The 144,179-nt window shown below is 42.4% G+C and overlaps 2 protein-coding genes across 6 annotated transcripts; both read left to right on the top strand.

Moving 5' to 3' along the window:
- The first annotated feature begins 28,749 nt into the window (after positions 1–28,749).
- PRLR (prolactin receptor) lies at positions 28,750–95,471 on the top strand. 4 transcript variants are annotated; one of them, XM_065874066.1, is made up of 9 exons: positions 28,750–28,810; positions 62,395–62,507; positions 65,378–65,510; positions 66,905–67,074; positions 71,850–72,019; positions 73,428–73,569; positions 74,810–74,909; positions 75,623–75,692; positions 77,514–78,994. In XM_065874066.1, exons 2-9 carry the CDS (start codon positions 62,438–62,440, stop codon positions 78,534–78,536), a joined length of 1,878 nt encoding a protein of 625 aa, XP_065730138.1. In that variant the 5' UTR covers positions 28,750–28,810; positions 62,395–62,437; the 3' UTR covers positions 78,537–78,994. The 4 variants fall into 4 exon arrangements, with proteins under 4 accessions (XP_065730138.1, XP_065730141.1, XP_065730139.1 ...); XM_065874069.1 differs by lacking the exons at positions 28,750–28,810; positions 77,514–78,994 and adding an exon at positions 95,436–95,471 and having other exon boundaries at positions 62,438–62,507; XM_065874067.1 differs by lacking the exon at positions 28,750–28,810 and having other exon boundaries at positions 62,438–62,507; positions 77,517–78,536.
- Positions 95,472–97,532: 2,061 nt separating this feature from the next.
- On the top strand, positions 97,533–142,616 carry AGXT2 (alanine--glyoxylate aminotransferase 2). 2 transcript variants are annotated; one of them, XM_065873472.1, is made up of 14 exons: positions 97,533–97,695; positions 104,628–104,713; positions 105,931–106,115; positions 113,591–113,714; positions 115,165–115,259; positions 115,887–115,980; positions 116,668–116,761; positions 120,925–121,025; positions 121,594–121,686; positions 130,988–131,120; positions 132,768–132,859; positions 134,231–134,380; positions 138,656–138,754; positions 141,940–142,616. In XM_065873472.1, exons 1-14 carry the CDS (start codon positions 97,608–97,610, stop codon positions 142,045–142,047), a joined length of 1,542 nt encoding a protein of 513 aa, XP_065729544.1. In that variant the 5' UTR covers positions 97,533–97,607; the 3' UTR covers positions 142,048–142,616. The 2 variants fall into 2 exon arrangements, with proteins under 2 accessions (XP_065729544.1, XP_065729543.1); XM_065873471.1 differs by having other exon boundaries at positions 97,571–97,695; positions 104,625–104,713; positions 141,940–142,262.
- Positions 142,617–144,179: the final 1,563 nt, after the last annotated feature.

The raw sequence follows: 144,179 nt of genomic DNA, 5'->3' as shown, positions 1-144,179 counted from the left end.
ATAGCCAGATAAATCTTGAGAAAGAAGAAAAAAGCTGGAGGCAACATATTTGTTGATTTCAAAATATATTACAAAGCTATAGTAATCAAAACATAAAGACACACATATATACTAAAGAAACTGAATAGAGAGCCCAGAAATAAACCCACATTTATGTGGTCAATCGGTCTTTGACAAGGGTCCCAAGAATACACAATGGGGAAAGGATTGTCTCTTCAACAGATGGTTCTGGGACAACTGGATATCGACATTCAAAGAATGAAATTGAACCCTTGTCTTACAGCATACAAAAAAATCAACTCAAAATGGATTAAAGACTTAAATGTAAGACCAGACACTATCAAACTCTTAGAGGAAAACATAGGCAGAATACTCTGTGACATAAATCACAGCAAGATCCTTTTGGACCCACCTCCTAAAGAAATGGAAATAAAAACAAAAATAAACAAATGGCACCTAAAGAAACTTAAAAGCTTTTGCACAGCAAAAGAAACCATAAGCAAGACAAAAAGACAACACTCAGAATGGGAGGAAATATTTGCAAATGAAGCAACTGACCAAGGATTAACCTCCAAAATATACAAAGAGCTCCTGCAGGTCAATATCAAAAACAAACAACCCAATCCAAAAATGGGCAGAAGACCTGAATAGACATTTCTCCATAGAAGATATACAGATTGCCAACAAACACATGAAAGGATGCTCAACATCACTAATTAATAGAGAAATGCAAATCAAAACTACAATTTTGTCTGTGTCTTTATTCCTTCCTGCCCCTAGGTTCTTCAGAACCTTTTTTTTTTTTTTTAGATTCCATATATATGTGTTAGCATATGGTATTTGTTTTTCTCTTTCTGAGTTACTTCCCTCTGTATGAGAGTCTCTAGGTCTATCCACCTCACTACAAATAACTGAATTTCGTTTCTTTTTATGGTTGAGTAATATTCCATTGTATATATGTGCCACATCTTCTTTATCCATTCATCTGTTGATGGACACATAGGTTGCTTCCATGTCCTGGCTATTGTAGATAGAGCTGCAATGAATGTTGTGGTACACGACTCTTTTTGAATTATGGTTTTCTCAGGGGCACAGGGAGGGAGAAGGGTAAGCTGGGATGAAGTTAGAGAGAGGTATGGACATATATACACTCTCAAATGTAAAATAGATAGCTAGTGGAAAGCAACCGCATAGCACAGGGAGATCAGCTCAGTGCTTTGTGTCCAACTAGAAGGGTCGGATAAGGAGGGTGAGAAGGAGATACAAGTGGGAGGAGATATAGGGATATATGTATACATCTAGCTGATTCACTTTGTTATACAACAGAAACTAATGCACCATTTTAAAGCAATTATACTCCAAAAAAGATGTTAAAAAACAAAAAAATTGAAACTTAAAAAAGAAAAAAAATGCATTAAGTCATTTAAGGAAGAGATTTTCAATGGCACAGGGAGCTAACTAAAATTGTTAGCATAATGGGTCAAGATTGATTCATCAGCATTTTTATGTAAAAATTCAATTTAAAAAGAAAAAACTGCAATGAGGTATCACCTCACACCAGTCAGAATGGCTATCATCAAAAGGTCTACAAACAATAAATGCTGGAGAGGGTGTGGAGAAAAGGGAACCATCTTGCACTGTTGGTGGGCATGTAAATTGATACAGCCACTATGGAGAACAGTATGGATGCTCCTTAAAAAAAGTAAAAATAGAACTACCATGTGACCCAGCAATCCCACTACTGGGCATATACACTGAGAAAACCATAATTCAAAAATAGTCGTGTACCACAATGTTCATTGCAGGTCTATTTACAATAGCCAGGACGTGGAAGCAACCTAAGTGTCCATCGACAGATGAATGGATAAAGAAGATGTGGCACATATATACAATGGAATATTACTCAGCCATAAAAAGAAACGAAACTGGGTTATTTGTAGTGAGGTGGATGGACCTAGAGTCTGTCATACATAGTGAAGTAAGTCAGAAAGAGAAAAACAAATACTGTATGCTAACTATATGGAATCAAAAGAAAAAAAAAGTGGTCTGAAGACCCTACGAGCAGGATAGGAATTAAGATGCAGATGTAGAGAATGGACTTGAGGACGCGGGGAGGGGCAAGGGTAAGCTGGGAAGAAGTGAGAGAGTGGCATTGACATATATACACTACCAAATGTAAAATAGATAGCTAGTGGGAAGCAGCCACATAGCACAGGGAGATCAGCTAGGTGCTTTGTGTCCACCTAGAGGGGCGGGATAGGGAGGGTGGGAGGGAGATGCAAGAGGGAGGGGATATGCGGATATATGTATACGTATAGCTGATTCACTTTGTTATACAGCAGAAACTAACACAACAATGTAAAGCAATTATATTCCAATAAAGATGTTTTTAAAAAAAGTGGTATATACACATGATGGAATACTATTCAGCCTTTAGAAAGAAGGAAATCCTGCAATATGCTACAACATTAATAGAATGTGAAGAAATTATGCTACGTGAAATAAGCCAGTCCCAGAAAGACAGATACTGCACGGCTCCCCCTATACGAGGTATTAAAATAGATCAATTCATAGAATAAAAAAATGGAATGATGGCTGCCAGTACCTGGGGGGAGGAAGGTTGGGGAGTTACTACTAATCAATGGGAATAAAGTGTCAGTTAAGCAAGATTATTAAATTCTAGAGACCTTCTGTACAACATTGTACCTATAGTCCACAGTAATGTGTTGTACACTTTTAAAAAATTTAAGAGGGTAGATCTCATACTAAGTGTTCTTACACAATAAAATTTTAATAACAAGTATGTTGTGATGGGGGCTTTGTTTTTCTCTCTCAACTGCAGTTGCCTTAGTTGTTGAGAAATAGAAATGCAAGCTATTTCTTATATTTTTACACTGTTTTATAAAATAGAAGTTTCTAAGCAGAGAAATGAATTTTGCTTGACATATTAACCTTTTATTTATTGTTTTATTCAGTCAGCAAACATTTGTTGTGATCCTGCCATGAGCAGGCACTCGGCAAAGTTTTGGAGGCACAAAAGTGGAGTAAGACCCCTGTCTTCAAGACGGTCAAATGGTCGAGGCGAACTTTTTTTCTGAGTCGCAATAATGCAATAATAATAGTGTGTACAAAGTAGAGTAGATGCATAGACAAAGCGATGGAAACGCTCAAACAGAGTTCAGAAAACCCTCTAATATGTGGTGTGCCACAAAAAGTTGCTTACAGGGTACATTTGATAGGAGCAGGCAACCTCCAAACATTCATCCAACCCTGAGGTTCTACGAGCTTTGTAAAGTGGGGGGCTTCTTCCCTTAACCAGGGAGGAAGTGTGCAGGTGACATAAATTGGGTGTTGTCCACTTTTTCTTGCCATGAATCTATCAGAGGAGCAGACCCTGAAGAGTAACATTTCTCTTCTCATCTTTATTTGCTTTTTTCATTAAGTCATCCTCAGGGCAACTGAATGCTCTAGCAATAGATGTCAGGGAAAAACAAAAGATAGGTATTTCTGTGCAGTCAGAGAGAGTCTGTGCTCTGATACCAGCATAGTGTTTATGAAATCAATTTTCTGTATCTGCCGGATCAGGCTAATGTGAGAACTAGCTTTCCACAACCATCCTATTCATTCTTGGGTGATTTGCCAGGGCTGATATTGTATCACGTATACAAAGGGATTGAGCGCTATTCTCCTAATTTATTCATAACTTGCCTCATCATGCTGGTAAATAATATGCATATGGTAATTTGAGAAACACAGTGTTCCCATTGCTCTTTTTTATTTAGTCCTGGAAATTTCTCTGTCTTTTGTAAATGCTGCAAAAAAGTCAAAGGCAAGGTTACCTCAAAATTGGATTTTACATTCCTCCTGTTCTCACTTTCTGGTGCCCACACAACACACATAGCACATTCTTCTCTGTTTTGACCAGTGTTTTTAGACTGTGCAACCCCTTTGCTCATACTCTTACTGTGGAATGTTCTAGAATAACTCAACGAAGACTCATTTGTTGATTTATGAATATATATTAAGTACCCGCTGTGTGCCTGACCCTATGTTCAATCTTAAACACAGAACAATGAGGAAGATAGAAGCACCTCATTCAGGGAATTTTTTTTTTTTTCAAACTTTTCCAAAAACCGTGGCATCATCTAAAGACAAAAGAGAACATGAAGTAGATGCCTTAAATAAAAGTGGATTAATAATGAATGAGAGGACTCAAAAGCTCTCCAGAATACATATTTCAATCAGTAGCCGTGGGTAAACTGATAAGCTGGAAACAGCATGATTGGGCCCATGGATCTGGGGACGAAAACCCCATTTATAGACCTGGGGTATTGAAAGCAGATGCATAGATCAGTTTACTAAGAGAGAAGTGAATGCATAAGGATATTTTACTGAGAGTAGCACTTAATTTATGTATATTTAAACTGTCAGAATGTTTTAGTTCTTTGTGGTCAGTAATTATTTATTTATTTATTTATTTACCAAATATTTATTGATCTGCTACTGTGAATAAGTCAGTTGTTGTTCTAAGCACCGAGAATTAAGGGTCCTGTATCCTCAAGTTTACACTGGATAAGAAAACAATGAAAACGAATAAATAAATAGACAAAAAAAAATGCCAGATATTAGAAATTGTGCTATGAAGAAAAGGAATGGTGTGTGTGCACACGTGCGAGTGTGTGAATGTGAGTGTGTGTAAAGGGTACGTTACATAAGGTGATCAGGTGGAGCCGATCGTGCAAATAGGGGAGGAAAAGAATTTGTGAAATAATGTCCCAGGCACTGTTTTAAGCCCTCTGTGTGAATTGCGTCACACTTAATGCTCACAACAGCCCTACGTGGTGGGTTCGATTATCACTCCAGGTTATAGATGAGGCAACTGAGACACCGAGAAGTGACTCACTTGATGTCACACAGCAAGGAAGTGGTGGCATCGAGTAAAGCCAGACAGCCTGGGTCATGAACACTGTCCTAAAACTACCTTTGTGATTTAACATACGGCAACTCCACCACCATAACAGACCCCATGGCTTAAAACTACCTATCTGGGACTTCCCTGGTGGCACAGTAGTTAAGAATCCACCTGCCAATGCAGGGAACACGGTTTCGATCCCCGGTCCGGGAAGATCCCACATGCCGCGGAGCAACTAAGCCCCTGCGCCACAACTACTAAAGCCCACGCGTTCTAGGGCCCACATGCTGCAACTGCTGAAGCCCACTCGCCTAGAGCCTGTGCTCCACAACAAGAGAATCCACCGCAACAAGAAGCCCGTGCACCGCAATGAAGAGTAGCCCCCGCTCGCCGCAACTAGAGAAAAGGCCGTGCACAGCAATGAAGACCCAATGCAGCCAAAAATAAATAAATAAATGAATTTATTTTTTTTAAACGACCTATCTATTCCTAATTTGCACAAGTAAGCAAACATCTTGCTTCAAAGAATTTATAACTTGCTTTAGAGACAAATTTTACAGCTATTCCTTGCTTAGCATTCAGAATGTAAAGAACGTTTCCAAGTGATTTCATCTCAAGCTTCATTGAGAAGCATTGGGTAAATAATTGGTTCTTTTAGGAATGCCCATGTTGGAAATCCAGACTGTTTCTTTAATTACCCAAATGTGCTTATTACTAAATGTACCAGATAATTCTGCAACCTTCTCTCTTGTTTTGGCTGTAAGAGGTACCAGTGGAGCCATTGTCACCCTTCCTTTTCTCCCCATTTCCTAAGGATCCAGTGTAACTTAAGCATTCCCTCCCTGGATTTCTGGGTGACTTCCACTAAAATCCTAGATATCCTTGGTACAACCATGTGTAAACTCAGCTGAAAAATCTATTTCAGAAAGCCCAAATTTCATGATGTTCAGTTCAACCTAGGCTAGCAGCAGTATCCCTGAAACTATATGTGCTAATCTCTATGAAAGACGTCTATATGTCTGTATCGTTTTGTTGGCAGTCTATTCACTTCTGAAGAGATTTCCCATAAGTCAGTATAAGCTTCCAAAAGTCATTTGAACCGAAACACTTACACACCCAATGAAAACAGTAAACATTAGAGAATTGCCATTTTTTTTTTCCAAGTGCAAGTATGGGCTATGAATAGTTATTGAGTAACCACAAAGTGCTAAACAGTACCTTATCACACAGATGGCCCTGATTTCCATCCTCATGGAATGGTGGAGATAGGGACCATTAAAGAGAAAATGAATATACAATGTAGTGAGTGTTATGACATACAGAGTGTGGATGATAGAGCAGTCCAAAGCCATGGCACCCAACTAGGAGTTGAGGGTGGAGGGCATAGTCAAGGACGGCTCCCTACAAGATAAAACTTAGAAGGTAAAATTTATCAGAATTGGAGTGTAGGAAGGAAGATTGGAAATTAAGGAGTCGAGGAAGACATCTGGTTTTATCACCCACATTTTGTTGAATTATTAACCTTTTCTCAGTATATATTTCTACACACTTCCAAAATTGGTACTCATCCATTCAAATTAGCACACCTTCTGCAATGTTTCATGGATGCTCTGGTGTTTCAAGGTAGCAAGAGAATCGATCCAGCCTCACTTTGCTGGTAACCAGCTGTGGGATTTTGGACAAAGAACTCAACTTTACTCGGCCCCATCCCTTTCACCTTCACAACGATGCTGAACACAATGATTTTTGTGGTTCCTTCCACCTCTAAAATTCTACTTTTTTAATTCCTGTCCTTTTCATAATGCTTTACTAATCTCTGTGGCTTCATGTGGAATTTCCCAATTCTGAACCTTAGGATGGTGTGTCTTTTAGAACCGTATTATACTGTGTGTCACACCAAACCTGACTGACCAGGAACTGAAGCAAATTAGGGGTTTTATTTTTCTCATTTATTAAGGAGTCCAGAGGTAGGCAGCCCATGGTTGATGAAGTAGCCAAAGAAGGACATCGGGGGCCCAAGTTCCTTCAAACTCTCTTCTTAGCCATCCATGGTTCCAAGACAGCTGCTCCTTCTAAAAACTTCAAGTTTGGGCTCCACGCAAGAAGGGATATCAAGAAGGGCAAGTCAAGGGCTGGCTGAATCGACTGTCTTTGAAAGGGCTTTTTGCCCTAGTGGCGTTTGCTTAAAACTCATTGGTCAGAACTGTGTCACATGGCTACCCCTGGGTGCAGGGAAGTCTGGGAAATGCTCTTTCCTTTGGTTGGTCACACTGATACACTAAACAGAATGAGGGCTGTGTTGATAAGGAGGAAAGGGAGAAGGGATATTGGATAGGCAGCTTGCATCATTTTCTGAAGGTTATTCAGATGTAATATTCAAAATATTTTAAAAGAGGACTGGCATAGCCACTGACCAATCAGAACAGATGCTGGCCAGAACCTTGTAGCACTACATGCCTGCTGAGTAGCTGGCCTCACGTTTTTCTATTTGGTGTTATAGTCATCATGCCTCTTCCCCCCACATAATAAAGCCTAAGTCCATCAAGGACAAGACTATACAGTAAGTCCCCTACATACGAACCTTCAAGTTGCGAACTTTCAAAGATGCATTCCATCAATGTCAGGCACGAGTGAAATTGCAGCTTGCCTCCCACCCGCAGTCCCCTATTGCTGACGATCCTTCCGCTCTACCATCTCCCATCCCTTCTCCCTCCTCGTCAGTAACTCTTCTTGCCTGTTCACTCAATGCCAGCCCCTGGATGCCAGCTGTTGTACTGTACCGCTGTACTTTTCAAGGCACTGTCCTGTAAGATTGACAACGTTCATTTTTTGTGTTTGTTTGCTTTTCATCTATTATTTGTGTGAAAAGTATTATAAACCTATTACAGTACAGTTCTAGCTGATTGTGTTAGTTGGGTACCTAGGCTGACTTTGTTGGACTTATGAATAAATTGGACTTATGAATGTGCTCTCGAAACAGAACTCATTCGTATGTAGGGGACTTACTATATTTTATGTATACTCTTTCCATTCCCCAAGAAAGTGACATTTACATAGAGTAAGGGTTCACTTTTGTTGAAAGGAATTGAATTATTCATATTATAATCTAAGGATAAGACAACCAAGTAAAGAAGTATTCAAGTTATTACCTATTCTGTTTCTTCATGAATGAATAACTCCTATGAATGGTGACTGTATATCCTAAATGCCACAGTACAATTGATTATAAAACTGGCAGATGGATTTGGGCTTTGAAGTTGTCCAGATCTCTTACAACTATTCAAAAGGATTATTATAGACTTAAGAAAAAGAGGTATTGCCTGAAGCAAAAAGTTTCAGGCATAATAGAGGTTCAGAAGACCTTTTCCTCCATTTATTAGATTGAATAGAATTAATAAGGAGCCACCCCCATCCTGTTAGCGTAAAGAATTTTTAAAAATCAGTTCCTTAAAGAGCTGCATCCAGTTTTTAAAGCCTGTAATAAACCTAATAGTGTATTATTTCTTTTCATTCACATCTTGAGTAACCATAATGCCCAGAGGTTGGGATGGAGCATTTTAATTAATTTAATTTTCTTATAAACTTGAGATTAACTCAGAAATTCATGAATCAATCCTTATTCTTAAAAAAAGATGGATTTTTATGTTCATAGTTTAATTTTAATCAATGAAATTTTTTTCAAGTGCCTTTATTTTCTCTGCTTTACTCTTTTTAAATGATATTTCAGTTTCTACTACACTTTTTTCATTTGCTCTACTTCCCCAGTTTGTTCTCCATTCTGTGTGTTTCTTGAAATGCAATACAAATATGTCTGAAACTATTTGAAGAATTAATGGGCTACTAAGAAAAACGTGTATATGCAATATCCAATTTCCAAATCGGCTTTGGAAAGACCTATCTTTGAATCATCATTTCCATTAAAACATCTCTCAAATGAAAATGATTCCATGGAGTAATAAAGGTTAGAATATAGTGGGTGCCTTTTTTCATTCCTTTAATCTCTTGTTTTGGCTTCTCTTAATATTTGAGGTATGTACTTACATCTTTTCTTGGTCCTCTAGGGAAATCTATTTTTAATGTTTCTGCCAGACTAACTTAATTAAGACAGTATGTTGGGTTATCTTCTTTATACCATACACTTTCAATTCTAAGATGCACTTTCTTAATATACATTTTATTAGCTTTGAGATTGAGATACATCTTTAAATTTTTGGCATATCATGATTTAGCTGGAGGTTTTCTTTTCTTGGCAGTAAATAAAATAACAGTAGCAAATAAAATAACTGATGGATTCTCACATGCGTTGAAATAATCTCCAACAGTACAGTGTACTTCTAAGAACTTCTGAATGACCCAGGAATCTGCCCTGAACCATATAGTTGTTCCTGCCTCGTGCCATCTTATATTCTAACCAGAATGAGGTTTAAGTCTTTGAAAATAGGAAATAAGAGTAAGTATATGAACGCTCTTCCTTTTGATTCTCTACATGGGGTGTTTTTCTCAACTACAGTTTTTGAATCTCACTGACTTATGCCTTGCAAATGACTCGCAAAACCAAAGTATACATCTATGTTAAAGCACACCCTGTTTTCTATAAATTTCCAATCCTCCTTCCACTCGTCCCCCACCAAAAGAGCAAACAAATCGCTAAATAACTAACTTCCTGGCCGCCTTAGCTACTCAACAAGAATGTTGTAGTTACCATGATATCTTCTCTTTTTAAAATGCTGGTAAAACACACATAAATTTTACCATTTTGAAGAGTACAGCTTAGTAGTTCATTCCCATTGTTGTGCAACCAATCTCCAGAACTCTTTTCATCTGGCAAAACTGGAACTACTGTGATATCCCTTCCCAGCGGCCATGGCCCACGGGCCCAGCCGCTCCACGGCACGTGGGATCCTCCCGGACCGGGGCACGAACCCACGTCCCTTGCATCGGCAGGCAGACTCCCAACCACTGCACCACCAGGGAAGCCCTGCCTTGTTATTGATGGTACGCTTCTTTCGAGTCAGAGAATAGCCTTTCATGGTATGCATTCAAGTGTGTGGATGAATCAGATAACTGGATCCTTGTTGAAGGAGATTGTTTTGAAATATATGAACTAATGGAAAGACCGAATTAGGTAAGACAGTGGTTTTCCCACTGGATTTCTAAGAGCCCTAGACCTCTGCGCTGGTGCCTCCAGGTGGGCCAAAAGGTACAAACAGGAGGCCAAATGGATGGGACTGGTCACCTACTCTTCCTTCTCCCCTTTCAACTATTCCTATCGGTTTTATATTTTGAGATCCCATATAGATTTTACATAAGGGAAAGAGAAAGTTGTGCTGCTTTAAAGAAAAGTCTTGAAGAGTAGAGAAAGTTCAGACTAATAAAAACAGATCTAGGTTCAAATTATAGCCCAGTCCCTTAAAATCTGTGAGGTCTTTAGACCAATCACTAACCTCCAAGCCTCATTTTCTTTGTGAGTAAAATCTTAGCTATTGTTATCTCCAAGTCACTGAGAGGATTATAAAATAGAGTACAGTATTAAGTATGTCTCACATGAAGTTCACGTCCTCGGTGAATGGGTGCCCTTGCTACCCTGCAGGGTACTGACAACAGTCATGGATGTGATGTCACATTTTTTTCATTCTGTCTTCTGCCCTTCTGCCTCTGCTGTAAGAGCTCTAGAAAAAGTTGTAAGCAGACACCTGTTTTTTCCTGTAAGGTGTGGACTTTGGCTTCAGCATGATTGTGAATTTATTAGAATTGTAAAATCTCAAGCCTCACCCCAAACCTATGAGTCAGAAACCCTGGGGGTGGATTTTAGCAATCTTTGTTTTACTAAGCCTTCCAAGTGATTCTGATGTGCACTGAAGTTTGAAAACCACTGAAAAGAATCGATTCACTTGGACTAGCCAGCTCAAGTGAGAGCAGGAGAGGTATGGGGTACGCTCTGAGACTCCTATCCCATGGCAGAGAGAGGAGTCGAATAATAGCTGGGTCTCTTAAGGATTGGAAACCATATCCAAGTTCAGTTCCAAGGACCTCAGAAACTGACAGTGATACGTCTTTACTGTGACGCTACGTTTCCCATGAATCAGTCAGCTTCTAGGGCCATAATTCTCAACCAGGGACAGTTTTGCTTCCCCATGGTATTTGGCGATATCTGGAGACATTTTTTACTGTCATGACTGCGGAGTTAGTGCTGGCATCTAGTGAGCAGGCTCCAGGGATGCTCTTCAACATCCCACAGCGCACAGGACAGCCCCACAATGAAAAACTACCCAGCCCCAAATGTCAATAGTGCCGAAGTTAAGAAACCCTGCTCTAGAGATATTCCTCCTGATACACTTGCCTCTCTTCCCGTAACCAACTACTAACTTCTTTACCCTCTACCCTAAAGCTCTCAAACTGGCTTCTGTGAACCCTCCACGGGCCCATGGATGGGCCTCAGAGAGTCGGTAAACTCCCACAAAGGCTTACAAAATATGGTCCCTTTATTTATTTATTTGTGTGTAAGGCAAGGTTTGGGAAAGGGGCTGTGCACAGCTTTCATCAGGTTCTCAAAAGGCTTTTTCTTTGTTAATTCCATGTATTATTTCTGTACGTCAGAATTCCTCTCCTTCCCCACTACCGTTTGCTGGTGGTTTCAGCTCCTCCTGGAATCATGGCCACTCTGCCTCCCTCTACATCATAACTTCTCAACTTCTACCCTTACTGCTGCTGTCTTTTTCCTGTTCTGTTGGCCAGTTCAAATCCCCAGCATAAAACATCTGATTGTCACTTCTCTCCCTTCTTTGGACAGAGTTTTTCAAACCAGACGCTCCTGTGGGCCTCTGACAACCCAATGCAATAGTTGGTCAGATCCACCGTGAGACGGGTAAGGCCAGGGGGAAGCCGTGTCAGCCAGTACATACACGACTGTCTGTGGCAGGCACCCTCAGAATAGGCACTGGTTGGGGCACCACAGTGGCCGTGTCTAACTAAGATGATAAGAAGAAAATCCAGGGCTTGGGTTCTGTCTGGAGAAGCCACCATGGTGTCTGGAAAAGTAGGAAGAGCATGGAGTCGATCTCAAACAGAACGCAGGGTACAGCAAGGACAAGCAAGCCTGTGACAAGGGCACTTGCAATCGAGCTGGGGAGGTAATCCAGGGTCAAGCAAGAAGGGTCAGGGCTCACGGGGTCCACATAATCAAGACAGGATAAGCTCAGGTGCAGAAGTAGAAACAAGCCAATAAAACTGAATGAACATCAAAAGCAAGGCACTTGTGTCTCCCTTGCTGCCTTTACTCTCTTCCTTTCTCATCAGAAGCTCATCCACATAAAAACTCGGTCAAGAGGCTTATAGAGCAAGACAGCCGGAAAAGCTGCATTTGTCGAGGAAGCCAAGGGGCCGCGGAGAAACTGGATTTGTCCTTTGTGCTTCTCGTTCCTTCTCTCTCTGATCCCTCCCTGCCCCTTAGCTTTTTCTCTTAGCCGGTTTCACAAGGACAGAATTTTGTTTGTCTGACTGAATAGTAAAGAAGTATTTATTTCCTAAATTTTTTTTTTTTTTGCGGTACGCGGGCCTCTCACTATTGTGGCCTCTCCCGTTGCGGAGCACGGGCTCCGGACGTGCAGGCTCAGCGGCCATGGCTCACGGGCCCAGCCACTCCGTGGCATGTGGGATCTTCCCGGACAGGGGCAAGAACCTCTGTCCCCTGCATCGGCAGGCGGACTCTCAACCACTGCGCCACCAGGGAAGCCCCTTTCCTAATTTTTAATTTTAAAACCAACAGAACTCTCTAAGGAAAAATAACACAAAACTCTCTAAACCACATTAAATTATACAGTATTTGTATTTATGTAGCCTTAAATGGATTGTTCTTCTTTGGCTCAGTAGATCCAAAGAGGGAAAAACAAATCTTCCTCCACCCAATGTTATATAATGGTTTGGGTGACAAAGATGCATCATACCCACCCCTCAAAATACCTTAGAGCAATGGCTCGCAAACTTTGTCATACATTAGAATTCTGAAGTTCAGGTGGCACCCTACATCATTAAGTCAGAGTGTGGGCGGGGGAAGCCGAGAATCAGTATTTTTGAAGGTTTTCTGGTGATTTCAATGTGCAACAGATTTTGGAAGCCACTGCCTTATAGAGGATATTTTAATAAAGCCCTGATACTGGATTGCTATCTTGCCACTTTCTACCAAAAAGTGAAATATGACAGAAAACACATTTTTTTTTCAATTAATTGAATTAAATCCCAGTTAATTGAGGTTGTGCTCTAATGTATTGCCAGAAGGCAACCAGCTGGGCAAATGGCTTACGTCAGTCAAAATAACAGACTAGCATTTTGACGTCCTGTAGTCAAAACAGTCGATTTCACTGACTTCGGGTTGTTAGTTTAATCTTCAGCTCCGTAACTTGGTGTTTTAATTTATTCAGACACAGTTTTGGACCCTGGGGATTTTCTAACCTATTCTCCACCTTGTTCTCCAGAGTCAGTAGAGGGCAATCTGGTCTCCAGGACAGCAGATCTTTGTGTGATAATCTAAGGAGAAAGTAGCCACCAGATGCCCTCAAGCACACCTCACCATCTCAGCAAACACTTCAAGAGCTCACCCGGTTCCAACTCTGTCTCAGCTTCCTGGTTTCTATTTCATCTGACATGTGAAGAGTTTTTTTGTTTGTTTTTAATTAAGCATAGCTGAAGACTTTAGGGCCTGTTTCTGAGTGCATTCTATTTTGATGGCATATTCTCATGACCACTTGGCAAAAAATGAGAACGTAGCCTCATTTGAGCAAGACCTTTTTCGTGCTTCTAGTAACTGTGTCCTTTACTAGTTCAGGAGAGAAAGCAAACTCTGTGAGGATAGGATCAGACTCAGGGCTGCTCAGTCTCGCAGGAATAGCCTAAAATGCAACTTAATGATGGTCTCCAAAAGCATGACAGATGAACAGAAAGAAAATTCAGGCTCGTTGGTCGATATTTTCACAGAAGAAACAAGCTTAAAGCACAGATAATTGGCAGTTTAGTGAGCCCGAAACCATAACTTCAGTATTAAAGTATAGATCTGACTCTTAGAAGAAGTCCGTGGCGTTTCTTGCTACAGAGACAGTCTGCTGTGAAATCGGGATCAGAGGAATGGATCACAATCCTACCTTGACCTCTAACTTGCCATGTGACCATGCATGTTATGTGACTTTTCAGACCCCCAATGTCCTGATCAGTCAAGTGAGAAGTTGAGCTGGGAGATCACCACAGTCCTTCCTAATGCACTAATGCTCTGTGATATTTGAAAACAGGACAGGGAGATCTCTGCCTTGAGTAGATATTAACAGAAGCTGATTATCTGAGGTTCCTTCCAACTCAAGAAGTTACAGACTAATTGACCACTTTGTTTCCTATTTTGAATTGCAAAAATATAATCAGGACCGTATCAGATGATATCAAGGAATTATTACTAATCCAGTTACATAATGAAAATAACACTATGGTTGTATGAGAATATGGTCATAATTGTTAGATATCACACTGAAATAGGTAGGTGTAAACTAACATGATGCCTGAGATTTGCTTTTTAAAACAATAATAAAGTAATATATCCAATAATATATCCAGATCTCTTTTGAGCTGACAATGTTTCTAAGCATGGAATCTATGTTCTAGAAAAAGGATTCAGGAGGCTGGAGTAAGCAGATGTGGATGGTCTTGAGTGTTGTAGACACAGAGCCAAGAGACTTGATGCTTTAGAGACCACACAAAGCTTTCTCTGAAGATCTGGAATATGGAGGTTGAATTAATTCACCTTTTTCTTCCATGTCATGTGGATAGGATGGTAAGCTGAAAGCAGTTTCCCCTGAAAAAAATGGAAGCCCTGAGAGGTTTTAGTGCCTTTGCTGGGGACACATAACTAATGACAACATCAAAGCCAGAATGAGATTTGAAGGATGAGGTTCCATGACTACCTCATTTCCATATCTCCTTCCACTCCTGCTGGGGAATTGCCAAAAGTGTAAATATGCTTTGGGCACCATATTTCCTGTAGGGTTTTTGTGTCCGTCCAGTATTCAAGTCTCCTTAATCGTTCTTAAAGCTCCTTCTAGTGGTTAGAGCTCTCCTTTAAATAAAAATTAACCAGACCTCATAGCAGTGAACTCAGAACACCGTCGCTGGCTTCTTACGTTAGCAACTTTCCCACTGGAAGGAACATAGATGCTGCCCTAGAATAGGACTGTGCTGTGTCTACATTAGTCAGGCTGACCAAATCCTGTACAATCCAACTCTTTTCACTGATTAAAAGTGCAATCAGGGCTTCCCTGGTGGCACAGTGGTTGAGAGTCCGCCTGCCGATGCAGGGGACACGGGTTCGTGCCCCGGTCCGGGAAGATCCCACATGCGGCGGAGCGGCTGGGCCCGTGAGCCATGGCTGCTGAGCCTGCGCGTCCAGAGCCTGTGCTCCGCAGCGGGAGAGGCCACAGCAGTGAGAGGCCCGCGTACCGCAAAAAAAAAAAAGTGCAATCAAACTTTGCATTGGTGCAGAAAAGAAGTATGAATTAGTCATAGAAAAGGTGTTTATATAAGCACACCAGCTCACTGAGATACAAACCCTCTATATTAGTTTCTCAGGGCTTCTGTAAAAAAAAGTGCCACAAACTAGATGGCTTAAAATAACAGAAATTTCTCTTCTCACAGTTATGGAGGCTAGAAGTCTGGAACAAAGGTTTTACTGGGGCCATGCTCCCTCTGAGACTCTGGAGATACTCCTTCCTTGCCACTTCCCAGCTTCCATGGTGGCCAGCAAGTCCTGGAGTCCCTTGGCTTACAGCTGCATCACTTCTGTCTCTGCCTCTGTCATCAACGGTCATTCTCCTTGTGTGTCTCTACTTCTTACTAGTATGACCTCGCTTTAACTAATTCCATCTCCCGTGAACCTATTTTCAAATAAGGTCACATTCTGAGGTCCTGGGGGACTTTAGCATCTCTTTTGAGGGGACACGATTCAACCCATTATACCATCCAAACAAATGACATTGTGAGGTTTCCATCTGCGTCTACTGTTGTGACTAGGCTCCTGACTCTACACAATATTAGAGCTAAAAATCCACTTCTGTCTGGAAAGTGATTTTTGGCAAGAAGGATTGAGAGAACAGCCGTGGCCAGTGCCAGTGCCAGTGCCAGCCCCTTCGGAAACACACGTCGCATCCCGTGTGACACGCTTCACAGCACCCGAGTGATCGGACGTTGGCAACGCAGTGATGGCGGGGTAAACTCAAGCTTGTAGTGGGAAGGGCGGTGCAGGATTCATGGCTCACCCACTGTAGCTGGCCCTTGCTGCCCTGGCCCTTCCCCCTCTCAAGTCTTCCCCTCCGCCCTGCTCATCCTCTCTGCTTTGCGGGGAAACAATAGCTGCTTTGAATCTTTGATTCAGTGGCAAGTGAACTGTAAACCAAATTAAACCAAACCAAGCAAATCCAACCACTGTCACAAGCGACTTATCCAATTATTGCTTTTTGCAGTGAGGGGGAGAGGCAGTAAGGGCCTTATATCTCACAAGGCAAATATTAATCTGCCTGAATCAGCTTGCCTAGGGGCAATCAGCGAACGGGTTGCTGCTCATCAGAGCTGCACACACTGGTCTCTGAGGATGTTCAGAGCCAGAAAGAAACCCTAGCAGGCACTTTCGGTAAATCTTGCAAGTTCTGTGCCTTCGCCCTCTGAATTCTGAAGAAAGGGCCCAAACTTCACCTGGCTTGTGGCATGCCCAGGGTAAGTCACTGGGCTTCTTGGATTCCACTAGCTCTCCTCTCTCCCCCTCTCTCTCTCTGGATGAGGATCAGGTCCTCTGGGGGTGAGGGGACAGTGAAAGTGTGTTTGCAGAATCCTGACCTCACTCTCACCCCACTGCTTGGCATATTACCTGCCTTCTGATGTAGGTAAAGGAGGTAAGCTACTCTGTCACTGACAGAGGATGGAAGGTGAGGGGAGCAGGAAGGAAAGAAAAGAAAGGGGAAGTATGCTTCAAAGGGGGGAAAAATTAGCAGTGGGTAAAATGAGCAAGATTTAGTATTATTGGGCTTCCCTGGTGGTGCAGTGGTTGAGGGTCCGCCTGCCGATGCGGGGGACACGGGTTCGTGCCCCGGTCCGGGAGGATCCCACATGCCGCGGAGCGGCTGGGCCCGTGAGCCATGGCCGCTGAGCCTGCGCATCCGGAGCCTGTGCTCCGCAACGGGAGAGGCCACAACAGTGAGAGGCCCGTGTACCAAAAAAAAAAGAAGATTTAGTATTATCTGAGGTAATGGTCTCAGAATGACCGAGGGAGTGGATTTGGCCAAGATACTGGAATCTTTCCAGATTTCAGGGCCTCCTCCTGTCTTAAAACCAGTTCAGCCTCTACTCCATGTTTGCCAAGATTAATCCCTTGACCTATGGGTAAATCCTCCCTAACCTCCTTGGACCAGAGGAATGGAACGTAAAGGAAGGGTTTTGTCAGAGTTGCACAAATCCATGTGGCACATCTCCTGGCAGGAAAGCTGAGTGGAGAACAGAACTCTCAATATTTAGAAACTGGACTGGGATTTCTATCCAAAGGATACGATTTTGCCATTGCTTTTGTTGTTTGTACAATAAATGGAGCAAATCAAGAACACTAAGGAGAGAACTTTTTTCTCTTGATGCCTAAATGCCAATCATGATTTTTTTGCAGTTCTCTTAATTGGCATCCCAGTTCCCATCTAACTCCTGTTGTAAGGCACACATATTGAAATAAAAGCTGCCTACGTTTCCACCACCAACATCCAAAAGGATGAGGCACCATCCTTTTTTTTCCCCACCAGTTTCTGTCTATAATGCTTTGTATTCGTTAACAATTGTCTCTGTTCCTTTTGCAGTGTAGAGGCCCTGTTCCAGGTCAGTTCTGATTTGGAACACCGGGTCCTCAGCAGCAAGGTTTTGGAAGAGAAAGAAAGAGAACACAGGGAAGGGGCCAGAGGTGTAGGCAGATTTGAAGGTTTGGCCTGAAAACTGTACTTAAATAGAGAGCCAGTTAGCTCTAGAACTCTGACTTCCCAGCAGTCAAATACTTGACAGAGAGGTTAAAAGTAAGGACAAGATTAATTATCAAGGCTCTTGGGAGGGTGGGGGGAGGAAGGAGATAAATGCTTTCATGTTCATCACTGTTTATTCAAAAAGAGTGTTGCTAATAATGAGGATTGCTGAACATGAAAGAATATCTATTATTTTTGGAAGTAAGTAGGGGGAAATAACACACCATTTCTCTTAAATGTTTTTATTATGATATAATTTACATACCATAAAGTTCACCTCTTTAACGTATACAACTCAGTGGTTTTCAGTATATTTACAGAGTTGTGCAACCTCATCATAACCTAATTTTAAAATATTTCAACAACCAGAGAAGGAACTTAGTACACATTAGCGGTCATTCCCCTTTCCCCTTTCTCCCCTACCCCCAGCCCCTGGCAACCACTAATTTACTTTCTGTCACTGTAGATTTGCTTTTTTCTGGACAATTCGTATAAATGGAATCATACCATACGTGGTCTTTTTTTTTTTTTTTAATTTATTTTTGGCTGCGTTGGGTCTTCGTGGCTGCACGCAGGCTTTCTCTAGTCGCAGCGAGCGGGGGCTGCTCTTCCTTGCGGTGCGCGGGCTTCTCATTGCGGTGGCTTCTCTCGCTACAGAGCACGGGCTCTAGGCACGCGGGCTTCAGTAGTTGTGGCACATGGGCTCAGTAGTTGTGGCTCACGGGCTCTAGAGCACAGGCTCAGTAGTTGTGGAGCACGGGCTTAGTTGCTCCGCGGCATGTGGGATCTTCCCAGACCAGGGCTTGAACCCGTGTCCCCTGCATTGGCAGGAGGATTCTTTTTTTTTTTTTTTTTTTTTTTGCGATACGCGGGGCCTCTCACTGTTGTGGCCTCTCCCATTGCAGAGCACAGGCTCCGGACACGCAGGCTCAGCAGCCATGGTTCACGGGCCCAGCTGCTCCGCGGCATGTGGGATCTTCCCAGACCGGGGCACGAACCCGTGTCCCCTGCATCGGCAGGCGGACTCTCAACCACTGCGCCACCAGGGAAGCCCCGGCAGGAGGATTCTTAACCACTGTGCTACCAGGGAAGCCCTATATGTGGTCTTTTGTGACTGGCTTCTTTCATTTGAGATAATATTTTTGAGGTGTGTCCATGTTGTAGCATATATCAGTACTACATTCCTTTTGGTTGTTGAATAAGATTCCATCATAGATATACCACATTTTGTTTGTCCATTCATCAGCTGTTGGACAACACACTAGTCACCCTAGTATTTTAATTAAAAGAGCAAATTGTCACGATCTCGGCAATCCAAGTTGAACAGCTTTTTGCTGTAGGTTTGAGTTAATAAAACGGTTCCTGATCTTAATATCTTAGATTTAAGGGATTTAAGATTTAGTATTGATAGCAAAAATGATTTCTATTTAAGTTTGTGGAGAGTAGATGCTTGCAGGATGAGCTAATGATAATAGTATAATAATGTCTTGATATTTATATTTGTGCTTTTCCGTGATCTCAGTGGAGTGGATCTGTATAGAAGAGTGTTCACTCCTCCCTTCTAATAAAATAACTTTAGAATGTTTGAAATCTTTTGACTACATGCACATGAAATATAGCACCTGCCTTTGTGTTCAGCCAACAAGTTCACAGCTGAGTTTAAGGCCAAGCTCCATAGCTGGTCTGCCAGAGGTCTACTGGTTACACTGTCCTATTGTATCAGTTTCTGTTTCCCTGCTTCTGACTCAGGTATGAATGAAGAAGCATGGAAAAGAAGTGTGAGAGGGAACAAATAAGGTTCCACTTTCTTAAGGTGTCAAAGCCCTTGCTGCCCACTCTTCTTACATGGGGAGTAGTGGCCAGACGGAGGACTCTGGAATTCTGGCATGGCCATTTCATATCTTTGTGTTGCTGGGCAAGTACTTAACCTGTCTCTCTTGTTCTCATCAGCAAAGTGAAGATAATAATGGGTCTTAGTTCCTAGAGATGCTTTGAGGGTGCCCGTAATTCCTGGCACATAACAAATTAACAGTGTTAACCATTAATATCACTAGCATGTATTCACTACTTGCTAGTTCCTCGATACTGTGCATCGAATCCTCACAGCAATCCAAAAAGGTAGCAAAAGGTATTTTCACTTTACAGATGAAGAAATTGAGATTCAAGGAAGTTATGTATCTTCCTCCAGGTCACATGGCTAAAAAATGGCACAAGTCACTTTTATATATGTTTTGGTCTGGTTCTGGTTCTTAACACATTCGTTGGACCACGGTGCCTATATGCAATGAATCATGTTAGCCAATATGCCATATAGTGGGATATAGCTATAACACACACACACACACACACACACACACACACACACACACATTTGTTTTAATAAAAAGGAATGATTGATGCAATTGGGCCACTTTGGAAAATGATGTGACCAAAACCCATGGGGAGAAAACAGAACTAAGAGGCTGAATTGAGGCTGTTGGAACAAACATGGGGCTTAAAGAACCTCAAAGTAAAGCAAATCCTCTGGCTAGATGCTATATTCTTCCAACTCTGGGGAACCAGACCCTGTGGTTGATTTGAACTAAAAGAACACTGCACATGGTACTCAGGCTAAAGAAGGTACATTGACTCATTTCCATCCGCTAGGGAATTAGTCTCCTGTGCCCATGTTGGTATTTCAGTTCTCAACCTAATGGTTTAAGATGTTTCCATTATCATCACCACTCACCCACCAAGAGTACTTTTAAATTAGCCTTGAGAACAAAAGAGTAAACAGAAGCACAGTTTATCATCCTGCCAAGTTCAACTACCTAAAAAAGGCAACATCTGATAGTCAAGCAAACAACTAGACTGCAAAGCAGAAGTGTTAGCCTTGATACATGCCAGTTATTTGCTGCTCCAAGAGGGTCATTGGCTGTGTTGCCCCAAGAGTGGGGGAGAAGACAGTTCAAGGGTTAGAGACAAATGGCATTTAGATGGTCCCCGACTGGCTGGAGTAACAGGAAACCTAAAACGGATTTTCCTTCTAACATTCTCCTCTAAACAGCCTTCCTAATTATACAGTGTAAAGTAACAATTTTGGCTACTAATCCTAAATAATCCCAAACTTTGGATACTAACTCCGGGAAATATTTATTCTCTCATATTTCTAGGTAAAACGGTGTTCTCGATTGAGATTACCACAATCATAACAATCTACTCTTTTAATTAAAAGAGTGTGTTCTTTCCCCACTTATAGTATTAGTGGCTTCAAATGCATAAAGAACCTTTTCGTAAACCCCTTCATGGGGGTTTAGACATCAGGACAAAGGTAACATTTTAAGAATGTTCTTAATGTTGCAATCAATTGGGGATTATTTTTTAAGCCAATTCCTTGAGAATTCTGGCTAAGGTCTTTTCACCGTTGGAGGTTGTTTTCTATTGTCCTCTGAATTAGGAGTGTAACTCTAGCTTGTTAGATGCTACAAGCTTCTCTGGGAAGGTGGATTTACACCTGTGGTCTCTGAGCTAAAATAAGCAGAAAGCCCTTTGGTTCAGGTCCACTGCTGGTGGCTACCTCATGCAACCCATGCTTGCCCCATTCAAAATGACCATTGGCCAATTTATGCGGATTCATATTCATGCCGTGGCTATTCTTCGGACTGGAACAGCCAGCCTGCTTTTAAGTGAGCCTGATTTGGCGCTATCACACTTGTAAAATCCAGCTCTAAATTCTTTCCTTCCCTGCCAATCAATCAAGGAGATCTGGACTTCGGTTCTTTGTAAATTATCCATAGTACTCTTTATTTACTTTACACTCATGCCCAAAAGGATTTGAAGGAACATGCTTTAGATATGGCTCTGCTTACTGTGACCCGGGGCATGTTATAACAATAATAAAAATCTCACCTTTCACAGTGTTTCACTTTTACAAAGCACTTCCATGTACCTTCTCTTGTGAAAGTGATTACCCTCAGGATACCAATTGACTTATACGCTTCTGATAAAGCTGGCAGATGGAAAACACCTTGGAAAATAAGGACACTGGACAAATGCGAGGGTCACCTTATTAATCAATAGACTGGTAAGACTAGAGTTTCAATGTGTTGGTCCAACACAATGATGTTTGATTTCAACTCTGGCTTCCAAAGATGGTCCAATCCTGGATATTTGTCAAGAATGGGAGGTCAGAAGCACCAAGACCAGGAGGTGAGGGTGGATATGCCGGCAAGGATCCATACAGGGAACTTCCTGGAAAGAAATGAATTGAGGAACTTGTCCTGAATATGAGTAGCTGGAAAAGGACCTTGAATTTTCCCAACAGATGATTGCAGGAATATCTAAACTCTAGAGTAGGAATGATAGACTACAGCTTAAATTGTAAGACACCAGTCTCCAGAACCATAGCATTTCAGAGTTGGAAGTCCCCTTACTGGTCTTCCAGGCCTGATCCAAGTTGCTAACCCCTGTAGGGTTTCATATGGTCTCTGCTTAAACAGCTCGTCTCCTACCAGAGGGGCCCACCTCATCTTTGGGGCATAATAATCATGTGAAAGGTATTCTTCCTCTTGAGTCCAGGGCTTCTGCCTTATTACAAGACCCATTCATTGTAGTTCTATTCAGTAATGGACAAGTGGAATGTCCAGGGAGGCCCTTCACTCCCCAGTCATTGAACTTGAATCTACCTCCATGTAATTTACTCCAGTTAGAGGATTTCTCTTCTTGTGCCTTTGGATACACTTCCTCAGTGATCACAGCAGCCCTAAATGGTTTCAGAGACAACACACGAAACCCCTGAGTGTTGGCATATCTTCCTACTCACAACTTCTCCTTGTCTTCTGTATCACCTATATCTCTTTCTTTTCCTCTGATATCTGCACCCAGCTCTCACATAATTCTTCTGGAAACTAAGCATGAACTCATACACAGAAGACAGAGGGTTCTAGTGGAAAGAGCAGAGGAACTTGCTTCAAGCCCTGGCAAATTTCCCTAAAGCTTCATAGTATTATTACTTACCCAGTGGTGATGGGAGAGAATAATGATAGAATATAAGTGAATGTTCATTATAAAATACAATGTATTATAAAGCTACTGAAGACCTTACCATTAAATTCTAAAAGACCTCAAGCATCAAGTGGTCCCAGCTCCTTGTTTTACACTAGAAGACATTAAACAGAGAAGAAACTGACCTATCCAAGGACCACAGGAACAGTCAGAGGCAGGACTGAAACGGAACGGTATTTTGCCACTCACAGCCTTTTGCTCCCTCTACCGCCTGTGTGTTAAACAATGAGGGAAATCAGTAACACCACCCTTGCACAGACCCTTAATACATATTAGGGGCTAGATCACTAGTGGCTGAAGAAATAGTCCAGGAAACAAAAGAATGAATAAATGACTAGTACTTGTTTCTGATGACATTTTATGGTTTCCTCCAGATGTACCTATGTTTTTAATCATTTTTTAACTAGGTCTCCATTAAAGAGCTTGGTTTTCAAAATGTACATGTGAAGATTAAATGAGACGATGCATTAAAATGCTGAAAAGCTGTGTCTGGCAGTCAGTAAATGTTAACTACTTATCATTCTTTGTTTTCTAGCCATGATCTTAGCAACGAGATCATGCTAATGCAATAAGGACTCACCAATCTGAAAATCACTTTGCAATCTACTAACACAAGGAATTCTGGAATTGCAAAAGTGTCACTAGTATTTGTCAGTTCCTATCCTGTGATTTTAACTAGGCCATCAGTGCCCACCCCTTGAGGTTAGCACAAGATACAAACCTTGCAGTTAGCACCCAAAAAGTTACAATACAAAGTCCTGAATTCTATCACTTCCTCCTCGGGGCTCCTGTTTATTCAGCCCCTGACCTTTGGGCTCTGCCTCCCATTCCAGTGAGCGCTTGCCTATTGGACCTGACAATTTATTTGGCTTTGTGCTGCTTGAACCTTAGCACTCTTACTCTCTCTCTCAATCTCAATCTCACTCAAGGTTTTGGGATTTCTCTTTGGTTCCCTCCACTCCCCTGCCTACCCCCTGGTAGCTTTCCTCCTTCTAAATAAGGCCCATCGCTTGACCCAAGTTGGTGTGTTTTCCATCCAACATTGTAGCATTTGTTATAAATATTGATCTTTTTTTGGATACTGGGAGCTGGGAGTTAGAATTTCAGCTCTTAGTATTTCTGTGTTTCAGGAAAGGGAAAAAATGGAACATTGCCAAGAGGTTTTTTTTTTTTCTTTATTTTTGTGTTAACTGAACTGGCTTTTTCTACCTCTTTTCATCTGTTTGCCTCTGGTCTCTCAGTTTGATGATGCTCAGATTGAACCTGCCCTGGAAGAGTGATACCTGAGTGCTTCGTGAGTTTTTTCTTCCCTTCGAGGGCTTCATTCACATATCTACAAATTACCATAGTGATCTACATCAGTTCCCAAAATGCTTGAAGCTTCCTTCTGAATCTCTGAACCCATCTGAGAATTTGACAAAAGACTAAAGGCTAAACTTGGGCCAATGCCAGTACAAAGAAAGAGCTTGGATAAACTCATCAGTTAGGAGTATACCGGAAGTTCTGATGTGGACAGAAATATCGATCCTCTTTTTAATCTCTGTGTCTTGTGATGAATTACCATTTAATATCGTCTCCTTTGTCGATGATACGTCTATCCCAGATATATCCCACCCGCAGTGTAAATTCCCTCAGAGCCTGGACTTGATCTGTTTATAATCACAGCTCTGTCCTCAACAGCTAAAGTGCTTGGTAAATAGCAGGCCGCCAATGGGTGTTTGTTGAATACTGAATGAATGAACAAATGAAAGAGAAGCAGGATAGCGTTGTGGTTGGACAACAGCCTTTGACATCAAAGAGATCCCAGCTCGATTTTTGATTATGCCACTTCCCATCTTTGAGACTTCTCTGGATTTCAATTTCTTCATCAATAAAATGGGGGTGATAATAGCACCTACCTCATAGGTTTGGGGAGATTTAAAATCATGCATGTAAACTTCTTAGTGCGGCAGCTGGCATACTTTTAGAACTCAATAAATGTTCACTATGATGTCTGTTCTTTTCAGTGAAAATCCTCAATATTGAAGCTTATTAGAGGTAATTGAACTAATTCAACGTGACTAGTAGTGATGACTGTACTAAAGACAAATTAGTTTAATTCATCTGTCAGCAAGATTACTTAAAGAGCCAAGTTGACAAAACCTGTGTTGGTCACGCCCACCGTGTTTAAAGCACTACCCTAGGCTTTCAGGAGTGGGCTGGATGCAAAGATAGATATGGCACAGTCTCTACCCTCTAAGAGTATAAAATCTAGAAGACTTACTGTGTGTGGTACTCTACTAAGTATACAGATATAGGAGGTATTGTTACCTTCCTCATCAGCTGAGTTACTCTGTGTGCTTTGCAGAAAATTATTCTGCGACGCTCAGCTTCTCCTTTGAACACGTTCAATAACAAGAAACCTACTGCCTCATGAATCAGCTTATCCTGTTTGGGAACAGTCATTACCTTTAGAAAGATCTTCCTTAAAATTAGCACAAATCGACCTCCCTACAATTTTTACATGTGTATCTAACTTCTGCCTTTTGGAAACACCCAGAAAAAAAATCCGTGTTTTTCCCCTTATATCAGAAGTCAACAAAATAAAGCCTACAGGCCAAATCCAGCTCACCATTTTTGTAAATAAAGTTTTATTAGAACACAGTCAAGCCTATTCATTCACATATTGTCTGTGACTGCTTTTGCACTATAGAGTAGTTGCAACAGAGAACATGTGGCCCACAAAGCCAAAAATATTTACTATTTGGCCCTTAAAGAAAAACTTGTTCAACCTCTGCTCTATATGACAGAACTTCTAACACTTAAAGACAACTAACATGTCTCCTCTTAAAGTGGAAAGCCCAGAACTGAGCCTAGAACTCTAAATACAGACAGAATGAAGTGGCACTATCACCTCCCTTATTCTGGACATAATACTTCTAATTATGTGGCCAGAGATCAAGTCAGTCTTTGACACACAATACTGGAGTCTATCAGGGACTAAACCTCTGAGATTTCTCCCCCAGGAGCTTCTGTTAAGTTATGCCTCCCCACCCTGCACTGGTGAAACCTAGTGTCAGACACTATCTACAAAACTTTAATCCTTCCAGTCTGTCCCAAGCAATCAGAAAACAATTCAGCATATATTCAAGGGCTGTAGCAGTCAGGGTCAGAAAGGAAAAAGATGACATACTTAGCTAGGATGTTTAAGAAAAGGTCATCTTGGGCTTCCCTGGTGGCGCAGTGGTTGAGAGTCCGCCTGCCGATGTAGGGGACGCGGGTTCGTGCCCCGGTCCAGGAGGATCCCACATGACGCGGAGCGGCTGTGCCCGTGAGCCATGGCCGCTGAGCCTGCGCGTCCGGAGCCTGTGCTCCACGGGGGGAGAGGCCACAACAGTGAGAGGCCCGTGTACCGCAAAAAAAAAAAAAAAAGAAAAAGTCATCTTATAATTTACATACCTGTGGGCAGAGTTGAGAAACGTAACAAGGGAATTTGTCACCACCCTCTCTGCCTAGAGGGGAATGGGGAGGGAGGGATTTTGCTGGGACCCAGTGAGAGCTGGGGCTGCCCACCTGGAGCTGTGGCAGTGGAGACACAACCACTGCTGGAAGCAGGCCAGTATGAAGACAGGGGGCTTGGGAAACAGATACCCTGGTGTGTTCTGCTCCCATCCTCTGCCTCCCATGGGTGGGACCCAACCAGAGCTGGAGGACAAGAGCATCACAGGAGCCAGCCCACAGGGCACAGAAGAGGACTGAGAGTAGGTGTGGGAGTCGGGGTAGAGAGTGACAAGGGCTAAATGGTGTGCCAGGCAATTTTTAAAATTCTGAATGAATAAACAACGAACGAATGAAGTGAGTCCAAGACCTGGCACTCAGTCAATGTTTGCTGAACTGCAGGAGTGAAAGGACCACAATCTCCTTTACTTCTTCTTGCTGCAGAGCCCTGACTACTGCTGCTCGTCATTCCAGACTTTCCACCCCCAACGCAGCCCTCCTCCTGTGCCCCACCCCTGCACCCTCCCCTAGCCTCTGCTGACCCCTCAGCGTTTCCCGCCAAAGAGTAAAAAGTTTGAATTTAATTTGGGAGGTAACAGAGCAGAGCAGGGGTTGTTTTAACCAGAGTTAGAACATTATCAAAGAGAGGGCTTTAAGTCCTGAAATGATTCCCAGAATTTAAAATACATTCTAGAATGTTCAGAATTTTAAAATGAAAAATTCAGCATCACTGTATCTATGGAGAAAAATTGGTGGCTTCTGAGAAAGCTGCCCCAGACAGTTGTGTTATGAACTCTGGGTTCACCAGACACCTCACTATCTGATGCCCTGGGGCTGGCCGTTTTACGCTCAAATGGGCTCGTCACATCATAGGTTTTTATTGCAAAGATGTCTGGACTCTGCCTTCATTAGGCCAGTAGTGGTGATGCTGAGGAATTGGGGGTATATGAGAGAGATTCGTGTTAGCTTGAAGCCGCTGTTAGCAATCCACAGCTGCCTTCCTTCCACTTCCTTCTCCATGGGTGTCAGCATGGAGAACACTCAGCCCTGGATTCCTTGAACAATAATCCCCAAGATTCTGGATTTTGAAGACATAGAAATTATTTAAAAGTATTATTTGGCCTGCTACTCTGGTTAGATTGTTTGTTTTCGCATGGAATGTGCAAGAGAAAACTGAGCACTAAATTAGGAATTGTTGTCTATATATCAAAGCAAATTTTAAAAAGTAACTGCACACATATAGGAGCCTATTTTGTATTCAAGTCCTGAAATCATTTTTGTTCTAACTCAGATCCATACTATTAGCAATTGTCAACTCATGCCTCACAGACCCAGGCCAGTTAGTCCTCAGAGTTTAAGGTGTCTTAGACAAAACCTAGAGCCAGATATATTGGAAGGAACAAGATGGGAACCATGATTCCAGATGGGCATAGCCCAGCTGATATAAGCCCACACGCAACAGCCCAGGGAACAACTCTGTCACTACCAAAAATTATTCACATCTCGAAAGGCAGGCTTCTGCCAGTGCTCATATGAACCCATGAGATAGAATCAAACTTGAGCTTTGAGCTGGAGCAGCCCAGTTCAGCCATGGCTATGACAGGATATGTCAATAAATTTCATTCAAGGTCTCCAGGGCCAAATTTCACAAAGTCAAATCCCAATTAGGATAACCGGCAACATTTTAGGAAGATCTGTAGATAAGATAATAGTACCACATCAACGTTAATTTTCTGATTTTGGACATTACATTATGGTTATATAAGAGAATTCCCTTGCTCTTAAGAAAACACAACAGAAATATTAGAGGGTGAAGAGACATCATGACTTATTCTCAAATGATTCAATAAAAGTAATCATTTGTGTATACAGAAAAGAAAGAGGATGGTAGGGACTTCCCTGGCGGTCCAGTGATTAAGATTCTGGGCTTCCATTGCAAGGCATGCAGGTTTGATCCCTGGTTGGGATTGAAGATCCCACATGCTGCATGGTGTGGCCAAAAAATTCAAAAACAAAAAGAAGAAAGAGTATAATAAACCAAATGTAAAGTATTAATAATTAGGGTATCTGGGTAAAGGGAATATAACTTTTTTTAGTATTTTTGCAACTTTTCTATGTTTGAAATTACTTCATAATAAGGTTGATAGAAAACTAATTCAAAAAAAAAACAAACCAGAGGTGTCTTATGCCATCACTGAAGTGCAGTGATTTCAGTCATGCTATTACTGCAAAGTGAGTAAGAAATGGCATCTCCTGTTTCATCATCTTTGAGCTAAAATAAGTCATTTCCTCTTTCAGCTAAAGAACTCTTCTATTCATGGAGGCGAACGCTAAGGATGCTTTCCACATGAACCTTGAGGTAAGGGGAACTTGACACATCGCCCAACTGTCCTACCGTGCGCTTCATCCAGGCTCAGGAAAGGACTCTTCTCTCTTGGCTCACAGAGAGAATAGTTCCGAACCAGTCAACATCCACATTGTTGCATTCTGCTATTCTCAAAGACCTTTTTGATCTCCCCAGCCTATTCTGCCCAGAAAACCCTTCTCTGTTTTTCTCAAGGAAAATACCACACCTATTAATAGCTGATATCTCCTCGCGGTGCATTTATGGGAGATTTTAATTTTCTCTTCATAGTTGTCTGTACTTGAGACAATTTCAACAATGACTGTGCTATTCCTTTAAAATCAGAAAAAGAAATATTGTATTTGCTTTTGTTTTCCCAAGCAGCTCTGCATAAATTCTTGCCATGGCTTTCTGTGTCCCCTTCAGCCCCTACTATTGTCACAGCTGCATGTCCCCTTCCTCTCAGCCCACTGACAGTCCTCATGGAAAGACTCAGACATGCTGGGCTCTGCATCTTCCCTATCTACCATCGGCAGGGCAAATCACTTCCTGGTCCCATGACCCACTGAACCCCAATCTACTGACTTGGATCTCACAGGTTGTTGTTTGCCTCTCCCCACCTACAATATCCTATTGCCATTTTGGAGTCGGAGTTGGGTAGAAGTACTTAACTCGCATATTCCCCCTTCATGCCAGATCAAATACCATGCTCCAACTCCATCTCCCTAGGATACCAGGCCTAGCTGATAAATAGGTCGTGAAGTATTACGAGTCCACTTGACAGATGGAGAAACCAAGCCTCAAGGCTACCCTCTGTATGTACTACAGAAAAATGGGATCTTGACCTCTGAGACCAACTTGGCACGTGTCACCCTGAGGATGCACTCTCTCTTTCAGAGCATGTTAAGTTAAGGACTCATGAAGATACGAAACTGACTAGGTCATGGGTAGATGAGAATTATCCTAGGATTTCCTGAGGTCACTCCAGGGTACTTGTTCCCCAATACTGAAAAGTGATGGTCCTTTGAGGACCATCTGATACGTCAGTGTCAAGAACCGAGCCTGGGCTTTCCCTCGGGGCCAGAGTTTCTCACCTTTAGCACTGCTGACATTCTAGGACAGATAATTCTTTGTCGTGGAGGCTGTTTTGTGCATTGCAGCATGCTTGGCAGCACCCCGGTCTTCACTCATTAAATGCCAGTATTCCACTCCCACCCCACTTGTGACAATCAACCATGTCTTCAGATGTCGCCTAGGGTTCCAGAGAAGAGAAAGTCCTCCCCGCAGTAGTGACAATAAAATCATGTTTCCAGACATTGCCAGGCGTCCCCTGGGTTGGGGGAGACAAAATCCCCCACAAGAAAAACCCCTGCTCTAAGTTACCTCAGCCCAGCAAGACTTGTATTTTTCACGCGAGTAGACTGAAATTTACAGTGTTCAGAGTAAACATTAGCAAGGACTTGCAGAAGGGATGCCATAAGTTGTCAAACTGCTTCCTCACAGCAAGACCCTTTGGCTTAAAGCCCAGGAGTATTTGGTAACACTGCAGCCGGTGAATCAACCCAGCCAAACCACCAGCTTCTCGGAGTTTCTTTCTTCTTCCTAGGCTTCTGCCCCTTGATGCCAAATGCCTCATGAGGTTTGATTGAATGAAAGGCAAACGAGAGGACAGAGTAACACTAAATGCTTGAGCAATCCTTCCCTTCATGAGGTCCGGAAAAGCACAGCATGGTCTAAATTGCATTGCAAAGCACCAGGGCGGGTTGGCTACTCTTTTTTATTTATATGTATACTTATGTACAAACTACATCCACCCCTCATTATCCTCCACCCTTTACCCAGCCTAGTGTTTGGTGTGAAAGTGTTGGCTTCTGATGCCAGTAGGTATCTGTGAAAACACAGGCAAGACCTTGAGAGCAGTCCCATGGTTGTCCAAGAGAAACAGAAACACTGCTCAGTTTCAGGGTGAAAGGAACATCCAGAAAGCAATGTTCATAAAAGAATTCAGAGGAAACAAAACGGTCCCTATAAAGGAGGATTAGAATTAAGAGTAGAATCACACTTCCTGTCTGAGACCCCACCGGAAGGGCCACAGTCCATTTTGTGGCCTTCAGTCTGGTTTCTGGTCTCTTTTTGAACTGTTAACCCTCCAATCCTGTCCAGTGGTAATGACCCCGCACTAACAACCTCTCCCTGGCACCTCCTCCCCAGAGTGGAACAGAATGCCACTCTGAATGGCATGCCAGGTTCTTTTGCAGGAGGTTGGCATCCTTTAGGCTCTGCCCATTCCAACCCTCCCACGTCCAGCTCTTTCCCAGGCTCCCATCTACACATCTTTGACCTTAACTCTCCCCAAACTGCAAGAGACTAGGAGGAACTTCGAAGCAGCCCAGGGCACTGGGGAGGATGGGCCCATCCATAGAGTATGCTTTGAGGTCACTCTAAAACTCTAAGCCTATAATGTTTTCCCCCACCGTGCTTGCCTACCAGAGTCCTTCAAATGCCTATCATTTGAGCCTCTGCATTGACTGAAGCAGGGCATTGTTCAAAACCTACACATTTACCTAAGAAGGGTAAGAAATTAATACGTAGATAGGAATTTGTTTGTCAGATTAGCTTGTTGGTACCTCTCTAAGAAGGGGGCCATGAGGTTGGGACACAGGACAGGTTAATTGTTTTTTGGGGTTTTTTAAGTATAGTTGACTTACAATGTTGTGTTAATTTCTGCTGTATAGAAAAGTGATTCAGTTATATGTATGTAGGTATATATATATATATATATATATATATATATATATATATATATATACACATTCTATTTTATATTCATTTCCATTATGGTTTGTCATAGGGTATTAAATATAGTTTCCTGTACTATACAGTAGGACCTTGTAGTTTATCCATTCTATATATTATAGCTTACATCTGCTAACCCCAAACTTTATTTTTTTTAACATCTTTATTGGAGTATAATTACTTTAAAATGGTGTGTTAGTTTCTGCTTTATAATAAAGTGAATCAGCTATATATATATATACATATAGGCCCATATCTCTTCCCTCTTGCATCTCCCTCCCACCCTCCCTGTGCCCACTATAGGTGGGCACAAAGCACTGAGCTGATCTCCCTGTGCTATGTGGCTACTTCCCACTAGCTATCTATTTTACATTTGGTAGTGCATATATGTCCATGCCACTCTCTCACTTCGTCCCAGCTTACTCTTCCCCCTTCCCATGTCCTCAAGTCCATTCTCTACGTCTGTATCTTTACTCCTCTCCTGCCCCTAGCTTCTTCAGAACCTTTTTTTTTTTTAGATGCCATATATCTGTTAGCACACAGTATTTGTTTTTCTCTTTCTGACTTACTTCACTCTGACAGTCTCTAGGACCATCCACCTCACTACAAATAACTCAGTTTCATTTCTTTTTATGGCTGAGTAATATTCCATTGTATATATGTGCCACATCTTCTTTATCCATTCTTCTGTCGATGGACACTTAGGTTGCTTCCACGTTCTGGCTTTGTAAATAGACCTGCAATGAACATTGTGGTACATGACTATTTTTGAATTATGGTTTTCTCAGGGTATATGCCCAGTAGTGGGATTGCTGGGTCCTATGGAGTTCTATTTTTAGATTTTTAAGGAACCTCCATACTGTTCCCCATAGTGGCTGTATCAATTTACATTCCCACCAACAGTGAAAGAGGGTTCCCTTTTCTCCTCACCCTCTCCAGCATTTATTGTTTGTAGATTTTTGATGATGGCCATTCTGACTGGTGTGAGGTGATACCTCATTGTAGTTTCGATTTGCATTTCTCTAATGATTAATGATGTTGAGCATTCTTTCATGTGTTTGTTGGCAATCCGTATATCATCTTTGGAGAAATGTCTGTGTAGTTCTTCTGCCCATTTTTGCATTGGAGTTGTTTGTTTTTTTGATATTGAGCTCCATGAGCTGCTTGTAAATTTTGGAGATTAATCCTTTGTCAGTTTCTTCATTTGCAAATATTTTCTCCCATTCTGAGGGTTGTCTTTTTGTCTTGTTTATGATTTCCTTGGCTGTGCAAAAGCTTTTAAGGTTCACTAGGTGTCATTTGTTTATTTTTGTTTTTATTTCCATTTCTTTAGGAGGTGGGTCCAAAAGGATCTAGCTGTGATTTATGTCACAGAGTATTCTGCCTATGTTTTCCTCTAAGAGTTTTATAGTGTCTGGTCTTACATTTAGGTCTTTAATCCATTTGGAGTTTATTATTGTGCATGGTGTTAGGGAGTATTCTAATTTCATTCTTTTACATGTAGCTGTCCAGTTTTCCCAGCACCACTTATTAAAGAGACAGTCCTTTCTCCATTACATATTCTTGCCTCCATTGTCAAATATAAGGTGACCATATGTATATAGATTTATCTCTGGGCTTTCTATCCTGTTCCATTGATCTATATTTCTGTTTTTGTGCCAGTACCATACTGTCTTGATTTCTGTAGCTTTGTAGTATAGTCTGAAGTCAGGGAGCCTGATTCCTCCAGCTCAGTTTCTCTTTCTCAAGATTGCTTTGGCTATTTGAGGTCTTTTGTGTTTCCATGCAAATTGTGAAATGTTTTGTTCTAGTTCTGTGAAAAATGCCATTGATAGTTTCATAGGGATTGCATTGACTCTGTAGATTGCTTTAGGTAGTATAGTCATTTTCACAATGTTGATTCTTCCAATACAAGAACATGGTATATCTCTCCATCTGTTTGTATCATCTTTAATTCCTTTCATCAGTGTCATAGTTTTCTGCATACAGGTCTTTTGTCTCCTTAGTTAGGCTTATTCTTAGGTATTTTATTCTTTTTGTTGCAATGGAAAATGGGAGTGTTTCCTTAATATCTCTTTCAGATATTTCATCATCAGTGTATAGGAATGTCAGATATTTCTGTGCATTAATTTTGTATCCTGCTACTTTACCAAATTCATTGATTAGCTCTAGTAGTTTTCTGGTAGCATCTTTAGGAATCTCTATGTATAGTGTCATGTCATCAGCAAACAGTGACAGCTTTACTTCTTCTTTTCCAAACTGGATTCCTTTTATTTCTTTTCCTTCTTTGATTGCTGTGGCTAAAACTTCCAAAACTATGTTGAATAATAGTGGTGAGAGTGGACAACCTTGTCTTGTTCCTGATCTTAGAGGAAATGGTTTCAGTTTTCCACCATTGAGAACGATATTGGCTGTGACTTTGTCATACATGGCCTTTATTATGTTGAGGTAAGTTCCCTCTATGCCTACTTTCTGCATGGTTTTTATCATAAATGGGTGTTGAATTTGTCAAAAGCTTTTTCTGCATCTATTGAGATGATCATATGGTTTTTCTCCTTCAATTTGTTAATATGGTTTATCACATTGATTGATTTGCCTATATTGAAGAATCCTTGCATTTCTGGCATAAATCCCACTTGACCATGGTGTATGATCCTTTTATTGTGCTATTGGATTCTGTTTGCTAGTATTTTGTTGAGGATTTTTGCATCTGTGTTCATCAGTGATATTGGCCTGTAGTTTTCTTTCCTTGTGACATCTTTGATTTTGGTATCAGGGTGATGGTGCCCTCGTAGAATGAGTTTGGGAGTGTCCCTCCCTCTGCTACATTTTGGAAGACTTTGAGAATGATGGGTGTTAGCTCTTCTCTAAATGTTTGATTGAATTCACATGTGAAGCCATCTGGTCCTGTGCTTTTGTTTGTAGGAAGATTTTAAATCACAGTCTCAATTTCAGTGCTTGTGTTTGGTCTGTTTATATTTTCTATTTCTTCCTAGTTCAGTCTCAGAAGGCTGTGCTTTTCTAAGAATTTGTCCATTTCTTCCAGGTTGTGCATTCTATTGGCATATAGTTGCTTGTAGTAATCTCTCATGATCCTTTGTATTCCTGCAGTGTCAGTTGTTACTTCTCCTTTTTCATTTCTAGTTCTATTGATTTGAGTCTTCTCCCTTTTTTTCCTGATGAGTCTCACTAATGGTTCATCATTGTTGTTTATCTTCTCAAAGAACCAGCTTTTAGTTTTATTGATCTTTGCTATTGTTTCCTTCATTTCTTTTTCATTTTTTTCTGATCTGATCTTTATGATTTCTTTCCTTCTGCTAACTTTGGGTTTTTTGTGTTTTTTCTCTCATTGCTGTAGGTGTAAGTTTAGGTTATTTATTTGAGATGTTTCTTGTTTCTTGAGGTAGGATTGTATTGCTATAAACTTCCCTCTTAGAACTGTTTTTGCTGCATCCCATAGATTTTGGGTCATCTTGTTTTCGTTGTCATTTGCTTCTAGGTGTTTTTTTTTATTTCCTCTTTGGTTTCTTCAGTGATCTCTTGGTTATTCAGTAGTATATTGTTTAGCCTCTGTGTGTTTGTATTTTTTAGAGATTTTTTTCCTGTAATTGATACCTAGTCTCATAGTGTTGTGGTCTGAAAAGATACTTGATAGGATATCAATTTTCTTAAATTTACGAAGGCTTGATTTGTGACCCAAGCTATGATCTATCCTGGAGAATGTTCCATGAGCACTTGAGAAGAATGTATATTCTGTTGTTTTTGGATTGAATGTCCTATAAATATCAAAAAGTCCATCTTGTTTAATGTATCATTTAAAGCTTGTGTTTCCTTCTTTATTTTCCTTTGGATGATCCGTCCATTGGTGAAAGTGGGGTGTTAAAGTCCCCACTATGATTGTTTTACTGTCAATTTCCCCTGTTTTGGCTGTTAGCATTTGCCTTATGTATTGAGGTGCTCCTATTTTGGGTGCATAAATATTTACAATTGTTATATCTTCTTCTTATATTCAACCCTTGATCATTATGTAGTGTCCTTCTTTGTCTCTTGTAATAGCCTTTATTTTAAAGTCTATTTTGTCTGATATGAGAATTGCTAGTCCAGCTTTCTTTTGATTTCCATTTGCATGGAATATCTTTTTCCATCCCTTCACTTTTAGTCTGTATGTGTCCCTAGGTCTGATGTGGGTCTCTTGTAGACAGCATATGTATGGGTCTTGTTTTAGTCTCCATTCAGCCAGTCTATGTCTTTTGGTTGGAGCATTTAATCCATTTACATTTAAGGTAATTATTAATATGTATGTTCCTATGACCATTTTCTTTATTGTTTTGGGTTTGTTATTATAGGTCTTTTCCTTCTCTTGTGTTTCCTGCCTAGAGAATTTCCTTTAGCATTTGTTGTAAAGCTGGCTTGGTGGTGCTGAATTCTCTTAGCTTTTGCTTGTCTGTAAAGGTTTTAATTTCTCCATCTAATCTGAATGAGATCCTTGCTGGGTACAGTAATCTTGGTTGTAGGATTTTCCCTTTCACCACTTTAAATATTTCTTATCACTGCCTCCTGGCTTGCAGAGTTTCTGCTGAAAGGTCAGCTGTTAACCTTATGGTGATTCCCTTGTATGTTATTTGTTATTTTTCCCTTGCTGCTTTTATTATTTTTTCTTTCTATTTTTTTTTGATAGTTTGATTAATATATGTCTTGGCATGTTTCTCCTTGGATTTATCCTATTTGGGACTCTCTGTGCTTCCTGCAATTGATTGACTATTCCCTTTCCCATATTAGGGAAATTTTCAACTATCATCTCTTCAAATATTTTCTCATTCTCTTTCTTTTTCTCTTCTTCTGGGACCCCTATAATTCGAATGTTGGTGCATTTAATGTTATCCCAGAAGTCTCTAAGACTGTCCTCAATTCATTTCTTTCCTTTTTCTTTATTCTGCTCTGCCATAGTTATTTCCACTAGTTTATCTTCCAGGTCACTTATCTGTTCTTCTGCTTCAGTTATTCTGCTATTGATTCCTTCTAGAGAATTTTTAATTTCATTTATTATGTTGTTCATCATTGTTTGTTTGCTCTTTAATTCTTCTAGGTCCTTGTTAAACGTTTTTCGTATTTTCTCCATTCTATTTCCAAGATTTTGGATCATCTTTACTATCATTACTCTGAATTCTTTTTCAGATAGACTGCCTATTTCCTCTTCATTTGCTTGGTCTGGTGGGGTTTTACGTTTCTCCTTCATCCGCTGTGTATTTCTCTGTCTTCTCATTTTGCTTAACTTACTGTGTTTGGGGTATCCTTTTCACAGGCTGCAGGTTCATAGTTCCTGTTGTTTTTGGTGTCTGCCCCCAGTGGCTAAGTTTGGTTCAGTGGGTTGTGTAGGCCTCCTGCTAGAGGGGTTTGGTGCCTGTGTTCTGGTAGATGAGGCTGGATGTTGCCTTTCTGGTGGGCAGAACCACGTCCCGTGGTGTGTTTTGGGGTGTCTGTGACCTTATTATGATAATAGGCAGCCTGTCTGCTAATGGGTGGGGTTTTGTTCATATCTTGATAGTTGTTTGGCATAGGGTGTCTAGCACTGTAGCTTGCTGGTCCTTGAGTGGAGCTGGGTCTTAGCATTGAGATGGAGATCTCTGGGAGAGCTTTTGCCATGTGATATTACATGGAGCCTGGAGGTCTCTGGTGGATCAATTTCCTGAACTTTGCCCTCCCACCTCAGAGGCCCAGGCCTGACAGCCAGCATCAAGACCCTGTCAGCCACATGGCTCAGAAGACAGCCAGCATCAAGACCCTGTCAGCCACATGGCTCAGAAGAAAAGGGAGGGAGAAATAAAGAGAAAAAGAAAGAGAATGAAAGAGAAAGAAAGGAAGGAAGGAAGGAGGAAAGGAAGGAAGGAGGAAAGGAGGAAAGGAAGAAAGGAAGAAGGAAGGAAGGAAGGAAGGAAGGAAGGAAGGAAGGAAGGAAGGAAGGAAGGAAGAAAGAAAGAAAGATAGAAAGAAAGAAAGAAAAAGGAAGGAAGGAAGAAAGAAAGAATAGAAGGAAGGAAGAAAATAAAAAGAAATAAAGTTATTAAAATAAAAACATTATTATAAATTTTAAAATAAAAAGGTAATAAAAGAAAAAAGAAAGGGAGAAAGAAGAGAGCAACCAAACCAAATAACAAATACACCAATGATAACAAGTGCTAAAAACTATACTAAAAAAAAAAAAAACACACAGAGAGAACCCTAGGACAAATGGTAAAAGCAAAGCTATACAGACAAATGACACAAAGAAGAATACACATACACACTCACAAAAAGAGATAAAGGGAAATATATATATATATATATATATCTGTAAATTAAAAAAAGTAAAAGAGCAACCAAATCAATAAACAAATCTACCAATGATAATAATCTCTAAATACTAAACTAAGATAAACATAAAACCAGAAACAAATTAGATGCAGAAAGTAAACCCCAAGTCTACGGTTGCTCGCAAAGTCTACCACCTCAATTTGGGATGATTCGTTGTCTATTCAGGTATTCCACAGATGCAGGGTACATCAAGTTGACTGTGGAGATTTAATCTTCTGCTCCTGAGGCTGCTGGGAGAGATTTCCCTTTCTCTTTGTTCGTGCAGCTCCCGGGGTTCAGCTTTGGATTTGGACCCACCTCTGCGTGTAGGTCACCTGAGGGCATCTGTTCTTCGCTCAGACAGGACAGGGCTAAAGGAGCGGCTGCTTCGGGGGCTCTGGCTCACTGAGGCAGGGGGAGGGAGGGATACGGATGCGGTGCGAGCCTGCGGCAGCAGAGGCCGGCATGAGATTGCACCAGCCTGAGGCGTGCCGTGCGTTCTCCCAGGGAAGTTGTCCCTGGATCATGGGACCCTGGCAGTGGCAGGCTGCACAGGCTACCCGGAAGGGAGGTGTGGAGAGTGACCTGTGCTCGCACACAGGCTTCTTGGTGGCAGCAGCAGCAGCCTTAGCGTCTCATGCCTGTCTCTGTAGTCCGCGCTGTTAGCCGTGGCTGGCGCCTGTCTCTGGAGCTCCTTTAAGTGGTGCTCTGAATCCCCCCTCCTCACGCACCCCAAAACAATGGTCTCTTGCCTCTTAGGCAGGTCCACATTTTTTCCCGGACTCCCTCCCGGCTAGCCATGGCGCACTGGCCCCCTTCAGGCTGTGTTCACGCCGCCAACCCCAGTCCTCTCCCGGCTAGCTGTCCGAAGCTCGAGCCTCAGCTCCCAGCACCGCCCGCCCCGGCGGGTGAGCTGACAAGCCTCGTGGGCTGGTGAGTGCTGGTCGGCGCTGATCCTCTGTGTGGGAATCTCTCCGCTTTGCCCTCCGCACCCCTGTTGCTGCGCTCTCCTCCATGGCTCCGGAGCTTCCCCCTCCGCCACCCAAAGTCTCCACCTGCAAGGGGCTTCTAGTGTGTGGAAACCTTTCCTCCTTCACAGCTCCCTCCCACTGGTGCAGGTCCCGTCCCTATTCTTTGTCTCTTTTTTCCTTTTTTCTTTTGCCCTACCCAGGTACGTGGGGAGTTTCTTGCCTTTGGGGAGGTCTGAGGTCTTCTGCTAGCGTTCAGTAGGTGTTCTGTAGGAGGTGTTCCACATGTAGATGTATTTCTGGTGTATTTGTGGAGAGGAAGGTGAGGTGACCTCTTACTCTTCCACCATCTTGAAGGTCCCCCCTAACCCCAAATTTACGCTCCATCCTTTCCCCAACCCCCTTCCCTTGGCAACCAGAAGTCTGTTTTTTGTGTTCAGACATCTGTTTCTGTTTTGTAGACAGGTTCATTTGTGTCATATTTTAGATTCCAGATATAAGAGATATCATATGGTATTTGTCTTTCTCTTTCTGTCTTACTTCACTTCGTATGATAATCTCTATTTGCATTCATGTTGCTGCAGATGGCATTATTTCATTCTTTCTTATGGCTGAGTAGTATTCCATTGTATATGTGTCCCACATCTTCTTTATCCATCATCTGCAGGACAGGTTAATTGTGATTGGAGCGGAAGGACTGAAATGATTGAGGTATTGAGCTCCAGACCTGCACCATCAAACACACTAGCCACTGGCTTCAAGTGTTAATTTTAATGTAAATTCATTGAAATTATATAATATTAAAAATTCAATTCCTCGGTTACACTGGCCACATTTCAAATGTTTGACAGTCACATATGGTTATGGTTGCCGTATTGGACAGAGAAGACATAGACCATTTCCATCACCGTAGGGAGTTCTGTTGTGTGGAACTCCTCTTGACTTTGCTGGTACTGCCAATGCAGAGTTCTGGGAAGCAGAGGGAGCCTGAAATTACTTCTGTGTAGGGAAGGACAGAGAGGAGTAGGAGAGAGAACAGAATTCAAAAGAGAAAGCAAAAGGGCACCAAAGGAGTCTGTGTGCTTTCCCCAGACTCCAGCCCTGAGCAAACATGAAGCCACCCCACCACAAAGCTCTTGGTGTTGACACCTGCAAATAAAGGAGCGGTTGGCATTGGCTTTGGGCCCCATTTCCTCCATTGTATGGCCCCTGGGATCTGCAGCTCCTTGTGGAGCAAATGACCCTGTCCTGAATCTGGAGCCAAGAGGGACACAGGGGTCACTGGGCTCCCAGCCAAAGGGATATCATCACCATGGCGGCACATGGCAGCCCCTCAGTAACCAAGAGTCCTAAAGCAAGGATACTTGGGAGTTCCTAAATCAAAAGACATTCAGGGAGAAAGGAGAACCTTCTCCATCTGGAATTAGACCTCCACTTAAAGAGTCAGAGAGACGTGGAGGATCTGGGAGCATTCACCTCTTACTGACCACTGGTTCACACTCACGTAGAACTTGCAGTCCCGTGGAGCATTTTCATAACATTAATTCATCTCATCCCCACAATAGTTGGCTGAGGAAAGCAAGACAGATGTGACCCGCTCTACAGTTTCTATTAAAAGAAATTCATCTCAGAAAGAGGAAGAGATGGGCCCAAATCGATCTGACTGAGAAATGGCAGAACCAGCTCTAGAAACCACTGTCCAATCCTTTCTGCAACTTGCGTCGCCTCTCAGGTGAATGAGGGTTATTTTGTACCTGTCCAGATCCCTAAGTGCGCCAGCCCCAAAGTGTGTGACCTCCACCTGGATCATACTGCAACCTCAGTTCACATCCAGCCCCAAGGCCTGACCATCTCGTGGACTCTTCATTACCAAATAACACTTGTGAACGGCCAAGCAAAGGACTAGACTGAGAACAAGGATATGACTTTTCCTGGAAGACCCCCTCCCAGACAAACATTAATGGTAAAGAGGAAATGGCACGCATGACAGCCTGGGCACCAGAGCTGCCAAGTCTGTTTTCCTGTGCCCAAGACGCAGGAAGATACAGTTTTCCTGGCTCCCAAAACTCTGAGTCTACAGTGGGAGACCCTGGAACATGCGGGTGGCTTTTGTTTGCTAGAAAAGTATCCAGAAAACTGAATCAGATTAGTCCATTTATAGAACTTAAAGTGGTTGGTGCCAAATATTTATGACTTTCCTCAAATTTGAGAAAATGTCTCACAATGTGGGAGCTATTTACATACATGGCTAAATAACCAATCAGATTCCGTATTTTCTTGGACAGAACATGCACATCAAAAAACAGTTAAGCAGAGTAATTATTGGACTTTCACTTTTAATGACTCCTAGCACTAAATCTGCCATTGTCCAGAGAACTGAAAAGAAAAAAATCAAAAGGATATTCAAACAGATAAAGTAGGGCTTCCCTGGTGGCGCAGTGGTTGGGAGTCTGCCTGCCGGTGCAGGGGACGTGGGTTCGTGCCCCGGTCCGGGAAGATCCCACATGCCGCGGAGCAGCTGGGCCCGTGAGCCATGGCCGCTGAGCCTGCGCGTCTGTAGCCCGTGCTCCGCAAGGGGAGAGGCCACAACAGTGAGAGGCCCACGTACCGCAAAAAAAAAAAAAAAAAAACAGATAAAGCAATAGTGAGGATATGATTACTTTGAACATGCCCAATAAAGTAATACCCCAGCCACAAGCTACTTTGTTCTTTCCCTTCACAGCAGCATACTGAGAGTTCTCACTCACACCCACCTTTTCCACCCGTAGGCCACTAGGGTTGAAAACATACCCATTTCACCAATTAGACCACTGAGCTGTCCGTGCCAGACGCTGATGAAATCATCCCCCAAAGGCCAGATGCCTGGCTAAAAGCAGACTAAACCATGGGCGTGTAACACTCACCAAAAAAGTCCTGAGAAAACCAGTCCCAGGTTTGCTTTAGGAGCTCATAATACAACCAAGGACCCAGACTCTTTATCTGGGGACCCTTCTTTTCCACCCTCTCTCTTTTGACTAGGGAGGAAAATCTTCCCCAGCAGACCCCAGAAGACTTCTGCCATGTCTTAGTGCCCAGAACTGGGTGGAATAACCAGTCCTAAACCAATCACAGATAAATGGGAAGTGAGATTACCACAGTTACCTTAGAATGATAACACCCCATCCACTGGGACTGGACAGCTGACAGCTGACAAAACTGGGCTCTGTGTACAAAAACAAAGGGGAAATGGTTGTTGGAGAAGCAACCAGGAGCATCTGCATACCCATTTATACGCAGGGCTGTGAATAGAGAGAGAAGAGGGACTTTCTACTCGTCATCCCTCAGGTAGCCTCCCCAGGGAAGCCCCAACCTCCTTGAGTAGGTCAAATCTGCCTGCTCTTGGCTCTCATGGCCCCTGCAGAGCTCCTTCTTAATACTTCTGTCATTTACACTAAAGTGTTATACTAGCTTTTCTCTTCTCTACCAGCCTAAGTACTAGGAGGGTTGCTTTAGCACAAGACTAAATTATCAGGGCCCTGCCCATGTCTGCTGCATCAGAGATGCTCAGTGGACGTTTGAAAGATGGATGGATGGATGGATGGATGGATAGGTGTTCCAGCCACTAAACTAGAGTCATCCTGAAGTTTTCTGAAAATGCATTTAAAGGGGTGAACCCTGGTTCTCATTCCTCCTTCCTTTTTCTCTCAAGGAGTCTGCACTGGGAGTACTTTTTGCTCTCCCCACAGATCCAGCCTAGCTCAGATCCCTGGCCATTACATCTTTGATTGGACAGGTGGCTTTTCTGCTAAGAGAGGGCTCCTGAGGGAAGCTGAGTAAAGGGGAAAGAAGAAAAAATAGAGTAAATATAAGCCAGTAAGAGAGACAAGTAATTATCTTGCTGTGTAAGTAGCCCAGATGCTTTGAACGAAGAAGGAGTTTGAAAGAACATATCGTACAAGAGTGAGAAGAGGTGATTAAATCAGGTAGGGACAGGATGTGCCGGTACAGGTACAAGATGGAGCAAGGTAAGGGGAGAGGGAGACTTTGGCACTGGGAGTGGTTTCAGGATGTGGCAGAGATGCTCAGATTTCTGGCCATAGACAAGAGAGTGGGGCTTTAACCCCTGAGTCCACCAGCTGCCCCTCTTCCTTACCACCCTTTGGACTTCCAGATTCTCCCACTTTCTCCACCTTCTTTCCCTCTTTTCCACACTTTAAACTTCTAATTCCTTTTGCTTCGTATCCCAAGGATGACCAGAAGCTGAGGGGCTGGGCTAAAACAAGTACACAGCTTCGCAGAGAGAACCCAGCTGAACTTCTTAAACTCTGTTTTAATAAGATGACCGCACCCTTTTCTGAGGCTCAGTGCAAGGGGTTTTTCCATGAAATTGCCTCTCATCCACTTGTCAGAAGCTTAATGGCAAATAATAGCTAGTTGCCCCAGGGGATTTAAAATAACCCTAAGATGGACATAATAATGGAATTCTGAGAAGTGGAGGGAGTTCTTAAAAACAAGTGAGCAGGACATCAAGAAATGTTGCAACCCCTCTTTATTGCTATTGCCCAAGAGATGGGTCACGTGCTCAGACACAGCCACTAATTAACACGGGGAGGCTGGCTGTCAACAACTGAAACTTGTGCCATGACACATATAACCAATGTCTGTACCTCACCCTAGTGGGGACTTCGTCCATGTATTTACATTCCAAAGAGCCAGGTGTCCATGAAGTGATTGTTTTTATGGAGTTAAAATTTTTATTGGGACTTTCCCCCGCAATTATAAAAGTAATAACTTTTAATTTTATTTAGGTATTTTAGTAACACTTTATTTTATTACAAAAATAATATTTTTTAATTTTAGAATCATCCTCCCAGAGATAACCACTGCTAATATAACGGGTGCATATATATATTCCCAGTTTTTCTTCTGTGCACATATGGAGATACATATATTAGAATTGAGGTCAAACACATACACTTTCTGTACCCAGTTATCTTCTTTCTTTCACATGTTTCCATATCATTAAAAGTTTTATCACATTATTTTTAAAATTAAACAATATTTTGCTGAATATCTATACCATGATCTAGTTAAATAAGCCTTTATGATTTGATATTTAGATTTTTTTCCCAATATTTCCCAATATTTATTTTTTTATAAATAGCACAGGGAGGATGTTTTGTGTGCATAGAAAATTGTTTTTGCACATTTCTTTTCCTTTGGATAAATTTCTAGAAGCGTATTTTCCAATTCAAAGTGTATCTACAACAGTATGGAGGTTCCTTAAAAAACTAAAAATAGAACTGCCATACGACCCAGCAATCCCACTACTGGGCATATACCCTGAGAAAACCATAATTCAAAAAGAGTCATGTACCAAAATGTTCATTGAAGCTCTATTTACAACAGCCAGGACATGGAAGCAACCTAAGTGTCCATCGACCGATGAATGGATAAAGAAGATGTGGCACATATATACAATGGAATATTACTCAGCCATAAAAAGAAACGAAATTAAGTTATTTGTAGTGAGGTGGATGGACCTAGAGTCTGTCATACAGAGTGAAGTAAGTCAGAAAGAGAAAAACAAATACCGTATGCTAACACATATATATGGAATCTAAAAACAACAACAAATGGTTCTGATGAACCTAAGGGCAGGACAGGAATAAAGACGCAGACGTAGAGAATGGACTTGAGGACATGGGAAGGGGTAAGGGTAAGCTGGGACAAAGAGAGTGGCATGGACATATATACACTACCAAATGTAAAATAGATAGCTAGTGGGAAGCAGCTACATAGCACAGGGAGATCAGCTCGGTGCTTTGTGCCCATCTAGAGGGGTGGGATAGGGAAGGTGGGAGGGAGACGCAAGAGGGAGGAGATATGGGGATGTATGTATATGTATAGCTGATTCACTTTGTTATAAAGCAGCAACTAACACAACATTGTAGAGCAATTATACTCCAATAAAGATGTTAAAAATAAAGAGAAAAAATTAAAATGACAGGCAACTATGTATACTGTTCTAAAAAAAAAAAAAAAGTGTATCTACATTCTTAAGGCTTTTAACATGTATTACCAGAAAGATTTCACCAATTTACACTCAGAAGGCAAGTTGCCAGCCCCGCCTCTACTGTTGAATAGCCACAAGCATTTGCAAACTCAGTGATACCATCCAGAAACCTCACGGTGTTGGGAAAAGAATAAAATAAATATTTTATAAGAAAATACTTTGAAAATTGGAAATCCTATCAAAAAACACATCGCCATTATTATCAATTTTTAAACCACCCAATATAGACAAGGCATTACCCTCTCAACCACGTACGCCAATGATTTAGAGCCCATTAGAGAATAAAATCCTTACCAACTTCCCTCTAAATGCAGCTGGCACCCAATACATTTATTTATTCAAAAGCATTTATTGAGATTTATATTAAGGATGAGGAACATAGAAGAAAAACTAATAAAATAATAAACACTGTTCTTGACATCCATGAGCTACCGGCCCGGGCAGGTTCAGGAAGAAAGATAAATCAGGTTTCATTATCAGTTCTATGATAGGGTCAGGTCCTGGGTGCTCTGTGGACAGGGCATCCCCCGCTTTGGGGAGACCCAAGGAAATCCCTGCCTGAAGGAAGGAAAGCTGAAATTGAGGCGAAGGAGGCAGCTGGGCTTTTGAGTGGGCAGCCATGTGTCAATCTTTATTGCTTCTGAAACAGCATGGAGAGATCACATTTTCCATGCAACCCTGTGCCTGCATAGAAAGGGAGCCGTTTCTGTGGGGCAAAGGCTATAACAAGGCACGTGGTGGGAGGACTTGCCCCACGGGGCATACTTTGAGGAATGCTCATGGTTATTTCTCTAGATATCAGCCTGGTATTTTAGTCTGTGAGACACAGAAGCTGAGCGAGAGCAGGATGGCTTGGGACTGCCAAGGGGATTTAGAGCGGAATGAAAGGAAGATAAAGGGGCAAGACAAAGTAACTGACAAGGAGAAGAACTTTGGAGGGGAAGACGGAGATGCCTGATAAGGAATCTGGCCAAGGGTCTGCCGTGATATGTGGAACCTGTCCACCCACAGAATCCTTGTTCCTGTTAATCCATGAGGTGACATGGGGCTAAATGTGACCTCCAGAGGGGTAAAGACTGAGAACGAAGACAACCCGTTGGAGGCTGCGACCCTTGGTTCACTCATCCCTCATTCAGTAAGCATGTAAGTGCTCCCGAGGACTTTCCTCAGCAGGAAACCGCTCTTCTGAACTGCATAGGGCATTAAAGGGAACATTATCTGCTGCTCTTCCCAGACTGACTCACTGGCCACACTTTAGCTCTGTGTGTCTGGCACATGCACAGAGTCTGAAAGAAAAGGTGGGGATTATAATGGGTCTTTTTTTTTTTTTTAAAACATCTTTATTGGAGTATAATTGCTTTACAAAGTTGTGTTCGTTTCTGCTCTATAACCAAGTGAATCAGCTATATGTATACATATATCCCCATATCTCTTCCCTTTTGCGTCTCCCCTCCGCCCACCCTCCCTCTCCCACCCCTCCAGGTGGTCACAAAGTGCCGAGCTGACCTCCCTGTGCTATGCGGCTGCTTCCCACTAGTATCTATTTTACATTTAGTAGTGTATATATGTCCATGCCACTCTCTCACTTTGTCCCAGCTTACCCTTCCCCCTCCCCTTGTCCTCAAGTCCATTCTCTACGTCTGCGTCTTTATTCCTGTCCTGCCCTTAGGTTCATCAGAACCATTTGTTGTTGTTGTTGTTTTTAGATTCCATATATATGTGTTAGCATACGGTATTTGTTTTTCTCTTTCTGACTTACTTCACTCTGTATGACAGACTCTAGATCCATCCACCTCACTACTAATAACTCAATTTCGTATCTTTTTATGGCTGAGTAATATTCCATTGTATATATGTGCCACATCTTCTTTATCCATTCATCTGTCGATGGACACTTAGGTTGCTTCCATGTCCTGGCTATTGTAAATAGTGCTGCAATGAACGTTGTGGTACATGACTCTTTTTGAATTATGGTTTTCTCAGGGTATATGCCCAGTAGTGGGATTGCTGGGTCATATGGTAGTTCTATTTTTAGTTTTTTAAGCAATCGAGGACATTCAGAAAGGCATTCCAGACACCCAGGTGCAGATCAGTCCCTCTGCTGAGGCATTCCCATAAAAGCATCCCAAGCCACTTATATTTTGACTTGTAAATAAGTTGGTAATTGACAGAACTGGAGGTATCAGCAAAGCAGCAAACGTCCCTTCCAAATTATATTGTTCTTGTCATAATATTAAAATTAATTTCTGTCTCTGAAGCTGAGTTGAGAAGCATGGTATGAGATGTCTGCCAGGCCAAGGATGAAAAATCATTATGGATAATATTACAAGAATGTTTACAAAGATAAGGAGAAATTGACTAAGCTTTTAGATACGGACTTCCTAATCTTTTTTTTCCCTTGGTAATCTCAGAGAGGGTTGTCTGGAAGACACACCATCAACTACAGGTTGCACAAAGAGGTGATGCTATTATTGTAAAGCAGTGAGTCAACGATGGTTTACTGGGTTCTGCCAGGCCAATGTCACGGTAGCCAAATACGCAGACGTTTGCGTGGGCCTTTCTATTTCCATGTGCAAATGCACTGACACAGGAAACCTAGCAACCAATTGGGAGTTAGGCCTACTGGTTGTTAATATACACGAATAGGATGGTGGACTTATTAAGAAATCCATAGAGAGATTCTTTTATAATTGACAATAGCACTTACGTTTTAAGGTGTTAAGCCTATTATATTCTCTTTTTCTAAGTGCTGTTGTCTTACTTTGGGCTACACAAGTGCATCGCTATTCAAAGCTCACTTATCCAGCAACCACATCTCAGTTGGCTTTGTCCCGCATCTGTCCTAGAGTTCGAATCCATGAACACAAGCAGCTTTATTGGAAGAATCCATAAGGTCTCAGAACATAGCCCTCAGTAATATGGAGGGCCTATTGCTTAATGGGAAGAATGTATTGTAGAGCTCAAGTCAAGTGCTCTTTCAATGGATCTGTGAATCAAAATAACATATTGTGTATGGCTTTATAAAGGTAGTCAGTCAGCCATCAACAAGTGTTGCTGAACACCTGTGGACACGTATGAATGTGACAGTGTGTGGGGCTGAAAATGCAGAGGAAGCAAGGCACAGGTTACTCGGAGACTTGGATGATGGTATTCAAGAAGGAACAGTGGCAGTGGGCCAGATGTCAGGGACTTCCTTCTTATTTACAGCTCTTCTACTTGGTTAAATACGGTAGTTACCATGGAAACTAAGCTGCACTGATTGTCTCTGGATTATCCCTGGATTAGTCATCTAGGTAAGGCTAGTCATTATAACACCCAACCTCTCTCTGTCTCAGAAGCTTAACAACCAAAATTTGTTTCTCACCCATGTCCCAGTCCGGTGGGCATCAGAAGAGGACTCAGGACCCTTCCATCTATGGGCTGTACTAAGCCCGTACGACTGAAGTCTTCCATTTCATCATCCTCTGGGCAGTAATGGATCAGAGAGAGAGAGAGAGAGAGAATGTGTGAATATCTTACAGACCAGGACTAGACGAAAAGTACATAATTTCTGCCCACTTTCAGAGGCCCCAACTCCTTCACCTGCCTCTAACTACAGGAGAGCCCATGAAGCAAACTTGAACTCTCTGCCCAGAAGGAAAAGGAGAACCAAATTCTGACGGACACTGGAAGCTTTTGCTACTCCTGTGGTCTCCCAGAATTCTAACCAAGATGTAGAAAAAAGCAGGAATTAGAGAGGAAAAGTGCTTTCGACACATTCTTGAGAATTTCTTCTTAGATATTGCAACTTTCTCAGATGTGCACACAGCCCGCTCTCAGTGCTCTAAAGATTCTCCCATCAGGCACTTGGCCAAAGCACTTCATCTCTCCAGGCCTTAGTTGCCCAACCTGTAAAAGGGAGAGGTTGGATCAGAATCCTTCCATGTCTTTTGGATCCTTTCATATCCAAAATGCCATGATTCTAGAACTCCTGCTGTTCATTTCCTCTTGAGACAAATAACCAGGGAGCCAGAGAGGTAATGCCAGTTGGTCAACAATTTATTGTTTTTAATTTTATTTTTAACTTCCCTTCTCACTTCCCAAGACCACATTTCTAGAAATGGAAATATACATAGTAGACCAGGTTGTTACCAATGTAAGAGTGATGATTATTTAAGCTGTTTTGTGTTTGGATGAACAGCACATTCACAGACACGTATATAACACACACAGAGATCCCTCTGTGAAAACATAATCTCGTCTGAACAGTCTTGTGAGACATATGTTCTCCTCCTACTGCTCTTGCCCTGGATTAGTCAGCTCTGCAGTGGTAACAAATGGTGCTCTCTCAGTGGCTGACAACACATTTCCCTTTTGCTCACTTTACGTAAGGACTGTGGCTCAGCAGCAGGTTGGCCGTGGCTCTGCTGGGATTGGCTGGACTCAGCTGAGCTTATCTGGGCTCCACCTGTTTTCTCATTCTGGAACCCAGATGGAGGGAGTAGGTACCATGTGGCACATCCGGAGGACATATGGAGAACAAGAGCAGGAAGGCCTCAGCCAATAAATACAATACCATGCAATTGTATTTAAGGCTCTGTTTGGATACAGCAAAAACAATCACAACCACTCACATTCCATTGACTAGAGTTTTTCATGTGGCCAAGTCCAAATTCACTGAGATGAGATGTGTACTCCACCCACAGGGCGCATGGGAAGCCTTAAAGAAAAACGCACAGCATAAGAGTTGTGAGTTTAAGTTTTATTCAAGGACCTTACTGAGGACTACAACCTGGGAGACAGCCCCTCAGTAGCTCAGAGGGAACCTTTCTGAAGAGGTAAAGGAGGAGAGAGTTTATATATGATTCTTGGCTAGGAAACATGCAATTCAGTATACATCTTGTAAAAGGTTAATGCTGAAGTGAACACACTACCATATATAACATAGACAACCGACAACAAAGACCTACTCCATAGCACAGGCAACTATACTTATATCTTGTAATAACCTATAATGGAAAAGAATCTAAGATAGATAGATAGATTTAACTGAATCACATTTCTGTACACCTGAAACTAACACAACTTTGGAAATCAACCAACTATATTTCAATAAAAATTGAGAAAAAAAAAGATTACTGCTGGTCCCAAGAATGGATATCTCAAGTTAATGATTTTTTTGCTCTTCTACGTGTGGGAAGATGCAAGAATCTGGGTTCATTAAAATTCTCCCCGATCTGTGCATCCAACTATCCAAGGGGCTGTTGTTCCAAAACCAAGTGCCTCATCCCATTTTTCATCCTCTGTTCCTCTTAGGGTGCACTGCAGTGGCTGACAACTTCATCTTTGTAGAGTTGGGGAGTGAGCAAACTCTTTGTTCTTCTTTGTTTACACGAGTGTGTCTAATGACAATGTATGGGGGTATGGAATCCTCTGACTGGGAGGGAGCAAAGAGTTGGGGACTATAATCCAATCTGCTCACACCCCTATTGCCTCCACTGAAATTCTAATGGCAACATTTCCCATAGAAAGGATGCCACCCTACCTTAGTTCTTAGTTCTTCCACTGTGGAAAGTTCTTGGGTAGGAGAGAGTTAGGAGGGAGAAGCAGTCAGCAATGGGAGAATGGAGGAAATTTAACAAACATTTATATAGTCTTCACTGTAGACTGGGCACTATCTTAAGCCCATTACCAATAACAACTTGCTGAATCTTCATCCTAGTTCTGTGAGGTTGATCCGTGCATTATTCCCATTTTACAGATGAGGAAACTAAGGCACAGAGAAGTAAGTTACCTGTGATCACACATCTAGTAAATGACAGAACAGGATTCCAACTCAGATAATTTGGCTCCAAAATCTCTCTTCTTAAATACTCTGAAGGGAGGAGAAATGGGAGGATTCCAGCACCATGGATTAGCTAGTTGCTGATATGATACAATTTTAGGGGAGCAAGGAAACCAGTTTCCTCTGGGAGGGGCAGACATTGTTTCAGTAAGACATGACGTGTTTTCCAGAACATAGACAAAACTGAACATTCTGAGATGACTGGGATTTAGGCCACTGGCCTAGGCACTGTCCTGCACAGTCTCTGCTCTAATGGAGCTTACAGACTAGTGGAGGGAAACACACCATCAACAAAACAAATGAGGAAAAATATCACGGGTCAGTTGATGATATGAGCTGTGAAGAACAGTAAAGTGGGGTGGGGGATGAAGAATGTGGAGCAGTGCTGGAGATGGGGTTTGAAGACAGTGGTCAACGAAGATCTTGCTGATAAGGTGACATTTAAGCAATGGCCTGAAGAAGGTGAAGGAGATAAATATTAATATTTGATAAATGAATGAATGAATATTCAACCATATTTAAGTATCCTGGTGAAACAGGAAAAAAAAAAAAAAAAGTTACCTTATTACTCAGACCTGGCCGGGCCCGCCCTCCCCTGGCAAAATTCAAGCTGATCTTCTGGTTGAGTCCGGGTGCTCTTCCTCCATCACGTGGCTGCTGCCGCTTCCAATTTCACCAATGAATTTCCTCCAAGGTGGAAGAGGACACACCCATGATCTCTTTAGATGGCCGAGGGATTTTTCTGGGAATGTGCAGGAGTCACATGGTAGCAATTGTTCACCTGCTCTGGGCTGCAGGGTGGGAGGAAGGGGACTGATCTGAGCTGTTATTATTAGTCTGTGTGCCTGCACATGCATGTTGGATGAGGCTGAGCATATTTTGACAGGGAGGTGAGCCAGATGTGAAAACAGACAGGTAATAGAAATACTGAGCAAAATGGGTAAATGAGAAGGTGTGAAACCTTCGGAAGTGTGCAGAGATTAAACCTGGTTGATATCAAGAATGCAGAGGGGGACTTCAGGGGACTCCCCTGGTGGCGCAGTGGTTAAGAATCCGCCTGCCAATGCAGGGGACATGGGTTCGAGCCCTGGTCTGGGAAGATCCCACATGCCGCAGAGCAACAAAGCCCGTGCGCCACAACTACTGAGCCTGTGCTCTAGAGCCCGCGAGCCACAACTACCGATCCCGCGAGCCACAACTACTGAAGCCTGCGCATCTAGAGCCCGTGCTCCGCAACAAGAGAAGACACCGCAATGAGAAGCCCGCGCACTGCAACGAAGAGGAGACCCCGCTCACCGCAACTAGAGAAAGCCCGCGTGCAGCAACGAAGACCCAATGCAGCCATAAATAAATAAATAAATAAACTTATTAGAAAAAGAAGAATGCAGAGGGGCGCTTTACTGCTCTCTAGGAATGAGACGGACCAGAATGAGAAGGGGCCAGGACCTTGAAACCTATCATTCCTCCCAAGAAGAGCAGGAGAGTCGACAATGAGAGGGACAGCGCAAGACGGAAGGGGTCAGGCGACAAGCTGAGCTGTAAGGAGGCAGCATCTGGGAATTCTGCCAGGCATTCAGAAAGACGGTCCAGCCACGCACCATGGATGCTGGGGCCAACAGAATACGGGGATGCAGGCTGGCCCTAGGAGTCAGCCACTGATCTGGGCACTGAGCAGAGAACCAGGGCCTGAAGGGCCTGTTATGGAAGAAATGGGGTCTTAACAGTTGACCACGCAAGATTCCAGCACCAGGAACAGAACAGGACCCGATGCAAGCCTTCCCTGGGCTTCTCTCACTGCATGGGTATTGTGCCCAGAGCCTGCAGGTGGAGCTCAAGTGGCCCCAGCTATGGAAAGCTGTGGCAGGCAGGTCAGGCCACTCTCCGGGCTGGGTGAATAGACACACCCTGAAAATGTTCTATCACAGAAGCGCCAGGCTACCGTGAGAGGTGCACTTACAAGGGTCAAGGTGAGCCGAGTTTTTAGCTTACGGTTACGGGGGGTTCGTTTGTTTGATTTTGGTGTTGCGCACCATATCTAGAAAGCTAACGTGTTAAGCAATTGGAGGTCCCGCTAACCTCCGATGCAGTTGTCAACAGGAAGGAGCAAAATAATAACCTTGCAGCCTCAACAAACAGAGGCAGCAATGGGGGGAGTCTGACCAGGACCCCGAGGAAGGCCGGGTTAAGTCAGCACAGAGAGGGAGGCAGATGAGAGGAAAGGGAGGAGGGAAGGGATCCTGGGTTCACGAGGTCTCCCCCAGTCAGAAAGGGCTCCCTGCAAGCCTGCATTAAGCTGGCCTGAAAGTTTCAACTGCCCCCAAGTCCTCCTCTTCCATGGTGGGACGCCGAGCCCAGAGAGGTGGAGCGAGGGGTATGCTGGTCAAAGTTTAACAACTGCTCTTCCAGGAGAAAAAAAAAGAAGAAAGAAACATTCTGATTTATAGCATTTGCCAATTCCCACCATAGAAGTACTCCCACTACGGCTGATTTCAAGCTACCAACAGGAAGCCCGCTGGCTTACAACATTCCTTGAAAATGTAACAGTTGCTGCCTGGTGTAGACCTACACCCCCGGGTAGAGTGCCCTTGACCTCGTAGCCCTCCTCACAAGGAACCCTCAGCTCAGGGCAGTCCTTTTAGGAAAATGCCCTTTCCAGACCCAGAGGATGGAGGCGGATCCAATCCTACCTCCTAACCAGTAGCTGCCTTGCCTAGTCCTTTATGCTATAATCAGGGCTCCTTAAGAATCACCTAAGTGCTTGTTAAAAACGCCCCTTCCAGTACCAGCTTGCAATCAGTAGATAAATAAGCCCTGGAGATCTCATGCAGAGCGTAGTCATTACAGACAACAATGTATTATAAACTTCAAAGTTTCTAGGCGACTGGATCTTAATTGTTCCCATCACGGAAATGATTGTTATGTGACTTGATAGAGGTTTTAGCTAATGCTGCACAGTTATATTCCAGTAACATTTTTTAATTTAAAAAAATGCCCCTTCCTAGGTCCCACCCTCCAAAAATGTTGACCCGTTGTATCTGGGATGGGCAGTGGTGCCCAGAACAGACTCTAGAAGCAGTGCCCGAGGAACATCCACTGCTATTGAAGGACCATACCTAGATCCCCGCAGCACCCTGTATCAGAGCCGACTTTGGGAAGGGAGAGTGTGCTGAGAGAGCCCTTTATCAGAAAGAGGGATGCCTTAGTTGGCTCAGAACCCGTGGTCCCAAGGTCCTCTGACCTGTCCACCAAGCCATGGCTGGGCTGGGTTCTGTGCGTTGGAGCTTCTTGAAGGTAGGGGCCACTACTCCTTTGTAGCCATCAGAAGTGCAAAGCATGGCGGTTAACAACCCAGATCATGGAGCCCAGCTGCAGAGTTCTTCTCCCTCCATACACTGCTCACTAGCTGTGTGACCTCAGACAACTCATGGAGCCTCTCTGGGCTCCAGTGTCCTCATCTGTAAAATGGACGTATACATAGAACTTACATCTCAGTGCCTGGCATGTAGTGTGTCCTACACGAGGGTTTGCTGATTTTATCACCACGCAGTTCTGAGCACACTGGAGGCTTTTAAGATAAGCTTGTTGGTTTAAACCGCTTACCCCCTTGGGCTTCCATTTCCTCATCTTTGACACGGGAGCCATGACGTAGTAGAAGGAACAATAATAGCTTTCCTGCCCGCACAGGATTATCGTAAGAATAAAGTATGACCGTGATGTGAAAGTGCTTTAAACACTACAGATCACCGTGTAAATGTTTTGTCATTTTGTCTTTGGTGTTGTTGTTAATTTGAGGCAGGACTCCCAGTCTAAAGACTGGATTCCCATTTCTGCTGTGCTGGCTGAGCTGTGTGATGGTGGGCAAAGCCAGCTACCTCTCTGAGCCTCGGTTTCCTCTCCCATCGAGGGAAACCTCCAAGCAGAGACATTATATGTGTTAGGCGGCATCAGTGGTTCCCAGCCCTGACTTTACATTGAAATCATCTGGAGGGCTTTGTTAAAATGTCCATGTGCCAGTGGACCCAATTCTGAATCAATCAGAACCTCTTGCAAGACATAGGAGTTTGTTCATTTAAGAAGTTCCCTACATGGTTCTAATGTGAATCCTGGACTGAAAACCACTGGAGTCTGGAAAAGCTTTGTAAGCTGCAAAACTTCATGTACAATTTGTGGATTTTTTTTTTTTTTTTCTGGTATGCGGGCCTCTCACTGCTGTGGCCTCTCCCGCTGTGGAGCACAGGCTCCGGACGCACAGGCCCAGCGGCCATGGCTCAAGGGCCCAGCCGCTCCGCGGCATGTGGGATCCTCCCGGACCAGGGCACGAACCCGTGTCCCCTGCATCGGCAGGTGGACTCTCCACCACTGTGCCACCAAGGAAGCCCTGTGGATTTTTTTAATTATGGTCTTATGAGGAACTAGTTCCTCTGAAAATCAGGCCAAAGGGCAATTTCCACCATCTGTCTGAAGTGTGCACTGACTGGGGAAAATTGAAACTCACCCAGTTCCTATTCTTGCCTTCAAGCCCAGGAGGCTGAGTGAAAATAAGCCTCTCTGAGAGCAAAGATGCTGCTGGGATGTTGCGGCCAGTTAGAGGAGTCGGTGTAATTGGATGTGGAAGCGATGCCTCCAGCCGTGGGGAAGCATTCAGTGTCCTGTTTTATTAAAGTGACTCCCGTGCAAAGGCACATACATCACCGTGAGCGATTTACCCCGATTAGGTTAGCGGCCAGGAGATCTTGCTATGTAAGTCCCCAGGTGCAGTACCAACGCTGATTTGGCTCCAGTTTGGACAAATCCGATCTCTGCTAATCGCGTACCTCTTACATCACACAGCTGTGGTCATGTACAGCATACTTCCTCTGCTTGGATGCATTTTCACGGACAGAGAGTCTTCAAGAAGTTCGAGAAGTGCTGGGATTCACACGAGAGGAGGGAGGGGGTGTCTGGAATCAGAGGTGGACACTTTCTAACTGTCTCTCTACTGTTTCTAGTAACATCCACACAGCCATGATGTTCTGACTAAACTGCTGGGTTCGACTGGGATGGTCATTTTACATAGAAGTGATTCCCTTATGGAAAGTGCCAGATGTTTCCCACCAAAGGATATCTCAGGACAGGGAATGAGAAGGCAACCTGTTTGAGAAGCAATAAAATGTAAACTTGATCACTGCAGTGATAAAAAAAAAAGAAAAGAAAAGAAAAATAATAATGGATGACATATGAGCAAACGTCCTGCTGTGAAATTTCACAAACAAATGTGTAACTATGATTTCTGGGCTATGGACAGATAAACACTTCAGTGCTGTGGGCACATGTTTTCATGCAACGCAGGAAGAGCTAGGACTTTCACCTCCCCACCCTCAGGCCAGGGTTCTCCTAGCACTGTATCCGCAGCATTCAATGTCTGCATTCAGGATTGGCTGCCATGTTATCCTGAAAACATCTTCAGATTCCCCTGTCAAAGACAGAACGCTAAACTGGCTCCAAGTCCAGTGTTTGACAATACTAGCACAGGACCAGCTCTTCTGCATGCAGATTAGCATCCCCTATCTTAGATTCTTGTTCTGCTTTTTCAACTTTAAAACTTCAGTGATTCACTTATTCTCTCCACAGTCATTGACCATTGATTTGGGGCAGAGCTTGTAAAACGGCCTTAATCTTGAGCCTGGTGTGAAATAGCTAATCCTTCCTGCTGCTCTCCCCACCCTTAGCAGATTATGTCCTCTGCTTTCCAAACTAAATATTAGCATTCTATATTGGAAAGACATGCCAGATTCCTGGAAGTCAAAAGGTACCTGTGGGGTTCTGGCCCTGCTTTTTTAGCCTCAGGCCATCTAACAGGTGGAGCAACAGGTAAGGAGACCCAGAGGGCAGAGGACACCAACCCAGCAGACCCCAAAGGGAGCAGGTAACACAATCCCCAACATTTCAAACAATGGGTGAATGCATTTCAAATTTGTTTGCAAGAAATGAGATTGTTTGCATTTTTAGGACCAGACAGGCATTTGGAACTTAATTTGCATTTATAGTCAGGAGGTATGGCAGGTGGTGTCCTAACCATTGATGGTAGAGAACTGAAAATTGGGGAGGAGCGCAAAGTGGGTATGAGGTGTGCAGGGCTCCCCTGCCATCGGAGTCTTGATCGATCTTAGCAAAATCCAAAGTTTACCAAAAACTGGAACCCTCAAATGTCCATCAAGAGTAGAATGAGGAAATAAATTATGGTCTTTCATTCAATGTAATATGAATGAAGATGAATGAGGTGAAGTGAAAATGAATTTTGCATGAGTCCATGTAACAACAAGATTGAATCATACAACAATGTGAAATGAAAGAAGCCAGACACACCCACTCAAAAAAATGCATATTGTATGATTCTATTTCTATAAAGTCCAAAAGTAAGCAAAATTAATCTGCAGTGTTAAGTCAGAAGAGTGGTTCCTCTTGGGAAGGGTGGGTAGAGATTGGGAGGAGGCACCAGGGAGATTTCTGGGATGCTATTAGTGTTCTATTTCTTGACCTGATGGTAACATAGACATATTCACTTTGTGATAATTCATTGAGCAGAACACTTATGATTTGTGCATTTCCCATGTGTGACATTCTTTAAAGAAATTCAAATCTTGGATGGGGCCCTGCTTATCCATGGGAGTTGGGCTTCCAAGAGCTAGGTAGGTCTTCAGAATCCCTGCCCAGCATGCTAGGTTCATTTCTAGAGTCAGGGAAACTGAGTCAAAGTCTGAGTAGAGCATTGGGGCAACAGTAGCTGATGAGGCAAGACAAGGTGAGAATTGCGTTCACTTCAAGACCACCTGACACCAGGTCTTGGGAGCAAGTCCCACAAAATGGTAGGGCTGAGATTTCTGGCATTTGGGATTGGCTCAGGGTCTGGGTGAGCCAGCATATGCAGATAAAATCTACCAGGGGGTAAAGGGTGAAAGCTCAGGTCTGTTATATTTTTTTAACATCTTTATTGGCATATAATTGCTTTACAATGATGTGTTAGTTTCTGCTGTATAACAAAGTGAATCAGCTATACGTATACATATATCTCCATATCTCCTCCTTGCGTGTCCCTCCCACCCTCCCTATCCCACCCCTCTAGGTGGTCACAAAGCACGGAGCTGATCTCCCCGTGCTATGCAGCTGCTTCCCACTAGCTATCTATTTCACATTTGGTGGTGTATACATGTCCATGCCACTCTCTCACTTCGTCCCAGCTTACCCTTCCCCCTCCCCGTGTCCTCAAGTCCATTCTCTACGTCTGCGTCTCCACTCTTGTCCTGCCCCTGCTTTCTCAACTCTTGGCCTGTGTTGATGAGACTTGGCTTAATGGAAAAGAGTGATTAAGGGAAGCGTTTGGACAGAGAATCTGAACCGGATGAGCATTAATGCAGGGCAAGGTGAGGAAGAAGAGGGTTTGTGGGGTCATACCAGAGTGGGACATAGCACCGTGAGAAGGCATATTTGAGTAAGATTACTGAGGAGCATAAAGATGGGAGGGTCTCTGAGGATTCAGAAGCGAGGAAGCTAAGACAGTTTGTCATGGGCAAGGCGTGGAGGCTGCTGACTTGCTACAGACCTGCTTTTCAGTTTTAATTTTTGCATTTTTAAACCACAGTCACACTAGGGGAGCAGAGGAGTGAAACCAAGATAACTGTCCTCTGGTGGGAGTATAGGGCTAACTTCTTCCTAGTTGGACTCCAAATATTTGGAGCCATTTACCACTATAACCATCACTAAAAGAGGTCTGTGGACACTCTTCAGATGTTCCAGCCCCACTTAGAGTGAATAATCTTGACCAAGATCCTGCTGCAATGGGGGAGTTGACTCAGACAAAAACAAAATTTTTTTTTAGTTATTTACACTTTTTCTATTGAAGTATAGTTGGTTTACAATGTTGTGTTAGTTTCTGGTATACAGCAAACAGCAAAGTGAGTCAGACTTCAGATCTGAATATAGTATCTGACCCAAATATTCATTTTTGGATTCTTTTCCATTATAGGTTATTACAAGGTATTGAATATAGTTCCCTGTGCTATACAGTAGGATCTTGTTGTTTATGTATAGTGGTATCTGTTAATCCCAACCTCCTAATTTAACCCTCCCCCCGACCTTCCCCTTTGGTAACCATAAGTCTGTTTTCCATGTCTGTGAGCCTGTTTCTGTTTTGTAAATAAGTTAATTTGTATCAACATTTTTAGATTCCACATGTAAGTTATATCATATTATATTTGTCTTTGTCTGACTTATTTTACTTAGTATGATAATCTCTAGGTAATCCACATTGCTGCAAATGGCATTGTTTCATTCTTTTTTATGACTGAGTAATATTCCATTGTATATATACACCACATCTTCTTTATCCATTCATCCGTTGATGGACATTTAGATTGTTTCTATGTCTTGGCTATTGTAAATAGTGCTACTGTGAACATTGGGGTGCATGTATCTTTTCAAATTAGAATTGTTGTCCTTTCCGGATATATGCCCAAGGGTGGGATTGCTGGATCATACTGTAACTCTATTTTTAGTCTGAGACAAAAACCAAATTTATCCCCAGCCTCATGTCCACCAGCCATAAAAATGATCAGTGGACAGCAGGAGGTATGCCTAGTGTGGGGAGAGACCACAACAAATGGTCAGGTTAACAGTCAGCACAGTAAAGTGGGCAGTTGAGGTTATCTTTCTCTCTGAAGGTTTACTTACCCCACTGTGTTTACCCTGCTGGAGAGTCAGTTGCAGGATGAGTTGGGAATCATTATATATTGAAACACAGTAATGAGACCACTAGGAGTGTGTCCAATTCCCTAACATGGGGGTTTCAAGGCGTCAGAAACTACCCGTGGCTAGTCAACAGATTCCAGGATACCTTAGGAAATCCCAGAGGAGCTTACTTCTTTTTAGTTTATAAAATGCTTCCTGAAAGCATTTTTATTGGAAAACTTTATTTAGGAGAGTTTCTTTGAGGCTGGACCAGCATACCAGGAAGCATAAGTGATGAAAGTATCTGCTCCTGCCTGCTCCACCCTGCTCCCCATCCAGGCATTTCTTTTTCAAAACACGTGGAGCCCTGATTTGGAAGAGCTGTCTAGTTAGCACGTGACCTCGCCCAAAAGGTGTGATTTATAGCAGTTGATCTCAAGTATTTTGATGCAAAAAGAGAAGGGAAGTTTCAATAAAAGGATATTATGGAACTTCTTCAGCCAGTGGGTAAAATTCCCATCCCCAAGCCAGGCTGAGATCAGATCTTTAGGACAAAAAAACTCTTTCAGGTCTAGATGGATCCAGTGAAGCTGGATTAGGGAGAACAGCAGTGTTTGAGATCCTCAGGCACAAGTATGGCGGTTGAGCTTGTTGAGTCTTGGCTCTGTTGACTCCACACCCGTTCGAGGCTGGGGTGCTGTTCACCTTGACTCAGTCACTGTGGTCTCCACCGTCTCTCCCATAGAATGGGGAATAATTGCACGTTCATCACACACTGTCCACAAATGAGGATGGTTCGTCAGACGCTCTCAGATTTGCCAGATTCCTCTCTCCCAATGGCACGTGACTGACAATTTACTACGCCTTTCTACACTTCCATTTCCTCTTCTGTTAAAAGGGGTGGTAATGGAGAAAGACAAATATCAGATGATATCACTTACATGTGGAATCTTTAAAAATGATACAAATGAACTTATTTACAAAAAGGAAACAGACTCATAGACTTAGAAAACAAACTTATGGTTACCAAAGGGGAAAGGTTGGGGGGAGGGGTAAATTAGGAGGCTGGGATAAACATATACATACTACTATGTACAAAATTGATAATCAACAAGAACCTACTGTATAGCACAGGGAACTCTGTCCAATATTCTGTAACAACCTATACGGGAAAAGAATCTGAAAAAGAGTGGATATATGTATACGTATAACTGAACCACTTTGTTGTACACCTGAAACAGCATTGTAAATGAACCTACTCCCATATAAAATAAAAATTAAATTTAAAAAAGCGGGGATTGTAATAGCCCACGTTACGCACAGGGGTATTGTGAGGGCTCAGTGCAACCTGGATGATTAAGACACTCAGCGCAGGGACTTTCCTGGCGGTCCAGTGGTTAAGACTCTGCCCTTCCAATGCAGGGGGTGCGGGTTCGATCCCTGGTCAGGGAACTAAGATCCCACATGCTGCGTAGCACAGCCGAAAAAAATTTTTTAAGACATTCAGCACAATGCCTGGCCCATGGTAAGTGTTCCATACATAGGGGGAATGACTTGAAACCCATTATAAGCCTTTAGCATCTTGATTTAATTAGATGACCCTGAGGGGTTAGATAGAGCAGGTGGCTTAGAACGTGTAACCTGGGAGGATATTCAAAAAGAATCCTGAAAAAGCAACTAGAAGGTTCCCAAAGAACGGGATACTGGCTACTTCACAGGAGTTGTTACTGACCCAGGAGCTCCAGTTATGAGAGAGTCACTTGATGGCGCCCGTGCGCACCGAACCTCTACTGTCACTAAGATTTCTATTTCTGAGTACATCGCAGAGGGAGTAGCAGCAGGTGGAAGGCTTCAAGAAGTTGTCTGTTAGGTGGTGTGAGGCTGGCAGATGGTGCTCCACCCTCTGACCGGGAGGAATGGACAAAGGAAGGCTGGTCTTTTCAGGGCTCATCAAACAGCACTCAGTCATTTCCAACATCCCTAGACGGGCAGCCTTGCCCCTGGATGCCCTTCCCCTGATTTAAAAAAAAAACCATAAATTTTAAAGGGAAAATGTAAGCCATGGGTTTCCAAGAATTTATACTTACTTCATCAAATCTATTGTTTTCTGAGAGTTGTGTGGAGTCCAAAAAGACTAATGAGCCTTTTCCAAATGTCTTTAAAAATCCTTTTTTCTTAGAAGAACATTTAGAGGCTTTAAAAGTTGTTCCAAGGGTAAAAATAATAATATAATAATAAATTTCTCAAAACTCTCAACCCCTGCAGGTTCAAAATTTGCTTAATTCTTCAAACCCAAGGGACTTGAATTATTACTGGGATTTGTCATTTCTTGTTTATGGGGTTTTTCCAAAGGGGAGAAAGGAACCATGTGGAGGTTCACTAGAGTTCACTGCATCGTTCACAGCCATGCCCATAGACCAGAAGGCTTCCAGAGTCTTCTCAACCTGAACCTTCAGGCGAAGCCCCCCGTTACTTGGTGGCATCCGTGAGGCCAGGTTGGAGTTAAACTGAATGCACTGACTTTTTCAGCCAGGCTTAATTTTGGCTGGAGGATCAAAGCCCTCCCAGAACAATTCTTTTGTAGGGACTACAATCTATGTCACGTAAAACAGGTGATCTATCGTTAGGTGACTGTAGGGTGCAAAGAGAACAATTTTTCCTTGGGGTGTGTGCAAAGAGCCAGCTGTGGCTGGGCTGCCCTTGAACGTTGTCATCTGATGACCTCTGGTGGTGGCATTTTTCCCAGCATGTGTGCAGCGACGCTTCTGAGCCAAGCCATCCTTGTCACATTTTCCTACATTCCTTTCCTCCTGTTTTGTTATTCACGTTCAGCAAGGAGCAAGAATCAGTTGCAAACACCCAGAGGGTGCATGTGTCTAACCGACTGTCGTTTCAAAAAAGTTGCCTGTGCCTTCTCTTTCAGTGAACCTCTGATCCATTTCCTGTGGAAAGAGAAGGGAGCCAACATGAAGGAAAATGTGGCATCCACAGTGGTTTTCATTTTGCTACTGTTTCTCAACACCAACCTTCTGAATGGTAAGTAAGAGATAGTCCTGTTCTCTTTCATTCCCTGGGGTGTTTATATGAGAGGAGGGGAGAATCCATCACAGTCCTCTTGCAATGCAGTTACGAGAAATGAAAATGTCCATGTCATTTGCTGCTATTAAATTATTTACAATATTTTGGGGATTAAAACGAATGCAAAAGAATGAATGCAATTAGTGCAAAATCCTGTCACTATGCTCTGACTTCCATCCTCATTCTGGGAGTGCAGGGAAAGAGTTCTACCAACAACAGACCAGAGTTTCAGTTCAGGTTCTGTCCCTTACTAGCTGTGCAACCTTGAGCCAATTACCTAACCTCTCTGGATTTATACATTTTCAAAGTGAGAATAGTGATGTTTCTTCCACGTCAAATGAAAAGGTTTGTGACAAAAATCTTTGAAAACCTGAAAAGAGTTATAAGGGGATTGCTGTTACGTGGTGGGAAATGGGTATAGAGCCAACTCTGTTATGGGGAAATGAAATTCACAACTAGACTAGAGTGTGTGAGCCTGTGTGTGTACATTTCAGTGTATCTACCACTGCGTATTTCTGGGTGTGTATACTTTTGTATACCTGTGTATATCTTAACTTCCCTATATGTGCCTGATTGCAAATGCTTCTCTGGGTATACCTGTCTATGTACACATTTGTGGGTGTATATTTCTGTGTATGTACCTGTGTGTGTACCGGTGTATACTTCTACAAGTATGCACCTGTGTATATTACTCCTCTGTGGTATGTGGGTGTGCTTCTGATATGGGCTCTATTTGAGCGTGTGTGTGTGTGTGTGTGCCTGTGTGTGGTGTGCATTTTACAGGGATAGTGAGACAGTCCATTCATTGTAATCATCTCCTCTAAAGTGGGTGAAAGAAACATTTAACTAATTATAATTTCACAACTTTACCCTCCTCTCTTGAGCTTCCTCCAGGTACTATTAATAACCAGTGAAATGTGAGAAAGAGAAGCTTTCAGAGAAAAAGGACCGCAGAGATCAGTATAATCCATAAGGAAATTTTAAGTATTCAAATAATCAACAGTGGCCTTAATTGGTTTCTAAATATGCCCATTATTGAGCCATAAGTTTTGTGCTTTTTTAAAAGTAAACTTTCCTTTCTACCTCACATACTCCTCCCTATAGCCACAACAACAAACAAACAAAAGATCGCTTCATCCTGTGAAATTACCCTGAAGAAATGTGCCCTAGAGGACAGCAACATTACAAACATTGGCAGAGCTGGCCCCAGGCTGTCTGGCGTGGACCGTTTTCGGGGGGCTGGGAGGTGGCTGGGCTCCGGCTGACACGCAGCCTGGTGACTTCGGCCCCAGCCTGTGCACCGCATCGTCCCATTCCATTCAGTTCTTCTTTCCAGCGGTTTTGCCTAGTGCCCTGTCTTCCCACCTGTGTTCTCCTCCAAACTTGCTCTTTCTGACCTGCTAGCAGTTCTACCCGGGAGCCAGCGTGAGGGCTGAAGGGCAAGTGTGGCAGAAAACAGAGAAGCCCCAGAGCCTGAGGGACCACCACCTGGAAGCTCTTCTCTCTGCTCCTGATTTCCTGAACTAAACACCAACTGGGGTTACGTGGCTCGCTGTGGATGGGGCCCCCAGCCCAGCAGCATCAGGGCCACTGTTTCCCTCTTTGGACCTGACAGACAAGGAGTAGAAGAGGGAGCCAGCTCACCAAGAGCTTTGGGGATTAGGGAACTCAAAACCTTCATCCACTTGGCATTGGGTTTTCCACATCAGCTCTTTCAGCCCTGCTAGCTTCCAGCTGGGACTAAGTACAGCTCCTAGATAATGATGGTAGCTAGTAACCGCAAGAGCAGCCACCTGTAGGAGCTGCCATGCCTCCTACCCATAAAGACCCAGGGGGAGAGGGAGAAATATAAGGGAAAAGGGACCAAAAACCCAAATTAGGAAATGGAGGCAGGGAGGATGGGGAGCCAGACTGTGATGCTGAATCGGAGGTCAAAGCTGAATGGAGGGCTTCCCCGGTGGCGCAGTGGTTGAGAGTCCGCCTGCCGATGCAGGGGACACAGGTTCGTGCCCCAGTCCGGGAAGATCCCACATGCCGCGGAGCGGCTGGGCCCGTGAGCCATGGCCGCTGAGCCTGCGCGTCCGGAGCCTGTGCTCCGCAACGGTAGAGGCCGCAACCATGAGAGGCCCGCGTACCGCAAAAAAAAAAAAAAAAAAAAAAAGAAGAAGAAGAATGGAATCAAGGAAGAGTGAAGGGGAAAAGGAAGGGACAGAGAAGATGGGGAGGAAGCAGCTCAAGGGGGAGCCTCGGTGATACAGTGAAAGAACAAGAGAAGAGAGCTGGGTTCATCGTGTGGGAATGGCAGAAAGATGGTGGTTAGTGAGCCAGAGGGGAGGGGCCCAGAGAGCACTGGATTAGCAAATGACTACAGGATGCTTGTGCCTGGGGAAGAATTCTTTCTATGGGGCTGTGGGTGTGTTTCCGCTCCGTAGACTCCATGGGATTATAGAAGGGCCACAGCCTTTCTCAGTCCATATGTATCCCTAGCACTCTTGATGCTCACCGTTGTTGAAACTACATGGTGTAGTAGTGTAGTATCTCCAGTAGTGTAGTATCTCCATCTCACAGTACGCGCTCGCGCGCACACACACGCACACACACCCCCCACCGCAAAGCTCTCTGAGTCCTGCCCACTTCGGCGCAGCCCCCAGAGGAGTGTTGCTGGATGTTGACACCTTGGCACTTCTGAGCCCGCCACCCCTAGGCCTACTCTCGCCGAGACCTCATCACTGGCCTTGGCCCCATCAGTCTGCTTCTGTCACCAGCAGAATGGTCAGAGAGTTGAACAGACCTTAATATTGACGCCAGTGGCTTCTGGCTTTTTCTAGGACAGTCACCTCCTGGAAAACCTGAGATCTTTAAATGTCGTTCTCCCGAAAAGGAAACATTCACCTGCTGGTGGAAGCCTGGGGCAGACGGAGGATTACCTACCAATTACACGCTGACTTACCACAAGGAAGGGTAAACGTTTTCTTCTCTCCTAGCAAAGCGCACCTGGGTGTCCTCACTCTCCAGGCCACAGGAACACTGACTCTGGGTTAATTGCCACGCTTCCCTGAACGGACACCGATAAGACTCCTGCTACTGGAGGAAGGGAATCAAACATACGCGTCCACGTCTTCCTCTTAATGTCCCTGCCGAGCTCCCTCATGCACATAAGCTCAGCCACCACCTCGGCAACACAATCCAGCAATGCTCTCATTGCCTGTCGTAAGTTTAGGCTGTAGCCCAAGGTCACGTATAAGTGTTTCCTAAGTGCTAGTTAATTTTAGATGCTTATCTATCAACCTTGTGCCATTTTTTGTAATCATTACTTTTGTAACCTAAGAGTATTATCATGTAATCTTTGACAACCGTGGTACATTAGCTTTTCGAACTTGATTCTTGTGCAAGAAAATAACAAGCCCTACAAGAAAAGGAAGATGAGGTGTTTTCCTTAGGAAATCCATGGACCCATGATCTCCCAGAAGACATATTGGGAGCTAAAATTGCAGTGCAGAGTAAACAGGGTGATCTCTGGGCAAGGAGTTCGTCACAGTTACAATGAGACCCTCCTGGAAATCCAGGGACGGCTGTATCCTTCCCCAGTGAAGAAAATATTTACTAGTAGAAACAGCTGGCTCACTTCCCAGTGACAGGACTTGGTACACAAAGCTGCCATCCCTTCTGGGACCCAAAGGGGTGTCAGGCAAACAGATCTCAGGAACTCAAAGTGGCGAGCAAAGTGGAATACGCCTGCACACCTCTGTGGTGAGTCTTGCGTGGAGGCCCCCAAGTCTAAACGTGAGCAGCCTAAGGAGCCTCTTGGGCCTGAAATATCTCCTTTCAGAGGCCCTTTTCTCTGTGGCTGGCTTAGTGTAATTGGAAATACCCTGCAGCTTGTATTCCCTTTAATCTTTTAATGAAATGTAATTCAAAACATATGTGCAATAAGTGTTGCCTCGTGCATTACCCCCACCCCGTGTGTATGTGCAGGGGAAAGTCCCAGTGTCCTGAGATGACCCAATGGTGGTTGCCTGAGGAAAGCGGTGCATTGGCCACAGAAAACTCAAGTGTTCATTGGCAGGGGGCATATATCACAAAGCCCACAGCAACCTGTAGACAGGAAGGGTTGGTGAGAAACAGAGTCACTGGGGCTCTGATGTGACCCTGCCACCCGTTCTCCAGCACTCTCTTCCCTTTGTCACCCCCAGCTGACATGGGCAGGACAGAAGAACTTGGGGAGACCTTCTTCAGCTCTGGTTTTTGCATCTGGAATGCCTGTTCCCCAAAATCCAGTGGTATTGATCTATTAAGGAAAAACTAGACTCTTTTTATCACTTTCTTACTGACTCCTAATATATTACTCGTTGCAGAGAGACATTCACCCATGAATGTCCGGACTACAAAACTGGTGGTCCCAACTCCTGCTACTTTAACAAGAAGCACACCTCCATATGGACGATATACATCATCACAGTAAACGCCACGAACCAGATGGGAAGCAGTTCCTCGGATCCACGTTACGTGGACGTGACTTACATAGGTAAGGGGAAGGGTGATTGGTGAGGAATTTGTTACTCCAATATGAATCTACCAATAGTCAAACTCAGTTTGAGTCTTCTTGGCTTATGGATAGATTCCCATAAAGAAAGATGAGAAAATTCACACCATCCTTGCCAACTGAGTGTTTTAAACCAATTTTTTGGATTTAATTAATTTTTATTGGAGTATAGTTGATTTACAATGTTGTGTTAGTTTCTGCTGTACAGCAAAGTGAATCAGTTATACATATACATATATCCACTCTTTTTAAGATTCTTTTCCCATATAGGTCATTACAGAGTATTGAGTAGAGCTTCCTGTGCTATACAGTAGGTCCTTATTAGTTACCTATTTTATATATAGTAGTGTGTATGTGTCAATCCCAATCTCCCAATCTATCCCTCCCCCTCCTTCCCCCTTGGTAACCATAAGTTTGTTGTCTACCTCTGTGACTCTATTTCTGTTTTGTAAATAAGTTCATTTGTATCCTTTTTTTAGATTCCATAATAAGTGATATCATATAATACTTGTCTTTCTCCGTCTGACTTACTTCATTCAGTATGATAATCACTAGGTCCATCCATATCACTGTAAATGGCATTATTTCATTCTTTTTCATGGCTGAGTAAACCAATTTTTATTTACGATGGTAAGACAGTAAAATCCTTATGCCTTCCTTTGACCCTTCTTCCCATCCCCTTGCACCCAACAGGAATGTTCTACTTAGCTTCCCTTATCAATCCTTCTCTCCAGCCCTCCCCCTGTGACCGATGTCCCCTTCTCCCTTGGCAAGCTGGGATTTCTTTTCTGAGATTTCTCTCCCTGAAAGACAGAGCTGCTTCATGGAGTAGCAGCTCTTAGAAGAGTCTCATCTGCTTCTCCACCCACAGGAATTGCTCCAAACTGCTTTGCCCCAAATTCAATTCTCAATATACATATGTTTCTTAGCAACTGGAGCTATTCTTTTCAAAATAAAGAATTTGGGGAGTAAATAGTGCTGCTTGAACAGAAGGCTGAAGGCCAGGGTCACAGCCACGATGTTTGCAGAAGTCACTAGCAAAGTGAAGCAAAATCGACCTGAGAGCTGCTTCTTGCTTTGCGTGATCAACATTGAGCCATGAGACATAACTGCAGTGATCTGTATGGGTTAGCAGGGACAACAAAGGGAATCTTAGGACAAGAGATGGCTTAGGACAAGAGATGGCTTGGCCTTAGCTAACCTAAGGAGTAGCTAATTAGGTTCAAGGTCACCCAAGTCTTCCTGACTTACCTAACACCAACCGACAAGGAAAATCAGGCTAGGACTCTCAAGCATCGGGCTGTATGTCATCCCATTGGCGTGTTATCAGTGATTGATCCTTAAAAACTAGAAAAGCTTGCAACATCAACTGGTACCCATTTGAATTCTGTCTCTCCCCAGCAAATTATTGCAATGAGCCTGGGGATGGAAACAGAATTTGATCTTAGCTTAAGAAAATCAAAAAGTAACCCCACTGACAAGTAGGAATAAAATAAATTCCATTCATATAAATTTACTTGAGATATGAAGTCTTTAAAATGCTAAACACCAAATAATTCCATTTGCATAGTTTCTTTCTTAAATTTCCTTGTCCTCAAATATTCTGCCCTCAAGTGTTAAAATATTTAAGGTCAAAACAGTGAAAGCAAGAGAAGTTCTGAAATGCACAACTGCTGTAATGAAGATTATCCACAAAAACAAAAACGGGATCACTAAAGAAAAGTAGTATGTTTAAAAAGTGAAATGAATCAAATTCATAGTGACTCTGGAAAACAAATTCTCTGGTGAAAGAATGTGTTGGGCCATACTTTTCAAAATAATGAAAGAAGTGTTCATGGAATTCTCATATAACCCTGCAGCATACCGTGTTGGTGACAGGCCACAGAAGTTCATTTACAACGCAGTTTTGGTTGTGTTTCTTTTTTTTTTTTTTGGTTTTTTTTTTTTTTTGCGGTACACGGGCCTCTCACTGCTGTGGCCCCTCCCGCTGCGGAGCACAGGCTCCAGACGCGCAGGCTCAGCGGCCATGGCCCACAGGCCCAGCCGCTCTGCGGCATGTGGGATCCTTCCAGACCGGGGCACGAACCCGTGTCCCCCGCATCGGCAGGCGGACTCCCAACCACTGCGCCACCAGGGAAGCCCTACAACGCAGTTTTAACCACAGTAAAGTCTACCAACTTGAATCTCATCCAGTGATAACCTGCAGTACAAGATACTGGCACATAATCTCTCAGAAATAGATTTCATTGTTGTCACTGAGATATATTTAGCTATGCTGAAGACACTTGAAATGTGATTCTCAGCTGGGTGCTCTCTGCCTCCCATAGGGTACTTGGCAATGGCGGGAAATATTTTTGAAGCTTGCAACACAGGGAGAGAGGGCCTCTAATGGGGAGAGGCCAGAGATGCTGCTAACGTCCTACAACGCTCAGGAAGGCCCCTACCACAAAGAATTATCTGGTCCAAAATACACATAATGCTGAGGTTGAGAAACTTTGCTTTCAAGGATTCATCTTGAACATTTTACTTGCACCTTTGTACAAAGATGTTTTGATCAGCATTTCTCAGTCTTGTGTTCAAATTAAAACATATTAAATAACTGATATTTATTTAGTAAGGCCATATAAAACAATCTTTCTTAGGTATTTACTTAGTAACATACAAGCATTAGGATTAGTGGCAAATTTTCTAAAGCTATTTTTTCAGGCAACTGTAAGGTATAAAGCCAAGTCCACTAGAGTTACACTCACTCTGCTCTCACCTGTAGTGGAGACTGATTTGAGGAGGTAAGAAATGAATGGAGAAAATGTGACTGGCCAGCAGGGCTGAGACTAGGGTAAGGCAAGCTAGCACCCTAGGACCCTCACTCTTTTTTTTAATTTATTTTATTGAAGTATAGTTGATTTACAATGTTGTGTTAATTTCTGCTGTACAGCAAAGTGATTCAGTTATACATACATATATATATATGTTCTTTTTTATATTCTTTTCCATTATGGTTTATCACAGTATACTGAGTATAGTTCCCTGTGCTATACAGTAGGACCATGTTGTTTACCCATTCGATATATGAGTTTGCATCTCCTAATCCCAAACTCCCACTCCATCTCTCTGCCACCCCCCTTCCTTCTTGGCAACCACAAGTCTGTTCTCTATGTCTATGAGTCTGTTTCATAGATAAGTTCATTTGTATCATATTTTAGATTCCACATACAAGTAATATCATATGGTATTTGTCTTTCTCTTTCTAACTTACTTCACTTAGTATGATAATCTCTAGGCATTATTTCATTATTTTTTATGGCTGAGTAGTATTCCTGTGTGTGTGTGTGTGTGTGTGTGTGTGTCTCACATCTTCTTTATCCATTCATCTGTTGATGGACACTTAGGTTGTTTCCATGCCTTGGCTATTGTGAATAGTGCTGCTATGAACATAGAGGTGCATGTTTCTTTTTGAATTATAGTTTTGACTGGATATATGCCCAGGAGTGGGATTGCTGGACCATATGGCAACCCTATTTTTAGATTTTTGAGGAACCTCCATTCAGTTTTCCATGGTAGCTGCACCAATTTACATTCCCACCAACTGTGTAGGAGAGTTCCCTTTTCTCCACACCCTCTCCAGCATTTGTTATTTGTAGATTTTTTAATGATGGCTATTCTGACCGGTGTGAGGTGATACCTCATTGTAGTTTTGATTTGCATTTCTCTAGTAATTTGCGATGTTGAGCATTTTTTCGTGTGCCTGTTGGCCATCTGTATTTCTTCTTTGGAGAAATGTCTATTTAGGTCTTTTGCCCATTTTTCAATTGGTTTGTGTTATTTGGTGTTTTTTTTGATATTGAATTGTATGAGCTGTTTGTATATTTTGGAAATTAAGCCCTTGTTGGTTGCATCATTTGCAAGTATTTTCTCCCATTCTGTACGTTGTCGTTTCATTTTGTATATGGTTTCCTTTGCAGTGCAAAAGCTTGTAAGTTTGATTAGGTCCCATTTGTTTATTTTTGCTTTTATTTCTATTGCCTTGGTAGACAGACCTAAGAAAACATTTGTATGATTTATGTCAGAGAATGTTTTGCCTACTTTCTCTTCTGAAAGTTTTATGGTGTCATGTCTTATATTTGTCTTTAACCCATTTTGAGTTTATTTTTGTGCATGGTATGAGGGAGTGTTCTAACTTCATTGATTTACATGTGGCTGTCCAACTTTCCTAACACCACTTGCTGAAGAGATTGTCTTTTCTCCACTGTATATTCTTGCCTCCCTTGTTGAAGATTAATTGACCATAGGTGTGTGGGTTTATTTCTGGGCTCTCTATTCTGTTCCATTGATCCATATGTCCGTTTTTGTGCCAATACCAGACTGTTTTGATTACTGTAGCTTTGTAGTATTGTCTGAAGTCTGGGAGGGTTATGCCTCCTGCTTTGTTATTTTTCCTCAGGATTGCTTTGGCAATTCTGGGTCTTTTATGGTTCCATATAAATTTTAGGATTATTTGTTCTACTTCTGTGAAAAATGTCATGGGTAATTTGATAGGTGTCACACTAAATCTGTAGATTGCTTTGGGGAGTATGGTCTAGGCACCTCACTCTTAAGGAGGCATTCACAGACCTGTACTTAAAGGAACCTGACATCAAATACCAAGTGTCTCATAACCATGGAGATAAAAAAGGTAGAGAGATCTGCCTCTAAGTCATATAGTTCTGGATTCAAATACCCATATTTGACTAAATATGGAGTTTCTTTCATATCTACAGTTGAACCAGACCCTCCTGTGAACCTGACTTTGGAATTAAAACAGCCAGAAGACAGAAAACCATATCTGTGGATAAAATGGTTTCCACCCACCCTGGTTGATGTAAGATCTGGTTGGCTCACACTCCAGTATGAAATTCGATTAAAACCTGAGAAGGCAGCTGAGTGGGAGGTGAGTCAACCGGAAGCTTTTGGAGGGAACCCTGTCCTTTGGCAAAGATGAAGTACTGCAACTGAGAATAGGTCATGCCCCCTAATTATTGGGCCACCACATTGCCTTCCTGATGCTGATGTTACCCACCCATGTGTGGAAGGGCCTTCTCCCCTCCACTGGGATGGATGGGGGCTCATCTTTACAGCTCTCCCATGACTAGCTCCTTGCAACTGAACAGCCACTTCTGCCAAGTTTTCGACCCACCTCCCTCAGGATATCTTAGATCTAACATCTGTGAGAGTACTTAAATGGCACTAAGTGGGAGGAAAAAATTTCAGTGTAACCAGTCCATGGCTAATGGCATTTTTATTCACTTTAAAATACTTCATTGTAAGCAAATAGTACAATAAATTATAGGCATTATGATAATCTACTCTTAAATAGTTTAGTATATGTCTCTTTTAAAAAGGGAATATTTCCAAATATAGCCTAAATAATAAGATCACACGTAGAAAATTAATCGAAATTCCTTAATATCATCTTTTTGAATCCCTTAATATCATTTAATGGTCAGTTCATGTTTTAATTCCCCCAACTGATTCAAAAATATTTTTAACAGCTGGTTTGTTCAAACCAGAATCCACTCCAGGATCACTCACTGTGGCTGGCTGATATATCCCTTCACTCTCAACGTGCTCAGGAGACTGGGCCACTTGTCACATAGAATGCCCCACCTTCTGCATTTGTCTGATTAGTTCTTTGTGAAGTCATTTAACCAATTTCTATGCCCCCATATTTCCTGTAACCAGACATTAGATCTAAAGACTTGATCACATTCCAGGTGAACAATTTTTGGTAAGAAAACTTCAGAGGTGATATATATGCTTCATATTCCATCATATCAGGAAACAAAGACCATCTGATCAACCTACCATAAATGATGTTAAAAGTGGCCCCTGGATCGGGGAGATCACATCTTGATCCCTTGATTGTAAAGTCATGTTTAATTTGTGCACAATTGCTTCAGTGTTCATGAATTCCCAGTTCTCTTCCACCTAGTGGCTTTACATCAGTGAATGATCCTTGAATCAATTATTTTATTAGAGTTTAGAAAAGAATAATTTTCCAATTTTATTAACTAGTCACCTTCCATAATGTAGAATTTAGAAAGCAAGGTGTAGGGAGCAGAACATTTGTCTTTCTGAAGTAGAGTTCCCAATGGAGAGATAGAAAGCCTGTTGATTTTTGTGTGAGCAGTATTTAACAGGAGGAAGGGTTGGGCTGAGAGGGTGGAATGGTGTGAACAGGGTATTTACTAAGTGTGATCATTTTGTCCCACTCCTCCAATAGTTTACTGCCTAAAGAAAAAGTCTCTTTCTTCATAACACAAGTCAGAGTGACTTCTGTTTTCCTTGGCCTCCCTTAGACTCATTTCGCTGGGCAGCAGACTCAGTTTAAGATTCTCAGCTTATATCCAGGGCAGAAATACCTTGTTCAGGTTCACTGCAAGCCAGACCATGGATTCTGGAGTGAGTGGAGCCCAGAGAGCTCCATCCCGATACCTAATGGTGAGTGACTTGGCTCCCTTTTGCTTATACTCCTAAATATTTTTTTTAATAGAATGAGTTTGGTAAATTTGTATGTAGTAACTACTAACAGAGAAACTATTTTGAGTCTTAGCCAGAAGAATGAGTAGAGGTGAGTTTATCATCTCTCCACTCAACACAAAGACATTTGTAAGTACAGCATTGCTCCCTGGGTCACTGTCAGTGAGGACCAGTTTCTAGGATAAGTCTGCAGTCATGGGCTTGAAATGTCTCAGAGGGCTTGATGGTCCGTCATTCTGCCCTCCCCATCTGTCCCATTCCTATCATTCAAGGTCATCATCTAGTTCTCCCAAAATTTGTAAGCCGCTATCCCATCTGAAAAGCATGAATTGATTTTCAGTCCTTGAAGACAATTACATGTTGGTCTGTTAGTCAAGGAACAGTGTATAAAAGGCACACAATTCTTTAAGTGCCATTAAACATGGCGGCTGGCATTCTACAGGGAATGAATCATTTGCATTTCCAAGTACTTTACAGTTTACAAAGTCTTTACCTTGTTTGTTCCTCCCAACCATCTCAAGTATTCAGAGAGAACAGAATTGCCATTAGGAACTGAAAGGGAGGAAACTAAAGGTCAGTGGAGTTAGAAGTCTCGCCCAGAACTGCATGGCGAAACCTAGCTCTTGTGACAACTTGCCTGGCCAAAGCATCAGGGCTCGCATTGGCATACTGGAAAGAGCACCGCATTACAGGCCATAAGAGTGTGCATCCAGTCCATCCCTGGCTCTTACTAAATAAAAGCAGAAGCCCTGGGTTCAAACCCCAGACTACAACTTTATAGCTACATGCCTCTGGGTAAACCACTCTTACAGTCTCAGTTCCTCATCTTTACATACAGGCAATGTATGTAAAGAGCTTAACATCATATGGCTTTTACTGAGAACTTAATAAATGTTAGCTTTTTAAATTATTATTACTGCAACTGACCATGTACCCTTGGACTTCCTATATAAGTATCAAATCAAATAATATTTTTAAGGATCTTGAGAATTTTAGAGAACTATAAAATATAGGCCACTTTAAAATTTAATGATATTGGAAAAAATTAAATCCATCATTAATGTTACTCTGGATTGATGTTCAAATCAGAAAAGGTGTGGAGGGGCGGAACTTATGTTCAAAAGTTTCATTGATTTGTTTTGTTTGTTTGTTTTTAATGATGTTGTATGTGATCAAAACTTTCTGGCTGTTTGCTTTTTAGACTTCTCAATGACAGATGCAACCGTGTGGATCTTTGTGGCCGTTCTTTCTGCTGTCATCTGTTTGATTATGGTCTGGGCAGTGGCTTTGAAGGGCTACAGGTACTTCACTGTCTATCAACCCTCCTCCCAATCATGGTTGTCAGGGATAATGGCCAAGAAAGACAATACAAAAATGATGGAAACCTACAGATAATTCAAGCACCTCATTTTAGCCATTCGTTGCAGTGTGTTCACCGTTAAAAACTTTGATCAGTGCTAGCAAAAGTAGAATAGACACATTTGAAGTTGATGCTCTTTCCATCAAATGGAGGCTCACAGTTGTGAAATAGTAAAAATCTGGCAAGAACAGCAAATAATCCCCTAGTCACTTCAGAATCAGCCAGAGTTAATTAGCGAGAATTCATTTTTTTTTTTTTTTTTTTTACGGTACGCGGGCCTCTCACTGCTGCGGCCCCTCCCCTTGTGGAGCACAGGCTCCGGACGCGCAGGCCCAGCGGCCATGGCTCAAGGGCCCAGCCGCTCCGCGGCATGTGGGATCCTCCCAGACCGGGGCACGAACCCGTGTCCCCTGCATCGGCAGGCAGATTCTCAACCACTGTGCCACCAGGGAAGCCCGCTAGAATTCATTTTGATGTTGACCTCTAGAAGTATTCATTGTCTTCACCACTGATTGTTAGTTTCACGTAGCCTCGGAACTCTAACTTCTATCTACCATAGTCCATGTAGCAGCTATTTGGAGATAACGCTAATCTTTCAAAAATTACAAAGTGAAAACATGCGTCATTTATCTTGTCTCACAAATCTTTTTATAGCATGGTGACCTGCATCCTCCCTCCGGTTCCTGGGCCAAAAATAAAAGGATTTGATACTCATCTGCTGGAGGTAAGTACCAGAGGTAAGAATGTATTGTGACCAGCTTCTCTATACTCGTTATCTTTACACAGGAGCACACAGTTCCCATCAGTGTGGCCTGGTCAGCTCGGCCATCCTTGACCAGCTGTCCCTCCTCTTCAGCAGGTGTGTTTACAGAAAGATGTGGGAAGCATGAGGGTACTTACCATCAGATACTGAGTGCCAGAGGACAATGAAAGAAAGCCAAGAAAACCTCAGAACACATAGGAATGCTTGCTAGGTTTATCAGCTCTTTTCATAAGCCCCATCTAAAACATTTTGTACAAATAATCAATTGAGAAAGAGGGTGAATGTTTTGATGAATACCAAAGAGGAACCTACCACCAGCCCCTCCGTCATACTTTGGTGTAAGCTCTCACTCGAATGTTCCTTACAGAAGGCCATAGTAACAGAATATCCTATTGCAATTTTTGCTCAGTTTGAGAGCTCAGTTAAGACTGGTTCAGTACAGTGGAACTGGTGTTTGCCAGGGCCCATTTAGACCGATTCAAGTGGGAATGAAATTTAAGTGTTTCCAATGAAAAGAGGTGTTAGAACATTTTTAATTTCTCTGCAGGTTGAAATCTATAGTTTCAATTTGACCTTCTGCTTAACACTGATGTATATAAAAGCAGTCCCCTACACATTGTCGCTTGACCCCAGCCGCTGTGAGGCCAAAAGCACAAGAAGGTGAAGAGTGAGTCCTGGGGAATTTGGCTTGACGGCATTCACTCTGATTGCAGATATCAGAGCAGGAACTAGAGCCCCAGAATTTGGGCTCTTATTCTGCTATCCAGTCTCTAGCACTGACCTTTATAGACCCAGCGTGAACATCTCAGCTAACTAAATGAATTATTGTTTAGCTCGCAATTTGACCTTGTAGCCACAGGGACTTAATGACTTTTAAAAACTGCTTTTCGTGTCAGAAGAAAACGTTCTTGGATTTTTAATGCCATTACCCCTAATTCTCAAAAGAACTTTCCCAGATGGGTGCTATTATTCTCATTTTACAAATGGAGAAACTGAGGATCACAGAACAGCTTATCCAAAGTCACAGAGCCTTTAATAAGTAATAGAGCCAAGACTTAGGCACCAGTCCCTGACCTAAGTCAGAGCATCTGGAGAAGCGTGGAAAATGAGAAGAGGAGGCCGGAGGAGAAGTCGGGGGAGAGGAGGATAGAGAGAAGGAGGAGGGAGAGGAACCCAAGGAGATGGAGGGAATATGGGCTGGCAGGAAGCGGGGGAGGGTGGGGAGGGAGGGGAAATGGAGCAGAAGGAAAGGAAGGAGTGGGATGGGAGGGGAAGGGAGGGACAGGGAGGGAGAAGCAAGGAAGAGGAGAAGGGAGAGAAGAAGGAAAAGATGAGAATCAGCTTCCCACTACCAGACTCCAGAACGTGGGGTGAGGGAGCCAGTTAGGAGGCCAGCAACCCGATTTCAGAACTAGTGAGTCCCAGTACCAAGTGCACGCATGAGCGCTATGGGTTTAGATGTTTCCCAAGCTTTTCTTATTTAATAGTTATATTTTTATTATGTGCACATATACTACTTGCCCATTCAACTCGTGATCATTATTGCTTAGAGAAAGACTAAGTTAAAATCGTGAATTGACTTAAAGAAAAATATTAGGTGAGTAATAGTCCAGGAGGTGATTCTAGATGGCCTGGGACACAGACGTCTGACGTTTGGGAAATTCTGCGAGGCCGTGGCCACATCCCACCTGCCCGTAGTCAGGAACACAGACTTGGCTACGATGTCCATTTGGAATGTTATGAACCTGACAGCCTTCTTGCCTTGTGTCTGTGTTTTAATAGAAGGGCAAGTCCGAGGAACTTCTGAGCGCCCTGGGATGCCAAGACTTCCCTCCCACTTCCGACTGCGAGGACTTACTGGTGGAGTTCTTAGAGGTGGATGACAGTGGGGACCAGCAGCTGATGCCAGCTCACTCCAAAGAACACCCGGGGCAAGGCGTGAAGCCCACGCACTCGGATCCCGACAGTGACTCTGGCCGGGGCAGCTGCGACAGCCCTTCCCTTTTGTCTGAAAAGTGTGATGAACCTCGGGCCAATCCCTCCAAGTTCCACACTCCTGAGGGCCTTGAGAAGGCAGAGAAACCCGAAACAAACGTTACCCAGCCCCAAGGCCCTCAGAGCACAAGCGTGGAAGGCAAAATCCCCTCTTTTCATGTCAGCGGATCCCAATCTTCAACGTGGCCTTTGCTGCAGCCCCCCGGCCTGCACTACTCCAGGTCATCTTACCACAGCGTTGCTGATGTGTGTAAGCTGGGCCTGGGCACGGCAGGTGCTGCATCCACTTTGTTGGACAAAACAGACACACGTGCTTTAAAACCCTCGCAAACCATTGAGACTGGCGGGGAAGGAAAAGCAGCTGAGCACGGGGAGTCAGAAAGCTTCCGTTCCAAGACTGACCAAGATGCGGCACGGCTGCTGCCCCAGGACAAGACCCCCTTGACCTCTGCTAAACCCTTGGAGTACGTGGAGATCCACAAAGTCAGCAAAGATGGAGCGCTGGCGCTGCTCCCGAAACAAAACGAGAACAGCGGCCGGGCGGAGAAGACCAGCACCCCTGAAACCAGCAAGGAGTACTCGAAGGTGTCCCGGGTGATGGATAGCAACATCCTGGTGTTGGTGCAGGATCGGCGAGCGCAAAACCTGGCTCCGTTTGAAGAACCAGCCAAGGAGGCCCCGCCACCCCTGCCACAGAATCCAGCCGCGGTAGACCTGGCCTCCTTCCCCGCGGCCCCGAGCAACTGCAGACTCCAGCTCGGTGGGCTGGATTACCTGCATCCCACAGGTTTTATGCACCCCTTTCAGTGAGAGCTTGATTCATGGAAGGATGGGTTAAAATGTGATTTTCCTTCAGGTAACACTACAGAGTACATGAAATGCACTCTACCAGAGAAGGCTTGAGAACGGGGTTAGAATGATACTACCAAACTCCCAGGTCACTTGTCTTCATGATCCATTTTCAACCAGTTGCCTCTTTCTCCAACAGTTGATTCCAGAACAAATCGTTTAGTTTCGTGTGATTTGTAGAGTTACGTTTTGCTATCAGTTATAAAATTATGTGTTCAATGAAATAAAAGCACATTGCTTAGTAATCTTGAGGGACCGTGCCGATAGGTATAATCCCCTGCAACAGGCTTTCATGGTCTGGTATATGACAGAGGATATCGACTAGTCAAAACTGTTTACCACAGGAAGATGGTAGATATGAGAAAAATGCCATGAAAACCACTTTTGAAGACCAACTGCTTAACCTTTAGCACTCCTCTCTCATTTTATTAGGATTAACCAAATTAAACACATTTTAAAAAAAGAGTGCATTCTAGAACACCTGACAAATTGTTTACATCCGTTCCTATTACCTTAATGACGCATTGCCAATATGCAAATAAAAAGGATGCCTCCGATTTTTTCTTAAAATAGTTTGAATTTATTAAGCATGGATTCCTCCCCCCGCCCCCGCCCCCCCCCCCCCCCCCCCGCCGCTAAATTGTATTTCATTCTGAAGTTTCTGGAGGATAGAGTTTTAGAAAGTGAAATTTTCTTACATAAGAGGCAAATGAGTTTCATGTGGTGAATCCTTCTAAAATGTTTTCCTCCTTCATTTCAGCATGATAATTTATTACACACCCTAGTCTTCTGTTAGTGAAAAAAAATCCCCAAAGGCTAACTTTAATTTAAAAGATCATCGCTAATGGAAGTACTGCCTTACTGTACATACAAATTCTACTTTAATATAAACCCGTAAGTTGAACAATGTATTTTTGAAGACTATTTTTCTATCACTTAGGTAAGTAAAACACTGTTTTCTACCTTCCCAGTACAGCTGTTTACCTATTCAGTGGGTACAGTATTTTCCGTTATGTGATTATAAGGAGTATTTACAGTACAGAGTGATATATGCAGTCCCTGTTTGTGGAATAAAATGCCACACCAAACCAAAGCCCACTGAGGAATATGAAGCGGATGACAATATTCAGTTTCCAACACAGTGTAGTATAGTTTAGCTGATTCTTTTTATCTCCAGGATACTTTAAACAACAATCATAGAGCTAGAGTTTTAGGGCTCTCCACAGACCAGAAATTACTTCTCTTGTAATTTAGGGCTACTCCTGGGCTTCTGCTCCTCTCTGGATGAATATTCATAAAGCTACAATGAAAAAGGAGAGTGGTAACATCTAACGCACTGTCCAAGAGAGAGGGTTCTTGTTCTGCTTTTCTGAACAATCTTGGACAGCAAGGACATTTTAAGTAAAGCCAGGAGTTCGTGTCTCTCTGGAGTAGATCCAGTAGATCCACTTGCAAAATTTTGGCAGGGGCAGGGAGAGCACTCACGTCAGAAGTATCCAAAGAAAAGTTCCAAGAAACCAGGCATCTGTGGATTAGTGGGAACCACTACAAAGGCCAGGGTATGGTAGTTGGAAGCCCCAAGTCAGTTCCAAGGGCAGGCTCTCCAAGAGCGGTCAAAAGCCTGGATCTCCATTTTAAAGAGAACATCCATGACTCATCGAACTGCCTGCCTCTATTTCCATTTCACCTGACAGCAAATCCATTTCTGTATCTGCTCACTAGCTGGAACATAGAGAATTTGAGCTCCCTCTGTGAGTTAAATATTCCAGCCCAATAAGTCCATGTGGATAGGAACTGGACTCAGAAGTAGCCTGATGTGTGAAAGTGAACACATTGCCAGAGCTTCCAGAAATGCAAAAGTAATAAATCTGAGGCTCTATTCTCCCAATATGCAAACAACATGTTAAGAGTAAGGGGGCTATTTGGGAAAGTGGTCCAAGTTTATTCAATCCCCTAGATCCTTGCTACTCAAAATATGGTCTGACCAGCTGCATCAGCATCACCTGTGCGCTGCTTGGAAATGCATAATCTCCACCCCACCCCCGCCTCAGAATCTGCATTTTGCTAAGATCCCCAGATGATTCATGTGCCCAGTGAAGTTTGAGAAGCATTGCCCTAGACGATCATTTCCACTAAAGCTTATTTTAGTGCATGAAGCGATCCTCTCCTGAAAAGTACAGGTTGAGTCTATTTGACTTGCACTGAACGGTACTGTAAGAAAAAGGCATCATTTTTTAAAACATATTTTTAAAATATATTAGTGGTTTAGGATTCCCATAATGGTAGAGAATGACCTGAAAAAGTACACAACTTCTAAGAGGTCCAGGGAATATATTCCACCTTGAGAGGCATTGACAAAAGACTCTGCTCTTCACAGCTGGTACAGGCTAAACCTTTCCCAAAGATAATCCAATCTCCTCCAAGATGTGTATCAATCAGTCTGATAGTATGAAAATTCAAAAATAGTCTGCTTTTGATATATAATTTGGCATATATGGAAAAAAATGTCATGGCTGAAGACTCAAACTAAATCCTTAAAGAAAACACCAGTTAGCAAGTAAATTACTACCACTTGTTAACTAAAGCCAAGGCTATAAGTCTATGGTCAGTTAGCACTCTTTAACAAACTATGTTTTTTTCATGGTCTAGCCTATTTTCTGTTAAGGAATCCCCTAGTCGAATGAAAGTATGCAGATTGGGGGTCAAGAGGCCCAGCTTCTAATGCTAATTATGTTACCTTAGACAGATCAACTCCCTTCTCTGGACCTCAGTTTCCTCTGAAGGAAATGTTAGGCCGGAAAATCTCTAATGTCCTTTTAAACTCCGACTCCTTGATTCCATGATTCACTGAATAGTGTCCTGCAAAGATAATTAACCAATGCCTTGTATCATAATTAAGCTAATAAATAGTTACCCTTTATCATAGAAATACAAGTCCTCTTCAGGGATGTGCTCATTTTATTTCACTTGCAAATCATCAAGTCCAACTGATCTTAACATATCACACATGCATTTTATACATCATGTAGGTATAGAATCGTAGTCTAAGATTATGTGCAAATATGCGTGTACAGAGAAGAGGCATGAGATATTTTTTAAAAGACGTTGAAAGAGGCTTTGATTTTTAGAAAGAAAAACACTTTTCTTATATCAGGCGGCTGATTCTGGTTTGTTTTCTTTTCTCCCATGGATTATGTACCACCATTGCACATTTGGCTTTAAAAGCCTTAAGCTCTTAATTATAAAGGTCATATTTTTATAAACAAACACCTAAATATTCACGTTACGTAGCACACGGAAAAGGGATAGCCAATGGATGATTTATGGAAGCTTATGACTCAAACTGCAAAATCTTCTCTGGTCAGTTTTAGCAAATGGGTACAAGGCACCTCAAATGAGCACAAGTTATAATCAGCCATGTCACTGACATTTAACAGACTCTCCATCTCCTAAGTGCCTAAGGCCAATCCTGGTAGGCAGTTATGTACTAAATACTTGCTTTCACTGGTTTGGTCCAAAGCTGGTCAATCCCTTACCATCTGTACGAGTTGAAGGAGTTTGACTGTCCTGTAGTGACCCAACTGAACGGGAGAATCCGATGAACAACCAGAGGCACCTGAGCCCCAGGGTGCAGCTTGGCTAAGGAGGGTCCGTCCCCAAATCTGCCTCTTTCTCCAGGCTGCCCGCCACTGCCCATCACTGGCAGAAAGACTTGCCGCTGCCTGTAGTAATTTTACTATCTCCTTAGAGTAGACGTGAAAGAAACAGATTTGTACATATCTTACAAAGTGCCTTTCTCTCCTTTTTGTTTTTTTGAAGTTTCATTTTCACAAGAAAAGTGTATCGATTAGAAAGTGACTCTTACATTTTAGATAAATGAATGAAACAGCCAGAAAGAGAATGACTAAACGGTCTAAGGTCCAATCAGCAACTATTGAGTGGATTTTAATTTATTGTTTAATTGAATTGCCACAGAGTTGATGTGAATAGTGTAACTTACTTTGACAAGAAATTGACTCTGGCTAGGATTTTGCAATAAGCCTGCCACCCTGTTACTTGAGACCCTCAGTTTGAAAACATATTAATGTACTTCTGAATAGCTTGGACTTGCATGCCAGGGCCTGAGAAGGGCAATGCGTGCACCGTGGAAACTTGCACACATGCAGAAAGATGTAAAGGCCTCTGGGTTACCATCCGCAGGGTTGCTAACGTAGATTTGTCATTGATGAAAGCCTCGCGTGTACTTCAGTGAACCAATTTCTTTTTCTCCTTTTTCAGCCCAAGCATCATTGTGTTGTTGCTAGGGTAGTGGGCTGAGCACTCAATTTCCAGGTCGAGGTCATCCTGCTGCCACTAAACAGGCTGTGTGATCTTAGGCAAGTCCTTTGAACTCTAGCCACTAGTTCCCTCACCTGTTAAACGAGTGCATTGGCCTAAAATGTTTCTAAGACCCCTTCCGGCTCTAACTATCTTTGATGCTCATGATCTAAGTGAAGTCCAGGGTTTCCGTAGAAGGCCCAGGGACAGTGCAGGGAAATATTGCTGGTGTGACCTTAACCTGAAGCAGTGGACAATGTGGCTGTGACACCGCTGAAGAGAAAAACAGATCCATTCCTCCAAGTCAGATCGATTTCAGTTAGCATCCTTGCTTCTTCTCTTCTGCTTAGCTGTCCATCTTGTAGGCTTCTTATGCTCTCACCCCAGGGCCTTTATTTTCCCTGAGAGTTCATTATGTGCGGTAGCAACCATAGGATTTGCAAGAAACTAAATTACACATAAACGATGACTTTGGCCTGAGTCAAAGGACCGAGTCAGATGTTAAGTCAGCCACACAGATATCAAGGCCCAGATTGAGGGTCACAAGTTACCCCATTTAAAGGTCCTCAGGCTTAGATATTCTAGCCCAATTCATTCATTCAAGGGCCATTAATAAATCCAGCTACATTGACGACTCGGCCGTGGAGGTCTTAATCAGAAACTTAAAAAAAAATACAAAATGATTGCTTGAGAACTTATGACCTAACCAGAAGTTCTACTTATAGTTATGGCCTGGACTTATTTCATGATCAGTATACATGTCCTCTGCAAATCAAACAGGAGTTCTCTCCCTAGATTTGTGTCTTTCAAGAAGGCGATTTTTGGTCTGAGACCATTACCTGGTATCTATTTCAATAAAAGGAAAGCGATAGAGAGAGTGTTTCCAAATGTTTGGGCAGTTTAGGATTCCACAAAATGCCGAGAGTAACCTGCTGAATCCAAATTTTATTGGACATAGTCACTCTATAATCTATTCAGTGTTCTGAGCTTATGGCTAAGAGATTGCACGTAACTCACAATACCATATGCCCATGACTGTTTTGTCCACATTGATTCCTTTGAGTTATGCTCTGATTTCATGTCAGGAAGCACTGAGGTGTGTAAAGGGGAAAAACATGTACTGTTTACATGGTTGTTGTCAGTGAAGAGAGAGACCCTTAGATAATCACAGTCTATTAGTTAACTTTTTACCTGCTGCTAATTAAAAAGAAAAAACACTTAACTCTAAAAACTTTAGCTACTTAAGTAGTAATATCAAAAATGATAGTTTAATAGTTATGGTCAAATTATGTTTCACCTGGATACACTTCAAAGTCCAGTCTGAGTTTTTTCCATGCAAATTTCACAAATCCTGAGGGGGGAAAATACCTTGTTGTTGTGTTATCTGAAATTGAAAAACTATATGGCAAAGATTTTCCTGAACAGCAATTTGTTTTATAAAATTCCTGATAAAATGATTTTGAAGTTGTAAAAGTAACTACCTCCCTTCTTGTTCTAATATCCTTCCTTCAAACTGCTTATCATTTAGAAATGAAAGATGTCACATCTCCCACTTCGACTATTTTCAGTGCCATAGTTGTGTATTTGCCATGTGATATTCCTGACTTTAAAGTAACTGTTATATGATTTTATATTATATTGCTTTATGTGGTTCAAAAACTGTATGACACATTGAAATATATAATCCTCCTGTTGTGAAACTCACCATGTAATGCAAAAGAAAATAATTATTTAATGACTTAGAATCTATGTATATGTATTTCAGTATGATTGTTTCTATGTCTGGAAAACAAAACTGAAAAAAATATGTAATCATATCTTTCTGATGAAACCGTGAATGTACTCATTCTTTTCTTAATCTTTGTCTGGAAGTAGTGTAAGTTGCCCTCATACAGCTGCTCTGGGGTAAGTGTTTAACGTACAATCCAACAACTGTTTAAAAGTCAACCCCCCCAGCTTTGCTTCACGTGACCTCTTATACTTCTTGAATGTTACTTGCGTCTTGAGGCTTGTCCTTCTGCTTGATCAGTCATTTCAGACAATTTCTGTGTCTCACACGGAAACCGAAGCAACCTATAGAACCGGACTGTTAGGTGATCTGTGTCTCCTGTAAAGCCATATTGAAGTGAAGGCTATGGAATAGCAAACGGTTCCATATTTTCAAAGCTACCACTACCTCTGCTTTTTCTCTCTTCCTAGAAAATGCCAAGCAAAATTCTTAAACATTACATAGGAAATTAGAAGTGATTGTTATAATATGTTACTGGGGTTTGGGTTTGTTTTTACATGAGAATACACCTTCTAATTCACCAGTCAGTAGGTTTATGCTAGGTTTTCTCAATAACCATTTTTCCCTTTTATAAAAACTGGCTGATGAATAAGAGCCAGAAAGAATGCATAGTAATTCACCAGGTAAAAAACCAACAAAACTATAGATGCAGATTTTTTCCCAACCGTAAGTCACCTCAAGGTGGTTACCCAAAGCCACGATAGCGACATTTCTCACAATTTGACTTCCCTAAAGCCCCTAGAAATAAATCTTTTCCTTATTTGATTTTTTTTTTTTTTGCCGTCACTGATGTGGCCTCTCCCGTTGCGGAGCACAGGCTCCGGACAGGCAGGCTCAGCGGCCATGGCTCACAGGCCCAGCCGCTCCGCGGCATGTGGGATCTTCCCGGACCGGGGCACGAACCTGTGTCCCCTGCATCGGCAGGCGGACTCTCAACCACTGCGCCACCAGGGAAGCCCCTCCTTATTTGATTTTAACTATCAAAGATATTATGGTATGGGGAAAATCAGCCATATATCAGAAATAATCTTGTTTTGATTTTAAAAACTCATTTCTACATGAACTTATTGTAATGCCTATTTTTTTAGCCTTAAAGAATTATAGAAGACTATAGTCATCTGATTCATCTTGCATCTTTAATTCTGTAAATCTCTGGTTATTGCACATTGTGCTTTCTCTTTCCCATGGATTTATTCATTTGTCTCCTTCCATTTTGAGGGGGCAACATGGACAGTTAAATCCTTGTCAGCAGTATGGGAGATTCTGCTAATTGCTATTGCCAGAATATCTTCATTTTTACTGCATGCCAGAAACAAGGCTTGCCAGACAAAATCATCCCAGTAGCATATGATCGTTATATTTCTATTCATGCTGTTGAAAACACCCAGCTCAGTGCCTGGCTCAATAAATGTTTATTCCCCTTGCCTCCCCTTCCTCTATTTATTTTTATTCGATATGTAAATAGCAAAATAACACATTCATGGCTGAAACAATTTTCTTGATGGATTTTTGCTGCTAAGGATCTATAATCCAGAAATTGTTTATGTAAATTGGACCAAAACAATTTTCCCCCTTTCTCTTCACCCTTCCATATGATTGCAAAACATAATCTCCTTCCTTCACCCATCCCTCACACAAGAAGCTGCTAAAAAATAACGTGAGATGGAACCAGGCACATGGAGATCAGATCAGAGAAGCTCATTTAAGTATTATAAAATAAAGGTAAAACCAAGCCATTAAAAAATGGGATGCTTTTGAACAGTACGATTCATCCATATTACTAACAACATCTTTTCTGACCAAATTCATTGGATTAAGTGTAAAATGATAACTTTTTACTTTTAATGGATCTAGATCTAGAAATCTTTACCTACTGTTCATGCTTGTGTTACAGAACTGTGGGATGGTGTGGGGTTTGCTTTACAAATTCTTCTTTGCCTCCTAAATCCCCTAATGCCATGTCTTACCAAGGAATGAGAAATTTCTCATTTAGTGAGTATCACTCCCTAAAACTTGGCTTCTGTCAAAGAAACACTGACTCCCCCATGCTTACATTGGTGCCATCTGCCTTTAACTACTGGACACACTTTTACTTCTAAGCTGGAAAAAATTGTAGTGTTAGTCACCAGACACGGTGTTCATATAATTAATGACGAGTTGGAAAAGTAATGTGTAGCTAATTTTCCAAAATTATCACATGTGCTTTCCTAAAAGAAAACAGAAATTATATGTTGCCACATCTTGCCAGAACCATATCTGAAACCTTAACCCCACTAAACTCTACAACTTACTAACCAACTTTTACACATTCTAAATCCCCCACTATTTTGAGGGACTGGGAGATATAATATCTATTTAACAGAAACCTTGAAATCTTGGGGCTGGCAGATAGGGCAGGACTATAGCAAATGGGGTTTTTGAAAAGCCTCCAATAGGACCTTACTGGCCAGGGAAGCAGATTCTTGCAGATTTACTTCTGAGAATCCTTCTGAAGAATGCAAATGAGACAAAACCCGTACTACAAAACATATTCTACTTTGGAGGTCTCGACACTTAAATTAGGATTCTTTTGTCTACAACCTCACCTACGCACCTCACCCCTCAGCTCCTGCTGCCCATACAAGTGTTAAGCATGTTTCTCTTATTATGATCAGGTTCACATTAAAACTTACAAAGACTTGAAGCACAGATACTTTTACGAATGCGATTATTATTATTATTACTTAAAATATTTTTTAAGTAAAAGCTAGAGGGTGTTAGTCAAACACCACATGGATTGTTGGTTGGCGAACACTGGTATAAGCTAAGGGAGCTCAGGAATTTTTATTACTGTATTTATAAATGTGTTTGAAAGAATTTGTAAACGTCACAGGTACATTTTTAAGGTGACACACATTCGCTGCATAAATTATTAGAAATTATAAAATGAGCTTCAATGACATTTGCCAGTAGTTTTGCTTCACATGATCAATATTGATATTGTTACTGAACTATGTAATCTCATGATACATTTTTCAATACTTTTTCAGAGCAACTGCTTTTGCAATGGTAGCAATGGTTAATTTCAATTGAATCAATAAATTACTTCCTAAGCAATGATTTTTGGAGGGTCTTTTTCTATATATGTGAAACACGTATTTTATGTATAATGTAAGTTTGGGGGGGCGGTTTTCTTTGTTTCAGCAAACTTTATTAGGACATATTTTTTTTTTAAAGAAGGAAAAAACAGCCATCTAAATACTAACGCAGACACACGCTAAAATATTCGGCTTAGAATACTCATCCAAGGCGTTTTTTTCCCAGGCATGTATTCTTGTGCTCCTCTCTCAACATATCTCTGATTTTATTTCCTACTAATTCTAAATCAAAACTGACATCTTGCTTCCAACCCAGCTAAATTCTACATCTTCTCTTTCCACTGCCCTCAAGTTCCTCCAGTCTTCAGCCATTTGCCAGACCCAAGCTTTAAAAATGCAAACATGCTCGGAAGCACTCAGAAGTTCCTTGGGCCTTCTGGGAACAGCGAAGATGAGAGGTTCCAAATCTGATTAACAACCGACTCTCCCAAATGAAGTTTAAGCCACAAATCTCAGCACCGACAATGCACGTTTTCTTTTGTTTGCTTCCTCCTACCTGGAATTATCCCATGTCTCCACTTAGAACTCCAGCTGTAATTGACTCTTCCATTTATAATATTTTGTCTATTGCATAAAATATTTCATGCACACTTGAAAATTACGGAGGATGATACAACAAAGATCCACTTACCAACACCCAAATTTCACAAATATTACCTTTTTTCCATGCCTTTTTTTTTTAAACATCTTTATTGCAGTATAATTGCTTTACAATGGTGTGTCAGTTTCTGCTGTATAACAAAGTGAATCAGTTATACATATATGTTCCCATATCTCTTCCCTCTTGCATCTCCCTCCCTCCCACCCTCCCTATCCCACCCCTCTAGGTGGCCACAAAGCACTGAGCTGATCTCCCTGTGCTATGCGGCTGCTTCCCACTAGCTATCTATTTTACATTTGCATACATTTTCTTTTTAATAAATGAAACATGATGGATGCAGGAACTGGCATCCCTCAATAATCAAATTCTCTATCTCCCTCTCCAATGGTGACCACAATCCTGCAGTTGTATATCCTCCTGGCCATTTAAAAAATGCATTTACTTCATACATATGTATCTATAAACAGTATATATAATTTTTCTGGTGTTTATAAATTTTACATAGATAATAACATAGATCATTACTCACCTTGATTTTTTTTCATTCAGCATTGGGTTTTTGAGATCCAAATAGCTCCAGTTGATTGGTTTTTATCTGCCGTATGCAGTTGTGTACCTAGGTAAAATTTATTTGTTAATCCCTGTGTTGATCAACTCTCCATTTCCACTATTATAAATGACTCTGCAATGAATATTCTTATGCAAGTTTCACATTTTAAGTGTTTGCAAGACTTTCTCCAGGATGTCTATCTAGAAGTGAAATTATTGGATCATATGAGACACATATCTTAACATTTTCTCAATACTGATAAATTGCTCTCAAAGCGGTGGTACCAATGTCTATCCCAGTCAGCAGTGTAGGACTTCACTCCTTAATCATCACCTAGTATTGTCAGATATTTAATTTTTGACAATTTGATGAGCATAAAATAATTTATTGTTGCCATTTTAATTTTCATTGTCCTAATGAATCCATTCTGGATCTGAATAACTCATCCCTGATTTGCTTATCTTTTATGCCATCTGAGTCTCTACATAAGCACAAGTCCTAAGTCTGGGCTTCTATTCCAGTCCAGTGGTCTCTTTATCTATCCGTGCTCCAATGTCCCCTGTTTTATTACTCTAGTTTTTTGTTTTGTTTTGTTTTGTTTTTTTGCGGTACACGGGCCTCTCACTGATGTGGCCTCTCCCATCGCGGAGCACAGGCTCCGGACGCACAGGCCCAGCGGCCATGGCTCACGGGCCCAGTCACTCTGCGGCATGTGAGATCCTCCCGGGCCGGGTCACGAACCTGTGTCCCCCGCATCGGCAGGCGGATTCTCAAACACTGTGCCACCAGGGAAGCCCTATTACTCTAGTGTTATGCAGTCTTGCTATCTGGTAAATTAATTCCTACACCTCCATACCTTCCTCAAAATTATTCTTGCAATTCTGGGCCATTTACTCATCACATGAATTTTGAGATAAGCCTATCAACTTTCCTAAAAACTTGTTCTGGGATTCAAATTGTTGTTAATAGAATTTATGTATTAATTCTGGGAGAAATCACATCTTTATAATATTGTTTCTTCCTAATCATGAACATGGTTTATCACTTCATTTACTTTTGTTTTTAATAAATCTTTACACTATTCTTCGTAAATGTCTACATGTGTTTTATTAGATTCATTCCTAGGCACCATAATATTTTTGTTACTATTGCAAATGGTATCTTTTTTTTTTTTTTTTTTTGCGGTACGCGAGCCTCTCACTGCTGTGGCCTCACCCCTTGCAGAGCACAGGCTCCGGACGCTCAGGCTCAGCGTCCATGGCTCACGGGCCCAGCCGCTCCACAGCATGTGGGATCCTCCCGGGCCGGGGCACGAACCCGTGTCCCCCGCATTGGCAGGCGGACTCTCAACCACTGCGCCACCAGGGAAGCCCTGCAAATGGTATCTTTTTAAAGATTATCTTATTCTAAGTGGTTGCTGCTTGTATATAGGAACCACTGATTTTTTTCATATTGATCCTATATCCTGAAACCTTATTGAACTCTAATTATTAATCCTTGTGATTTGTAAGTTTTCTTGGATTTTCCATTTTTACAACTATATCATCAGAATGTAACAACTGGGTTTTCTTATTTTCTGATCCTTATAACACTTATATCTTTTTCCTGATCTATTTCTTGGGGTTGGATTTCCAGTACAAGGTTGAATAGAAGCAGAATAGTGGACGCTCTTTGTTGATCCTGACATTAAAGAAAAAGCTACTAAAAGTTCACCATTAAGTATGTTTCCTGTAGGTTTTTGCAGATACGCTTGGCTATGTTAAGGAAACTCCTTTCTATTCCTTGTTTGCTAATAATATTTTTTTATCTTGAATTGGTGTTAAAGGCTCTCAAATTTATTTATATGATAATGTGACTTTTCTCTGTTATTCAGTTAACATGTAAATTATAACAAAGAATTTATTTAGAGAACATACTTTAATATTAAATTACCCTCACATTCTTGGAATGAATTCTACTTGGTCATGATGTATTTTCTTTTTTTTTTGGTCATGATGTATTTTTGCAATCTCTGCTGCATTCAATTTGGTAACATTTTATTTAAGAATTTTACATTTATGAGATTCATCTTTTGTGCTGCTTAAGATATAATTTTCTGAAGTGATTTGTAAATAAGTTAAAATCTTCTAGGATTATGGAAATTCCTCTTTCTCCTTGTAATTCTATCAATTTTTGCTTTATATATTCTGAGGCCATATTATTAGGTGTATCTTCCTAACAAATTATTCCTTTCGTCATTAAATATGATCCCCTCTATCCTTAATGACTCTGTCTTAAAACCCTTATTTTTCTTTTCTGATACTGATATTGCTACACTAGTTTTATTTTGGGTGGTAATTCTCTGATGAATCTCTTTCCATTCCTTTACTTTCAATTGTTTTATGTCATTATGTTTTAAATGTTTCTTTTATAAACACGATATAGCTAGATTTTGTTTTCTCGTTCTACTTGAGAATTTTTTCTTTTAGGTGATACGTCTGTTCCCTTGTTCATATTTGATGCAATCTGAATCTATTTTCAATTTGTCATTTAAATCAGACAATTCTGTAACAATCATCATAGGAATGGGATATAATTAAAGGTCCTAGTCAGCTAATTCACTGTATCTGAGGGCCCAAACTTCAGGGCAGCTTCTCTCCCCCGCAGAAGCAACCCCGGTCACAGTGAGCCGAATTCTGACAAATCTCATCCTGCGGGGATTAGGGAGACAGCATGCTTTGTTTGTGAAGTTCAAGGGAATGAACAACTGGAGAAATCCAACTGCTAAGGGGCCTATGCACAAAAATGTTTCTGCCATACATTCTACCAAAAAGGAATTAATCTGAACCTTCAAGACCCCCCTTTTAACACTTCCTCATTAAGTGGTCTATTAGTCATTCAACTACATGCATTGTTGAACAACACCTGATGAGCATGTGTGCCAGGCACTGTGTTAGGATTCAGGAAGCATTAGGGACGTGCTTTCCACTCTCCCGGGGATCACAGTCTAGTGGGAAGGCTGGGGTAACCACTGTGTCCGCAAGTCTTATCAGGCTGACTTTAAAAAAATATTAACTCGGGGCTTCCCACGTGGCACAGTGGTTAAGAATCCACCTGCCAATGCAAGGGACACGGGTTCAAGCCCTGGTCTGGGAAGATCCCACATGCCACGGAGTAACTAAGCCCTTGGTCCACAACTACTGAGTCTGTGCTCTTGAGCCCACGAGCCACAGCTACTGAGCCCACGTGCCACAACTACTGAAGCCTGTGCACCTAGAGCCCGTGCTCCGCAACAAGAGAAGCCACTGTGATGAGAAGGCCCAAACCGCAGCAAAGAATAGCCCCCGCTCACCGCAGCTAGAGAAAACCTGCATGCAGCAACGAAGACCCAACACAGCCATAAATAAATAAATTTATTTAAACAAAAAATTAACTCTAATAATTCCAGATGAGCTTTGCTCAAAGAGTTCATCCTAATAACTAAATTGAAGGACTTTGCACCATTTTTCAAGAAAATCAGTGCTACCTGAAACTCGAAGGGTTGCAGTGTCTGAGCCTCATCTCCATGCAGTTCTTCTCCCCAGCACACCTGCCATCTCTGCCCCTCAGTCTCAACACCTGCACATGCCCTCCTTCAGAGTCCGTTCACTGAAATGGAATACCTGTCATAGAAGGTTTCATGTAAATTGGGTTTTATCTGAAATCTTTCCAAAATGTTTCCCTTTCCTTCAATCCGTCACTCCTAAATGAGTTAGGAGAGAGAAAGGATCACTTTGGAAAAGCTGTTATCTTACAGACCCTGCTCTGGTATTGGCAGAAGGATTGGGGTCAAAGAGTAAAGTTCACTCAGGATTTAACTGATAGATCATTAGTGAACCTGTGTACAAATTTTAAAAAAACCTATAATCATTAACATGACAACAGAATTTCCATGTTTCCTCTTTTGCCAATTATCTTTTTCAAAGAGAAATTCCAATATTTTCCTAGCTGATGAAGTATATTCTGTATCTTCAAAGTAATTCATTATTTGGGAAATAGAGATGGCAAGTCTCTTGACTGATATCCTGTCCTTCCTATTTACCAGTCATGGGGTAGTTCCTCATCTTCTCTGGTCCTATAGAAAATGAAGAAAATTACACCTGATCTGCTTGAGGGAGAGAGAACAAAAAGAACCAGAGCAGAAGTCTCTTAACATCCCTTATAACTTGGAAATAATTTCTGCTTAATAGTCTTTTTACCTCTGAAACTAGAGGAAGATCTTGGAGTGTTAGTTCAAATGCCTCGTAGATCGGGAGGGAACCCAAGCTTCCTTCCTCATCCCAGTTTTCAGACTCAGTGGATATCATTGTAATTCTAAAAAGATCAAAAGACCCAGCATCTTGGAAAACAACTTTGTGCCATGTTAGTTGAATTATAAACTGCCAACTTACTGGAGTGCATTTAAAACAGACATACATTTTGACCTAGAAATCCCTCTTCAAGTATTTCTCCAAAGGAAAAAGCAGTTAATCTAGTGCACAGAGTTCTATGTCCTAGGATGCTGGAGAAAATACAGCTGTCCATCTATAGGGACTCACTAAATAAAATATATGTAGACTTCCAGCTTCTCTACCATGTAAAGGGCTTGGAAGATATCACTCCCATTTTTACAAGAGGAAGCTGAACAAACTGAAAACCAGTGACTTTTCTTGAACCCATCAGAGAAGTGAGGTGGCACAGTGAATTGTCACTCTGAAATCTAGAAATACAGGCAGATCTTCAAAGTCACAGACAAGACCTTCTTAACCTGGAGCCATAACTGGTAGAAACATTAAACAGTAATTTTGACAAATTGCTAGAGGCTGAGTGTGGACTATCGTGAGAATGGAAACTCCCTGGTTGCCAGAGTGTTAGGAGGACCCTTAACTTCTCTGGGCCTTACTTAAGGGAACACCACCAGGTGAAGATCCCTTATCATGGTGAAGATTCCTTCATTGCTCTGGCTGGGAAAGGGGAAGAGTAACTATCACACCATGTGCACGGAGACTTCACCTTAACAAAGATCTGTTAACAAAGATGTAACAAAGATGACTTTGTCAGAGCCCTATATCAGCTGTGTGAAGGGCATCGCTCCCACTGCAGCCACCTATGCTTCCTACCTCACCTAAGGGAGAAAAAAAGGAACATAGTCAAAAGGGGTAAGGGCTTCAAGGAAACAAACTGGGAAAAGGAAGCCAGGGGAGGGAGTCGAGGGCGGAAAATTTTTTTAGTTTATACCTACAGAGAATTTATAGAGAAATACTTGTGAAGATCACAGCCCAGTCCAGAGACATAGGCCCACTAAAAGACTAAGATCTAATCATAAGAGTTTTAAGCCTCCAGTGTAGTAACAGTGGATTACAGCTGAAAGAGCTGCCTTGGCTCTATTTAAAGAGAACTTCTTAAGGAAACCCTAAGATAACAGGGGACAAAAACAAGGACACTAGAGGAATTTGAATCCTCTGGCACCTACAGCTACAGAAAACAAACACATCCCAGCTTCTAACCAGATTAACATAAAACCTCACAGTAAAGGCTTATTTACCTCAGGTCCTATTACTCAATACGTCACAACCAGCTTTCGTTAAAAAGTTGCAGGGATGCTAAAATGATAGGAAAAAAAAATACAGTCTGAAGAGACAAAGTAAACATGAGAACCAGACTCAGCTATAACACAAATACTGGAGTTACCAGACAATTTAAAATAATTATGATTAATACATTCAAGGCCCTAATGGGAAAGGCAGATATTATGTAATATCAAATGGGTAATGTAAACAGAGATGGAAACTGGAAGAAAGAATTGAAAGGAATGCTAGAAATCAAAAACACATCACAACAACAAACAGAAATGAAAAAATGTCTTTGATTGGCTCATCAGTGGACTGAACATGGCTGAGGAAATAATCAGTGAACTCTGAAGATGGGTAACAGAAACTTCCCAGATTAAAATGCAATGAGAGAATAGAGTGGGGGGAAAAGAATAACAGAACCTCCAGGAACTGTGGGACAATTTCTAAAAGTGTAATATGTGTATAATTGAAATATCAGAAGGAGAAGAAAGAACGGGGGAAAACTATTGAAGTAACAGTGGCCAAGAATCTTCCAAAATTAAATAAAATATATCAAGAAATATTATGAAAGAATTAGGAGTGATGACCCAGATTGACATTTTGTGAGTGAAAAGCTATATTACTGACTATAAGCGGTTTATGAAACATCATGTATATACACAGGTACACGCATGCAAAAAAATTTCTGAAAGAATCTTTACTAAAATATAAAGGTTAGATTTTTTTGTGATTTTTACTTTCTCTCATGTTTTCTAGGCTTGAGTTTGTTGTTTTCACGAAAAGCATACATTACGTTACAGTGATCAAAATAAACATATTTCCTTTTAAATAAAGAAGGTACAACTTCTCACCGTGAAGTTGCTCAGAATATGCTGTGTTTTGCTTTCCCACCCTAGGCAGCCCCTGATGCTGTTGGGCACTTCTCACCGTAACAGCCTTTAAACTTACAGCCCAAGAAAAATCTCAAATCCAAGGAGTTTACAGCCTCCAGGGCTCGCAGGAGCAAAATAGATCACAGCCCAGTAGAGCTGAGGAACACATGCCAGCCCTCAGGAACTCAGCATTTTCTCACCTCAGTCCAACACCGTGATAGCATGGGCACCCCAGGGAGAGGCTGCATCACCACTGGCCTCGCCTCACCACTGGCCTTGCTGACATGTGTCATTCCCACAGCACTTGACCAGCCAGATCACAGAACCACTTCCTACAGCCCCAGAGCAGGATGGGCTGGGAGCTGGGAGCCCACGCAAAAGGGGACACTTGACATTGAATTTAAAACCTTTCTGTGCTTACCTGGTAATCTCACCTCTCACAGGCATTTGGGATAAAAGGTTATTTCCCAGATGTGGGGGATGTGGCCAAGTCAGTTGTCCCCTGTGCAAGGTGATACAAGACGTCCACCCTGTATGCTGTTCCCCCAGTCCCACCCTGCTGGAGGAGAAAGTTGAGAGGACGTGACCACTGGCTGACCTGCGAGCTGGATCCACGCACTCAGAGGCTCTCACCCCCTCCTCTGTCCTTGGAATACACATTCTTCCCATCATTCGCACAGTGAGAGCTGGTCCAAGGATGCAGCCTTGAGAGAGTAATGTGTACATGACTGGACGGTGTACGTTACTGAACCCAATTAAGGCCTCTATATAAAATTTTAAGATTCCAGTGGGCAGATGCAGAGACCTACTCTCCCAAGACAAGCCTCATAAGTTCCCCTGTTTATTAAATCTGCCACCTACCACTGTGGAGAGGCCTGGCTCTTCCTTGCCCTCTGTGGATGGGAGCCAGTTATCAACCCAAACACCCCCTCACCCTCCCAGCTCCTACTGCCCTTATCACTCTCCCTTCTTAGGCACTGCCTTGCAAAGGCACATGGACACCCAGTCCAGAGCAGCTGGAAACCTGGAAGAGATCTACTCACAGCAACCTGGATGGATTTTTAAAACATGGTTCTGAGTGAAAAAAAAAAAAGCACACCTATTGACATAAACTAAAAAGGCATAGGACTTCCATGGTGGCGAAGTGGTTAAGAATCTGCCTGCCAATGCAGGGGACACGGGTTCGATCCCGTAAGGATCCCACGTGCAGTGGAGCAACGAAGCCCACGCACCACAACTACTGAGCCTGCGCTCTAGAGCCCACTAGCCACAACTACAGAGCCCGCGCACCTAGAGCCTGTGCTCCGCAACAAGAGAAGCCACTGCAATTAGGAGCCCGCGCACCGCAATGAAGAGTAGCCACCGCTCGCCGCAACTAGAGAAAGCCCGCATGCAGCAACAAAGACCTAACACAGCCAAAAATAAATAATTTTTTTAAAAAAATGCATTCACCCCAAACAATAAACATTTTACAAGAATACATCTCAACAAAAAGGTATATATTAAATACACAAAATAGTTGTTTATGGAGATTAGGGGTGCAGGGGAGTCAGGAGTGAAAAATGGGAATTTAAGAAATTAAAACGTAATAAAAATAAAGCACCCTAACTCCTCAGCTCTCACCTTCTTGCCCTATTCAGATACCTAAGGGGATACGGAGCTGTCCAGAGCCGTCCCTAGCTTTCTGGTGCCCTTCTCCTTTCCTGTGGACTACCTCCTTCCCCATTATGCCTCTTGTCTTCCTTCAAGACCCCCAGTACGAAAACCAGTGTCTTTACCCATTTAATCCACGGATATCTTCCTTCTCTCTCTCTTTTTCTCTCCTCTCCTTTCTAAGTCTCTGACCCCTGCAACTATATCCTGACCCTTCCCCCAGGCCCATCACCACCCTTCCGCAGAGAAACTCTCATCCTGATGAGGCCCCGATGGGACATAAAACTAGCAAAATAGCCAGAAGACCCCTTGCTTTGCTTGCCTGCCTGCCTTCTCTTTTCTCTCTCCCTCCCTCCCTCCCTCCTTCCCTCTCTCCCACCAGCTTTCTCTTTCTCTCTCCTTGGCACCCGCTGGAAGTGGAGGCAGGAACCCCTCGGTTAGCTCCTCCCCTTCCGTCCTAATCTCAAAGTCCAGCTGGTCAGTGAGCAGTGGAGCCCTTCCTCAGACCTGCTTCCACGGGGATTTGCTCCCTGACTGGGAGAGATGACTCTAGCCTGGAGACATTTGCTGAGAGCTTTGTACCTGGAGACCTCAACTCCCAGGACTCCCAAGGCATGCCCTTCCCCCAAAGGTGAGTGGAAACCAGAGGGACGTGGGTCAGCAGAGGGTCAGCGAGAGGGGAAGGGCTGAGCTCTGGAATTCTGGAATGTTAGACCCGGATAGGGTCTTAGAGACAAGTCCACTAAGACCTGTAAACTAGACCTCACCTTGTCAGACCCAGTACCCCCTTCTCCTGTCCAATATTTTCTAATGCTTCCTTTTGTCCCGAAATGAAATTCATGGATAATAAAACCTGACTATACACAATTTCAAAACAAAAACAGTCACGGTAACATAAAGAAGAAAGAAAAAGAAAGCAATTCAAAATAATAAAGTATTAACTGTAGTGTACAGATGCTTGAGGATAACTGTTTTAAAAAACATAAAGCATCTACACAAATTTCCGCCAGGCCTCCGGAAAGTGGTACCACCCCCTCAGTTACTAACAAGGAAACAGCCTCAGAGAAGTGTAGTCATTTACCCAAAGTCACTGAAGCCAGGTCTAAACCCTGAGTCCTCTTCTTCCACTCAGACTCTCCTCTTTCTCCAGCAGGAACAGACCCGGGGTAGCCAGGTCTGGTGGTGGCTTCATGTGCCTTTGTGTTCCTGATTTTTCACATCTGTCTTGTTTCACTAGGAGCCTACCAACTCCTCACCAATTTCCCTGCTGTAAACTCGAGCGTAAGTAGGCATTTGCACACTGAGGTGTCATAGTGGGACCCTGTGCCCCACAGGCCCCAAACAAACACAGGGACCCTTTTCCATTGCCCATCATGATGAATTTTATCTTCATTCTCTCCTCATCTTTCCTTTTCCTATCTCCTTCCTTCCTCTTCCATTTGCTTTTTTCCCCCTTAACAATTGCAATTCTTTGAAACGTAATACATATCTGATGCTTTAAATGCATTATCTCCTCTCATCTTCAACCAAACTTCTTAGGGAGTACTATTATCCCATTTCACAGATGAGGAGACAGAAAAATAAAGGATAATTAAGAAATTTGGTCAAAGGTAGAAACATAGAAGTGACAACTTGGGGTTCAAAGCCAGGCCTGTCTGGCTCCAAAGTCAGAGCGATTCCACCAGGCCCTTTCTTACCCACCCTTTTGAATTTGTCTTTTCCCCCATTCATGGGTCTTTCGCCAGAACACTATTTAACTCCAGCATTTCCTGAGAAGGAGCTAGAATTATACCCAGAGTCTTATGCTCAGTAAAGAGGACGCTACCCTAAAAGTACCGGTTGTTGACAAAGTAAGAGAAAATGCCCTCTCTGCTGCCTCTTCCCCTTTCCCACCCCTGCCCTGAGGGTTGTGGAGCTGGGCTGATGGTGGGAGCAGGGGACGGGAAATGGCAGGTGAGGCTCGGTGCCTAGAGATCTTGATCAGCTCACTGAGGACCTCTTCACGTGGCTCCACCAAGGACACTACGGGGGAAAAGTAATCTTGCAAACCCAGCACACGTAGACATGGATGTCATACTTTTTACCTGGTCTTTACAAAACCTTTGGGACTTGGCTTCTACTTTCTTACCTACTAGTCCTAAATACCTGCCTGCTTGCTTGTTCATCCAAACACACACTCATTGAACACACCCTTCTTAAGAATCTGCGGGGTGCAAATAGACATTAGGCAATAAGTATGTGAGCACCTACCACACACCTGAGCAAAACAAAATCTCAGCCCTTACGTATCCCAGTGGGGGAGACTGAGCATAAACAGATAAACAGGTAAATATGTAAAAGATGAAATCCAGTCGAGATACATGCTGTAAATCAAACCAAATCATGGTGAGGCAATAGAAAACTAAAATGGGTGGAGGGGGAGGCAGGGGCCACGTTAGACAGGAAGATCACCTGGTGTTGAAAGCTGTCAGATATGCACAAATAAAAATGTGTCACAGGACTTCCCTGGCAGTCCAGTGGTTAGGACTCTGAGCTTCCACTGCGGGGGGCGAGGGTTCAATCCCTGGTTGGGGAAGTGAGATCCCACATGCCGCATGGTACAGCCAAAAATCAGAGTATGTCACAATCCTTGTAGAACACCTGCATGTACATTATGTGATGTATGTGTGCATACAATGTTCAGCCTTACCTCTGTTTGATAGACACAATCACTTTAGGCTGACTATGTCCACAAAGTTACAGAGGCAATTTGCTTTCAGGATAAAAGAATGGAGAAAATATCTCAGCCATGCCTTTTTTCTTACTAATTAACTAAAGATTATTAAATTTATAACACGTCTAGGCAGGTGGGGTATATGCTCAAACATACCATGGTGCTATCACCTGCCTTCTCTCCCACAAGGAGGGGTGCACAGGAGAGCAAGTGGATTGCAAATAACACCCATTTCCACCTGAGAAACATCCCAAGCCTCCTGCAAAGGCTTTTCTAAGAAAAACATTCAAATTAGCCCTAAGGGTAGGTGTCCCGCCTGCTCCTCCAGGCCATCGTTGCTGCCATCTGCGGACTGACCTAAGCCCAGCAGAGGGCCAGGAGGGGCTCAGAGAAGGCCTGCTCCCAAAAGTACCAAAGGATGGATGGCGCCACCAGCCTGGGAATCAGGCAGAGCTCTTGCTGGTGAACAATGGCAATTGGCCCTGGTTTACTTAGGGCAAAGGACATTTATTGGAAGGATACAGAGGGAAGGTGGGAGGGGCTATAAGAATCAATAGGAAGGTGAGGAGGTGGGCAGGACTGGACTTGCAAAGATACCAGGGAAAGCCCCATGGAAACAGCAGGAACTCCAGGCAGGAACAGCCTCGGAAGCACATCATGGCTCTAATGAGGACCTCCAGCTACTCCCTCCATCCAGGTCCTTTGCTCAAGACTTCAGATCCAGAAGCAGGGACATCCGATTCAGACGTGAGACCTTCAGAGGTCTCACGCCCTTCCCTTGGCTTCCCTGGCGGGAGACAGGCAGCTGGTGTTATTATCCGGCCACTTAGAGCACACAGTTCAATCAAGGGTGAGCACCCTCCGTAACTTCCTGCAGACTGTGGGGCAGTTTATGAAGGGAGAAAGGAGGGGTCTCAGGCCCTCAGCCCCATGGGGGGTGAGGGTGGGTCTCAAAACTGCGAACACCTCACGTTTAATCACAGCCTCAGCTCTAAGGTGAGTGATAAAATCTTCTTCTCCTAACTCGCTGGCTAGCCTGTGTATCAGATGAGATACCCAAAGTGACAAGCTTTTTTAAGTGACCTAATATTCTATGCAGAAATAAGGCATCGTTAGCACTTTAATAAATTCCCTTTATGCCCATTGTGCATTTTCAAATATTTTATAACCTTTTTTTTATTTGAAAGAGTCACAGGCTCTTAATAAATACCCACCCTGTGTTGAAAGCTGGTTGTGGATATTAGAAAAATCTTCGTCATTACAAAGAGAATTTCCCCTAGAATTTTCAAATGTCTACAGAAACGGATTTCTCTCACTTACCTTGCCCAACAGGTTTTCACTTTTTGATACTATGATTTGGGGGGAAAGAACACAGAGCGAAGGTGACTTGTCTGTTGTGGAACTCTGTTGGTGAGAATTAGGCAGCCGGAAAATTAAACCTAGTTACCCACTTGGCAAGAGTGGTGGTGGTCTCCAAACCAAACCATCATTTTATTTGAAGTAGAGTTGGTTTACAATATTGTATAAGTTTCAGGTGTACAGCAGGGTGATTCAATTATACATGTATCTTTTTTTCAGATTCCTTTCCATTATAGATTATTACAAGATATTGAATACAGTTCCCTGTGCTATAGAGTAAATCCCTGTTGTTTAGCTGTTTTATATATAGTGATGTGTATCTATTAATCCTATGCTCCTAATTTATTCCTCCCCCTCCCCACACCAAATGCCACCTTTAAATGTCTTGAGTTGTTCAGATGAATTGAGTGAAAGTTGATGAATTTAATGAAAATCATTAGCTGTCATCCATGTTCAGCATCAGGCTTAAAAAGGCAGCATCAGACCAGCCAAAATGATAAAAGAGAGACCAAAAAATTTCTATGCTGAAATAGACGTGGGACTCAGTTTTATGAACCCATATTTCAGTTCTCCCTTCCCCGACCCCCTTGGTGCTGCCTTCTCCCCACCACCACTAGCCCCACCCTCCCGGGCCCCAGGCGTGCAAACAGCCAGGTACACACACGCGCACACACAATTTCCAGGAGCCCAAGAGAAGCTTTATCAACCCTCAACTCTATGTCATCCTCAAAGCATAGGCTATTTTGAATAAAGAATGCAGGCGACCATCAACATGTTTAGGTTTGAATTTCTTCCAGCAAATAATGAAAACAGAAGCATTTTCTGTCTTTTTGTCAATCAACTATTATATGTACTGTTATGTTTGAGTTTGGATTATTTAGCGAGAGAGGTTTTCAGCTGTTTGAAGATGTTGTCTAGACTTTTTTCCTTTTTTTTATCAAAGTACAGTTGACTGACAATACATAGCGATTCAATATTTGTATAGATATACTCCATTTAAAGTTATTATGAAATACTGGCTTTATGCCCTGTGCTCTACAATATATCCTTGTACCTTATTTATTTTATAGATAGTAGTTGTACCTCTTCATCCCCTACCCCTACCTTGCCCCTCCCCCTGATCCCTCTCCCCACTGGTAACCACTAGTTTGTTCTCTACATCTGTGAGTCTGTTTCTGTTTTGTTATAGTCATTCATTTGTTTCATTTTTTGGATTCCACATACAAGTGTGAGATGTAATCGAGACTTATTTCACTTACTGACTTATTATTTTTCCTACTTGCTTGCTAATCTTCCTTCCTTCCATCCTTCCTGAGAGCAGAATTTTATGTATTTCATTTTGAGCGCTCATTCAGCCATCATATTCCTATCAGTTTGGTGAACAAACGAATGAATGAGTATACGTAACTTGACCATTTAAAATTCAAGCTTTTCTTTATCAAATTTTTCCAACTCTCCTTCTTCCCCCTGCAGACTACTTTCATAATTTCCTGTAACTTTGGAGTCAAGAGACCTTTCAGCCTCCTCAATGGGTAACTCCAATTTTGCAGAAAGGAAAATGAGACTGCGGGAGTGAAGAGAATTCGAATTCTTAGAAACACTCAGAATTTTTTTCCCCATATCAGAACAGTAACTAATGTAGAGAGACACAATGAAAAGCTTTTGAAAATGTGGAATTCTCAGAAAACTTAGCTATTATTTTTTGGGTCATTTCTATGTATGGATAGCCAAAAGCCACTTGCTTTTAAAGTAAGCAAATGAACGACATTTGTGATTATTTAGAGCAGAAAAGTGGATGAGTTTTCTCTGAAAGAAAGAGAGTCAGTGTCATTACTTTCCAGATTCATTTAAAAACACAATTGTTCATTGTGTTTCTCAGGAGGGTGAATTTATAGCCACACAAAACACCAACATTACATCCATGGATTCAAACCTTCATGCTGAACAAGAGACATCATTTCTCAGTTCTCCTGTAAAATTTTCTCGATACTGACCTTGAATCCTCAAAATTAGCAGCATTCTTTTCTAAGAGTACTTATAAGGTTTCTAGATGTCTCTTCCAGCCCCGATGTCCTCTGATTCTATTATTCCATCCCACTGCTATAAAGGGGTCAAAATCTGCGCTGGCAGGGGAGGATGGAGGTGGCCAGTGAATGAGTGAAACGGTACCAGGCTGGGAGTCAGAAACTGGGAGTTTTGTTCTTGTTCTGCAGCTAACTAGCTTGGTGATCTTAAACAAATTAATTTACCACTTTAGGCTGGTTTCTACATCTATAAAATGAGCATTTTGACCCCCCACCCCCCGCAAAAAAAAATCTAAGCTTCCTTCTAGCTCCAAATATTTAATGATTCCTCTGGCTCAGCTTATCTTTTCTTTGCCACGGCCTTGTGTTGTCACGGACTTCAAGTTGTGTTTTACAGGAAGGTTTTGTCTTCCAGATCCCCTTGCATGTATTTATTATCATAGCACATGGCCTAGCACCTCTCTCTCCTCATGCTCTACAAGAATAGTCAAAAGCCATTTGTTCTTTGTTTATTGGAGCCAACCCGGTACTGGGAACTGGGCTAGGCACTGGGATTCAGGGACTAGGAAGGTCAAAGCTTAGAAAGCACCTCTATTGACAGAGAATGGACTCCTGCAAACCCCGGCCCTGGCAGAAGTTTGAACTGAACAGAGAATTACAATCCATACAGGCAGCAGAGGGAGGAACTTCCCAAGCTTGTGAGGGACCAAGGTGGGAGAAACCATGACTTCCCCCAGTATCCTCTGTGCCTTTCCTGACTAGATTTGAGAGGAGCTCTCTTTTTTTCTCCAGAAAATTCATTACTTTTTAATTTTAATTTTAATTTTTATTGAAGCATAGTTGATTTACAATGTTGTGTTAATTTCTGCTCTATAGCAGTGACTCAGTTATACACATACATTCTTTTACATATTCTTTTTCATTATGGTTTATCACAGGATATTGAATATAGTTCTCTGTGCTGTACAGTAGGACCTTGTGGTTTAAGAAAATTCATTACTGAGATACCTCAGTTTGGGGCCTGCGCTCGCTGGCCTGGTGACGTCAGAGGCTGGGAAACTCCACCATCCGTGCCGCTCGGCGCCTCCGTTTTGAATATGCAGACTTCGTAACCGAGATGCACCTGCGCAGAGCACCAATTACCTCACCTTCTTCCCTACCTCCGATTACCTTTCCCCACATCTAAGACCACCCTGCTTATTCCATAAATATCCCAACTGGGGAGGCAGTTCTGAGACTTGTCCTCCAGTCTCCTCGCTTGGCTGCCTTGTGAGTAAAACTCTTTCTGAGCTGTAAAAAAAAAAAAAAAAAAAAACAAAACAAAAAAACCTCAGTTTTAAATCCAAAGGCTGATTTAAATAAGAAATAAAAGTGCATCAGGACTTTGATTCAAGTAACTATAGATGATTCTTATGAACGTGCCTGTGTGATGTTTAGCTGAGGACACTAACACTTCACTTTCAGTAGGTGCTTTCTGGACATCTGTAACAAAGCTTGGTCTTCATACAAAGCCCAGCATGCCTCCGTGTGACTTCACACCTGAAAGATACCAGGTGAGAGTAAGAGCTTTAGGAATACCCCAGCGAGGTGGTTCTTCCTGGGAGGCCTCAAGTAGTTGCTTCCTCAAGAAGGACCCACAGACGGTCCTGCCTGCCACTGAGCCATCCGTCTCAGATGTCCTATCCGTCAAGTCACTGGGAGCATCTGGACTCTCTTACCCCATTCAGTGGCATTGCAGGTGTTGGTGTGTGTGTGAGACAGAGACAGACAGAGGCAGAGATGGAGAGACAAAACAGAAGCAGACAGAGAGTACAAGGAAGAGACTGTCCATGGCAATATATGTATCACAGGGATGTAGGCATAGATGTACACACACAAAGAAATACATAGATCACAAATGTGAAGGCTCACGTTTTATTCTATCTCATATGTCAATGCATAATCTGACCTTCCTGAGTCTTCCACCAAAAAATATAAAGTTATCATTTTGCTCTCAGGCTAATAAATATTGGACTCATTCTCTCTCTCCCTCTCTCTCTGTCTCTGTCTCCCTCTCTCCCCAACGCCCCTTCATCCTACATGATATTCATAAGTTAGAAATTGTAGAATTAATAGAGTCAGGAGGCACCCACAGAGAAGAGAACTATAGGACAGAGGCTTTGTAATTAAAGACATAAACACCACAAGCACTTCATTCTTTTTTTTTTTGCGGTACGCGGGCCTCTCACTGTTGTGGCCTCTCCCGTTGCGGAGCACAGGCTCCGGACGCGCAGGCTCAGCGGCCATGGCTCACGGGCCCAGCCGCTCCGCGGCATGTGGGATCCTCCCGGACCGGGGCACGAACCCGTGTCCCCTGCACTGGCAGGCGGACTCCTAACAACTGTGCCACCAGGGAAGCCCCATTCTTTTATCCTCAAAAAAAAAAAAAAAAAAAAAACACATTATTTCAGAGATTTACTTCCGAAGTCTTTTACTTTTTTTCACAGCTAGAATTAACTCAAAGCCAAGGCTTTCCATTGAGAGGTAGAAAATTCCAGCCCCCTTCTCCATGTTTGATCTAGAAAGGGATTAAAGGGCCACATGAATAATTTCCTCCACTTGAGAGGAAGGACCTGAGTGTCTGTCCCTCAAGGAGGTCACTGGGCAAATAGCAGCAGCCCTGTGCCGGGGTGGTGGGAGGCCAGGCACTGCTATATGGACCTGCTAGTGATGTTGTAAGCAATGTGGGGATAAGGAAGATGTTAAACGCTTAAATCTTGCCTACCTACAGTCCCTTGCCTATAATCGAGTCCTGGAGATCCACAAGCAACATCTTTCTCCTGTGCTGACGGCCTATTTCTCAGAGCCCTTGTTGCTCCACCAGGGGCACATGGAGTGGCTCTTTGATTATGAAGGAAACAGATACCTGGATTTCTTTTCTGGGATTGTCACTGTCAGTGTTGGTCACTGCCACCCGTGAGTATGCTTAAAATTCTGGGATTTTCACGCCAGAAAAATATACGATAAACAGGCTAATGATCATGTTCATGATTCAGAACCTCAGTTAAGGGGGGCACTTCAAGATGGCAGAGTAAGACGCGGAGGTCACCTTCCGCCCCACAAATACACCACGTGGAACAACTCCTACAGAACACCCACTGACCGCTGGCAGAACACCTCAGACTTCCCAAAAGGCAAGAAACTCCCCACATACCTGGGTAGGGCCAAAGAAAAAAGAATAAACAGAGACAAAAGAATAGGGACGGGACCTGCACCAGTGGGAGGGAGCCATGAAGGAGGAAAGGTTTCCTCACACTAGGAAACCCCCTGATGGGCGAAAACTGCAGGTGGCGGAGGGGGGAAGCTTCGGAGCCACGGAGGAGAGCGCAGCAACAGGGGCGCGGAGGGCAAAGCGGAGAGGTTCCCGCACAGAGGATCGGTGCCGACCAGCACTCACCAGCCTGAGAGGCTTGTCTGCTCACACGCCGGGGTGGGCGGGGTTGGGAGCTGAGGCTCGGGCTTCGGTCGGAGCGCTGGGAGAGGGCTGGGGTTGGCAGAGTGAACACAGTCTGCAGGGGGTTAGTGCACCACGGCTAGCCGGGAGGGAGTATGGGGAAAAGTCTGGACCTGCCGAAGAGGCAAGAGACGTTTTCTTCCCTCTTTGTTTCCTGGTGCGCGAGGAGAGGGGATTAAGCGTGCTGCTTAAAGGAGCTCCAGAGACGGGCACGAGCCGCGGCTAAAAGCGCGGACCCCAGAGACGGGCAGAAGCCGCGGCTAAAAGCGTGGACCCCAGAGACGGGCATGAGACGCTAAGGCTGCTGCCGCTGCCACCAAGAAGCCTGTGTGTGAGCCTGTTGTCCCTGGATCCCGGGACCCCTTCCCCAGGAGAACGCACGGCGCGCCTCAGGCTGGTGCAACGTCACGCCGGCCTCTGCCGCCGCAGGCTCACCCCGCACTCCGTACCCCTCCCTACCCCACGGCCTGAGTGAGCCAGAGCCCCCAATCAGCTGCTCCTTTAACCCCGTCCTGTCTGAGCGAAAAACAGACGCCCTCCAGTGACCTACACGCAGAGGTGGGGCCAAATCCAAAGCTGAACCCCGGGAGCTGTGCGAACAAAGAAGAGAAAGGGAAATCTCTCCCAGCAGCCTCAGGAGCAGCGGATTAAATCTCCACAATCAACTTGATGTACCCTGTATCTGTTGAATACATGAAAAGACAACGAATCATCCCAAATTGAGGAGGTGGACTTTAGAAGCAACTGTAGACTTGGGGTTTGCTTTCTGCATCTAATTTGTTTCTGGTTTTATGTATATCTTAGTTCAGTATTTAGAGCTTATTATCATTGGTAGATTTGTTTTTTGTTTTTTTTTAGATTTGTTTATTGATTTGGTTGCTCTCTTCTGTCTTTCTTTGTTTTTATTACTTTTAATTTTTTAATTTTTAATAATTTTTTATTCTAATAATTTAATTTCATTTTATTTCCTTCTTTCTTTTTTTTCTCCATTTTCTTCTGAGCCATATGGTTGACAGGGTCTTGGTGCTCCTGCCAGGTGTCAGGCCTGAGCCTAGGAGGTGGGAGAGGTGAGTTCAGGACACTGGTCCACCAGAGGCCTCCCAGCTCCATGTAATATCACACGGCAAAAGCTCTCCCAGAGATCTCCATCTCAATGCTAAGACCCAGCTCCACTCAACAACCAGCAAGCTACAGTGCTGGACACCCCATGCCAAACAACTACCAAGACAGGAACACAAACCAATGCATTAGCAAACAAGCTGCCTAAAATCATAATAAGCTCATGGACACTCTAAAACACACCACCAGACGTGGTCCTGCTCACCAGAAAGACAAGATCCAGCCTCATCCACCAGAACACAGACACCACTCCCCTCCACCAGGAAGCCTACACTACCCACTGCACCAACCTTACCCACTGAGGGCAGACACCAAAAACAACAGGAATGATGAACCTGCAGCCTGTGAAAAGGAGACCTCAAACACAGTAACTTAAGCAAAATGAGAAGACAGAGAAATGCACAGCAGATAAAGGAGCAAGGCAAAAACCCACCAGACCAAACAAATGAAGAGGAAATAGGCAGTCTACTTGAAAAAGAATTCAGAGTAATGATAGTAAAGGTGATCCAATATCTTGGAAATAGAATGGAGAAAATACAAGACACGTTTACCAAGGCCCTAGAAGAATTAAAGAGCAAACAAACAATGATGAACAACACAATAAATGAAATTTAAAATTCTCTAGAAGGAATCAAGAGCAGAATAACTGAGGCAGAAGAACAGATAAGTGACCTAGAAGATAAAATAGGAGAAATAACTATCACAGACCAGAATTAAGAAAAAAGAATGAAAAGAATTGAGGACAGTCTCAGAGACCTCTGGGACAACATTAAACAAACTAACATTCGAATTATAGAGGTCCCAGAAGAAAAGAAAAAAAAAAGGAACTGAGAAAATATTTGAGGAGATTATACTTGAAAACTTCCCTAATATGGGAAAGGAAATAGTCAATGAAGTCCAGGAAGTGCAGAGAGTCCTATACAGGATAAATCCATGGAGAAACACACCAAGACACATATTAATCAAACTATAAAAAGTTAAATACAAACAAAAAATATTAAAAGCAGCAAGAGAAAAGCAACAAATAACATACAAGGGAATCCCCATAAGGTTCACAGCTGATTTTTCAGCAGAAACTGCAAACCAGAAGGGAGTGGCAGGACATATTTAAAGAGATGAAAGGGAAAAACCTACAACCAAGATTACTCTACTCAGCAAGGATCTCATTCAGTTTCAACAGAGAAATTAAAACCTTTACAGACAACCAAGAGTTAAGAGAATTCAGCACCACCAAACCAGCTCTACAACAAATGCTAAAGCAACTTCTCTAGGTAGGAAACACAAGAGAAGGAAAAGACTTACAATAATAAACCCAAACAATACCCAAACCCAATAAACCCAAAACAATAACCCAAAATCTTCGCAAAATAAACCCAAATAATAGGAACATACATATCAATAACTACCTTAAATGTAAATGGATTAAATGCTCCAACCAAAAGACATAGACTGGCTGAATGGATACAAAAACAAGACCCACATATGTGCTGTCTACAAGAGACCCACTTCAGACCTAGAGACACATACAGATTGAAAGTGAGGGGATGGAAAAAGATATTCCATGCAAATGGAAATCAAAAGAAACCTGGAGTAGCAATATGCATCTCTGATAAAAGAGACTTTAAAATAAAGACTATTACAAGAGACAATAAGAACACTACATAATGATCAAGGGATCAATCCAAGAAAAAGATATAACAATTGTAAATATTTATGCACCCAACATAGGAGCACCTGAATATATAAGGCAAACGCTAACAGCCATAAAAGGGGAAATCGACAGTAACACAATCACAATAGGGGATTTTAACACCCCACTTTCACCAATGGACAGATGATCCAAAATGAAAATAGATAAGGTAATGCAAGCTTTAAATGACACACTAAAAAAGATGGACTTAATTGATATTTATAGGACATTCCATCCAAAAACAACAGAATACACATTTTTCTCTAGTGCTCATGGAACATTCTCCAGGATAGATCATATCTTGAGTCACAAATCAAGCCTTGGTAAATTTAAGAAAATTGAAATTGTACCAAGTATCTTTTCCGACCACAACGCTATGAGACTAGATATCAATTACAGGAAAAGATCTGTAAAAAATACAAACACATGGAGGCTAAACAATACACTACTTAATAACGAAGTGATCACTGAAGAAATCAAAGAGGAAATCAAAAAATACCTAGAAACAAATGACAATGGAGACACGACGACCCAAAATCTATGGGATGCTGCAAAAGCAGTTCTAAGAGGGAAGTTTATAGCAATAAAATCCTACCTTAAGAAACAGGAAACATATCGAAAAAACAACCTAAACTTGCACCTAAAGCAATTAGAGAAAGAACAATAGAAAAACCCCAAAGTTAGCAGAAGGAAAGAAATCATAAAAATCAAATCAGAAATAAATGAAAAGGAAATAAAGGAAACAATAGCACAGCTCAATAAAACTAAAAGTTGGTTCCTTGAGAAGATAAACAAAATTGATAAACCATTAGCCAGACTCATCAAGAAAAAAAGGGAGAAGACTCAAATCAATAGAATTAGAAATGAAAAAGAAGTAACAACTGACACTGCAGAAATACAAAGGATCATAAGAGATTACAACAAGCAACTATATGCCAATAAAATGGACAACCTGGAAGAAATGGACAAATTCTTAGAAAGCACAACCTCCTGAGACTGAACCAGGAAGAAATAGAAAATATAAACAGACCAATCACAAGCACTGAAGTTGAAACTGTGATTAAAATTTTAATCTTCCAACAAACAAAAGCCCAGGACCAGATGGATTCACAGGTGAATTCCATCAAACATTTAGAAGAGAGATAACACCTATCCTTCTCAAAATCTTCCAAAATATAGCAGAAGGAGGAACACTCCCAAACTCATTCTACGAGGCCACCATCACCCTGATACCAAAACCAGACAAGGATGTCACAAAGAAAGAAAACTACAGACCAATATCACTGATGAACTTAGATGCAAAAATCCTCAACAAAATACTAGCAAACAGAATCGAATAGCACATTAAACGGATCACACACCATGATCAAGTGGGGTTTATTCCAGGAATGCAAGGATTCTTCAATATACGCAAATCAATCAACGTGATACACCATATTAACAAATTGAAGGAGAAAAACCATAGGATCATCTCAATAGATGCAGAGAAAGCTTCTGACAAAATTCAACACCCATTTATGATAAAAACCCTGCAGAAAGTAGGCAAGAGGGAACTTTCCTCAACATAATAAAGGCCATATATGACAAACCTACAGCCAACATTATCCTCAATGGTGAAACACTGAAAGCATTTCCACTAAGATCAGGAAGAAGACAAGGTTGCCCACTCTCACCCCTCTTATTCAACACAGTTTTGGAAGATTTAGCCACAGCAATCAGAGAAGAAAAGGAAATAAAAGGAATCCAAATCAGAAAAGAAGAAGTAAAGCTGTCACTGTTTGTAGATGACATGATACTATACATAGAGAATCCTAAAGATGCTACCAGAAAACTACTAGAGCTAATCAATGAATTTGGTAAAGTAGCAGATACAAAATTAATGCACAGAAATCTCTGGCATTCCTATACACTAATGATGAAAAATCTGAAAGTGAAATCAAGAAAACACTCCCATTTATCATCGCAGGAAAAAGAATAAAATATCTAGGAATAAACTTACGTAAGGAGACAAAAGACCTGTATGCAGAAAATTATATGACACTGATGAAAGAAATTAAAGATGGTACAAATAGATGGAGAGATATACCATGTTCTTGGATTGGATTAATCAACATTGTGAAAATGAATCTTCTACCCAAAGCAATCTACAGATTCAATGCAATCCCTATCAAACTACCACTGGCATTTTTCACAGAACTAGAACAAAAAATTTCACAATTTGTATGGAAACACAAAAGACCCCGAACAGCCAAAGTAATATTGAGAATGAAAAATGGAGCTGGGGGAATCAGGCTTTCTGACTTCAGACTATACTACAAAGCTACAGTAATCAAGACAGTATGGTACTGGCACAAAAACAGAAATATACATCAATGGAACAGGATAGAAAGCCCAGAGATAAACCCACGCACATATGGTCACCTTATCTTTGATAAAGGAGGCAGGAATGTACAGTGGAGAAAGGACAACCTCTTCAGTAAGTGGTGCTGGGAAAACTGGACAGCTACATGTAAAAGTATGAAATTAGATCACTCCCTAACACCATACACAAAAATAAGCTCAAAATGGATTAAAGACCTAAATGTAAGGCCAGAAACTATCAAACTCTTAGAGGAAAACATAGGCAGGACACTCTATGACATAAATCACAGCAAAGTCCTTTTTGACCCACCTCCTAGAGAAATGGAAATAAAAACAAAAATAGACAAATGGGACCTAATGAAACTACAAAGCTTTTGCATAGCAAAGGAAACCATAAACAAGACAACCCTCAGAATGGGAGAAAATATTTGCAAATGAAGCAACTGACAAAGGATTAATCTCCAAAATGCATAAGCAGCTCATGCAGCTTAATAACAAAAAAACAAACAACCCAATCCAAAAATGGGCAGAAAACCTAAATAGACATTACTCCAAAGAAGATATACAGACTGCCGACAAACACATGAAAGAATGCTCAACATCACTAATCATTAGAGAAATGCAGATTAAAACTACAATGAGATATCATCTCACACCAGTCAGAATGGCCATCATCAAAAAATCTAGAAACAATAAATGCTGGAGAGGGTGTGGAGAAAAGGGGACACTCTTACACTGTTGGTGGGAATGTAAATTGATACAGCCACTGTGGAGAACAGTATGGAGGTTCCTTAAAAAACTACAAATAGAACTACCATATGACCCAGCAATCCCACTACTGGGCATATACCCTGAGAAAACCATAAATCAAAAAGAGTCATGTACCAAAATGTTCATTGCAGTTCTATTTACAATAGCCTAGAGATGGAAACAACCTAAGTGTCCATCATCGGATGAATGGATAAAGAAGATGTGGCACATATATACAATGGAATATTACTCAGCCATAAAAAGAAACGAAACTGAGCTATTGTAATGAGGTGGATAGACCTAGAGTCTGTCATACAGAGTGAAGTCAGAAAGAGAGAGACAAATACCGTATGCTAACACATATATATGGAATTTAAGAAAAAAAAAATGTCATGAAGAACCTAGGGGTAAAACAGGAATAAAGACACACACTTACTAGAGAATGGACTTGAGGATTTGGGGAGGGGGAAGGGTAAATTGTGACAAAGCGAGAGAGAGGCATGGACATATATACACCACCAAATGTAAGGTAGATAGCTAGTGGGAAGCAGCCACATAGCACAGGGAGATCAGCTGGGTGCTTTGTGACCGCCTGGAGGGGTGGGATAGGAAGGGTGGTAGGGAGCGAGATGCAAGCAGGAAGAGATATGGGAACATATGTATATATATAACTGATTCATTTTGTTGTGAAGCAGAAAATAACACACCATTGTAAAGCAATTATACTCCAATAAAGATGTTAAAAATAAATAAATAAAAATAAAATAAAATCCCCAGTGCATAAGTCTCCTTTTGAACACTCCTCTTGGTGAGGAGGAATTCATTACATTTTGAGGCCACATATCCCATTGCCAGATACCTCTGGTGGTTAGAGAAACTCTTTCTTGTGTGGGGATTAGATCAGCCTCTTGAAACTCTTTGAGAAATAGCCGTGGGTTTGAGTTCAATGGCCTGTGTTGTGTTGGGAGGAACATGCCCGCTGGCATTGTGGGTAACTCTGCTCTTCTGTTTATCCAGGAAAGTAAACGCAGTGGCACAAAAGCAGCTTGGCCGCCTGTGGCACACAAGTGCCGTCTTCTTCCACCCGCCGATTCACGAATATGCAGAGAAGCTTTCAGCGCTTCTTCCTGAACCTCTGAAGGTCTGATGCTTCCAGTTCAAAGGGATAGGAGTCTCATGATCTCAGGGAAGCTGGCTTAGGAAATGAGAGTATGGGTGGGAATCAGGTCTGTTCTTTGAACATCCAAAATGAGTGCGCTAGTGGCCATATCGGAAAGCACTCTAGGAGAAGAAAGGAATTGATGAATTACTGGTGAAACCAGCCGATGTTCACTTCATCAGTTCCAAACATCTGCCTCTCCTTGGTCACTCTCCTCACCACCACGTCTTTGCAGAAATCACTTAGCGGGAGCCCCAGGCTTCCTGACACTCTCCTCTGTGTTCCTCAGGAAGTTTTCATCTCTTTGCTCCAGAGCCCCTCTGCAAAGTCATTGGAATTTCTTCTTTTTTTTTAAATTTTTTATTTTATACTGGAGTAGAGTTGCTTAACTATGTTGTGTTAGTTTCAGGCGTCCAGCAAAGTGATTCAGTTATACATAACCATGTATCTATTCTTTTTCAAATTCTTTTTCCATTCAGGTTGTTACATAATATTGAGCAGAGTTCCCTGTGCTACACAGTAGGTCCTTGTTGGTTAACCATTCTTCTTTAACGAAGAGTGGAGCCATTTTTTTAGAAAATTAAGATACCATTAAGTTCATTTGGTCTGAGATGCACTGATATTTTTGCTAAATGAGATGTTTTCCTGCGTCTGAAATGATTGAATTTTTTAACTGAATTGAGATGTTACAATGTTGGCCGAGGTTTTCATTCCAGGATTCAATGAGTTAATACATATTTAGAACAGTGTGCCGTACGTGGTGTTAGCTATTATGATCATCTTCCTGTATTATTTAGGTACCATATTTACTATGTTATCTACAAGAGATGGAGGACATTGCAAGAGCTGCAACCTCAGTTCAGGGCAGACCACTCATGGATGAGTAGAGGCGAGGAAGCCCGCGAGGGCACAGCCCTAGCCTCCCAGTCCCCGAGCCTGGAGGATCCAGTACCCTTCAGTTCTCCCCTTTCTTTCAACCAGGATGAGCTGCACTTTTTTGTTTGTTGCTCGTTTGTTTTAACATTCACAAACACCGAACAGGCTCCTCTGGGAGCCTGCCTTGTCTCAAGCCTTCAGAATCAGGTGGGGCAGTTCAGGTTCAAGAACCAAGAGACCTGGTCCTCAGATCCCCTCAGCCACTAACCACTGTATGTCTCAGCACGTCTCTCCATCTTAGCACTCTGCAGAGAATCAGGTAAAACCAATGAAAATCTGGAATATTTCACAACTCCGACAATCCCTTAGTCATTTTTGTATCTCTAGTGTTTAGCAGCTGCTAAGTGAATAGCTGTAGAATTAATATAGTAATTCAGTGATGGGACTGCTGGTACGAAGGGAACTCTCCTTAATAATCAGAGGCTGGGATACACTGTCTTTAACAGTTTCGAATGAACTGGGTAATCATGACCATGTGTCTTTTGTTTTTCTCCAGGTCATTTTCCTGATGAACAGTGGCTCAGAAGCCAATGACCTAGCCATGCTGATGGCCAGAGCACACTCAAATAACACAGATATCATTTCTTTCAGGTAACCACACCTTGGAACATTCAACTTTAACATTGACTCACCCCAATATTACATGTTTATCTTTAAAATACAGCCTAAAGCAGGAGAGGGGCTTTCCTGGGGTGTTTTTCTAATTTTAGATTTTAGGGTAGGGTCAGTCAAATGAATTTTATGTCTGGATAACACCATCCAAATTGGCCTGATCCAAGGTAGGGGTCCCTGACCGAGGTAACCAAGAGTTTGGAGTCCCGGTTTTGTCATAGATTCTCCTGTGGAATTAAAAAGAAGGTGACATGACAGCTTTTTCACTTTAAAGATATGGTATAGAAACTAACACACAACGTTTTTCATGAACTATGCTCCAATATAAGATAAAAATTAAAGATTAAAATAAAAAAAAATAAAAGTTGAAAAAAAGTTATGGCATTGACTATAACCTACGCCAAATAGTGAATGATTGGTCTGCACCCCCAGAAGCTCATGACTTTGCCATATGACACTGGGCCACTTTCATCTCTGCTTATGGTAAGGAGCCATAGCCTGAATAGCCTACACGGACTTTCTTTTTTGTCCTACCCAGTGTTCCACAGGCCAGTGATCATAGAAAAGTAAACTTAACCCAGTCCTCCCACTCTTTTCTGTCTGCAGAGGAGCCTACCATGGATGTAGTCCTTACACACTTGGCTTGACAAATGTAGGGTTCTACAAAATGGAACTCCCCAGTGGGATGGGCTGCCAATCAGTAAGTTGTGAGATTTTTGTCATATTTCTCTAAAAACTCCTGGGTGTGTGGAATCATTTATCAGATTTTCCAGGCATTAGGACTAGAAACTAATACAAATTAGCTTATATTACATAACTATAATGAATCAGGGGCTCAATTTGACTTAATCGAATTAAAGACCATTTAAGGGAAATGTTTCTTAGGAAGACCTTCAGAGTCTGAGTAATAATTAATGACAGAGACTTTTTTAGTTTTGTTTTGCTTTTAAATAAAATCAAGTCAACTGCAAATGAATGCACTGAAATAACTTCCCAGAGCCTTGAATGCATAAAATTTCCATAAAGTCATCCCTGTACTCACCTTCTGTTCTCACTCGCTGTTTCCACATTTTCAGCATCAGAATCAGGTACCTAATTATTCTTATCCTTTCAGATGCCCTTACCGACCAGACCCTTGAGCAACTTGTTTCCAGGCTGACACTGAAATCAGTTTGCTTTGTAGAGTGCCCTCATAATTGATTTCCAAGAAAAAAAATTATCTCTTCAAAGCAGAATATTAGGTTTTTGTCCTAAGTGGGAGAAGAGTAAAGGAGGAATCTTAGTATCAAATTAAGAAGCCCTCTTGCCTTAACTGGCACCATAGGTTGCCCCAAATTGGCTGTCTTGTGTTCACATCTTGCTAAACTCCCTCTTTTGTCATTTGCAGACGATGTGCCCGGATGTTTTCTGTGGCCCTTGGGGAGGAAGCCACTGCCGAGATTCTCCAGTGCAAACAATTAGGAAATGCAGCTGTGCACCAGGTTCAGCTGGGCTGGGAGGGAGGCACATGGTGGAAGGTCAGGAGGGGTAAGGAATGTGGAGAGAGGCAGAACCATTCCTGGGTGAACAGATTCAAAAAAGTGGGAAAGGGAAAGCCAAGGCAGATACAACTAGGAAATCACCCCTCACTGAACTAACACCTCTTATGCCAATGACCACTATACCATCAGAGCATCCATCTCCTGTTAGGAAACTCATCTCTGCATCTCATGCTATCAGAGCTAAGCCAAAAACAGACTATCACCTGGTGCTTCACTAAAGGCGCTCTCTTAGCTCTCCCAGCAATAGCTCTGCTACCAATTTTAAAAGAAAACAAGGGGTTTTTTGAGGCATTATTTGCCATTTCCCAATGGGAGAAGGGGAAAGGGGAAAGAACACTTAGAAATCTCAAAACTCTAATGAGGAAGTTCCCCAGGGACTCAGAGTACCAGCCAAAATGAGAGCCTTTGTCAAAACAGAAGACCAGGGCTTCCCTGGTGGCGCAGTGGTTGAGAGTCCGCCTGCCGATGCAGGGGACACGGGCTTGTGCCCCAGTCCGGGAAGATCCCACATGCCGCGGAGCGGCTGGGCCCGTGAGCCATGGCCGCTGAAACTGCACGTCCGGAGTCTGTGCTCCGCAACGGGAGAGGCCACAACAGTGAGAGGCCCGCGTACCGCAAAAAAAAAAAAAAAAAAAAAATAGAAGACCGTTCCTGAAGGCTGCTGACATCTCTTCAAAAGTTGGAAAGGCGTCAGCATCTGTTCTTTGCTCATCAGCAAGGCCCACCTCGCACTTGTCATCCCAGGGCAGGACCCTTTGGACAGCTGCGCCTAAGCAGTGCTGAAGGAAATCACTAAACGCTCCAGCCGAGAGATCTTTAATGGAACAGGGTGTCACTGGGCTGAGAGGAAGAATGCAAATGGAAGCCTTAAAAATCAGCTTCGAAAGGAAGAAAATTCGCAGTCATCTTAAAATTCAAACGGGATAATGGCAATACGGAGTTAGGAGGATGAAAGAATGAGCTTTAGAACAAGATGTCATAGTCACCGAACTTAAAACCATAGGGAAGTTTAAAGCTATCTTTCACACTCTCCATTTTAAAGATGGAGAAACACGTCCACACCTAGGAGGCCGAGAGCTAGGAATTGACCCCAATTCTTCTGCCCTCAAAGCCAGTACTCCCCAGCCATGACCACCCTTGTTCACATCGATATGCCAGCAGGAGGAACCCAGGCTTAAACATGATTCCTGCTCTGCTGGCCAGGATTGAAGAGACATGAAGTCAGGAGCCCTGGATTGGACTTTTAGCCCTACAGTAGCTCAGCTGCAAGCAAAAGTTCCATCTTTTGCCTCCGTTTCTCATCTATGAAATGGAGGCGGCAATACCTGCCCCCATGGCCCCTCATCCCAGGCCTTCAAGAGACCAAGGAAGAGAGCTTTTGTAGAGGCAGGCAGACAATAGTGATGCCAAGTACAGTCATGACTGTATCTCATATCCACGTGGCACCAACAACTAAGATCAGTTGGATGAACCTCACAGACGTCAAAAGCACCAGCACAGAGCTTCAGCGACAGAAGCCCTCAAGACATGGTCACTTCCTTCCCTCCCAGCTCTGTGTCCCTCCCTCTCTGAGGTCTTCTCTCCCTCAGGCCAACTGGAATATACCAGAGCCCCAGGGTCATCTCTCTAGTGGCCTCTAGAGGTTAAATGATAGTGACAGGCAGACATTTCTGCTTCTCGGAACTGTGATCTTTGGCACGTCTGAAGTCAGCTGTTTTCTTAAGGCATATCTTCAAGAGACAAGACTGATATCATATCTTTATACAGAAAGGGACTTCAGGAGCTTCCCTGGTGGCGCAGTGGTTGGGAGTCCGCCTGCTGATGCGGGGGGCGCGGGTTCGTGCCCCGGTCCGGGAAGATCCCACATGCTGCGGAGTGGCTGGGCCCGTGAGCCATGGCCGCTGAGCCTGCACGTCCGGAGCCTGTGCTCCGCAACGGGAGAGGCCACAACAGTGAGAGGCCCACGTATCGCAAAAAAAAGGGACTTCAGCCTCCTCTGATGCTATTAGGGCCTGAGAAGAGTTTGGTATTTGCTGTAAAAAGGCATATTCATATATGTTTATAAATGCATCCCAAAGTGTGAATTATTCTGAGTATGGAAGGTTCCAGTTCTCCGTTCCTCTTAGAGTTCATTCAGTGGGCACATCCAGGTGCCAGTCTTGGTTGGGGGCTTTTCTTTCACCTCAAAAGTATGTCATCATTCCCCACATAGGCATCCATTTTTTAGCCTAATATAGATATTTATGTGGTAGATTTCATTCCCTTCCTCCACCCCCTCCTCAGGATTTTTTCTTTCCCACTGGTCATTCCAGTCCCTGAATTTCAGATGTAACTTGGGATGAAAAGCACCTCCCAACCCACTACCCCACAATGTTCCAAACCTGGTACTGATCATGTCATTTCTCTTTCTCCTTTTGCAAGACAAGTTTCCTTTTTCTTAAAAAAAATTGTTCTTTCTTGGCCTCTCACTCTGCTTAACTCTCTCTTTACCACCAGCTAAAATGAAAACTCTTCCCTCTCTACTCCGTTGCCTGGATGGCATCCAGGAGAGCATCCCCTCTCCACTCGCTTGATGTCATGGTGACACTACTGCACCAATTCTCTCTCCAGAGGCGACCTGACCTGAAGCCACAGCAACGAGCCAATGAAGTAAATGTGAAATGAAGGAAAAAGCCAATGACAGTTGATGACCTCTCATCACTGAATTTATGGGCAGTGGGGGGGGGGGGATTATGAAAGGTCTAGCGCAGGTTCAAGCAAAACCTTCTCCATGGTTTGGTTTTGTCCAAATTTAAGCCATTAGGGTTGATTTTGCTCCACCCTTTGATTTCTCTAGTTACAAATGATCTTAAAATTCCCAAATTATATCCTTTGAACATATGTCTAATTCATCCTTTAGGGCCATCCTAGGTTGTTTTCTCTTCCTTTCTTAATAATAATAGGAAATTTCAACCTCTAGGGGCACAGATTTATTTGTCTACTATATCCTACCCATCATACAACATAAGTGATGCTAAAAAATGTACTTTCTGGGTTTGCTATTCATGTCATTACTTCCTTCTTCAAACCCCCAACCCTCAATTCCAACTAACTAAAGATCAGGTAATTCTGTCAAGCAAGCTTTCCCAAACATCGCATGTAGCCTCAAAGTATGTTTGGGGCCAGGTCATGTTTTTCCCACTTTTTAATGAAGAGCTGAAGTATTCAATATAAAAGATATTTATGGTTCACTTTTGAAGACGATAACTGAAGGTTTCCATCCCTTATCTCTAGCCTTCAGCAGACAGGATCGCATCCATGCCTCTAAGCAAGCCTCATGTCGGTAGATGGTGACTTGCCTCCCAGACTGCTTTCAGCAGAAACCCCCCATCACACCGAGCTCTCTCTCTGCATCTCTTCTGCTATCCGTGGATGTGGGTTTAGATTCAGAGACTATGTGATGCTGTTTAGAACCAAATTACAGGTGTGGATAAAAATTCTGAAGGTTCAGTCATATATGGATGTACTTGATCTTGGACCTTTGGTATTCCAGAGGAGAAAGCTTCCTCTGCCTTGCTATAATGGATGAAAGTTATCTGACTGTAGTACATTCCTCTTTAGACTGAATTCTGATTGCTATATAAACATATTTATTAACCATAAAGACTGAGATACTTTGTCGCTTTAAAATTGCACACCAGATTAAGTAGCAATGAAAGGTAAACATGGTTATTTCCAAATAGATTAAATCCACACAGCAGTTACGTTTGAATTAAATCTACACCGTTGAGAGGATCAGTATCCTTAGATAAAACAGCTATCGATACCAGACTCAATGATGCTTTGGAGCGCTGCTTCTCCAGGTGGAAACAACTGAAGTGGTTTGCTTATACTTTTGTGGCTATGCTAGTCTAGCTGCTTGAAACAAAGTATGAGTCATTCTGACAGAATGTTCAGAACATTCAGAAACCTATATCCTCATATCCTGGTTTACTGTATCTTGAGGGACTCTATTCTATTTACTGTCCTGTTTTCTTTTTTCCTGTTTTCCCCCCATTCTTCTGGATGCCATTCTCACATCTTCAAATGCTGTGTTTTCTGTTGCTGTTGTTTGTTTGTTGCAGACTGCTGCCAAGCTAAAGACCAGTATATTGAACAATTCAAAGATACTCTGAACACTTCTGTGGCCAAATCAATTGCTGGATTTTTTGCAGAGCCGATTCAAGTGAGTGTATTAACCAAACATTAATTGAGCTCAGTTCTAAATTATCAGATTTTAAACTCATACATTCTAGAGAATTCCAAATTATTTAAGTGACCACTGCTATGTCCCTCTCCAAACTTAATTCATTCCATTGGTTCCCTTTAAAAAAAGGGGGGGGGCACTGGTTTTCAGTTGACCTTTGAAGAAACCATCTCCTGCACTCCCAGACTGAACAGAGAGATAGATGAAACTATTGAATCCCTAAATCTGTAAAAATAGAAAACCCCAGCAATTTTTAGTTCTTTATCACCCACACTGTCAGGGGGAGCCTTTCTATAATCTTACTAAATCCCCTAATCTACTTTTCCTCTACTCTCAGGAAAGAATATGTTTGCATCCTTTTTCAGCAGGCATGGCATAAGAGTAATGGCCCCTCTTTTCACCCATAGTTGAATCAGTTCTAGAGACTGTTTTAAAAATTGCTAATATCACTAACGCTAATATTGATCATAATCCATCTTCAATTCTCTTTTAGTACTTTCAAGGGCCGTGCTGTTACTCTAAGTCTTCTTGGTTTGGTCTTTTGCAGGGGGTGAATGGCGTTGTCCAGTACCCAAAGGGGTTTCTAAAGGAAGCCTTCGAGCTGGTTCGTGAGCGGGGAGGCGTGTGCATCGCAGATGAAGTGAGTGGTCATGGAATAGGTGCGATTCAGTGCAGCCGGGACAGGAAAAGCACAAGGAGAAACTTCTTTAAACCCTCCTCTGTGGTCCAGGCAGAAAGCAACCACTCTGGGGATTCCAAGACGTGGGTATAAGTTAATGAAGATTTGGCAAGTTGACTGGTTTGTTCGTTATTGGATTAGTTTGCCCATTTAATCAAGTACAACAGAACTTAAACATCCAAATTGAACTCTATCAAATAAATTGTTAACAGGCATAGGTGATGCTTCCATTCCTCAACATACTTTTAAAATTCCTTTTGGGGAGTGCATGTCAGGAGCAGCTTAACCTTAGTTTAATCTCATAACCAAGTTTTCTTCTTAATTTTTGTCAAAATAGTATTAACCAGTCTGGAAGCATTCATCTTACCTTAATAACAAAATTTGTTTGGAAATCATACTTAAAAAGAAAAGGTCCCACCTCTAAGTTAGAAGAGGGCCACCATCATAGATATTCAAAGAGTAGTTCCAGGGACTTCCCTGGTGGTCCAGTAGTTGGGACTCCATGTTTCCACTGCAGGGTCATGGGTTCAATCCCTGGTCTGGGAACTAAAATCCCACATGCCATGCTGCATGGCCAAAAAAATTTAAAAAAATTTTTAAGTAGTTCCAAAAAGTAAATTCTAAAATAGTTATGGCAACATTGTTGGAATAATCATACAGTACCTCTAAGGGGACACTTTAAGGGAATAAAATCCATGGGCTCTGTGAGCTGTAGCCTGTGTCTTTCCTAAAGGGATTAATTTACATTATAATCACATCCCTTATTGGAGTGTATCTGGTCTTCTACCTCCTGAGAATAGCAATGGAGATCAAAAGACCAGAGGGTAGTTGCCACGGCCTCCAAAGTGCTCCTGAATCATTTCTGGGTCCTGATTCTAACAACTGGTTAGACCACAAAAAACAGGTGGAGAACTTGAATGATTCATACCTGTTTCAGTCCTGCCATCTTTGCCTAAAGAGTTTTCTTCAACTAAAACATCCCCTATAGGGGACAATGGGCTGCCTCCTCAGCAGAATTCTTTTGCAGTTTCCTCCCGTGCAGCCAGGTCTCTGTGATCCCCAGATGAACTGGATGACCCCTGGGCATTGCACAGAGAAGCGTGGGCCAGCCCCTCCCGTTGTGTCCATCCTCCCTTTCCCATCCTGCCCATACAAGTTTAGGGAAAGTGAACCAAAGTCCTGAAGAAAGTTAATCTGCTATTAAAAGAAGAAAAGTCTATTCAGTCCGTTTATAATTAGCTACACTGGTGAAGAGAATAAGCTTTAACCTTTGGAATCAGCCACAGTGAAGCTGCCACCATTGGATTAATTAGCGGGAAGGTAGATTGAATTCAAAGAAAGTAATGGATTTCAGAATTTCCTATGGTATATGTTTTTATCATTTTCAACAACCTAATTGGAAACTAACACAGGGTGACCTTCAGAAGGACTGTCCTAATGAGTAGGTAAAGATAAGAATAGCTAGAACTTTCTGAGCACTTACTAAGTGTCAGGTGCTGTTCATAATGCTCTGTATGTAACAACTAAGTTGATATTCATCACGGTTCTGTAAGGAGTGTCCAGTTGTAAGTATGCCCATTTTACAGATGAGTGAATTGAAGTCCAAGATGGTTAATTTGCCTGTTGAGATCATGCAGTTAGTAGGGACAGAGCCAGAATTCAAACCACACTAAGCCAAGACCACACTAACCACTGGGTAAACCTGCCTCTCAAGAATGACAGGAGAGTAGATAGACTCATCCACCAAAGGACAGACAGCAGAAGCAAGAAGAACTACAATCCTGCAGCTTGTGGAACAAAAACCACATTCATAGAACGATAAACAAGATGAAAAGGCAGAGAGCTATGCACCAGATGAAGGAACAAGATAAAACCCCAGAAAAACAATTAAATGAAGTGGAGATAGGCAATCTTCCAGAAAAAGAATTCAGAATAATGATAGTGAAGATGATCCAGGACCTCGGAAAAAGAATGGAGGCAAAGATTGAGAAGATGCAAGAAATGTCTTAAAAAGACCTAGAAGAATTAAAGAACAAACAAACAGAGATGAACAATACAATAACTGAAATGAAAACTACACTAGAAGGAATCAATAGCAAAATAACTGAGGCAGAAGAAGGGGTAAGTGACCTGGAAGACAGAATGGTGGAATTCACTGCTGTGGAACAGAATAAAGAAAAAAGAATGAAAAGAAATCATGACAGCCTAAGAGACCTCTGGGACAACACTAAATGCAACAACATTTGCATTATAGGTGTCCCAGAAGGAGAAGAGAGAGAGAAAGGACCTGAGAAAATATTTGAAGAGATTACAGTCGAAAACTTCCCTAACATGGGAAAGGAAACAGCCACCCAAGTCCAGGAAGCACAGTGAGTCCCATACAGGATGAACCCAAGGAGAAACATGCCGAGACACATAGTAATCAAATTGGCAAAAATTAAAGACAAAGAAAAATTATTGAAGGCAGGAAGGGAAAAATGACAAATAATATACAAGGGAACTCCCATAAGGTTAACAGCTGATTTCTCAGCAGAAACTCTACAAGCCAGAAGGGAGTAGCATGATATACTTAAAGTGATGAAAGGGAAGAACCTACAACCAAGGTTACTCTACCTGACAAGGATCTCATTCAGATTCAATGGAGAAATCAAAAGCTTTACAGACAAACAAAAGCTAAGAGAATTCAGCAGCACCAAACCAGCTCTACAACAAATGCTAAAGGAACTTCTCTAGGCAGGAAACACAAGAGAAGGAAAAGACCTACAAAAACAAACCCAAAACAATTAAGAAATTGGTAATAATAACATACATATCACTAATTACCTTAAATGTAAATGGATTAAATGCTCCAACCAAAAGACAGAGGCTTGCTGAATGGATACAAAAACAAGACCCATATACATGCTGTCTACAAGAGACCCACTTCAGACCTAGGGACACATACAGACTGAAAGTGAGGGGATGGAAAAAGATATTCCATGTGAATGGAAATCAAAAGAAAGCTGGAGTAGCTACACTAAGATAAAATAGACTTTAAAATAAACAATGTTCCAAGAGACAAGGAAGGACACTAGATAATGATCAAGGGATCAATCCACAAAAAAGATATGACAATTATAAATATATATGCACCCAACAAAGGAGCACCTCAATACATAAGGCAACTGCTAACAGTTATAAAAGAGGAAATTTACAGTAACACAATAATAGTGGGGAACTTTAACATCTCATGTACACCAATGGACAGATCATCCAAAATAAAAATAAATAAGGAAAGAGAAGCTTTAAATGACACAATAGACCAGATAGATTTAATTCATATTTATAGGACATTACATCCAAAAACAGCAGATTACACTTTCTTCTCAAGTGGGCATGGAACATTCTCCAGGATAGATCACATCTTGAATCATAAATCAAGCCTCAGTAAATTTAAGAAAATTGAAATCATATCAAGCATCTTTTCTGACCACAACCCTATGAGATTAGAAATGAATTACAGGGGGAAAAAATGTAAAAAACACAAACACTTGGAGGCTAAACAATACGTTACTAAATAACTAAGAGATCACTGAAGAAATCAAAGAGGAAATCAAAAAATACCTAGAGACAAATGACAATGAAAACACGATGGTCCAAAACCTATGGGATGCAGCAAAAGCAGTTCTAAAAAAGAAGTTTATAGCTATACAAGCCTACCACAAGAAATAAGAAACCACTCAAATAAACAATCTAACCTTACACCTAAAGGAACTAGAGAAAGAAGAACAAACAACATCCATAGTTAGCAAAAGGAAAGAAATCTTAAAGATCAGAGCAGAAATAAATGAAATAGAAACAAAGAAAACAATAGCAAAGATACTAAAAGCTGGTTCTTTGAGAAGATAAAAAAATTGATAAGCCATTAGCCAGACTCATCAAGAAAAAGAGGGAGAGGACTCAAATCAATAAAATTAGAAATGAAAATGGAGAAGTTACAACAGACACGGCAGAAATACAAAGCATCCTAAGAGACTACTATAAGCAACTCTGTGCCAATAAAATGGACAACCTGGAAGAAATGGACAAATTCTTAGAAAGGTATAACCTTCCAAGACTGAACCAGGAAGAAATAGAAAATATGAGCAGACCAATCACAAGTAATGAAATTGAAACTGTGATTAAAAATTTTCCAACAAACAAAAGTCCAGGACCAGATGGCTTCACAGTTGAATTCTATCAAACATTTAGAGAAGAGCTAACACCCATCCTTCTCAAACTCTTGCAAAAATTTGCAGAGGAAGGAACACTCTCAAACTCATTCTATGAGGCCACCATCACCCTGATACCAAAACCAGACAGAGATACTATAAAAAAAGAAAATTACAGACCAATATCACTGATGAATATAGATGCAAAAATCCTCAACAAAATACTAACAAACAGAATCCAACAACACATGAAAAGAATCATACACCATGATCGAGTGGGATTTATCCCAGGGATGCAAGGATTCTTCAATATACACAACTCAATCAATGTGATACACCATATTAACAAATTGAAGAAGAAAAACCATATGATCACCTCAATAGATGCAGAAAAATTTTTCAACAGCATTCAACACCCACTTATGATAAAAACTCTCCAGAAAGTGGGCATAGAGGGAACCTACCTCAACATAAAAAAGGCCATATATGACAAACCCACAGCAAACATCATTCTCAATGGTGAAAAACTGAAACCATTTCCTCTAAGATCAGGAACAAGACAAGGTTTTCCACTCTCACCACTATTATTCAACATAGTTTTGGAAGTCCTAGCCATGGCAATCAGAAAAGAAAAAGAAATAAAAGGAATACAAATTGGAAAAAAAGAAGTAAAACTGTCACTGTTTAGAGATGACACAATACTATACATAGAGAATCCTAAAGATGCCACCAGAAAACTACTAGAGCTAATCAATGAATTTGGTAAAGTAGCAGGATACAAAATTAATGCACAGAAATCTCTTGCATTCTTATACACTAATGATGAAAATTCTGAAAGAGAAAGTAAGGAAACACTCCCATTTACCATTGCAAAAAAGAATAAAATACCTAGGAATAAACCTACCTAGGGAGACAAAAGACCTGTATACAGAAAACTATAAGACACTGATGAAAGAAATTAAAGATGATGCCAACAGATGGAGAGATATACCATGTTTTTGGATTGGAAGAATCAATTGCGAAAATCACTATACTACCCAAAGCAACATACAGATTCAATGCAATCCCTAGGAAATTACCAATGGCATTTTTTACGGAAGTAGAACAAAAAATCTTAAAATTTGTATGGAGACACAAAAGACCCTGAATAACCAAAGCAGGCTTGAGGGAAAAAAACAGAGCTGGAGGAATCAGACTCTCTGACTTCAGACTATACTATAAAGTTACAGTAATCAAGACAATATGTACTGGCACAAAAACAGAAATATACATCAATGGAACAAGATAGAAAGCCCAGAGATGAACCCATGCACCTATGGTCAACTAATCTATGACAAAGGAGGCAAGGATATAAAATGGAGAAAAGACAGTCTGTTCAATAAGTAGTGCTGGGAAAGCTGGACAGCTACATGTAAAAGAATGAAATTAGAACACTCCCTAACTCCATACACAAAAATAAACTCAAAATGGATTACAGACCTAAATGTAAGACTGGACACTATCAAACTCTTAGAGGAAAACATAGGAAGAACACTCTGACATAAATCACAGCAAGATCTTTTTTGATTCACCTCCTGGAGTAGTGGAAATAAAAACAAAAGTAAACAAACGGGGCCTAATGAAACTTCAAAGCTTTTGCACAGCAAAGGAAACCATAAACAAGGTGAAAAGACAACCCTCAGAATGGGAGAAAATATTTGCAAACGGATCAATGGACAAAGGATTAATCTCCAAAATATATAGACAGCTCATGCAGCTCAATATCAAAAAAAACAAACAACCCAATCCAAAAATGGGCAGAAGACCTAAACAGACATTTCTCCAAAGAAGACATACAGATGGCCAAGAAACACATGAAAAGCTGCTCAACATCACTAATTATTACAGAAATGCAAATCAAAACTACAATGAGGTATCACCTCACACCAGTTAGAATGGGCATCAACAGAAAATCTACAAACAAGAAATGCTGGAGAGGGTGTGGAGAAAAGGGAACCCTCTTGCACTGTTGGTGGGAATGTAAATTGATACAGCCACTATGGAGAACAGTATGGGGGTTCCTTAAAAAACTAAAAATAGAATTACCTTATGATCCAGCAATCCGACTACTGGGCATATACCCAGAGAAAACCATAATTCAAAAAGACACATGTGGGCTTCCCTGGTGGCACAGTGGTTGAGAGTCCGCCTACCGATGCAGGGGACGCGGGTTCGTGCCCCGGTCTGGGGAGATCCCACATGCCGTGGAGCGGATGGACCCATGAGCCATGGCCGCTGAGCCTGCGCATCTGGAACCTCTGTTCCACAACGGGAGAGACCACAACAATGAGAGGCCCGCGTACCGCAAAAAAAAAAAAAAAAAAGACACATGCACCCCAATGTTCATTGCAGCACTATTTACAGTAGCCAGGTCATGGAAGCAACCTAAATGCCCATCAACAGATGAATGGATAAAGAAGATGTGGTACATATATACAATGGAATATTACTCAGCCATAAAAAGAAACGAAATTGGGTCATTTGTTGAGGCATGGATGCATCTAGAGACTATCATACAGAGTGAAGTAAGTCAGAAAGAGAAAAACAAATATCGCATATTAACTCGTATATGTGGAACCTAGAGAAATGGTATAGATGAACCGGCAGAAATTGAGACACAGATGTAGAGAACAAACGTATGGACACCAAGCGGGGAAAGCGGCGGGGGGTGGGGGGGGTGGCGTGCTGAATTGGGAGATTGGGATTGACATGTATACACTGATGTGTATAAAATTGATCACTAATTGGAACATGCTGTATAAAAAAAAAAAAAAAGAATGACAGAACAGCAGTGTAGAAAGACAAAGATAGCAGAAAATGAGGGAACAGAAGAAAATCCTGAGTGTGGGGCCAGTGCTGCCACTCAGTGATCTTACGTGTCTTCTTAATTAGCTAACCTTGGCTTTCTCTTCTTTAAAATGAGGAATATGGAATTTGAATAAAAATAGGCCACTGCTAGGACCACAATGGGCACTCAGTCTTTGCTTGTCTGGCATGGGCTGGGTTTGAATTTTAAATTCACTGCTTTTAAGCAGGGTGTGCACGCCCATAGTTCCATCCCCACTCATTGATGTAGACCCAGCCTGCTTCTCTCAAGACGATATGCTCCTCATCCCTGAAGACATTTGAGTTTATGAACATTAGAATGAATCATCTCTTGGGCTTCCCTGGCGGTGCAGTGGTTGAGAGTCCACCTGCTGATGCAGGGGACATGGGTTTGTGCCCCGGTCCGGGAGGATCCCACATGCCGCGGAGCGGCTGGGGCCGTGAGCCATGGCCGCTGAGCCTGCGCGTCCGGAGCCTGTGCTCCACAACGGGAGAGGCCACAACAGTGAGAGGCCTGCGTACCGCCAAAAAAAAAAAAAAAAAAAAAAAAAAAGAATGAATCATCCCTGTTCAACTAAAAGATTCTGTGGAACTGATACTTCCTAGGTGGCTAAACACGGTTTATGGTCCTACATAATTTCACGTGTTGTCCAAGCAGTCTGATCTTTCACCATTCATTGATGGTACTTTGATAGATGAAATGAAAAATTAAGATAGGCAGAAAGGCAAAATGGATGGATTTGCCATGAACTCTTCCTACGTTATCTCATTTGGGCAAATTCATCAGCTTGTCCAGAGGCCTGTAACTAGGAAGTCGGAGACCCAGGATTCGAGCCCACGTCTGTCTGACTCCCACGTCTAAGCTCTTCTCCTACGTTGTTCACTCTCGTCTAATTGTAACCCCCAACATCTGCCTTTGCAGCAGCACCCTGGAGAGAGCAAGAAAATAATCAGGAAGCCTGAGAAGGACCCTTGCTCTTTCAAGTGCATTTCAGAATCAGCTTCAAGTGCCCACACCTCTACCCCAGACCTGCAATGTGTGTATGTGTAGAGAGAGAGATAGACAGACAGCCCAGGAGACTGAGAACCAGAAGGAGATCAAGGAACCTTCACCAAAAGGCTCTGGCGAAAATTTGCATGGAAGTGTTTGTGTGGCTTTATTCACTTAAGCACTTCCGCCACTTTTTTATCCATTCTACAAACACTAAGTGTCTACTTTTAACAGGCACTCTGCTACATATTGTGGATAAAGAGAAAAATAAGATACGTGTATGCTGGTGATAGTAGTCCAAGGTGAGAGGTTCTGACGGCAGCTTAGGTGCCTTGAGTGGGGGCCCTAGTGCGGCTCAGGAGAATCTTCCTATCCCGAATAATGATGAAACTGTGTCTTGAAGGAGAAGAGGAGTCAGTGAGATGAAGAAGCGGGGAGAGGGCTTTCTAGAAAGAGGAAACAGCATGCACAAAACAACTAAGTTCAACTTAGTTCCATCCTGACTTAACTGACTCAGCTGGGTCCTCCTCATGACTAATTCTCAGGAGGAAAAAGAAATCATAGGGAAGAGGACAACCAGCCTGTCTGGGCTGGGTGGTGGGCACCCCAGAGCCAATTTGCTTACTGTAACTCCTGCTTCATCCAGCCTGGGGCAGACGCAGCCTTACACATAGGAGATCCTTATCAAGGATTGCTAATCACAATCACCTTTTTCACATGCATTATGTATATGACCCTCACAGCAGCCCTGTGATGTATTGCTATTGTTTCCACTCAACAGAGTTAACATGGATTCAGAGGAGTTAAAAACCATGTCTAGAACCACACAATGCTAGTAACCGGCTTTTGGTGCCTAAAAGGTCAGGTGCAGCCTGGAGGGGTGGGAGGGAGGGAGACGCAAGAGGGAAGAGATATGGGAACATATGTATATGTATAACTGATTCACTTTGTTATAAAGCAGAAACTAACACACCATTGTAAAGCAATTATACCCCAATAAAGATGTTTAAAAAATAAAAATAAAAGGTCAGGTGCAGAATAAGTGCTTTCTCCATAATAGTATGAGATGGTGATGACGATGACTGACGATGATGATGATGATGATGATGTTAGGAAGGAGGAGATGGAAGAGGAGAAAAGAGAAGAGACCAGAGAGTCAAGAAAAAACCAACATTTCTTTGAAAGATTTCCAATGATTTGGGACTTGTTTTCACAGGTGCAGACAGGATTTGGAAGGTTGGGTTCTCACTTCTGGGGCTTCCAAACACACGGTGTCCTGCCGGATATTGTCACCATGGCTAAAGGGATTGGGAATGGCTTTCCCATGGCAGCAGTTGTGACAACTCCAGGTAGGAACTACAGGCAGTTTTTGTCTGCTTCTGGGTCTCCTGCATCAGCAATGGCAGAAAACATGTGTATGGGAACTTGTGTGGGCTAGAGACAGTGATGGGATTCCCAAGCAGTGAAAAAGGGAAACTGTCTGCCAGATGGTGGAAGAGATGGAAGAAAACCAGCCCTTTTTGCTCTTGCTGTAGAGAAGACTAATTCTCCCAGACCCACAATGAAATGCAGGGTTCTACTCTACTGACAATGTCTAGGCAAACGTGCCACAAAAAAAAAAACCAACACAAGAGATCCTTGCTAAACAACTTGAAGCCAGTGCTGAAGTTTCCAAGGGAATCATATCCTTGAAGGACACCCTGACCTAGTCTTGCCACACCAATAAGCGATAGACTCAAGGTCCAGGTGATAGTTTTCTGTTGATCATCAACAACACAGCTAAAGACAATACAATCTCACTTTGCTATAACATTCTATAAAATGAACATTAGAATTAACTGTATTTCCCATTTTAGTGAGGTTTTACAGAAAAGAATTTTATGAATCATTTAGTGTTGAAAATCTTAAAATTATTTCATTTGTTTTTCCAACCAATAGTAAGCATACTTGAGAGGCTCCAAAGGATAATTAAGTGCCTTGTAAGAGCTCAGTGTTTTGTTTTGTTTTGTTTTTGCGGTACGCGGGCCTCTCACTGTTGGGGCCTCTCCCGTTGCGGAGCACAGGCTCCAGACGTGCAGGCTCAGCGGCCATGGCTCACGGGCCCAGCCGCTCCACGGCATGTGGGATCTTCCCGGACCGGGGCACAGACGCATGTCCCCTGCATCGGCAGGCAGACTCTCAACCACTGTGCCACCAGGGAATCCCTCAGTGTTTTTATTGAATGAAGAAAGTTACTAAAATGTGGATGTAGAATGTGAAGTATAATGAACTGAATATATACTAACCCTGAAACAATCTTGAATTATATTATGAAATCCTTGATATGAGATTTAAAAAAAAATATTTCCTTCTTAGTCCCAAGAGTGGAATATAGAAAAAAGGCTTAGCTAATGAAAGTTCCATGTATGTTCCCATAAATCAAGTTTTAAAGTACTTTTCAATTCATACAACACATTAAAGATTTATATTATTAAACTTCTCATTGAATAAATAAGCAATTTTTCCTTATCCACTGTATTAGTCAGCTTGGGCTTATTCTCTCACAGTTCTAGAGGCTGAAATCCAAGATCAAGGTATGAGCAGAGTTGGTTTTGGGTGAGATCTCTCTTGCAGGTGAACACCTTCTTGCTGTGTCCTCACATGTCCTTTTCCACAGCTAGAAAGGGCTCTGATGTCTCTTCTTCTTAGGAGAATACCAATCCTATTGGATTAGGGCCCCACCCTTATGACCTTAATTACCTCCTTAAAGGCCCTACCTTCAATTACAGTCACATTGCAGGTTAGGGCTTCAACGTATGAATTGGGGTGGGGGAGGGAAGAGACACAATTCCAACCATAACATCCACTATCTGGTGAGTGAAGAATGAATTGGACGCCATGAAATATATTACACGTACATATACAACATGAAGGTAAATATAATCCAAATGCATGATGGGAGATTATAGATAGGAATGTGTCACCCTTTACCCACTTTTATTCTCCACCCCCTCCAGAGATTGCCAAGTCTTTGGCTAAACGCCTGCTTCACTTCAATACCTTTGGAGGGAACCCCATGGCCTGCGCCGTTGGATCATCAGTGCTTGAGGTACTTTCCAGCAACTGCATCAACATCACTCATTTCACCAAACAACTACCTCAAAACTACACACACATTATCAGAATTCTATCACATTTCATGATTAAAGTGAAGAGTTAATTCCTAGTCCATGAATTTACGTTAGATTTCCAGTTATTATTCTGCCCCCTCCCCCTTTTTAAGATCTACTGTGTGTGCTTCAAGTATTGGAGATGAAATAATATGTAATAAACTCACACACATGGGAAATACAAGAATTTCCCTAGCTAGCTGGTAGCACTGAAATTTCTTTGTCATTTGAGCAGTATTTTATGGATATTTACCAATGGCTATCCTTGATTTCAGTTTAATTTTGGTCCTGTCTTGTATATGCTTCCTTATTTTTGTTGTACTGTCATAAAAGAGTAAAGAGCAAGTGAGTTCTATGCAATTCCAACAAGGTGATTCAGCTGTGGTTCAGCTCCAGGCCATTGATTTTGCCTGGGGTCTCATCTGTTGAAAAGATTTTTTAGATGCCCTTGCTTATATGCATAATAGCGTTTGCTTAAAAGTGTAACGTCTTTCTGGAATAATGTCCAAGAAATTAATAACAATGGTTGTTTGTGGGGAAGGAAACTTGGTGGCTGGGGAACAGCGATCAGTGAGGCTCATTCTACTCTACGCTTCTGTACTTTCTGATGTTTGAACGAGGCACGTGATTCACTTATTCAAAAAAATTAAATTTAAAACTATTTTTCAATAAAAACAAGTAAGTAAAAGCTGCCCTTGCAAATTAAAAAGTATCTTCAAATATGATTAAATCTCAAAATGAGAAAGTGTAAGTAGGATGTGTCATTTATTTCATTCTGTAGACATTGCCAGCTTACATTTTTTAAGTCCTGTGTCGCCTCAACCAATTTAGCAGATAGAGAAGATTTAGGCGAACAAGTAGGTCTTAAAAACATCGGGTTCTGCCTGGAGTCATACAGTTATTATCAGCTGGTTATAAGTGTAGTATACTGCTTGTGTTTGGTCAGGAATCACAGGTCTCTGCTATGGGTGGAAGTAGGTGAAAAGCCTTTTACTGAATACATATCTCAAGTGCCCTGACTCTGGGCCCACAAAGAGCTCAACACTGAGACGTCTCTCTTATTTTTTCCTAAATTTTTACCCACCCTTGAAGATGAGGAGGGTAGGGGGGAAGCATCCCCTCTACCAAGAATTTTTTTTCTCCCTGCAGCAGATCTTTTTGTAGGACAAGTTATGGCCATACTAGACTTTGGGTTCCATTTGTCTGGTCAAGTTTTTGTAAAGAGGGTCACATACATTTATTTCTCCATGTTTCTCAGTCCGTTTTAAAACTTTTTTAATGCAAGGTCATTTGGGGCTTTCTCTCAACAGGTAATTAAAGAAGAAAATCTACAAGAAAACAGCCAGGAAGTTGGCACCTATATGTTACTGAAGTTTGCTAAACTGAGGGATGAATTTGAAATCGTTGGAGACGTCCGAGGCAAAGGCCTCATGATAGGAATAGAGATGGTGAAGGATAAGGTAGGCTGTGATCTGCTGTTCTCTCTGCAGCTTCTCGGGGCAGCAAGAGTTAAAGTAGGAAGCCTCAGCTACAAGCTCATTCATTCTCAGGAAGAGAGCACACAAGGACAGCAAGACTGAGCAAAGCTCATTAGAGATGAGTCGGGAGTGTTGAGTACGAAGGACAGGCTAGCCGGTCATCGAGAGTCCTAGAGTGCAGAAGAGCATTTGCAAAAGGGAGTTGATGTTATTCTTGCCAGACTAGGCAAAGAGCAATGGTAATGAATATTTTGAATTAGAATATTTTGAATTAGAAATATAAGGAAGGGAGGAAATTATTGGGGGAGGGGCAGGGGGACAGAGAGCTAGTGGAAGTAAGGGGGAAGGGCCAGGAGAAGGTTGTGGTGTTGTCTTGGGGTGAGGATGTTAAAGATTTATAGGGTTTTGTATTTGTTTGTTTGTTTGTGAATGGACTTCAATCTCCCAAGTAACAAGGGCGGAATGTGACTTTCTGATGACCTACTGCAAGGTGACCTCAAACTCGATATGACAATTGAACTCAGCATTGCCCTTAAGCCAGTGATTCTTCGCAAGGTCGCTGTGTCTGTTTTTCACCCTCCACTGTTCTCCCAATTCCCTAGCCTCAAAACCACAAGATAATCTGTGACCCCTTCCCTCTCCTTAGTTCTAACGTCAAGTTTTATTGATTCTTACTTTGCCGTGTTTCTCAAATCTTTCCCTCTGTTGTTACTGCTGCCCCTAGGGTCCATGTCAGTAGGAAATTGTCCCAATCCTCCATAAATGCAAACTCTAGATCCTCTGAGGGGAGTGACAGCAGGGGAATCTTGGCACAGGAATCAATAGTCAGACCAGCCCCTTCACCCTAATTCTTATCCGTGGGTGACTTCTTGCTGTTGGCTCTCACTACACCACCCTAGTTTAGAAGGACTGTGTTCAGTTCTCTCAATATTCAGACTAGACCATGGATATAACACTCTCCCATTAGTACCACACAGCAGAGCCCGTGAAAAGCAGGAACGTTTGAACCAGATTTGAAAGCTAAGGGAAGACAGCAGGAAAATAAGAGTAACATGAGACTAGGCCCTCTGGCTCGCAGGCCGTAACATACCTTCAGCTTGGGGCTCCATCAAGGGCTGTTTTAAGGCTCAGAAGAGTCCATTCCAGTTCCCCCCCGCAAGAGGTCCCTCGAGGATACCTAGATGCCTCAAAGCCCAGACTCCACCAAAGAAAGCCCAGTGAAAGAGGAGGCGTTGGTCCCCTTCCCACTAATCCAAAGCCAACTTCTGTGTACTCCAAGACGTGTGAACAGAGATGCCCTTCAGAACTTGAGTTGTCATGGTAAAACATCAGAATCCCATTGATACAGAGCAAGCTAAAGGATGGTACGTCCATACTACATGGCACAGAAATACATGTGACATGGAAAGATGTGCAAACTGTATTACGGAAAAAATTAAGCAGGCTATAAAATAGTATGTATAGAATGAGCTCTTTTTCTCTTCCCCCTGCCCTTCAGTAGTTTTAAGCATGGGCTCTGAAAGAGCTTCTCCATTCCTTAATTCTATTCATTGTCCCCTCAATACCGTTCACTTTCCTACATCCAAAGATCACTCAAACTTTTCCCTAAGCATGGAATACAGTCCTCTCCTCTCTGTCTCTAGCTATGGGAATCCTAGGCCTTTTCAAGATCCAACTCCTCACCACATCTCCTCCTGAAGCTTGCCTTTGCTTCTCCCGTAGAAGGGGCTGCAGCCTTCAGAAAATCTCTCTCACACTCACCGTCTAAAGAGCTCCTTTGAAAGGCTCTTTCAAATCATGTATTTGTTGACTCGGTTTTCACGAGTATAAATACCTTCTTTTCCTAAATAAACTGTACACTTTCGAGGCCAGGAAATACACAGACGGTGAGTGCTTTATCCATGTTTGTTGATTGCTTTCTGGCCCCTGCAACACTTCAGACCACATTCATGTAATTAAAACAGCTCAGAACTTGGCTTTAATGCTATACAGTATAACCCAGAATCAAAACTCCCATGAGCAGTTAGTAAGGATGTGAATTGGATACAGCCCTTTGGACAGAAATTTGTCTGTATCTATCAAAATTTTAAATGTATACATTTTGACCTAGCCATTCCACTTAGAGTGATGTGTCCTAAAGAAATATTCACAGAAGTGTGTAAAGATATAAATGAGTGGGAATGTTTGCAGCATTCCTTATGATCATAAACAAAAATGGAAAATAACATAAATGTCCAAAAATAAGAGATTAAACAAATTGCTCTACCAACAAACAACAAAATACTAGGTAATCTTTAAGAAGACTAGGTCCAGGGACTTCCCTGGTGATCCAATGGTAAAGAATCCACTTTACAATGCAGAGGACACAGGTTTGATCCCTGGTCAGGGAACTAAGATCCCACATGCTGCAGGGCAGCTAAGCCCGTGCACCACAACTACCGGGCTCGCACGTCTCAACTAGAGAGCCTGCGTGCCGCAAACTACAGAGCGCACGCACTCTGGAGCCTGCGCGCCACAACTACAGAGAGAAAACCCCCAAGCCACAACTAGAGAGAAGTCGTGCACCACAACGAAGAGCCCGGGAGACTTAACGAAAGATCCTGAGTGCTGCAACTAAGACCTGACACAGCCAAAAAGAAATAAAATAACTAAATAAAATTAAAAAAAAAAAGAATCCTAGGTCCAAATACACTGACATGGAAAGATGTTCGGGATACATTGTAAATTGTTCAAAGCAAATTGCAGAACATTATAAAGTATGACATTTTTAAAAATATGCATTTAAATGTATGGATATGCATAGAAAAAGTGTCTAGTTCCCACTAATTACCAACAGGCGGTATCCCTAGGCGTAGGATTGGAGAAGGGGAAACGTTTCATTTTTACTTAGTGCATTTCCATATCGCTTTCAGGAGTTTTTCCCAATAACCTTGCATTACTTTTATAATTGTTTAAATGAAGATTTATCCCTCAAAAACAGCAAAAAATAAATAAATAAATAAACACGAAGCTACGTTACATCCCTGAGAAGAGGTTAGTTACTAACATGCCCTTTTGATTATGGAGTAATTGGGACTTAGACTCGAGCACAGGGCCCGGGCAGGCTGTCCTGTGGCTTTGCCTCATTAGCTTTTCTGACCGTGCTTTTCTCTTCGGAATGCCTACAAGATGTTCAACTAGTCATAGCAGTTGAGCCCTGTGGGTAATAAAATGGACAAAGGAGCAGGGAGCGTGCTGGCCCAGACCAGGCCAAAAGCCAAACAAAGTCCACCTCTCCAGACCCTTGATAGCCACCAAGGCCCACCAACCCAACTGCCCCTGAGGAACCCTTTCTGACCTCTGACCTCTCATCCCCCAAACCATATTTGACTTCTTTCCAGCTTTCACAGTTTAGCCCTAAATTATATTGTCATGTTTTAGACTTTCCTCATGAGAACATAAGGGGCAAGCAGGATGACATTTTAGGATCAATGAGGAAATGCTGGTCTTTTCCCCATCCTGTTCCTCCATTATCTAGTAGTGGGAAAGTTTGAATAGTATTTTCTTTATCTTAAAGCTTCACAACAGACTTGACTAAGTTGGAGCATTTGTGCTCACAGACTCAGAAGTCTCCAGCCCAGTGTCATCAAAAGGGTACTGGAATACCTGGGCCCACAGGAAGGGACCACTTTCAGATGCCAGGTGACCTGAAACAGCCTCTAGGCTCCAGAGAGCTTACCTTTCCTGACCCTGGAGGATTAAGTCTTGGGTGAGAAAGAGCAAATTCCACAAGCAGGGAAGATGAGGACAAACAGACCCACCCCAGTTGCCCAGGCCCTACTATGGCCCAGAGAAAGCTTGGACCATTTATGCCCTTGTGCAACTTCACAGCCATTTCCTGGATTTTGAAATGAATTTTTTACATGGACAAAACAAAGCGAAGAACCGAGGACAATTTCCACATAAATACAGCAAACTCCAAATTAAAGAACCAAGCTCCCAGGGTAACCAACTGCAGAGCCAAGATTCACTGACGGTCTGCGTTCGGCTTCATCTTGTCTTTGGGAATTTGGGATGAACTGGGATAAAAACAAATATTTTCAATTACACCCCCCCAGAAAGAAATCCAATTCAGCAATGAATAGCTTTATTCAATTACTGGGGGAGAGAGGTTGAGAGGGAGAGAAGAGCATTGATTGCTTGGGTTGCTTTTTATTCCTCTTAGAAATAATGTCTTGAATCATTCAAATGCCAGATGTTTTTTAAATGTATTTGCAGACGAGCCGCCAGCCTCTTCCCCGTGAAGAAGTAAATCAAATCCACCAGGACTGCAAACGCATGGGGCTTCTGATTGGCAGGGGTGGCACTTTTTCTCAGGTAACAAGAAGGCTGGCCTTTACCTATCACTTTAGGTAGGCATCTCCCTGAGGTCCCAGTGCTGGCCCATTTTCTTCACCCTTATGCTGGGGGACCCAGTTCCGCTTCCTCTAGGCTTAGCGCTCACACGTTTTCAAAAGAAAGGGACAGTGAAGCCCTCGGGCCACTAGAGGGCGCTGTGTGAAATGGTTTGGTTACCGCGGCTCGGCAGGGAATATACACAGAGGACAGTCTAAGGAGGCAGAAAAAGCAGCACAGACAAAGCAGAGGACTTACACGACAGGTCATAATAGTGTCATAACAGTCATGCGTACCCAGTTTGTCTCACGTGTCAATTAGTTCTAACCTCTGAAACTCAGTCCTAGTCTTTTTTAACTCAGCCCTGGGCTCTGACTCTGTGACCCGCAAGCCGGCTAAGCCTTAGTGGCCGCTGTGGCCAGGAGCAACGTCACAGTGCTGGCAGCCTGGCCAGGTCCCTAATGCAGAACTCAAAATCAGCCACTCCCAGTGCCCTTCACTCTCAGGCTGGCAGAGGCAGAGAACAAGCTCTCCCCGCCCCCTTCCTGGGAAAGCCAAGTACAAGCCCCACGGTCGGGACCCTGGTGTGGCCCTGCCATGGGCATGGGCTGCTACTGTAAAGTGATCTGCTCCTCCATCCGTCACAACAGCAGGACCCTCTCCAGGGATTCGCTCCGGGGCCGAGATTTAAGATGTAGGGTCACTCCTACTCATCCCCTACTTTGTTCTCGGCCTTCGGCATCCTTCTCTCCCGTTTTAAATATGCGTCATTCTTCCTAGTTTCCCTCCTTCACTGCTGCCTCTCACTTGATTTCAGCGAACACCCTCGCCTGGTGCTTCACAGAGAAAATGGAAGCTATTAGGCAAGATCCCTATAGAAGCTCATCTGTGCCCCGAGGCTTTTCCCACCTCCTTTCCTAAAGGTTAGAGAATGAGATGTCTCTCCGTGCTCTTGACCCTCCACTTAGGGAAACAGGTCTGTGTTCTCTTGTTTCTGCAGTTTATTTCAACTTCCCCTCAGCCTGTGAACAAACAGACTGAAAGCTCTTCCAGCCCAAACCAAACCATAGCAAACAAAACCAGAATGAGTGCTTTTGCTGGGAAGTGCTGAGTTTTTTCTAGTCCTGGTCCCAGATATTTTTCTATATGAATCAGACAGAGTAAGTTAATGATTCAAAATCCTAAGACGGGCTACTTATAAAGACAGAAAACAATTCATTGTTTACTTGCTTAGTTAGTCCTTAGTCGTCCGGCACACACTTGAGTCATAAGCAGCCGCTGCTTGGCTGGATACTAGAGCTACAATGAGAAATAAGATCTGTCCCTCCCTCCACGGAACTGGCAGAGGAGAAAGACTTAAACAGAAAATGATAATACAATCTAGTAAGCTTTCCAATAACCATACGAAGGGATAGTATACACTGTTCTAAATGCTTTTCATATGTTGACTCGTTTAATGCTCTCAACACACCTATGAAATAAGTACTCTTAACCTTATTTTACAGATGAAGAAAAAGAGGCACAGAGAGGCTAGGTAAATTGCCCAAGTCACACAGTTAGTAAGTGGCAGAACCAGGATCCAAATTCAGGCAGTCTGATTTCTGAATCTGTCCTCGGAGGAGAGTAAACCCGAGGGGACGAGACTGGAGGCCGGGAGTCCAGGTGGAGGCTAATGATGCTGTCTGAACTTGACCAGCAGCCATAGGGATAGAGGAGACATCCAGAGAGCAGTGTGGCAGTGAAATGCCCAGGACTTGGGTATAAAGGGATGAGTGCTGCTTTGAACTTGCTCTCCTTCTATCTATAGACAAGTCTGTAGCTCAGAGGAAAGAATCGAGGTGAGGATCACGATTTGGGGGTCATCAGCATAGAAGTGGGGAGAGGAGGAAATCTCCTGGGAAGGGAGTCTAGATGCGAAATGCAGAGGGATGAGGATAGACACCTGGGTCACGTCAACTTTTAAAGGGCAGGTGGAATAAGAGGTACCCAGATGGAGACACAAAATGGGTGGAGAGCTGTGAGGAGAGCTAGGAGGGTGTGGAGTCATGGGAGCCAGAGTGTGGGGAGGTTCTGGAACGGGGAGTGACAGAAGTGCCAAATGCAGGAGAAGGCCAGAAAGGATGAGGGCTGGAACGTGCCCGTCGGATTCCCCAGGGTGGGGTCAGAAGGTTGATGGGACACAAACCAGGCTGCAATGAGTTGAGATGTGAATAGAGGGAAGGCAGAGTGGAAAATAATGGCCAATAGCATCAACCAGTCCTTTTATTTTTATAAGTTTGATGAAAGGAAGGATAGTATTTGTATGGTAGCTGGAAGGGACCAGGAGGGCCAACACATATTTATCTGTGATTTTATGTGTGGTTTGGATTTAGATTATGAGAGCTGTAAGCCTGCTTGTTTTTTTTGTTTTGTTTTTTGTTTTTGTTTGTTTGTTCGTTTTTGCGGTACGCGGGCCTCTCACTGTTGTGTCCTCTCCCGTTGCGGAGCGCAGGCTCCGGACGCACAGGCTCAGCGGCCATGGCTCACGGCCCCAGCCGCTCCGCGGCATGTGGGATCTTCCCGGACCGGGGCACGAACCCATGTCCCCTACATCGGCAGGCGGACTCTCAACCACTGCACCACTGGGGAAGCCCAAAGCCTGCTTGTTTATAGGCTGAGGGGAAGTTGAGGAGAAGGTGAAGATGCAAGAGAATGCAGGGATATTTCCTGGAGGGAAGGTGATGGGAGAAGCAAGGGCCAAAGGCACAGGTAGAAAATTTGGAGTTGTGTCGTAGATGGTTTGTTCCTTGAACCTTCAGCCTAGGATATAAGAATGCACGTGGGAGCAAGCAAGTTTATAGAAAGGTCTTGCTCGACAGTGTCTGAGGAGCGTGAGGCAAGACTGTCTATGAAACAGAGTGAGGGGTGTAGGAACTGAGTGAGGAAAGCGAGAGGAATGGAAATTAGAATGGCAAAGGCGAGAGGACCTGAACATTTAGGACACCAGCGGAAGTAGGACCCTGCATTCCTTGTGGTGTCTGTCCACCAGCGGTGTGATTTTCTTTCCCACTTCTCAGCTCTCTATGTTGGAGCAAAACAGTTCTATTAGAGCTTAATCTAATGCATTTCCTTGAAGTCATAGTTGATTCTATGATGATCCGTTGCTCTATTTTCCTTTATCTCCTCAGACATTCCGCATCGCACCCTCGATGTGCATCACTAAACCAGAAGTTGATTTTGCAGTGGAAGTATTCCGTTCTGCCGTAATCCAACACATGGAGAGCCAAGACAAATAATTTTTTGAAAATAAAGAACCACAAGCCTCAAGAACTTCCCACTTATGTTCAAGGGTTAATTCGAGAAATTTCAGAACCACTGGTATAAGTTGTAAATGGTTGACTGCCTACTGGCCATATTTGTTAATGGAGCTCCTGTTACCTTGAGAAAGCCATCCCTCAGGAAAGGATCTGTATCCCTAGCTCAGAGAATAAATCCTAATTAGTCTAGATTAGTTATGCTCATTTTATTCTCCTTTGCGGTGAATGTTTACACCTGATATGTGACATGACTCCTGCAGGAAAATCTTTTGGTGGAGGTGCCTTCAAGAAAAGATTTCTTCATCCTCTGTTCTTCATCTCCCGAAGAGATGTGTTCGTCTTGCATTGAAGCATCAGATGTCAGGATAGGACTGCTCCAACCACCGTCAGCCACTTTGCGGCCCTGAGGACAGAGCTTATTTGCTGAGGTTGGAAGGTGGAGCGAAGCTGAGTCCTTAGTGATGTCAAAGGGCCACTGATTTAACCAATCCTGGAGCCCCCTTACCTTGGGGCTTCTTGTTAGAAAATAAGTTCAATGCATCGCACAAGCCTTTTTCATTTAAGTTTTCTCTTATTGCAGCCATAAGCATCCTGGGAAATTATGCAGAAAATACCCGACATAGATAACTGTCCTCTCCTCTAAAATGTCTATCAGAGCCTCCTTTGTTTCCACTGCCACCATCCCACCCTGGACTAAATTCTCGTTACTCCTATTATAATAGTCTCCAAGACCAGAAGTTCCCCAACTTTATAGCCATGAGAATGCACGTTCGTAGTGCTTCTTTCCCATATGTATGCACTATTTGTCTCAAAACTGACTTAATGTTTTTCCTTAATCTGACTTTTTTTACTTAGATGTATTGATAGTAATGTTTCTATCATTGTAATAGATGAGGAATCAGTACTACTTGTCACAACTGGAAAGTGCACATAAAATAGAGTGAACACAAAACGATGTAATTCAGGTCTAGCAAAATACAGTTTCTTGAAGACGTTCTCAGCCTGAGGCTTGTTCTCTCTTTGTTCAAAAGGGAATTTAGGGGGAAAAAAAGAGCTTACAGAGTGTTTGAGGGGTGTAAAAAGATACCGGCAAGCTGAGTCCCTCTCCTTAACACAAACAGAAGATCCACAGAACTGAATGGGAAGTAACTTTCTCAGCATGTAATTTGATGTTTATTTAAGCTGTGTCCCAGTTTGAAGCCACGTCCTAATGGTTTACCCCTGAGGTGTCTGTTCCGCTAAGATAACCTACACCTCACTGCCAGATTTGTCTCCCTCGGGCATTGACTTAAACATGTCCTTCTCTTGCACAAAACCTTCCGGTGGCCCCCCATTACCCCCCAGATAAGATCAAAACCCCTATAAGAAGGAGCTTAATGCCTTAAGCTTAAAAACTAGAGAACTATGAAAATAGCAATTTTTTCCTTTCAAGCCACATTTCCCTTCTTTCCTTCACTACAGAGTCTCCCAAGAGCAGCCTTTGTGCTCCTGCATGCTTCCTTGCTTCCCGTTCATGCCTCAACAACTAAGACCCCATTCTGGCCTCTCGTTCCTTGACAAGTGCTTTCTCAAAAGGCCACCAGTGACTTCCTTACGGCCAAAACTTAGCGTTTCCTTTGAATGTGCTTTCTCAACAACTGCTCCTTCTTGAGTTGATTCCCTCGGCTTCTGCAATGTGGTCCTTTTATCTTAGATGGCACCTTCTTAGTCTCCCCTGGCAACTCTTCCACGACAGGGTTCTGTCCTGGGCCATCTCTTCCTCCACGCTAGACCCTCTCCCTATGGGCAACCTCATCCACTTAGGAGATTTCCCCTATCTCGACTATACCGATGACTTGCAAATATTCATCTTCAGTCTCAACGTTTTTGCTGAACCCCAACTCCAAGGTTCTAACTGTCTGGACACCTTCATTTGGATGTCACAAGGACACTTCAAATTCAACATTTCTAACACAAAACACACTAAATTTCTCTCCTACAATGAATTCCTTCTTGATTAATGAGGCTTTTCTCTCAGTCTCATCATTTAGGGCATTATTTTTCTCCAAGTTATCTTTTTGCCTCTCATATGACTAAGTCTCATAAATACTTTCTCCAACATAATTTTTCCA

This window comes from Phocoena phocoena, chromosome 3 (assembly GCF_963924675.1).
Source record: "Phocoena phocoena chromosome 3, mPhoPho1.1, whole genome shotgun sequence".
Taxonomy (NCBI): Eukaryota; Metazoa; Chordata; class Mammalia; order Artiodactyla; family Phocoenidae; genus Phocoena; species Phocoena phocoena.
This window is presented reverse-complemented; position numbering and strand designations above follow the sequence as displayed.

Excerpts from the sequence above, each read along its gene's own strand:
- PRLR (XM_065874066.1), top strand. The coding sequence starts at position 62,438 with ATGAAGGAAAATGTGGCATCCACAGTGGTTTTCATTTTGCTACTGTTT. Across the intron at positions 74,910-75,622 it reads GTGGCTTTGAAGGGCTACAG|CATGGTGACCTGCATCCTCC; the intron begins GTACTTCACTGT and ends ATCTTTTTATAG. Across the intron at positions 75,693-77,513 it reads TTGATACTCATCTGCTGGAG|AAGGGCAAGTCCGAGGAACT; the intron begins GTAAGTACCAGA and ends GTGTTTTAATAG.
- AGXT2 (XM_065873471.1), top strand. The coding sequence starts at position 97,608 with ATGACTCTAGCCTGGAGACATTTGCTGAGAGCTTTGTACCTGGAGACC. Across the intron at positions 106,116-113,590 it reads AGTGTTGGTCACTGCCACCC|GAAAGTAAACGCAGTGGCAC; the intron begins GTGAGTATGCTT and ends CTGTTTATCCAG. Across the intron at positions 116,762-120,924 it reads GAAATGCAGCTGTGCACCAG|ACTGCTGCCAAGCTAAAGAC; the intron begins GTTCAGCTGGGC and ends TGTTTGTTGCAG.